This window comes from Leopardus geoffroyi, chromosome D2 (assembly GCF_018350155.1).
Source record: "Leopardus geoffroyi isolate Oge1 chromosome D2, O.geoffroyi_Oge1_pat1.0, whole genome shotgun sequence".
In the NCBI taxonomy this organism is placed as follows: Eukaryota; Metazoa; Chordata; class Mammalia; order Carnivora; family Felidae; genus Leopardus; species Leopardus geoffroyi.
Window position 1 is genome coordinate 18,702,469 of NC_059334.1, and position 141,722 is coordinate 18,844,190.

A 141,722-nucleotide genomic window follows, 5' to 3' on the forward strand; every position below is an offset into this window, starting at 1 on the left:
TCTGTAGGTAACTGGATAAACTTCAGTACAGACGAGGGATTATTATTCAGGGCTGGAAAGAAATAAGCTATCAAGCCATGGAATGACATGGAAGAAACTCAAAGGCCATTACTAACTGAAAGGAGCCAATCTGAAAGGCTACATACTGTACATAGGACATTCTGGAAAAAGGCAAAACTATGAAGACAGTAAAAAAAATCAGTGGTTCCTGGGGCGAGGGGGAAGGAGGGATGGATAGGCAAAGCAGAGGATTTTTAGGCAGTGAAACAATTCTGTATGATGTTGTAATGGTGGATACGTGTCCTTATACATTCATCCAAAGGTACAACACCAAGAGTGAACCCTAATGTTAACTATGGACATCCATCAGTGGACTCTGGTGAGGGTGGTGTTGGGGGTGGGGGGAGGCTGTGCTTGTGTCAAGGCACGGGGCAGGTGGGAAATTCTGTATCTTCCTTTCAATTTTGTTGTGAACCTAAAACTGCTCTGAAAAATAGTCTATTGTTAAAAATCCTGGAAGTGACATTGTGCGATCAAAGGATATATGTATTTACATTGTTAATAGATATAGCAAGTGCTTTCGTGGAGCAATTGACATTTCTCACCAACATGTGGACACCTCACCCTCATCAAGGCAATGCAGTAAAACTTTTTGATCTTTATTCAAATGATTGAGGAGAATCATGGTATCTGCTTGTCATTTTAGTTTTCATGTCTTCTATTATAAATCAGATAGGGACACCTGGGTGGCTGAGTTGGTTAAGCATCCAACTCTTGGGTTTCAGCTCAGGTCACGATCTCAGGGTTGATGAGTTCGAGCCCCGTGTCGGCTCTGGGCTGACAGCTCAGAGTCTGGAGCCTGCTTCGGATTCTGTGTCTCCCTCTCTCTCCGCCCCTCCCCTGCTCGTGCGCTCTCTCTCTCTCTCTCAAAAATAAATATTTCTTAAAAATTGATACCCTACTCCTACTCCAATATGGCTTCATCTTACTTTAATTTACTATATCTGCGACCACTCTGTTTCCAAATAAGGTCACATTCTGAGATACCAGGAGTTAGGATTTCAACATATCTTTTTTGGAGGAACACAATTCAACCCATAACAACCTTCCTCTAGAGTCTTTGGGGAGGGGGTGAGAGAGAACGTAAAAGCGAAAGATGCCGAAACCTTCTGCTTACACTGCATTCAGCCTGCCTGAGTCATATTGCTGAGATAGTTACAGCCTCAGCCTTCACTCTAAGCACACAATGCAGATGAGTTACCAAAAACTTCAATCTGGACTTCAGAGGAATTTAGAAAACACTTCTGCCCCATGTAGATTGCACCCCTTCCTCGTTCATGCTTGAGGGAACTGTAGGCTCATCTTTCAGCCATTGCCTCGCCACTCCGGTCCTTGACTGGATAACCTGCAAGCTTGAATTAAGAGAAAAAGAAATGTACAAAGAAAGGTCAAATGACAGCCCCACTTCCATCCTTATCAGATCAGAGACCTCACACCAGGAAGATTTTTGTTTGCTTCTTGTGCTGTGCGTGGGGCAGGGCAGGGGTCCTACGGTCCGCATGAGCTCCCTATTCGCCCTTTGAGAGGTACAGGAACCCACAGGTGGAACTGTTCTCAAAGTAATTCCACGGCTCTCAAGTTTCCATCAAAAGACATCCTTTTTGAATTCAACACCTGTGGCCCACTAAACCTATTAAGAGTCTATTCATGGAAGGCCAGATTTTACTGCTTGGTTCAACCACACCTCTACCAAGAGCCCTTTCTGTCTGTCATTGGTCAGGATTTGGACTTTTGTTTGTTGTCTCAGGATTAATGCACAGGCTTTTCTTGCTTTTCTACGGTGTTTTATACTATACCCTGCATCCTAGAATTTAGACACCGATGAGAGGCTAACCTAAGTCGTGGTTAACTTGGGTGGGGATTCCATGCTCCCCTGGGTCTAAGAGGCCAGCTGCTAACTGCCTAATTTTGTAAATAAGGTTTTTAGGAATGGGATTAAGGTGGGAGGAGAGAGGCAGGATTGTGCAAATGCAGAAATGCATTTGAAATTTTGATACATTGCTCATGATGGATTTTTTTTGCATTAATTTTGATTTTAAAAAATATTGCATTAAAATATTTATCTTGATTATGGCGGTTTAGGGTTTTTTTTTTTTCTCGAATCCATACATTTTGCGATTGAAGCACGTGTCTCTCACTAGCCTTACCCTCATATCGGCTTTGTAAAATTACGAGTCAACAAAAACTCAATCCACCTTCTTCAGCCACGCCTCATACATGTTAGAGAATCAGGCTGGTCCCATCCCTAATCCCCCAGCGTACAGATGCCTGCACCTTGAAGTCTCCTTGCGTCCCGGTGGACTTTAAGATCCTCTCCTCTGGCTTTCCTTGCCCGTGCATTAAAACACTACATTGCATTTAGATTGGTCTTCTGCACTCTCAGCAGCCGGGGTGTCTCGACCATGTGTTTTTGCACTTCGGCTCAGGTTAGGAAATGATCTCTTCCTTTCCTCAAAGTTATCCAATTTCACGGCTCGCCAACCACCTCCTCCAACCACGACGCCTTCGATAACCGCGCTGACCCGCAGCGGTGTCCTCTCCAGCAACGTTCTGCGTCTCGGTCCGTGCTCGGCCCTGGGACGTAGGGTGACAGGACCGGCCCCAGCCAGGGTCGCCGGGGCCGCGGACCCGACAGACCAGCTCGCTGTCGGGCCGCCGCATCCCTTCACCGGTCATCGTGTGATCCGGTCTGCGCGCTCCGCCGAGTCGTCCGGCGTGAGAAAGGGCTCGCAGGTTTTTACGGGAAGGGACTGAGAAGCGCGAAAAAGCTCCCCGCACGATAGTGCGCAGGCGCAGCAGCGCCTGACGCTTTCTTCAGCCCCGTCTTTGGCGCCGCCGGCTCCGCGCCCCGCGCTTGGCAGCCCGGTGGGGGGCGCTGCGGGGAAGGACCCTCGAGGCGGGAGGGGGCTCCTTGGAGGGGGTGTGGTGCGGCGCCCGGGTCACCGCCCTCGGGGGCGGGGACCCGTGCGGGCGGAGGGCCGCGGCTCGGACGGGCATGGGGCGGGCGCGACCCGGGGCGTGCGCGGGGGCCGGGGGCCCGAGGAGAAGGGTGACGGCGGGTGACAACGGGCGGGGCTGCGGGCGGCGCCGCGTTCACGCCCTCTGCTCGGCGGGGCCGGGAGGGTCCTCGGCCTCTGTGCGCGCCGGGCCGGGCAGGCTGAGGCGCACGGGGCGGACGCGGCGCCATGCACGGCCCCCCTGCTTGGCCGCTGCGGCTGCTCGTGTGGCGAAGCCCGGCCGCCAGAACGTGGGCCCCGGGCGCCCGTGTCCCGGGGCCCCGGCCGCAGTTGACGGGCCTTTGGCCGGTGCGGCCTTGGGGCGCGGGGCCGCGGCTCCTCGGGGATGCCGGAGCGGCGCGAGGCCCGCGCCGCTGGACTAGCGGCTACCCGAGCGGGGGTCCCCGCGGCCCCGGGGGCGGAGCAGGCCTCGCGCGGCTCCTGGGGCTGTGGGCGCGGCCCCCCGGCGCCTGCAGGTGCTGGGGGCTCGCCGGGCCCGGCGCTGCGCGGCTCCCGCGCGCCGGGCTCCCGGGCGGCCCAGCAGTGGCCGCCCGGGTCGGGGACGAGGCCAGGCAGCGCGGGCCGGCTTTGCCTGCGGCCGCCGCGACTCCCAGAGACGACTCGCGAATGCGCTCCGCGGCGGCCAGGCGTTCGGATGCCCGGAAACTTCTGGGGCTGGCGTATCCGGAGCGCGGGAGGCTGGCAGGTAGGGCTTTTTCCCCGTCCGTTCTCTTCCCAACGCTGGTCAGCACCCCTTACAAAGCGCGTGGTCCCGCGACCGCCGAGAGGGGACACCGCGGGGGCCGCAGAGAGACCCTGGGCCACTTGTAACACTGGGTGTAGGGACGGGCTGGCTTCTTACCTGGGGATCTCCACCAAGAAGGGCTGGGTGGAGCGCTCACCTCCCGGTAGCACTGTCGAGCGTTCAGGTTGGCCGAGTTGTGTTTTATGTTTCTCAGCTTGACACATCATACGAGTGGAGCAGTATTTCGTTATTGGAACCTTTGGGTCTGTTCTGCTTTGGCATTGCCAGTATTCTCAGAACGGACCGCGTCCCTCTCCGCCCCCCCCTTCATTGTAAAATTTATTCTAGCCAAAAATATACCTATTTTGTATTATACACTGATACTACTTAAAAACATTTTTTGCCTTAGACACGTCTATTAAACAGCATTTTTTTTTTTTTTTTTGCTGTGTGAAGTAAAACAGTCTAAACCTTTCAGATTTGTCTCGTGCTTTTTGCCTCCCTCAATGGTAAGCAGGAAGTTACTAGCTCTTCAAAAAAAATCAAACACTGCCTACCATCAGTGATCTGTAAACTCCAGAAACTTTGAGCAAACTATAGACCAAACCCCAACTAAATCATAATTGAGTAATTTTTTAAAGAAATAAAAGTGAATGTTTTTAAATGTGTATTTTTTTGAGAGAGAGAGAGCGTGAGCCGGGGGAGGGACAGAGAGGGGGACAGAAGATCTGAAGCAGGCTTCTTGCTGTCTGCACAGAGCCTGACTTGGGGCTGAACCCACTAACCGAGGGATGACGACCTGAGCCAAAGTCAGACACTCAGCCGACTGAGCCACCCAGGCGCCGCAAAATGAATGTTTCAGAACGATTTTCTATAGCTCCTCGTTTTTAACCATAATTTGGGAAATGTTGGCCTTTTAAGATTTAAAAGTTTCTGAGATTTCCCTAAATCTTCATTTCTTTAATAAATATTTATTGAGCCCCCTCAGTGTCTGGTGGGCCATGGGGTTGCGTGGGTGAGCAGAAAGAAACACAGTTCCTGTTCCTCCTAGGGCTTTCAGCTTAGTGGGGAAGAAACATAAATGAAATAATCATACGACTGGAGAGAAAACTGCAACCGTGATGAGGGCTTGGGATCGAGGCCTGTGAGGTTGTCAGATGCAGCCCTTGAAACAGTGAGAATCCCACACGCTTTGCCGCAAATCCACTGCGTTAGAAAAGATTTTCCGAGAGAGTCATTTGCAATGTAGGGCAGGTTGGTGCTACGGAGGAGGGCAGATAGGGAGAGAATGTTTCTCTTCTTACTGTTGAAGCTTAGGGGAATTCTTGGTATCGCTGAGGTAGGAAGAATTGATGTCATGGGTCACTTGATTGTATGTAGATTTTGATGGAAATAAAGATCTTTTACTCTATTAAAAGAACGTTTTGAGACTGGAAGATCCCACTGGACTGTGAGCTGCTTGAGAATGGCGCTGGGTCTAATTCTGTCTAGTTCTTAGCATGTGTGCTGCCTAGAGCAGGGGCTCCGAGTGCCTGAGGTGGAAGAATAAATAATGGTACAACCAGGCCCAGATTGAGGCCCAAATGTAGAGACCCTGAACCCTACAGGGTGTGTCTGCCATTCCCATATGCAACTCAGAGTGAGTGCCAGGAAAACCAGGGGTTTTTAAAGTTTATTTATTTACTAAGAGAGAGAGAGAGAGCGTGCGAGTGAGTGGGGGAAGGGCAGAGAGCGAGAGAGAGAGAGAGAGAGAGAGAAGCCCCAGCAGGCTCCACGCTGTCAGCACAGAGCCCCACGTGGGGCTCGATCTCACAAACCGTGAGACGACCTGCGCCGGAAGCCCGGAAGCAAGAGTTGGACACGTAACCGGCTGAGCCACCCGGGTGCCCAGTTTTGTTTTATTTCTGAGATGTTAGGCGCTGAGAAGGTTTTTTAGGTGTCAGCCTTTGCTGGTGCCCACATGGGCTCGGCACCATGGGTAGCCTAGCCCCGCATCTCGCGTGCCCATCATCCCTGTACCTTCTTACTCTGTCCCCACATGTCCCACCACACTGGTATGTGGAGAAGTAAAGCAAGAGCTGTACCGCCTTTTATTATAAGAAGAGCTGTTTTGGGCGCCTGGGTGGCTCAGTCAGTTGAGCGTCCGACTTCAGCTCGGGTCATGATCTCACAGTTCGTGAGTTCAAGCCCCACGTCGGGCTCTGTGCTGACAGCTCAGAGCCTGGACCCTGCTTCAGATTCTGTGTCTCCCTCTCTCTCTGACCCTCTCCTGCTCATGCTCTGTCTCTCTCTGTCTCAAAAATAAATAAAACATTTAAAAAATTAAAAAAAAAAAAAAGAAGAGCTGTTTTGATCTGCCTCGCTGAATAATTGTGAACGTTTAATCCGAGAAAGGCTGAGGTGGGTTCACTAATTCTTCTAAACAGACAATCAGCACGTGTTGTACCTTATAAGGAAATCTGATGAAAAACCCTTACTAGGACATACGGTTTCCTTAAAAGTCATTGTGTATGATATATTGAAGCCAATCTGGATGTTGGCATTTGTGGGATTAAAAGGAAGTGGGGTGTCATGTCGTCATTAATTTGTAACTTATCATCATAAGGGCAGCCTCAGATGTTGGCACAGCTCTTCGAAATGCTACAGATAAAGAGCTGTGTGCGTGTGCGCACGCGCATGTGTGTGTTATAATCAAGAGACCAAAAAAAACCCGAGTGGCAGAGAAGGAATTCCAATGTTAACGTGCTGGTTTTTAGGAAAACAAACGCAAACGTCCTTTTTTAACAATTCAGCCATACATCTGATTAACGACATTTTCCTCTGTCTTCAGCAGTTTGCTGAGTATGCCACCTGAAGTGCGTGACCGGGAAAGTTGGATCTTAAGTAATTTGTGTCAGAAACTGTAAAATCAGGGTCTGCCATTTAAACTGTTTCCAGATGTGTGTGTGCAGAGAGCGGTCATAGCGTCACCCACACACCCCCCCCCCCGGGTCTTCTAGAGGCACTGCAGCCCCTCACCCGCCCCTGTGCTCCCTCCCCTGCTACCCACTTGCTGGAGGAATCCGCAGCCCATCTTCCTACAGCTGTGGCCCACAGCGGTGCTCTCCGGTCTCACTGATAACTCTTCCTCTTATCCCCTTGGCCAGAAGGAGTCTTCAAAGATACAGGAGCTCACTGAGGAGCCCCTCGTGGACTGCTGGGATAAGAACTCATTTGTCAGAGCCCCTTGCTGCGCCTGGCAGATAGAGAGGGGCGGTGGAGGGCTCTGACCATCCCATTGAGTTAGGGGCAGGGAGCACTGGATGAGCTGATCTCAGCAGTGAGGTGTGTGGGCCGTTGGGGTCCTGTGGGGTCGTGACCACAGTGCCAACCTGGAGGTGCACACAGAGACACCTTGCCAGGCAGGTTCCCAGTTACACTGTGCAAGATACACCACACCCCTCCACCCACACTGTTCAGTTGAGGCCTCTGTGGAGGACCTGGGAGGGTGCCTCTCACTTAAAATACTGATAAGGGCTGTGTGCTTTGAGATTAGGGCCATTCTGAGAACCCCATGCCCACCGGGAGCTTTTGCTGAATGTATAAGTTATATTTTATGAAGTGACCAAAAACAATGAAGTGATAAAGCCAGTGAATATGGTAAACAAGGAGCGGATGAGCCGTGCTGAGAGTGACTATTCCCTGAAGTCCCCAGTCAGGACAGAGGCTCTGACAAGGACAGTACTAACTGGCACATGAGGCTGTACCTTTGAAATGGGGACTGCTCCAGAAAGCGGGGGATGTTTGTTTGCTCTGGAGACACCATATATCAGAGAACGCCTTAACGTTCTATAGCTGTGCTATGAAACGTGTTAGCATTGATTTAAGTGGAAAGTGCATACCAGATTTTAAAAGAACTTGGTATGAAGAAAAAAAAAAGTGAAGTATCATTGTAGGGTTCGCTATTATTTTTATGTAGATTACATGTTGTTTAATAACTTGGATATATTGGATCAAGTGTGTTGTTAAAATTAATCTTACCCACTCCCTTTTACTCTTTTAATGTGGCGATTAGAAGATTTAAAATTACATACGTGGCTCAGTCGGTTAAGCGTCCGACTTCAGCTCAGGTCATGATCTCATGAGTTCGAGCCCCACGTCGGGCTTTGTGCTGACAGCTCAGAGCCTGGAGCACCTGCTTCGGATTCTGGGTCTCCCTCTCTCTCTGCCCCTCCCCCACTCGTGCTCTGTCTCTGTCTCTCTGTCTCTCTCTCTCAAAAATAAATAAACATTAAAAAAATAATAAAATTACATGGGTGGCCGTCATGTCCCCTGAGCAGAGAGTACTGGAGGCAAAGGCAGCCCCCCCCCCCAATTGCAAATATGACCCAGATGCCTCAGTCTTCAGCACGTGCTGACAGTCTGGAAGGTCTTTGTTCTGCATGAACCTAAGAAGTTTCCTAAATGCTCTGCTTCCTGCTAGTCTGCCAGCCCCTCGTGTCTTCACTTCCTTCCCTATCCAGTTTAGATGCCAGGCTTCTTCACCTCACCCTCGAACCTGGAGTATCTTCTACTCCTTTGTTCCCCGTGATACTCACCTTGCATCCACGGAAATGTCTCCCAGATGCCTGAAAACTCAACATGTCCAAAATCCAAAGTTGCCTTCCTCCCCCAAACTGCCTTTTCTGCTGCCACTTCTCTCAGAGAGTGGGCTGCTGTGTGAACCCCTTTGCCAAAGCCAGAGACATTCTTGACTCCTTGTGATGAGGACAACGGAAGTGATACCTACTATGTATTGTTTGCTAGATATCGGGCACCGTACCAGATGCTTTACATGTATGTACTGAATTTGCTCCTTGTGGTATCTCTATGAAAGAGGTAGTATTTTTATTGCCGTTTTACAGATGAAGAAACTGAGGCACAGAGAGGTTGAGTGACTCACTGAAGGTCCAACAGCTAGATGGCAGAGCTAGGTCTCAGTTTAGAACCTACCCTCCTAACACGCTTCCCAAATCCGGTCAATTCTCGGGTCCTCTGGAGCCTCGTTCCTAAAAACATCTCCAGTCCTTGTCACCTTCCTTGTCCCCTCTGTCCCCACCCTAGTTCCCCCAGGCCCCCTTGCCTGAAACCGTGGAACACCACACCGTAAGCGGTCTCTGTCTGCGGTCATGCTGGCCTCCAGTTCTCTCCTTTCACTCTGCAGCCAGAGCGGGACATTTAAAATGCAAAGCTGCCTGTAGCACTCGCCAGCCTCAAGCCCTCTGACAGCCTGCCACACTGCAAATTCCCTGTTCCACTTCACAATCTGGAGCCCCCCCACCTCTCCACTTTGTTTCTCAGGGCTGCTTTTGTGTCACGAGGTCCCTATTCCAGCTCTGTCCCGCAGCCATTCTGCTGCTTCCTGGCCTGCCCCAACCCCAGGCTCATGCCGATTTCGCTGTTTGGAATGTAGGAAGAAGAGGAAGGCTTTGTGTCAGAACAGGGTTCTGTACTATATGAACTGGGTGACCTTGGGCAAGCGCCCTCACCTCTTTGCTGGAGTTGCCTCTAAAATAATGAGGATAAGAGGGGTGCTGGGAAGATTCAAGGAGATAATGCCTCTCAGAGGCTTCAGATCGTGGTGGGGGCTCGTTTTTGTGCTTCATCTTTAGTCCTGGAACGACACTGGGGATAGCTGTACCGGCCTGATGGTCAGATGCGTCGCTAAAAGATTGGTTCTATGTCCAGCAGCTGGGGGTCATGCTGTACAGCTTCTTCCACCCACCCCAAAACCTCTGTGCTTTCATGAGTAAACTCTGCATTTTAGGATTTCTTCCCTCCTCCCTTTGAAGAATATTTCTTGCCCTTTTTGGATGCCGTGGTTCGGTAGAACGAGGATAACAGGAAGATACCTGAAGAAATCTGTCAAGAGATACATAACAGTTGCTGGGGTCCCATCAGGCAAGAGCTTAACCATGGCTTAACCAGGCTTAACCATGGAAAACAGGTGAAGATTTCAGAAGGGTTGCAGTGTCCTTGGCATGTTGGATTTAGGGAGGAATCTGGAACGATAGTTCTGGTTCAAATATAAATTATTCATTAATGTCAAAGACAGTGGTATGTAGGGAAGACGTCCATTAAAAAGAATCCATCTAACTGAAAGCTGAAAAAATCTTTTATTTTACTTTTGTCTACGTTCATTTACTTTTGTCTATTTTATTTTACTTTTGTGTCCTGCGTTGTAGGAGAAGGACACAAATGGCAATAAAACAGGCTGATAATCTTTTTTTTTTTTTAATTAAAAGGAAAAAGGGGATATCCTGGAATGAGTTTGGATTCAACTAAATTCTTTCCTCTCTGTAATCATTATTATGACTGTGTCAGAACTAGGGTTCAGAATCTAAATCATGGGGCATTTCATTCACGAACTCCAGATTCTGATTTGGAATCATCAATTTGAATTAAAAGACGGGAGGAGGGAGGGAGAAATGGACCCTTCTGGCACTTCACATGCATTGCACCTGTGGAGGCGTTTGCCAGAACGAAAGAGTAGACTGGAGAGACTAGCTAGCTACTGATGACAGATGAAACAGAAAGGCCTCTCGGGTTCGTCCCTCGTTCCTCAGGACGCCTCTCTCTGGAGCACACCAGCTCCCTGAGGTTGTGCTGGGCAGAATCCCGAGTAAACATTCTCTGTGCCTGGTGGGCTTTCAGTCCCTCTGGGCTCTTGTCGTCAGGAGTGTGGCATTTTGAAACAAGACCCCAGGTCTTGCATCAAAATGAAACGGCCCTTGACCAGGTTCACATTATTCAGTTAAACTGTGGTTGTGCGGTATGAAGCCAGACACAGGAACTTTCTGGCTCTGTGCAAAGAATCATTTCCATGTGGACTTTCCGAGGCACCAGATATTCCGTTCCTAGTTAGGCTCACTGAGGCACTTCGGTGTGATAGACTTTTGTGCCTTCTTTGCCCCAGTTCAGTTTATTTGTTTATTCATCCAGCAGATGTTTATTGAACTTCTCCTGTGTCTCTGTCCCCGTAGGCGGTGGGAGTATAGCAGTGAACGAAACAGACAAAAGTCTTTTAGGTCCTAGTGGAGAGTAGACAGTAAACAAGTGACACTTTTGGTTTAGAATGCCAGAAGGTGGCAAGTGCTAGGAGAAGAAGGAAGAGGGAGTGATGCAGGCAGGGTTTGGGTATTTGTATTTTAACAAAGGTGGTCAGAAGGTTGTCCACTAAGGTCTTCTCCAGAACAGGATGTCAGGAGGCCTCGAGGAAGGAAGAGAGCCATTGTGGGAAATGTTCCTTCCCTAAACGCCTCCCCTTTCTCCTAGCGCTCTGCCAGCCAAATAACCGTTGGCACTGAGTCTGCTCTTTGCTCTTTTTTAAATCTAAACAAATATTTTTGATTGAAGTCTAGTTGATGTGCAAAGTTGTATTCGTTCCAGGTGTAATATATTGAATCATCAATTCTGCCCTTTACTCCGTGCCCACCACGATAAATGTAGTCGCCATCTGTCACCAAACAGCATTTAGTACTGTATTATTGACTGTATTCCCCAGACTGTACTCTGCATTTCTGTGGCTTATTTATTTTATAACTGGAAGCTTGTTCCAGTTCATCTCCTATATCTACCACTCTTTTTTTTTTTTTTTAACGTTTATTCATTTTTGAGAGACAGACAGAGACAGAGTATGAGCGGGGAAGGGGCAGAGAGAGAGGACACAGAATCTGAAGCAGGCTCCAGGCTCTGAGCTGTCAGCACAGAGCCCGACACGGGGCTCGAACTCACGAACCGCAAGATCATGACCTGAGCCGAAGGCGGACGCTCAACCGACTGAGCCACCCGGGCACCCCTGTATCTATCTCTTAATACTCTCTCCCACCTTTCCTCTGGTAATCTCCAGTTCTCTGTATTTAAGAGTGTAAAATATTTTGTTTGTCCATTTGTTTTGTGTTTTATGCTCCAAATGTAAGTGAAGTCACGTGCTATTTGTCTTTCTTTGTCTGACTTACCTTACTCAGCCTAATACCCACTCGGTCCATCCATATTAGAGGAAATGGCAAGCCCTCATGCTTTTTTATGGCTGAGTAATATTCCACTGTGTGTGTGTGTGCACACGCATATACCACACTATCCATTCATCTGTGGATGGACACTTGGTATTGTAAATAATACAATCTATGTTCTTTTTATTGAGGTTACGTGAAAGTAATACCTTTAACTGCAGTGTTAGCATTAGACAAAACACCAAGAGAAGCAATTGCTACTTGCAGGGTGTGAGAGCTCCCATCTCCTGGGGTTCAGTCCATGCCATGTTTATCTAGGAGCCTCGCCATTGACTTTATAGTGGTGGTACTAGGTGGGTTCCTAATAGGACCAAACTCAAAAGTACGCAATAGCACATACCCTGCCCCCCAATCACCCTGGTCTTAAGAAGGAACTTTTGTTGCCTGCGTCTGATTACTCTCCTGGAGTTGTCCTGTGTGTATGTAAACTTCGAAACCAACAAGAAAACGTTAACATCCAGGTCCTGGGCTGTTTTCACTAACATTGTAGCTTGGTGACGTCAATACCTAGAGTTGCCCCATTCTTTTTAATAACTGTGTAACACTCAGAAAATAAATGCTCCTTTATTGATCTAACTTGTTCCCCATTTGTGGATGTTCCGCTGGTATAAGTGATGCTGTAATGAACATCCGTGAGGGTACATGTTTTGCATACACTTAGGGGAGTATACATAGAAGTTAGAATCTTAGAGGCAGAGTTGCTGGATCAAAGGGAATGTACATTCACATTTTAACCGATATGATCGCATCACTCTCTGTTGCATTTGTACCACTTTGCACGCCCACTAACAGTGCAAATGCCCCTTTTCCTACGGCTTCTTCCAGCACGGTGTGTTATCGATCTCTGATTTTTGCCAATCCAGTGGATGAAAACTGGAATACCTTTGTAGTGTAGATTTGCACTCCCTTATTAGGAATGCACTCACCTGTTTTATGTGTTGTTCCTGGTTGGGTTTTCTCAGTATCTTCCTTTCTGTTAAGACTCTATCCCACTGTTTTTTAGACGGATGAACAATTGTGTTATTATCTATTGTCCTATCATGCCAGTACTCTGGTGCTTTATTCCCCAAAGCAGTAAGATTAAGAGGGAACATACCACATGTGTCATGGATGACAGCAACTGCTTTCCAAAGGTTATTTAAAGTTTTGAAATACTATACATAATTCAGAGATCTACCTGCGTTGCTTGATCTTCAAGCGAAGATACAGTTCAGATGCCAGGGAATAACCACGTGTAGCATGAATGTAGGAAAAATCTCATCTGAGATAAACACCAAGATCAAGCGGCAGGGAGGGAGGCCAGAACGGATTTTCAGATTTTCCACAGTCAGCTCTTGGATATTCCTGGCAAGGAAGACACGATCAAACCTGGGTAAAAGCAAAAGTCATCTTCTCTGGCTACTTGGGTCTGCTCGGTCACCCTCCTCACTCTGTCCCTGGAAGCTCCTCGGTTCTTGCCTTTAGTCAAGGGTCCGGGAGCTGAAAGAAGGAAACCCGCAGCACCTGCTCTGCGCAAGCTCTGAGCAGTGCACGCTCTGAACAGCTGCTGCGGGCAAGACGCTTGGTGAATTCGGCGCCCCGCCCCTCGCCGAAGCACCCCCGGGCCTGAGAACTTCCTGTGTTTTCTAGCCGCAGTTGGGTTTCTGGCCATGTCCAGTGTCATCACCATGTCCGCTCCCTTCTTCCTGGGGAGGATCATCGATGTCATTTACACAAACCCCACCGTGGACTACGGCTATACCCTGACCCGCCTCTGCCTGGCGCTCAGCGGCGTGTTCCTGTGCGGTGCTGCTGCAAACACTGTTCGCGTCTACCTCATGCAGACTTCAGGTAAAAGGGCCCTCATCTTGCCGAGCGAGGCGTTCCAGAGGATTCGCACTGGGGCTCACGTGGGGTTTCGTGCGCTCCGGGCCCCCTGTTCCTCTTTTCCCACAGTCCCATCCAGCGGGGACGAAGCCCCATGTCTGGCCAGACGTGGGAGCTACGAATATTTTTCGATCCGGCGCTCACTTCTCAGCTCCCCTGGTACGTGGGTGGAAGGGAGGGAAGCCGCCTGTCTTACGGGAGGTTCGTGGGCGCGGCCCGTGGACAGGAGGCTGGAGTTCTGAGCCTTCTCCAGGGAGCTGTGGAAATCTTGCATGCTCCGTGTTTGTGTTTCCCCTCCAGTGGGCACTGGGGCGATGGTGTTTTACGGCCTTTCCGTGACGAGGCCTGGCTGTTAACAGGCCGGTGACGACCACAGAAATCACAGAGCCCGGGGTGCCCGACTCTTCGGTCGGCTGCTCGCCACTTAGCTCATAAAACGCTCTGCGGATGATTAACCGGCCCTTGCGGTTGCCGAGCTCGGTACAGAAAAGGATTGCCAAGGGGGAACAGAATCAGCTCTGGGGAAGTTAGCGTAGGAAGCCTCATTTGTAAATAGTACTGTTTGAAATGTCTCTCAGCGATCTTCTGTTTTATCCCCGGGTCCCCTCCTGCGCATCCACCGTCTCCGCACGCTTCCTGAGGCAGGAAGAGTGCTCGTTACCAGTGTGTGCGTGTCAGCGTGCCGGGGCTCAGGGGGGCCTGCTGCCGGCAGGTGGACGCAGGGCCCCAGATGTGCTGCGAGGAGGTTGACGACAACCGCCCGAGCCGCTGCCTGTTAGCTGGCTCGGCCCAAGCTGATGCCGTTCTTGTTTGCTTTTGCAGGTCAGCGCATTGTGAACAGGTTGAGGGCTTCGTTATTCTCCTCTCTTCTGAGGCAGGAGGTTGCTTTCTTCGACAAGACTCGCACTGGAGAATTGATTAACCGCCTCTCCTCGGACACCGCTCTCCTGGGGCGCTCAATTACCGAAAACCTGTCGGATGGGCTCAGGGCCGGGGCCCAGGCTTCCATTGGCATTGGCATGATGGTACGTCGGCCTGGCTGGCATCGGCGCCTTCTGGTCAGGGCTTTGGCCTGTGCCGGGCCTCTCAGTCAGGGGATGAGCTCTAGCTGAGCTGTTCTCACCGCCCCGTAAGCCACTTAGCCAGCAGTGCTGCCACAGAGGCACGGGGGATGTGGGGCTTGCTTCCTCCTGTGCGGCCTCCTGCACCCTTCATTTCTCCAGGATGACTTCTTATCTGGAGCGTGCACCATTAACATTTAGGAAAGATTGCATTATTGCCTGGGTTTTCTAAGAATGTGTGAAAGAATGTTGCTGAAAAAAGCAACAGGTGGAAGGAGCGCTTTGAGTGCCAAGCTGTGTGTTAGAGGAAAGGTAAGTAAGTTACATTCCACCCGCCTCCCCCCGGCCCACACCAAAAAATGCAGTAGAGCTGCTATTGCTGTCTTGATAAGACCAAGGGATGGTTTCCTTTCCTCTTCGTAAGGAAGACGATAAATTCTATCCTGTACACGAGTGGGTCTGTACTCCACTGAAGTGAGCTCTCTCTACTCCCGCAGCCCCTTTTCCTGCCTTACCCGGGTGGCTTGAGCACCATTGTCTGTTTGCCTCGTTTCTTCAAACCCTGTTTCTGTTCAGACCTGTGCTGCTGGCCGCTAGAATGTAAAGCAAACTACATAGGTCATTTTAAACTTTCTAGTAGCCACATTTTATCATTATTTTTAAATGTTATTTATTTATTTTGAGAGAGAGAGAGAGTGCGAGCAGGGGAGAGGCAGAGAGAGAGGGAAAGAGAATCCCAAGCAGGCTCTGTGCTGTCAGCGCAGACCCCAAAGCAGGGCTCGATCTCACGCACCGTGAGATCCTGACCCGAGCTGAAGTCAAGACTCTGACACTTAACTGATCGAGCCACCCAGGCGCCCCTCCAGTAAACACATTTTAAAAAGGAGAAAGAAATGATTTTTTAAATGTTTATTTGTTATTCTTAAGAGAGAGCGAGAGTGAGAGCAAGCAGGGGAGGGGCAGAGAGAGAGGGAGACAGAGAATCGGAAGCAGACTTTCCACTGTCCGCGCAGAACCCGACGTGGGGTTCGAGCTCACAAACTGTGCGCCGAAGTCAGATGCTTAACTGACTGGGCCACCCAGATGCCCCCAAGATGAGATTAATTTTAATAACGTATTTTACTTAATCCAGTATAACAAAGCATCAGTTCCACATGTAATTTTTGTAACAATTATTAATCTGATATTTAATATTATTTTTTCATGTTTAGATTTCAAAATCCGACGCGTATTTTACACTCATGGAGCATCTCAATCCGGATGCTAAATTTTCATTGGAAATATTTCAGCTGTATTTAGATTTGATAACATTTGCCATTGAAAAGGTAGATTGACATGCCAAAACTTGACCTAAACTTGACCAATAACTGAATAGAAATGAAATATTGGTTTTTAAGTTTAAATTTTAGTGAAAATTTAGGGATTCAGTTTCTCAGTCACACTGGCTGCATTTGCAGTGATCAGTGGCCATGTGGCCCTATCATTGTGAGCAGTGCAGTCCTAGATCCCCAGAGTGAAGATTCTAATTGATCCCATCTCCCAGGTGGAGCAGCTTGGGTTTTTGTCCTCTTTGCGTCCATGCAGCGCTCAGTCCAGAGCAGAAGGACGTACTGCCAACCTGAACCGGTAAGATCTGGTTTATGAAATGAAAAGCCGCTGTGAAATCCCGTGTTTTCTCAAGAAGACCCATCCTGCACTAACGCATCATTCCTAAATATCGATAGTTCTGGGGCTCAGGAAAAGTTGGGAACCTCTTCCTGTAACAGTTTCAGACAGTTCAGAATAAGTCCGATGGCTAATCAGAAGGGGCCTTAGTCTGCTCAGGCTGTCTTAACAAAGTACCACAGAGCGGGTGACATAACCGACAGAGATTTACTTCGTACAGTTCTAGAGGTTGGAGTCCAAGGTCAAGGTGCTGGCCAAGTTGGTTCGTTGTGAGTCTCTTCTATTGGCTTGGCTTGTAGGTGGCCGCCATCTTGACATGTGCTCACATGGCCTTTCCTCAGTGCTTGTGTGCAGGTTCTTAGGGGTCTCTTTTCTTAAGGACCCTGATCTCATCAGGGCCCCACCCTTTTGACCTCATTTCACTTTAATTACTTCCTTAGAAGCCCCATCTCCAAATATAGCCACACTAGGGTTAAGACTTCAGCATATAAATTTTGGGGGGCACCAACATTCAGCCTCATGAGTTGGCATCACCTGGGACCTGGTCTTTAGCCCTGGAGGAACAAGGGTAGCCTTAGTTTCTCACAAGCTCCCTGGACCTGACCTCTGATAAGTCTGCTGACAAGAACCTAGTAATGTCTATACCAGACTGCAAGTTTAGTAATTTACATTATGGGATCTTCCTTCCTACAGTAAGATGTGTGTTCCTGGGGCGCCTGGGTGGCTCAGTCGGTTGAGTGTCCGACTTCGGCTCAGGTCAGGGCCTTGCAGTTTGTGAGTTCGAGCCCCGTGTCGGGCTCTGTGCCGACAGCTGAGAGCCTGGAGCCTGCTTCAGAGTCTGTGTCTCCCTCTCTCTGCCCCTTCCCCACTCGTGCTCTGTCTCTCTCTGTCTCTCAAAAATGAATAAACGTTAAAAAAAAAAATGTGTGTTCCTGCTCTTCCAAATGCTCCTTTTTGGTGACAGGACCCTGCATTAGGCTTCAAAGACTTATTACCAAGCACAGAACCAGAGCAGAGAGAGGTGGGTGGTGCCGAGACATTCTGATGGCTATTCCGGCCCCACCGCAGAGGACGCCCCATGCAGTTGGTTTGCTTGAGCTCTGTCGGATTCAGGCCCCGGAACTGTGAGGCCTGCCTTGATTGCATCCCTGCCCCTGCACATGGCCTGCAGGTGACCTGCTGGACTGCACGGCCTGTGTGCTCAGGGTGGATCGGTCCATAAGTGGTCAAAGGTGCCCACCACCTTCCTGCCTCAGGGCCTTTGGGCACTTGCCCTTGTAAGACCCTATTACACCTGCAGTTATCCTCTGTGTGTCTCTCTCTTTTACCCATCTGCTATCTAGCTGTCACTCTGATAAAACTCCACATGGATCAGCTGTCTCCCAGGTGCCTGGAATAGTGTGAGCTGTCTGTAGGCGTTCAGTAACGGGCTGTTGAATGAACGATTGGCTGATCCATTTATCACTGTACATTTCGGTCTGCGACTTTTCCTCAGCGTTTTAAGAAAGCCTCATGCCGACTCTACTATTTCCCGTGCAGATGAGATTTGGCAGATTTTAACCATTTGTTGAAGAGACGCTGGTACCATTGAAAATCCAATCACCAAACTGCAGGGTTGGCAGGAGCCCCATTATGTTATGTCTGTAGAAGCTGATTATTTCCGCCTTGAGCAGCTCCAGTTGCTAGAAACTTCTTATGTTGAGTCCACATCCCTCCTGCCGAGACTTCGGTCCTCTGAGCCCTGGAAACAGCTCCAACTCTTCTTCCACTTGTTAGTCCTACCTTCACCTGATCGTCGATTGATACGGGGTTTTGTGGTGTCTTTGCCGCTTGGCCATTTCAGCGCGACGTTGCTCTGGTCATTCAGTGCCTTACAGGGGACCCAGACTTGAATACAGAATTCCTGGTGTGGTCTGGCCAGCGTGGAGCAGCCCGGGCCTCCTTCCTTCACTCCTGTCCTGCCTTCCCCCCCTCTCTCGTTGGGCAGCATGGTCTAATGTGCACACAGCACTGTACCGGCTGTGGTCCAGCACTGGACGGTAAAATATTTCCATCCTTTCTTCAGCAGCTTTGTCCGTATTACCCCTGTGTGGTGTGCTCAGTACTCAGGGGGTTTTATGAAAATTGAAGGTGTCTGAATAACACACACACACACACACACACACACACACACACACACACACACACCCCTGTAGTAGGTAATGAAAGTGTCTTGCTGCTCTATGTAACAAACACCTAACACCTTTTGGCTTTTGTTTTTGACAGTTTTATGTCTCACCTCAACTGGCCACTTTTGTTTTGAGTGTGGTGCCTCCAATATCCATCCTTGCTGTGATTTATGGACGTTATCTACAGAAGCTAACCAAAGTTATGCAGGATTCCCTGGCACAGACCACTCAGGTAAAAGCCCCTCCCTTACGTGGTCTCCGCTTGGAGGAGATGTGCTTCTGCTTTTCAAAAAAGTACTTAACTTTTCCTTAAGGGAGCCCTCAAGAAGGCTAAAAACCTAGACTAGGTTTCTATGGGCTAGAATCCTATAGATTCTATCCTTCTAGAATAGGCTAGAATCCTAGAAACCTAAAATACTCTGCCTTCTAGACTAGATTACTACCCACACCTTGAAGTAGATCCCACTTGACTAAACATTGTGTGAACTCTCTAGTTCTTTACCATCACTGTTTCTTATAGGATCGAAAAGCTCATTATATTTTGAAAATAGTGTCTGGGTGACGCTTTGTCCTTCGTTAATTGAGAAGTGAAGCTTTGCAACGCTATCCAGTATTGCATTTTTTAAAAACTAAACATAGCTGGTATATTTTCATGTTACAAAAAACATGGGTGTTTATAATTGAGAACTTGAAAATATCAAGAGAAAAAATAACACATATAACTCTACCTCTCAGAATGAATGGTATTAACATTTTTGGAGCCTATCCTTTTTACCTATCTTTTTCTCTGTATAAAAAATATATTTCACAGGGCACCTGGGTGGCTCAGTCGGTTAAGCATCCAACCTTCGATTTCGACTCACAATCTCACAGTTTCATGAGTTCGAGCCCCGCGCTGGTCTCTGCACTGACCACACAGAGCCTACTTGGGATTCTTTCTGTATCTCCTCTCTCTCTCTCTCGCTCTCTCTCTTTCTCTCTCTCTCTGCCCCTACCCTGCTCGTACTCTCTCTGTCTCTCTCAAAATAAGTCAACTTTAAAAATATATATATATTTCAGTATCCATTAGCCCCCGTTTGCCTTTCTATCTACATATATATGGCGTGTAAATGTGTAAATATAACAAAAATATATTTGTTTCCAAAAATAGAATTGTTCATATACTCTGCTTTGTAATCTATTTTTAATGTCTTAAAAATGAGAGCCCCATTTTAACTTTGCTCTAGAAATCTTGAAATGTGACTTTCCTCCCCTGAAATGTATTTATTATTCTCCCAGCTAGCTGAGGAAAGTATTGGAAATATAAGAACTGTTCGAGCTTTTGGGAAAGAAATAACAGAAATAGACAAATACGCCAGCAAAGTGGACCACGTGATGCAGTTAGCAAGGAAAGAGGCGTTTGCTCGGGCTGGCTTCTTTGGAGCGGTAAGTAGATCATTTTGAAAAGAGCGCAAAGGACAGATGTTACGACTGAAACAGATTTGTATTCCCTTGACTTTGCCGTAAATAGAACATAATTCTACTCCACTTCAAGATTAGGCCTGAGAGTTCATTTTTGTGAAAGAAGAGGAAACCACTACGTGTGACTAAGCGGCGGTGGGTGATGAGACCAACACGCGTGGGGGCAGGCAGATCCCCAGCGTGGCCCAGACCCGCCACGTCCGCCTCACCGGGGAACTGTCTAGAAGTGTAGACCCCCAGCTGCACCCCAGGCCTACAAATCCAATGCTCTGGGGCTGCGCCCAGCAACCATCTGTTTTAACAGGCCTCCAGGTCGCTTCTGATGCAGGCAGTTTGAGACCCGCTGGGGATTAACCAAAATAACTTCAGTGTGTTTCAAGAAAAAAGTATGACAAAAACGATCGCATTGATCACAATGAACTCAAATACAACACTGAACTAGAAAATCACCACGAGCGGGAAATCTATACCATGTTCAAATGGGAAAGAACTTCAGAGGTGATTCAATAATGGTCATGATTTAGGGACACAGAGGAAACAGGCCCAGATGAGGCAGCATTACCAAAGACCGTGTACCTAACAAAGCTCAAGGCAGATCAGAGACAGGACTCCAACTTCTTGTCTAGCCTTTGCTCAGGGCATCACATTAAGATACATAAATGCATATGCTTGCTGTGCATTCATCTTGTTGTTAGGGAGGAAGTCCTTAATATTGTGTTTTCCTTTGCAAACCGAGTCCATTGAGTAAAATAGGAATCTGATGGGTGACTTAGCTTCTAGGTTTTCACGTTGATGAGATCATTTCCTTCAGTACTGTGATCTTTCCAAAGTAGTTTTTTATTTGAAATTCAGATTAAAACTTAGTATTCTGGGAAAACCTTGTTGTGATAGTTAAATGCAAAAAAGAAACTATAGGCGATATTTACGCTTTTTGCATTTAGGTTTCTGGCTCCTACCTGAGGTGTCTTCATTTTCTTCATTTGACAGACGGGGCTCTCCGGGAACCTGATTGTGCTTTCTGTCCTGTACAAAGGAGGGCTGCTGATGGGCAGTGCCCACATGACCGTGGGTGAACTCTCTTCCTTCCTAATGTATGCTTTCTGGGTTGGACTAAGCATTGGAGGTATATAATTTAAATAGGCTTGGGAGTTACAAATTAAAACTCAGCTTATTGTCTCTGCAGTAACAATTTAACTTTGCCATTACACCACCTCTTGTCAGTTAACTTCAACTGAAAAAAACATTTCCTGGAGTGTTAGTCCAAATTGCCTCTGAAAGAAGATGTAAAGATACGGATGCGATCTTGCCATGTAGGTGAGCAGTTCCTTGGCTGGGAAGGTGAGGATTTTCATAGGCCTCTTGTGGCTCATTGAGCTCAGGGTCATACTGGAGCCGTATTTTCCAACTTGCATGTTAACACAGCTTGCTGGCTCTGGTCCTAGGAGGTGGGACCAGCAGGTGGGGGCTCTGGGACCTAGGAGGTGGAAGGAAGGACAGTGCTGAACAGGTGTGCACACAAAACCCACGGTTCCTGTGGCTCTGGTAGTTACCCGACTGACAAATCACCGTGAAATAAAATTCCTTTTGTACCAAGTCAACCACATTCAAAACTGATGAACAGTCGTAAGTCTAAATCAGAAAGTGCGTGAAGCGTGGTCGCTTGCCTTGGTCAAGAATCTCTCGAAGTTCAGCTTCTGTTGTTGAATCCTGGCCAAAGGGAAGCAAGTTCTTGGAGACAGAGCTGTGCGAAGTCTATGAAAGTTTTCTTTCCTGTACCTCGCCTGCATGCCCAGCCAACAGGGGACAAATGATTTCCTGCCTTTTGTTTTCCTTCTTCCCTGAAAACTGAGATAGAAAGGTTAGATAAATAGCTTGAGGTCTGGCCAGCGGAACTCTGGTATCCCACCGTGGCATCTCCACCCAAGACTTTTCTTTTCAGGGTTAAAGCTAGAGGCTTTTCCTTAGACGTTGGCAGGCAAGTGAGGATACTTTCTGGACTGAGATTTTGAGAGATCCCTGAAAAGAGCATGTTAGTTCTGCGGACTGCTCTGGAAGAAAAACTTGATTCAGACCGGTCAGGGTGCTAAGTGACTTGGGAAGTGAGAGGGTCAGTTCGCGAGGACCCGGTGAGGTGGGGTTGCTCTCCTCTCCACCCCTGGGATGAGCCTGCTGGGCCACAGGGTCTCACACCTGGGTGGTCATGTTCCTTCAGTCTTCTTTCCTGCCCGACAGTGGATTTACCTTCTACCACTTACCCTCTCTGCGGCCTTTCTTTCACATCCCACGCTTGACCCCAGTCTGCTGTCCTCCCCAGCCTCCCCCAATCTTCTGTTTTCTGCCACAAGCTGCTTTGATCTTTCTTAGTCCCTCCGCTCCTCGCACCTGCTTTTCTCCAAAATTCTTGACCCGACAGAAGCTACCTCTGTTTTGGGGTGTTCACTGCCTTCCTTTTTGTCCTGACAAGTTCGCAGCTGTGTCTTGTACAGGAGCAGGTGGGAAACACGGTGTACTGGGTGACTGACCGGGAGTCAGTTCCCTCCCCCAGTTACGGAAGCTGCTGCTGAGGCTTTGTCTGTGCTCGAGGTTTGAGGGTAACTTTGCTTTCTGAACCACAGGCTGTCCCATGACTCTGGTCACTGCCTGGTACAATACGTGCCATGTGGGGCTGGAGGGAGGAGAAAAGGTGCGGGTAGATGGGTGGGGATCTGTGACCACACGGTGTCCCCACATTTACAACCTAGATAGGTACTTAAGGCTATAGGAACTTGATTCAAGAAGCTGAAACAGATTTTAAAGGTTTTTGTGAAGCTCACTGTTGAAAATAATCGCATGATGAATCTGTAAGCAAGAAATTCTATTTTGTTTATTAGAATGTATTTAATGATTAAATGTTAAAGGATGTTTAGATGTTTTCTCCTTAGAATAGCATACTGAAAAACAAATACAACAAATTCTACGTATATTCGAGAGAGGATCAGAAGGGCTGTTTGAAGAAAAGCATGCTTGTTTGTTTTGTGCCGGAGAATGCCCTTACATCTACCTAGCGAACCCCAATATCTCGTTTCTTATTTATTTCTATTGAGGTGAAATTCACCTAACGTAACGTGAACCGTTTTAAAGTCTACAGTCCGGTGGTATTTTGTACATTCACAGTGTTGTGCAACCACCGCCTCCCCTTGGTTCCAAAATATCTTCGTCACCCCCCACCCCCAGCCCAAAAAGAAAATCCCATACTCGTTAAGCAGTCGGTTTCCATATCCCTCCCTCCCCCAGCCCCTGGCAACCACAGTTTGCTTTGTGTCTTCCCGTCTTTACTAGAGTTCGCATAAAAGGAATCACACAATATGCGGCCTTGTATGTTTGGCTTGTTTCACTCAGCACGTTTTCAGAATTCGCTCACATTGTAGCGTGCTTTGGTCCTTCCTTCCTTTTCACGGCTGAATAATACTCCGTTGTATGAGTGGACGGCGTGTTGTGTATCCGGGGCCATTTTGCTTTGTTTTTATATTCACTATGTTGAACTACCTCCAACTCCTTCCCTCCTTTTTTCTTTTTTTTTTTCTTTTTTATTAATAGAAAATTTGTTAGAGGAATTTTAGGTTCACAACAAGATTAAGCAGAGAGCATAGGGAGTTCCCACATGTTCCCTGCCTCTACGCGAGCACAGCCTCCCCATCAGCATCCCCCACCAGAGTGGCACATTTGTTATCATTGACAAAGCAACACTGACAGGTGATTATCACCCAAAGTCCAAAGTCCATCATTTACATTACGTTCACTGGTGTTGTATATCCCATGGGTTGGAACATGCATCTATCATTACAGTATCATACAGAATACTTTCACCGCCCTAAAAGTCCTCTGTGCTCTGCCTATTCCTCCCTTCCCTTAACCCCTGGTGACCACTGATCTTTTTGTTGTCTCCATACTTTCACCTTTTCCAGAGCGTCATCTAGTTCAGATAGGCATCTTTCATTTCGTAGGTGGCATTTAGTGTTCCCCTGTGTCCTTTCAGGACTTGATCGCTTGTTTGGTTTTAGCACGGACTAATATTGCATCGTCCGACGTACCACGGTTTCTTTACCCACCCACATTCTGAACGACATCTCGATTGCTTCCAGGTTTCGGCAATTACGAATAAAGATGCTCTAAAGATCCACAGGCAGGTTTTTGTGCCGACGTGAGTTTTCCCCCTCTCTGGGTAAACCCCAAGGAGTGAGATTGCTGGGTCGTAGGCAAGAGTATGTTCGGTGTAAGAAACTGCCTTCCAAAGTGGCTGTACCATCTTGCACTCCCACCAGCAGTGAATGAGAGTTCCCAATGCTCTTCGTCCTCACCAGCTTTAGGTGTTGTCAGAATCTTGGATTTTCATCCTTCCGTTAGGTGTGCAGAAGTATCTCGTTTTATTTCCGTTTCCCCGATGACATGTGATGTCACCTGTAGATCTTTAGTGAGGTCTTTGGGTTCAGGTCTTCTGCCCATTTTGTGATCGGGTTGTTTTCTTACTGTTGAGTATTAAGAGTTCTTTGTATATCGTGGATACCTTTGTCAGCTAGGTCTTTTACAAATATTTTCTCCCAGTCTGTGGCTTGTCTTCTCATTCTCTCTGGAGAGCACAAGTTTTTAATTTTAATGAAGTCTAATTTGTCAGTTCTTTCTTTCATGGATCATGTGTTTGGTGTTGTATCTACAAAGTCATCACCAAGCCCAGAGTCATCTAGGATTTGTCCTATGTTAACTTCTAAGAGTTTTACAGTTTTGTTTTTTACGTTGGAGTCTGTGATCCATTTTGAGTAATTTTTGTGAAGGGCATGAGGTCTGTGTCTAGATTCTTTTTTTTTTTTTTTTTTGCATGTGGATGTCCAGTTTTTCCAGCACCACTTGTTGAGAAGACCATCCTTTCTTTATTGAATTGCCTTTGCTCATTTGTCAAAGATCAGTGGACTGTATTTATCTGGATCTATTTCTGCCCAGTGCATTTTTAATTCCACACGAAGAATTTAATCCACTGTATCTTGCACAGATTTCCACAAAAAATGCACAAAAATACCTTGGAAAGAATAGTTGAATTGCATTTTTGTGGCATCCTTACTGCATGTTACAAGTATATGTTCTTGCGGTTGGCATGGCCTAGCGTACTTGGAGTTTGTTTGCTTTAAGTCATTAATTCATTCACAGTTCAAAGGTGACTTTGGGGTACCTAGGTGTCTCAGTCGGTAAAGCATCCGGTTCTTGATGTCAGCTCAGGTATTGATCTCGGGGTCTGAGTTCAGGCCCCATGTTGGGTTCCGCGCTCCGTGGGGAGCTTATTTAAAAAACAAACATGGGGCGCCTGGGTGGCTCAGTCGGTTAAGCGTCCGGCCTTGGCTCAGGTCATGATCTCACGGTCTGTGAGTTCGAGCCCCGCATCGGGCTCTGTGCTGACAGCTCGGAGCCTGGAGCCTGCTTCAGATTCTGTGTCTCCCTCTCTCTCTAACCCTCCCCCATTCATGCTCTGTCTCTCTCTCTCTCAAAAATAAATAAACATTAAAACAAACAAAAACAAAGGTGACTTTAAAAAGAGATTGTTGGAAAATTTAACATTTCCAAATTCCTTTTCAGTTTTTAGCCTAGTAAAAGTTGTATTTGTCGAGTGCTTGAAATGGGGTTTGATTTTGCAGATATGAATTTAAAATGAATATTGGGATGTTTTATATTCCTTTTAAGTAAGCATTATATTCTATTTGTATTGCTCTGTTTTTTCACTAGGTAGCTTTTCTGTGTAACGTTGTGATTTTAATTCAGTGGTTGATTACTGTGGCTATATGCATTTGTAAATTCCCAATCAAACATGAAATCTATATTGGAAATCAGTGAAATTGGAGGAGGAGAAGCTGAAGGCAAACAAGGGTATGAGATAGAGGGAATTTTGAGTACAGATTCCCAGGCAGTTGCCTCAAATCCTGTTTGAAAGTGAACAGATGTTATATTAAAAGCAAGTTACCGTTACTGTTTGCAGAGGGCTGTAGCAGATGGTTGTTTCCTGGCGTTGGTGATGAGTATGTTTGCTTCTTGTCCTTAGGGCTGAGCTCTTTCTACTCGGAGCTGATGAAAGGGCTGGGTGCCGGGGGACGCCTTTGGGAGCTCCTCGAGAGAAAGCCTGAGCTGCCTTTTGACGGTGGGTATCCCACGGGTTTGTTCTTTGCTGGGATTAGGCACATGTTGCTTTGGGGGTGCCTGGGTGGCTCAGTTGGCTGAGCATCCAACTTCTGATTTCAGCTCAGGTCATGATCTCGCAGTTCATGAGTTTGAACCCCCTCCCTTCCCCTCTGTGCTGGCGGCTCAGAGCCTGCTTGGGATTCTCTGCTTCTCCCTTGCTCGCTTGCGCTCTCTCTCTTTCTCTCTCTCAAAATAAATAACTAAACAGTTAAAAAAAAAAAATGTGGCTTGGGACAGTTAGACCAGCTCTACCTGTGAAGGCTGAGCATGACAAGGGTGTTGTCCTTGCCACGTTACAGAAAGGGTGATCAGAGGGGCAGGTGGTGGGAGGGGAAGGACAAAGGAAGCGTGGGGGCTGACCATGCAGTGTGTCAGTCCTGCCGGTGATTTGTTACCACCAGCAGCAGGAAGGAAGCGAGTACCACCCGGGGGTACAGATGGGAAGGGCCCTGGCCAGTCCGCCAGATTTGTCTTCTGTAGTGCTTTTGATGTTTGTGTTGGGGCGAGGGCGGGGCGGGGGGAAAGGAAGGCAGGTCACACATTAAAAGCCTCCAAATTTCTTGGCTTGGGGAGGGGGGTGGGCTAGCGGATGCTGGTGTTAATTGGCTAGAGCCATCTCCTTCGTCAACTCCTTCCCTAGAAGCTAGTGCTCTGGGGAGCTACGTGACCTAGAAGCAGTGGCCACTCCGTCACTCGCTGACTCCCAGGACACTGATTGCTGCTCAGCCCCAGTATTCTCCAGTGTGACAGGCTGGAGGAAGTAAACCCGGCTGAGGGAGATGGAGTGGCTTCTCCCGAGTCATCGGCAGGGTGAGGAATACGAGGACAGAGCAGCCCTCGGATCCCTCTGGCTCTGCGGCTGGTGTACAATGCTCAGCCCTCTGTCATCCTTCTCTCAAGACATTTAGAGAAGAGAAGATAAACCCTGCACCCGAGGAACTCGAGGTGGTGGCACAGAGGGGGGAGGCAATCGGCTTTGAAACCAGACTGCCCTACGGGTGGACGGTCGCTCCACTGCCCGTTGGCTTGGGCAGGCGGTTGTCTCTGAGACTCCGTGTCCCGTCAGTAAAACTGGGACAGTCACCTCTGCCCATCAAGGCCATGAGGCTCAGACGAACGCAGAGGTATCGTGCCTCGCACAGAGTGCGTGCAGAGCAGGCTCCGGGTGAGCGTTAGACGGAGGCCTCTTCCTGGCTTGCCCGGGAAGGGCTCACAGTCCGGGGGAGTGTGGTGGCCGTGGCCCGGCACCGCCTGGAGTCAGACGAGTGGGAGAATGGAGTTCCGCTGTCCGTTCGATCTTTGCGTTAAGTAACTCGTATTCTGTCTTGTTTCAGAAGGGGTCGTTTTAAACCAGGAAAGTTTCCAGGGCACTCTGGAGTTTCGGAACGTGCATTTCGCCTACCCCACTCGCCCGGAGGTGCCTATATTCCAGGATTTCAGCCTTTCTATCCCGTCAGCGTCGGTCACGGCGCTGGTTGGCCCAAGTGGTTCTGGCAAATCAACGGTGCTGTCCCTCCTGCTGAGGTTGTATGACCCCATTTCTGGTGAGTGGGTCATTGCCTGGTAGGGTGGGAGGCCTCTCCAAAGCCCCCCCTACCCCTGTATTCTGGGAGAGGACCAAATTATGCAACGACTTGTAGTGTGAGACTTCTGGATGCCAGAGGGTTTGTTCCGAGGAAAGGAAGCCACTATACAAAGGGGTCCCTCTTAAGAGTACACAGAAGCCCCGTCAGGCAGTTTGTAGAGTTCCTGTCTGGCCTCTTCAAGTCCCGAGCGACTTCCTGAATTCTGCCTTCTCTCCCATGCCGGTGTCTCCTTCTGACGCCCCCATCCTGGGAGAGGACAGGCAGGGCTGCCCCGCAGCTATGGGAAGGTGCCCCACCTGTGGCAGAGCATCACTGCCCAGCAGCCTCGGAGTATGTGCCTCTCTGTGCCAGCCGCTCAGCTTGTAAAGCTTCTCTGGAAGCCTTCGGGCTGCATCCGCCCGTGAACTGCCCCGTGGCCAGCGTGCAGACCAGTGATTTGGCAGTCCGTGGTTCACTTCTAGTTTGTGACTGCTTTCTTGAAGTCATTTTGAGGTAGTAGGAATTTTTTTAATGGATTTTTCTCGCTCTGGTTTTTATTTTGTTTTTAACTGGATCATAGCATCTTTTAGAGCAGAGAACATGTTATTTTACTTCCTTATGTCCTTTGTCAATTAAGATGTAATTGACATATAATATTATATTAGTTCCGGGTGTACAACCTGATTTGCTGTATGTATATCTTATGGAAGGTCTAGTTAACATCCATCACCACACATAATTATAAAGTCTATATCCTTCTTTATATCAGAGCCTGAAGTAGATAGTCCTTATGTATGGCTTTCATTCTGGATTGAGACAACAGGGATGTTTCTCAACAAGAAAACAACTGCTTGTTAGTAAAGAACCACATCATTAATTTAAAAGGAATACGTCTCGTGGCTTTTGTAGCTGTGCTTTTTGGTTAAAACAACGAGAGAGCTGGCTGTGTGCCAGATAAGTATTTGACTTGCGGATCCTGACCCACAGAATAGCCAACTGCATTAAAATGGGTGTTAGCTCCACTGTTTGCCTCTGGAATCCCCATTTTGATTCACTCTACTTGCTATAAAATTCTGAATTGAGAAAAATCCTAGTGAAGTGAATGCAAAGCAAGTCAGAATATTAAGCCTGTGGTTTCTTTATCATAAACTGCCTTATCATAAATTCCAGCCTTGGGTAGACTATATATAAATATATATACACTTGTACTTTTTAAGCCAAAGACCTCAGATGTTTGCCAGTTGGCGAACGTTTACAGCTGGCTTGTAGAATCCCACACCACTGAGAAGGAATGGCATTTCTGAGTCACCATCATCGTCATCACCAAGCATTACTGAGCGTCGTAGAATTAATTCTGTTAGCAAGGGTCGCAGGGTTACATCTGATTATTTAGATGTTCTGCTCTGGTATCAGATTCTCAGTGGCGGATAATGATTCTCTTCCAACTGCATTTATGCAGGAAGAGATTTTTTAAGGAAGAATAAAAGAGCTAAAAAAAAAAAAAAAAAATCACTGGCGGGGTTAAACTCCCAGGACACGTCTCGTAACTTCACTGCAGAACCAGGCCTTCGAGGTGGTTGCTGATGCTGACGTGGCCCGCAAGCTCCAGGATGAGGCAGCCACTGCCACAGGTGCCAGCTTCAGAGCTGTGCCACCACCGCCAGCGTCTGTGACAGCCAGCAGGCACCTCGCTGCTTGCCCCCTTCCATGTAACTCTCTCCTGAGTCAGTTTCGCACAGGTGCATCTTCTTGTGGGGCCCTGAGTCACTCCAGAAAGGAAGCCATTGCAGCAAAGTGAGCTGCATGGATGAGGGAGGAGACGGGCTGGTCAGCTACCCGCCGCAGGGAGACGGGAGACACAGAAGTTCCATGAAACATGTTGATTTTAGATTCCGTTTGGAGATTTTGAATGTACTTGTAATCTTTAAAAGAACCGAGTGTGGAATTTTTCCACCAGATCCTTTCTCTGTTTTCATGAGTCATTGGCCCCGTGACACTCCGTGACTTTCCTCTCTTCTCTACAAGGAACTATCAGTCTCGATGGCCATGATATCCGTCAGCTAAATCCAGTCTGGCTGAGATCCAAGATTGGGACAGTGAGTCAGGTAGGAAGAGAGGTTTCTATTTTTATTGTACTTGTCCTTTCACTTTGCTTTTATTATTTATTTTTGCCTTAGACTGACCCTCCCAAAAGAGAAGGAAGTTTTCCAGATGTACCGAACTGATCTCACCCACAGGTTTTGTAGATTTGGAAACAGAGCTGTATCCTGCAGACCTTAAACACTTGATCCAATCGAAACCGATTTTTATCAAAAGCTGGGGACTCATGTTACTTTGTAGAGCAGATAGTCTAGAGGGTGAGGAGAAAACAATAGAACTTTTCTACGTTTTACTGACTCCTCCACAGTTCCCATCTTGGTCACCAGCACAGTCTACAGTTTCCCACAATGGGCTTCAGGGATAGTAAGCAAGCCAAGGTTCGGGCAAGAGCCAGCGTCTCCTTGCAAAGAGGTCGCGGATTTCGAGGCAAAATGTTAGCGTAATACGGCGGCTTTGATGGGGCTGTTTTCACGAGACCCTTTGGTGCAGGGAATTTTTGACGCAGTTGTTTATATTTTTATTACCAGGCTATGTGCACAGCAGACAAATCTGAGCCTCCCCTCAGACCTTACCCCTGCCCCCACTCCCCTAGGCGAGGAGCAGGGGCAGGGGGTTGCTTGGTTGTATAAGTATACCAGTAGTGCATATTTTTTTAGGGATGAAGGAAAGAAGCTGGAGGTTTATTTGCTTCTCAGGACTGTTCCACAGGGTTCTGTGAAAATGTCATGTCCCCACCCTGGTTTGTGTATATTTCTAAAAGTAATGAATAGAGATGGAATCCCCCCTTGATTCTCAGTGGGAAGCCCACAGCTGGAAAATTCAGGTGGACTCGGCATCTTCCATACCTGACAATTCCTAAGGGGAGGAGCTTGCATTTATGAAGTGTCTACCGTGTGCCAGGCACCTGCTGTGGAATCTCATTTCCTGCAGTATAATGACAAAATCCATCCTGTTCATGGAACAACATGAATTTTTTAGAAGTCGGCTGGGCGAATTTATGGAGAATGAGGGAGTAGAATTGAGAAAACAGTATACAGCTGACCCTTGAACAACATGGGTTTGAACTGCATGGGGCCACTCATATGTGGATTTTTATAGTGCAGTACTGTGAATGTGCTTTCTCTTCCTTATGATTTCCTAATAACATTTTCTTTAGCTTGCTTTATTGGAAGAATACGGTATGGAATACATAGAACATACAAGATACATAGTAATCACCTGCTTTATGTTATCAGTAAGGCTTCCAGTCAGCAGTAGACTATTAGTAGCTAGGTTTTTGGGGAGTCGAAAGTTACACTCAGATTTTTGACTGCACGGGGATCAGCACCCGTCTAACCCTCATGTTACTCAGCGGCCGACTGTGTTCTTGGGGAGCAATTTAATAGTTTCTTAGATATAAGTACTGTATTAAGCTTCACTATATTTACTAGATATGTTTGAAGTCTGTGTTGAAATTTGCAATAAATATGTTGTATTTCCAATTTGCAGGAACCAGTTTTGTTTTCTTGCTCAATTGCTGAGAACATTGCTTATGGTGCGGACAACCCCTCCTCGGTGACTGCCGAGCAGATAGAAAAAGTGGCTGATGTAGCCAATGCAGGTGCTTTCATCCGGAATTTCCCCCAAGGATTCAACACTGTGGTCGGAGAAAAGGGCGTTCTCCTCTCAGGTACCTTTTTGTTACTGCTTTGTAGCAAAAACTTGCTGTTCCAGAGAACTCTCCAGCATTTCGTATGGCAGTATTAATTTCTAATTAGGCTCTTGTCCTTAGAGTTTATGCAATTTGCCTTTCCATTTTCTAAAATTTCTTCTGTATGTGGACTGCTCCCCAGTTTCCTTCACTTTCTACCCCAAAGGTGTTCCCAGATTCCCACGCAGTGTCCCACTGAGTAATAGCCACAGCAGCTTTTTTCTCACCTGAGAAAAAATGTGTTTTGCAACTTGAAATCCTTGAATTTTGCAGAAAAGAAGACAAACACAGGGTAGCAAGATGATCTGTCCAGGGAGGCAGAGGCTGTGAATCAGGAACAGAACTGAAATTGAAGAATTCTTTATTCCCCACTCTGTACTTTGCCCGTTAGACCAGGAGTTTCATTAAAGGGCCAGAGAGTAAATTTTTAAAAAAGATTTTTTAATGTTTATTTAATTTGGACGGGGGGAGAGAGAGAGAGAGAGAGAGAGAGAGAGAGAGACAAAGTGCAAGTGGGGGAGGAGCAGAGAGAGAGAGAGGGAGACACAGAATCCGAAACAGGCTCCAGGCTCTGAGCCATCAGCACAGAACCTGATGCGGGGCTCGAACTCACAAACTGTGAAATCATGACCTGAGCTGAAGCCGGACACTTAACCGACTGAGCCACCCAGGCACCCCGGTGGTTTATTCTCTTGGTTTTCTCCTGTTCTGTGCATGCACACAGACTGCTCCCTGTGCCTGTTGTCCCCCAGGAAAGGAAAGACAAGAGGACAGCATGAGGACGGAAAGTGTCGGGAGTAGCGCCCTGAGGTAGAGCAGCAGAATGACAGGCCCCAGCACCACGGATGCCCTCTGCTCCCGTATCGGCTCCCATCCCCTTCACATACTGTTCAGAGACCCCTTGATGTCTTGAGTTTCTGGTTTCCTTGCCACATGGGATGTTCCGCAAGGGAAGCGGTGCGTGTAGCGGTTAAGAGCATAGGCCTTCGCTGTTGGTTCAGACCTCCGCTCTGCCACCTACCAACTTATAGACCTCAGACTGATTATTTTCTGCCTTGGTTTTTCATCCGTGAAAAGGGAATGATTACAGAATCTACTTCATAGGATTTTTTCAAGATTGAACGAGATAACATCGTAACACATTCAGACAATGCCCGGCACAGCGGAACTCCTCAGTAAATGTTAGCTACGATAATAATGTGTTACTAATTTTGAGGTTGGTGAGGCGACAGTATATTTTAAACAGACGTCTCTGTCCCCCGACCCACCTCAGCTGTGACTAACTGGAAGAAGCTGTCTTCAAACTGCCGCGTAGCTGATCAGAAAATCCCATTACCAAGAATTTTTGTTAAGGCTTTCAAGTTTTTTAAAAAAAAAAAAACATTGTCATTGTCAGGTGGACAGAAACAGCGGATTGCAATTGCCCGTGCTCTGCTTAAGGTAAGCTTCAAGCCACTTGGCCAGGATTTTTTGTTGTTCTTGTTATCATTTTTAATTAGGGAGCTTATCATTTGTAATTTACTACTCTTCTTCCTTTTGTTTTTTTGGAGGGGGAGGCGAGGTACGTGGTTGAGAGTTCTGGTGAAAGATGGGTGGGGAGTGTTCCACCCGGCACGTCTCGTCCCAATTTAACACGTATTTCTTGGGTGTGAGGAGCCCAGGACTCTGCTAGAGTTGTTGGAGGGAGAGAAGTTTGGCACATGAACCTTCCATCCTGAAGTATACAGTCTAATGAGTGAAACAGTAATTAATTCAAAATATCAAACGATACAAGTATGATTCCTTGTATCGTCTGCAGTCACCTGCTCAACTTAGTAGTAGTACAGACTGGAAAAACTTATACAGGACTCCTAAGAAGAGAGAGAAAGCCATTTTAGCTTAAGGCCCCAGACATTGTATTTCTTAGCAAATGATAGCCTTCCCCTTTGTTGTATAACTGTTCTCCTCAGGGTCATAGGTGAGGTTTTACTTTAAAACTTTTCTTATGAAAAAAAAATTTTGTTTAAGTTTACTTATCATTTATTTTTTGAGAGAGAGTGAGAGTGCATGAATGAGGGAGGGGGCAAAGACTGAGGGAAAGAGAGAGATTTGTAAGAGGGCTCTGTGCTGACAGCAGTGAGCTCGATGCAGGGCTTGAACTCACAAACCATGGGATGACCTGAGCCAAAATCAAGAGTCCGACATCTAACCAACTGAGCCACCCAGGTGCCCCTAAAACTTTTTTTTTAATGGTTACTTACTTTGAGAGAGAGAGAGAGAGTGTGTGTGAGTGAGGGAGGGGTGGAGACAGAGAGAGAGAGAGTGAGGGAGGGGCAGAGAGAGAGGGAGAGAGAGAATCACAAGCGGGCTCCAGCTGTGAGCTCAGAACCTGATGTGGGGCTCGATCCCACGAGTCGTGAGGTCATGACCTGAGCCAAAATCGAGTCAGACACTTAACCGACTGAGCCACCCCGGCGCCCTCTTAGGTAAGGTTTTAAAAAACAGCTATATAGGGGCGCCTGGGTGGCGCAGTCGGTTAAGCATCCGACTTCAGCCAGGTCACGATCTCGCAGTCCGTGAGTTCGAGCCCCCCGTCGGGCTCTGGGCTGATGGCTCAGAGCCTGGAGCCTGTTTCCGATTCTGTGTCTCCCTCTCTCTCTGCCCCTCCCCCGTTCATGCGCTGTCTCTCTCTGTCCCAAAAATAAATAAACGTTGAAAAAAAAAATTAAAAAAAAAAAAAAAACCACAGCTATATTGAAGCATACCATAAAATTCACCAGTTTTAAATGTACTTTTCAGCGACCTTTAGGAAATTTACAATTGTTCAACTGTCACATGGTCCAATTTTAGAACATTTCTATCACCCCACATTCCCTTATACACACTTGCAGCTTTTCTTCTCCCCACCTCTAGTCCCAGGCCATCAACACTGTAATTTCTATCTGTCTGGATTTGCCTTTCTGGATATTTGAGATCAATGGAGTCCTACAGTTTGTAGAATTTTGGATTTGGCTTCTTTCACTTGGCAGAATGTTTTCAAGGTTCATCCCCATTGTGTCACGTATCAGTACTTTTTTTTTTTTTTTATTCCTGAGAGTTTATGTTTTCCTAATAAAATTGTGTTCCTTTTCTTTTTAACGTTTTTCTTTCTTCAGAATCCCAAAATCCTTCTCCTAGACGAAGCAACCAGGTGAGGATATCTTAATCGTATGTATGATTGTATAAGCCACATTCTTCCTTTACCAAATATTACTCCTTACTTCGAAGTGATACAGCTGAAAAATGCCGTTTTCCCCCCTTCCACTTTAAAGTGACCGAGTATGACTTAACGAGGCCAGTGGACAGGCTGAGTCGTAAGTTGAGCGTTCTAGTCTCAACCTAGACACGTTTGTGATGAGCCCCGAGTCACTCTACTCAGCAGCGGTCCCGCAAGTTGTGTGGAAATCAAGGGTTCCGAGCTTCCTGTGTAGTATCTTTCCACTATAAGAAGTAGATAGTAGACCCAAGAGGTTGTCATTTTGATCGCAGTGAAAATTCACTGCCGGTTCAGGACAGCTGTGTGTGCAACAGGACACACGTAAATACGCAGTATGGGTGGCACTGACGCCTTTGCTTTCTCATGTGGGTTTCCTGTTTAAGTGCCCTGGATGCCGAAAATGAGTACCTTGTGCAAGAAGCTCTGGACCGACTCATGGAAGGTAGGACGGTGTTGATTATTGCCCACCGTCTGTCCACCATTAAGAATGCTAATACGGTGGCTGTTCTTGACCAAGGAAAGATCACAGAACGCGGGAGACATGAAGAACTTCTTTCAAAACCCAACGGGATATACAGAAGATTAATGAACAAGCAAAGTTGAGTCCGCATAAAGAAGTAGTCACCGACGAAGTGAACGCGAGAGACTTTAGAGCGAAACATGGTCACAGGAATAAACGAACTTAGAGACGATGTGAAATCTGGGAGTCACACTGCAAGTTATCTTAAGTATGCCTGTTTTTTCCCAGGGTGGGTAAAATATCGTTTCGAGATGCACCTGTTCTCAAGACCTTTTTATTCAGAGTTTTGATCACGGTAACTTTCTAAATGTCTCTAGCACTGAGATTATTTTCAGGTGTTTTCCTTTCTTTTATCTTGGAATACTTTAGTTAATATAACGTGGCACCTCATTTGTTTTTTCTTACCTGCCATTACAGATTGAAACTATTGTCACATGACAATTTTTAAAAGGGGATTTTAAATAAAAGGCTTAATTATTTTAGGTGAGTTTTCCAATCACTGTGTAATCCTCTCGGTAGTATTCTACCTCCTTTGTGTCTAATTTTACTAGAAGATGAAAAGCTTCCCTTTTTTTTAATTCTGATAATCTCATGAAGTGAACTTCACATACAGACCTACAGAAATCGTAAACATCACATGACAAGATGGGAACGTTTACATTCCATACTTCCTGTATTGTCAGAGGTATGAGAGTTTAGGAATATGTGTTCCTCTGGGATGAGACTGTTTGAATGTGTGTGGCTTTCAAAATCCTTAGCACGTGAAAGCCTGACGAGTTTTAAAAAGGGTTAAGAAGCCCATCCTTTGAATAAGAAAACTTCTATTTTCATTATTCACGCATTTGTTACTGTGGGAAGTGAGGCATGAACTGCCAGGTATTATTAAGAGGTAAAAATGAATTCTACATTGAAGTCACCCAAAGGCATGTATTTTGACAATTATCTTTAAAAAACGTATAGTTCCTCACCAAATGTTACTTTTCATCAGTTATTTAAATACATTTGAAATTTCACTCAATGAGGCAAAAACCTAAATAATTTTCAGCCTTAAAACATTTGAAGAAAGCTTAGTTTTTTCTATTCTGTACAACGTCATGAAACGTTAAGAACTTGTCACTCTTCTAAAAAGAGGACAATAGTCATTTTTATTTATGGTTATAGTTTTATGCACCCAAATGCCTCGGAACTCATAAAGCAATGCTGAGAGCCGTTAGATTTGCCGTATTTCAAACCAGTGCTGTTAATTTGTTGTTGCCTCAAGAAAAAGTGGGTTTTTTTTACATTGACGATGCCAGAATCTAAGAAATAACTATGTTGATGTAATGAAAATAGAGGTTTTCCCTTGTTCTACATATTTATTAGTTCACTGATTATACTGGAAGGAGAGATCACTAGTTCATGATAAGCACAGAGTATTAGATTTCATTCTACATAAAGGAGTTTATTATTGAATAAAGTGAACTCAGTGAATGAACGAACTCCATGTTCTTTGAATTAGGAAGCAGTACATCTGTGACAATCATTTTCACAACCTTTACTTGCATTCTTTATACAATTTGCTGTTATGGTGTGGTTCGCAGAAAGCAGACAAAACACAACGACAAGGGTGAATCTCTTTGTGCCATAGAAGTATTGACAAAATTGAATTTGACCATTACATTTTATTCTCTAATACAAAAATGTTCAATTGTGTCTTTAGGGAACATTTTATATCCTGGATTAAAATTTATAGTGAACTTTATCTGTGTCTGTCACTTCTTATAGAACTTTATTACATTCAGTTTCTCACTAGAATTTGGCTTTGGAGATTCAGAACTAAGGAAAAAACTGACATTACAAATTAAGTAGTAATTACAAGTTCCCTTCATTTCCTCCTTACCTAAGATTGTTAGTGTCTTTTTTATTTTCTATTTATAAACTGTTAGAAGGTGAGGGAGGGATAGTAAAGTATCCCCCAAACTGAGACAGCATTGAGAGACTGGAAAACGAAGCAGGTGACTGCATTCAGTTTACACACAGTTTTATTCAAGGTAACTTACTGATGGGAGTTCGGGTGGACGACCCTCCAGGCAGCTGCACAAATATTCTCCGCAAAGTTGAGACCTTAGCCTAGAGATTTGATAGGGCACGATAGGGAGATCAAAGGGCTTGCATGCACCTGACAGCGAACCTGTAATTAGATCTTGTGGCACCATCCAGGCATCGCGCAGGGGAAAGACTATGTTATCTGTACACGATTTATGGGAAGCCAAAGCAAGCCTCCGTCCCTCCCAGCCTTGGCGGTCATTTCTGAGGTATGTATGTTAATCTTCAAGGGGCCTGGAACACAAGGGAGGTCATGGAGCAAACGTGAACAAGACGGAGGGCTAAAGGTGGAATCAGTATTGTCAGTAGTCCCACAGAAACATTGTAATTAGTTGCTTCCGTGCAAGAAATAAGCATCCCCTGCCCCTACCACGGACAAGGAACTGTGCTATGGAGTGGACAGATTAGCACCTGCCCTCAAGGGGCTTCTGTTCAGAAGGAGAGATGAGGCAGATAAAAATTAATTACAAGAAGATAGCTAAATATCACAGAGGTGCCGCTGTCCGTACCGTGGTTCCTACCACTTTGTTTCCTGAGTGTTTGCACGAGTTACCACGTGTGATACTTCGACGGTCCTGTAATTTAAATAAATACCTATCATCCCCTTTTCACAGAAGAGGAAATAAGAATAGGCAAGTTGTAATTCATTCAGCGTTGATGCCGTATACAAGAAAAAATTAGAGAAATAGCCGGATCATGGCGGGGGGGGGGGGGGGGAGCCTTCAATATCATGCTGAAAATCTTAGTTTTCATCCTACATGTATGGAGAGCCATTGAAGGATGTGTATATTCATAGGGGCAATTTAGAAAATAAGCAAAAAAGGACATTTTAATCACCTGAAATTTTACACGTGAAGATAAAATTTCACGTTAATGAGCTTAACATTCTGTTGTCCCCCCTCCCAGGCTCATCTCTATGTGCAAGGCCTTCTCTGACCGCGGACCTGACTGCTTCTCAGGGAATAATCACAAGCTAAATAAACCATTATAGGCTAAACCCTTGCAAATACAGTTTTATAAATTAGGGCTCTATTTTGGGAAATCCATTTTATTCCATAAAAATGCCAAAGTGGCTAGAAAATAAAACAAACGTAAATGTTATAAAACATTAAGTATATTAATGAAAGGAGTATAGGACAACTACCTTGTAAATGTTCCTTTGGGGGTGTTCTCCGTGATTTATACATCTGAGGCATCATGGTAATCTATTCATTCAACTCATTCGAGAAACATTGATCATCCTCTATTTTGTTGGGTCCTATGCTAATAAAGGACCAGTGCCTCCTTCCTGAAACTAACCTGTGGGTCACCAAAGTGCAGCCTGCTGCCTGATTTGTACGGCCTGCAAGCTAAGGATGGTTTTTACAGTTTTAAATGGTTTTTAAAAAATCAAAAGAAAAATATAACACATCAAAGTTCTCTGAAGTTCAAACTTCGGTGTCCATAAACAGAGTTTTATTGGACCACAGCCAACTTGTGAGCAGTTGCAACAGACCGGCCGGCCCACAAGCAGGTGCTCTCTGGCCTTTGACAGCTTGCTGACTGCAGAACTAATGGAAACAATATGCGTGCTTCCCCGCTCGAAGGACTTTGAAAGCTGCAACGAAATTTAGCATTGTCTCAAAAAGTTCCACTGGCATTAGAGGGCAATTAAATGAATACCTTGGACACTGGCTGGGGCACGGATGATTTCCATGATGAGTTCTCCATTGTTTCCCTGCCTTCCCATTTTAATATTATCACCATTACGTTGGTGATAATGGAAGTCTAACAATTCCGCCACAGTCACAGGATGTAGTTCTGGCTACTATCCTCTTGTTCATTGCAACTATCCTATTGTTCATTGTGATTACTACCACATAAATCAAAGTTTGGTCTTAACTGAAAGAGCAGTACTTTAGGAAGGGTGTACAGAAGGGAGGCACGTGTTGAGGTTGAGCATCTCACACTTGTACTTACATGTCTATACTTAGGAGGTACTTTATTTCAGTTAAAAAAAAATGGGCTCGGGGCGCCTGGGTGGCGCAGTCGGTTAAGCGTCCGACTTCAACCAGGTCACGATCTCGCGGTCTGTGAGTTCGAGCCCCGCGTCAGGCTCTGGGCTGATGGCTCAGAGCCTGGAGCCTGTTTCCGATTCTGTGTCTCCCTCTCTCTCTGCCCCTCCCCCGTTCGTGCTCTGTCTCTCTCTGTCCTCAAAATAAATAAACGTTGAAAAAAAAAGATTAAAAAAAAAAAGGGCTCATATTGGACATACTATTTTTTGACCAATCTGCTTTTTAAAATTTGATATTTTCCTATATCCTTTAAGTATTCATTACACATATCTACATGTAGTCTTTTTAACCATATAGAATTCTATAATGCGAATATACTATAAATCTATCATCGGGTATCCTTCTATATTCCTTGCTATTATAAACAATACTATCTTTGTTATGATGTGATTTGTTCAGATAAACTTCTAAAACTTCAGATAAATTTCTAATTGCCAAGTTTAAGGAGCACATACAAGTTATAAGGCTTTTTGATAGATTGTCTGCTTAAAAGACTGTACTAACTTATAAAAATCTCACCAGAAATGTATACATCAGTGCCTCTTCCCCCCGCAGCCTTTCAACATGAGCTCTTTTCATTTTTTAAAACCTTCCAGCTAATTCAACTGACAAATAATACTGATGGGTGGTTTGATTTGCATTTCTTAATAATTACTAGTGAAGTTGAAGACCTTTTCATTGTTTTTGGTCACTTGTAGTCTTTGACTTAATGCTAGCTCACGCCCTTCGTACATTTCCATCTTTTCCTATTGGGGTAGCTTGCTTTCTCTTACTGATTTTCTTTAAAGAGTATTATTTATTGGAAATGCTGGTTTTCAGCTTGTTTGCCCTCACTATGTTTGTGTTTTTTGACATCCACAAATATAGTCATATCTATATTATCTAATTCTCACAAGTGAGTACTATTCGTAATCTAACAAAGGCTCAAAAAGGTGACACAGATAGCAAATAGCAGAGGTGAGATTTGAAGCAAGTCCCATTTGATTCGAGTCTATGCACTCAATTACTACACCAGTCGTTATCAAAATATCCCCAGACAGCAGCATCACCAACACCTGGAAACTTGTTAGAAATGTAAACACGCAAGTCTTAGCCCAGACCTAGGACTCAGACGCTGTGGGTGGGCAGCAATGCGGCTTAACAAGCCCTTCAGATGATGAAGCACCCTTCAGTGTGAGAGCCACCGCACTACGCTATCCCCTTCTTCTTGATTTCCCCGTGTGAGAGACTATGCTATTTAAAATGAGGCCCAAAGTAAGGAAATGAATTTTTTTTTTTTTTTTAATTAGGAAATGGCAGCCACTAGGAAAATGTCGCATCCTCGGTAGTGATAAAGAAGCACTCCGCTGCCCCAAGGCATAGTTCGGAGTATCTACTGTTTCATTCGCGGTCCCCACCGTACACTGCGGGAGGCTGACATCCATGGACTGTACTCAGGAGCCACAGTGTACCAGCCTGTTGCAGTGGCGGGAAGTGTGAAGAATGACTCTAGGGTAGCGCTCTTATTTTTGACTTGGGTGATCGGCCAATTTTACCAAGGAGGGCAGAGGTGGTAGGAGAGGGGTCCAAAAGGAAAACAAGAATTTAGCAGGTGTATTGTGAGGAGTCTGCAGGACATGCAGGGCAAAGTGTTAGGAGCCCGCAGTTTTTGACCAAGATCCGGGATATTGGTGGACTTGGGGTGTTACTAGCGTGGATGAGACAGTGCGGGGCTGAATGGGGAATGACAAACCTAGAGACCAACAAATACAACGCTAAGAGTGAAACCAGTGACAGCTTTTCGGTTTTTCTCCCTTCTCAGCGACGGACGCTTTCCAGTTCCCCAAGAGGCTCAGAAAAGACCAGCGTGCAGAGAGGCTTTGCCTTCAGGCTGCTAGCGGGCCAGCCCCACCCACCGGAGTCGAGAAGGGCACCTGGCTTTCCAGTTTCACTTCTCCGGAGGCTAGAGACACCCGCCAGCTGCCTAGAACCCTCCACACTAGTCACCGCTGCGATCACGCCTCGCGGCGGGACGCTACCCTCTGACGTCATTACGGCGTGCTCCCTTCCAAACCGCCCCCACCACGCCCCGCGCCTCGGCGCGGCCCTTTGACGTCTGACCGCGCGCTTTCCCCCGCGCTTTCCCCCGCCACCTCGACCACGCCCCGCGGCTCGGCGCCGTGCTTTTACGTCATCAGCGCGCGCCCTCCCGCTCCCGGGTGTTGAAGCTCCGCGCGCGAGCGGAGTTTCAGCCCCACAGGCGGAGTATCTGTCGCCTCTCCTTTCCGTCATGTTCCCGGCCGTCTCCTCTCCGCGGACACCGGGGCCCGGGACTCGAAGGGGCCCGCTGGCCGGAGTCGGGCCGGGCTCCACGCCCCGGGCGACAAGCAGGAAAGGTCTATCCCTGGGGTCTGCAGTCAGCTCCCCGGCGCTCTTTTCGCCGGTCGGCCGGCGTAGCTCGCTGAGCTCGCGGTAGGTGATCGTCCCCGGTTGGGTCTGGTGAACAATAGGCTTACGGGCTTCAGTGGACCTGATGGGGTAGTGTCTCCAGACGCCTTCGGAACGCGGAGGAGGGGGCGGGGAGGTAATGCCAAGGCTGGGGGAACTAGACCTTCGCCATCTTTGCGAGTAGTTACTTCAGCCTCAGTTTAATTCATCTCTTAAGCCTTCACTTTGCACTTTTCATGGAATTACCTCTGTGTAGAAGTGAACAAATTGGATTTCAGTCGGTGGTGACCTGCCTCCTTACTACCCCCGTCTTCCATTGTAAGTCAGTCATGATTCATTTGGTGAAATGGCAATAATAGGCGACCTGAGCCTGCTTCTCTTAAGGCCAAATGAATCAATACGAAAACCCTCGACGACGGTGGGAATGAGGATCTCCAGTTCTGGAAAGTCATGTTATGCCTAACATAGTTACTGCCATTAATATCTGCTGACTGATAATTACATGACTTTTAGCAAGAGAAGTTATCTTTGCAGCTAAATTAATAGGGGAAAGTCTTTCCTAGCAGTGAGATAAGAATAGTAGTTTTGTTCCCAAATAAAAGTGTGGCACATCAGTCCACATCATTCCTTAAACCATACTCTGCATCCCGCTTTCATAATTAATCTACAACTTTAGAAGGTAACATGTTTCTGAGTAGTTTCCTCCGAATTCATCTACGAAAAAAGAATTTTCCTTTGCAAGAAAAGTGTAATATTGGGTCTTGAGCTTATAGTTAAAATTTATCTATAGATGCTTGCAATATTTTAAAGGAGAAATGATTTTTAATTTTTTTAAAAAAACTTTTTTAACGTTTTATTTATTTTTGAGACAGGGAGAGACAGAGCATGAACAGGGGAGGGTCAGAGAGAGGGAGACACAGAATCCGAAACAGGCTCCAGGCTCTGAGCTGTCAGCACAGAGCCGACGCGGGGCTCGAACTCACGGACCGCGAGATCGTGACCTGAGCCGAAGTCGGCCGCTTAACCGACTGAGCCACCCAGAAGCCCCGATTTTTAATTTTTTTTAAGTTTATTTTACTTACTTTGAGAGAGAGTGTGCACAGGAGGGGCAGAGAGAGAGAGAGAATCCCAAGGCTCCACACTGTCATCTCGGAGCCCGATGTGGGGCTCAAACTCACCAACCGTGAGATCATGACCTGAGCAGAAAAGAGGATTTGGTTGTTTAACCCACTGAGCCACCCGGGTGCTCCAAGGAGACATGATTTTTAAAGAATTCACTGCATCTTTGACTTTTACATCTCGAAAGTGCTCTTCAAAGTGGTGATCTTGTCAGTGTTTTTTTTTACTACCTTTGAGAAAAGTAAAGCTGTACTTTATTTAATGCGTTTTGTTTCAAATCTCTTTTTACTTTCCAGTGATCATTTAAAGAAAAATCTTTGTTGTAATACTCTCAAGAAACAAAGCTCACTTAATCCTCATGATAAGAGATGGAATAAATTTTATACTGGTAACTTTACATTATTTTTTGAATGTTGACAAGGTGAAAAGATCTAATTTCTACACTGTATCTGCTCTTAAAGAACAGGTAACAGCAGATACTCATGACCCTATTTAATTTCTTAGTTATAGAAATCTGGTAGATTTCATGTAATCCTAGAGCTGATGAGGGCAAAATGGGTGAAGGGGAGTGAGAGGTACAGGCTTCCAGTTAGGAAATGGGTAAATAATGGTGATGAAAAGTACAGCCTAGGGAATATAGTCAACAGTACTGTAATAGGGTTGCGTGGTGACAGATGGTAACTGCCCTTGTGAGCATAGCATAGAGTTTCGAATCACCATGTTGTACATCTGAAACTAAAGTAACGTTGTGTGTCAGTTATACTTCAATTAAAAAAAATTCTAGGGGCACCTGGGTGGCTCAGGTGGTTAAGCATCCGACTTTGGCTCAGGTCACGATCTCATCGTCTGTGAGTTCAAGCCCTGCGTCAGGCTCTGTGCTGACAGCTCGGAGCTTGGAGCCTGCTTTGGATTCTGTGTCTCCCTCTCTCTCCGCCGTCCCCCTCTTGTGCTCTGTCTCTCTCTCTCTCTCTCAAAAATAAATAAACATTAAAAAAAAAATTCCAGAGCTGATGAGAGCTAAAAGATAATCTAATCCAATGTTTGTAAAACTTTTTGGCCACAGTGTAGGATAAATTCTAGTTTATATTCGATTTTATTTTTCAGAAATGTTAATTGAGACCCTCACAATGACCCACAATTTGGAAAATGCTGATCTAGTCCAACCTTTGTATTACATAGCAAAGGATACAGTTATATAAAGAGTTTAAGTGAACGGAGCACGCATCTGATTACTAGAGCCCAAGAGTCAGAAGCCAAATTTTCCTATATCCTGTCAGTCTTTTTTTAATGTAAAATATATTTACACAGTACACATGAGCCAGAGTTTTCTTTTACTGCTACAGCTCATTTTTTTCTTGTTTATCAAAGATCTTTTCTTTATATGAAAATAGTACATAAAAGTAAGCATAACGGAAAATTTTAAATATGATGCAAGTTGTATGGTCTCTTTTCTTTAGAGGAACACCTACACGAATGCTGCCACACCACTGTGTAACTGAGTCTATGAACTATGATGTGAAAACATTTGGATCTTCTCTCCCTGTTAAAGTAATGGAAGCCCTAACATTGGCTGAAGGTGAGTGTCATTTCCATTCACCTATATTAGCAATTCAAAATGAAGCCTGTCCCTGGGTCCGAGATTGAAATTTGTGCTTTCTCTGGTATACCTTCACTTAAATGGGGTAGAAACAGGTAACATTTGGTTTTCCATGAATTGCAAAATATAATAAATTTGAGAAGCAGAATGAGTTCATTTTTAGCACAGATTACTTCTTCAATGGTCGTAAACACTGCGTATGCAAAACTCAGTCCAATTTCAAAATTTGATTGCGAGTGTGAAGCTTAGCTTAAAAGACCACTCCGTCATGTTATGAGTATGGGTATAATAACGTTATTATAAGATCAAGTCTTACCTCCATTTCTGGATCCTTTGTAGTATCCCAGAGGCTATATGTACACATTTATGTTATCAGTGTAAAGTACCTTCAGAAGATTCTGTTGGCAGAGAATTAGAGTGGGAGTTTGGAAGATGCAGTCACGCAAGCGTCAGAAAGGCAACAGTAAGGATAAGGGGTTGGGTGACTGGCAGAACAAAATTCACAGCATCCTCCATGATCTGCCCAAGTCATTTTTATTTATGATTCAATTCTAGATTTCTGTGATGTTTTTGGAACATTGTTTTTCAAACTGTAGGTAGTGACTGAAATCAGTTTAGTGGCTCATGGCCAGCACTTAAAAAAATTGAAAGCAAAACATCAGAGTGCATTTTATGTCATAATGTTACATAAGTTTTGTGTGTTTTACTTAAATTACATGTGAATGCATCATGATATAAAATATATCTCATATTGTGAATGATGGTCAAATAAGTTTAAAGTACTCCATTCTAGAAGGAATATTTCTCATCAACTTGAACTACGTATCTTGCCTGTGAGTCCTTGGGAATCCAGGTACAGAGGTTTTCAGACAACTAAACTTCCACTGTAACCTCCATCATGTACTTTTCTTGTTTTAATTATATATAGCATGTATTATATTTTTCTTTAGTCCTCTAAAAATTTCAGCTCAAATAGTATTTAAGCCTTTTAACATACTCCTGGTTCATGCCACCAGACTGTTAATAACAAATAGTACACAGCCTCAGAGGAGAGAGTCCCTCAAAATCAGAATGTGTAAACTTAAGGGTGTGTAAACTTGAAGAACTTTTCCAAATAGGGAAACCTACCAAGTGCTGTGTGTTAAGTCAGGGACCTCACAGGTTTACCAGTAGAGTATTTGGAGCTGCTGTATTGCTTTCGAGAAATGAAAATATTGAACAGATACTCTAATTCAGCAAAAGCCCACACTTAGCCTAGGCATGATTTAGTATTTTAGCTTGTAGATTATTGATGCCTTTTATTTTGCGCTTCTACCCTGCTTTAGGCAAAGAGCAGAGCTCAAATTAATTAAGTTTCCAGGGCTAACACACTTAACTGAGGTTTACCACCAGTGCTTATGACAGCAATATACTAATTTAGTTTTGTCACTTACTCTGGAATGCAACCCTTGATGTCTACGTATAATGAAGTCATTTATCAAACTTGTAAAGAAGGTATTTGAAAGTCATGTTCTTTTGAAGAAATAATTTTTTCTTGAAATTCTTTATATATTTAACGAGAGAGATTATTATTTGCATTGCTGTATCAAAATAAAATTATGAATGTTACTAAATATTGTAGAAAGTAAGATACTTGTTTATGGCCAATATTAAAAGATAGTAAACCTAAGGCCAAAATATACCTTTGCCTTCAGATACATTTCTAAAAGTGGTTATCAAAGTTAAATGGCTCTCTTGTTTTGGATATTAATAACTCTAACTCTTGAATTACTCAAGGGCATTTTTTTGATATGAATGAATCTTTTTTATCTGTGGTAATTACTTTTTTTTTCTAATAAAGAATGTATCTATAAAGATCTTGGTATAAGGAATTTTAACAGTTTTTCTTCTCTGTTTCTTTTTTTTTGTTATAGTTTTTCTTGTTCTTTGAGGTTAAATATGTAAGTTATGTACTTTTTTTTTTTAGTTGATGATCAGCTGACTGTTCACATAGATGAAGGTGGATGGGCTTGTCTGGTCTGCAAAGAGAAACTCATTATTTGGAAGATTGCTCTGTCACCTATTACTAAGGTAATGGCTCTTGAGAGAGCTAGAAGGAGAAGAGGAAAGGATTACCAGTTGGCTCTTAATTTTTACTCTAAATTTTTAGAGTTGTTGGAGGGCACAATCTGAATTTACTCATTAGATTTGCATTTTCGTAGTGGTATGAATTACAGAGCATACATTCACATTTTTATGTTGGGAAAAAAAGTTTCTCCCCTTTCATAATTTTAAATAGGATCCGTGTTATTAAAATTTTTAGTGAGTGTTATGAATGCCATACCAGTCTGCCTAATGAAGTTTAAGAATAAATGCTGCCCACATTAGCTAATGAACTGAGCTTATTTCTTTTTTTAATTTTTTTCTTTTGAGAGAGAGAGTGAGGGAGAATCTTAAGCAGGCTCCATGCTGAGTGCGGAGCTCAATCCCACGTGATTGATGCTGGGCTCAATCCCATGACCCTGGTGTCATGATCTGCGCTGATATCAAGAGTCGGATGCCTAACTGACTGAGCCCTCCAGGCGCCCCTGAGGTTATATATTTCTAAGATAGGACGATGATTCACTGAATCTACTGAATGGTGTTTAATGGGAAAAAAATGATACCAATTTTAGCAATTGCTAGTTTAACTTTCAGTTGTCGGTTTCTCACATGGGGTTATCATTTGCGTTTCTAGGAACTTATCCTCAGCAACCTATTTTCCTGTCTGTTCCAGATGAGGCATACTCTCTTGCAACCACTCACTGGTCACTTACTGGGCCATTGTTCTGTTGGACCTGGGGATTCTTGCTTACTTAAACTCTTCATGTCTGCTGGCCTCTGTACTTCTGCCTAGAAGATAGTATTTGTAGTTAAGAGCATAGGTGAGGGAAAGTTCTGGGGGCCATGAAGAGTTAGCAGAAGGAGCCTGATAATTTGGCTGAGGCTAAGAAATATTTTCTAGACACCTTGGTATAATTAATTGCTCTGTAGTCATGCTGATTTTAGATGTCAAATAAATCAAGACTAGACTGGGAAAATTCCATAGGAAGCCTACATACTTTAAGGGAAGTATGACTTCTCTTAAGTCTTGCAGACTTTTTTTAGTCTAGAAAGATACTGGGCTAGTTGATGTTCAGAGTCTGGTCTAGCTCTTAAGTTTTTCTGATTCTATATCTCTTAAGATATTTTGCTTTAAAATGACTGAAGGGCCTGATGAAAACCTGATCAAAAAGATGTGAGAAAAAAGTACGTTTGTAGAATGGTATTTCCAGCAATGACTCAGATTCTGAAATGTACAGGGAAGGGAAATCGTGAAGTCGGGGTGCATATGCAAAGAATCGGATTTGATGTGAAAGATTTTTTTTGTTTGTTTGGGTTTGTTCTTTAGTTATCTGTTTGCAAAGAGCTTCAGCTGCCACCAAGTGACTTCCACTGGAGTGCTGACTTGGTGGCTCTCTCTTATTCTGCTACCTCAGGTGAAGCACATTCTACTCAGGTAGGTGACTTAAATGCTTGACGTGTGTGTGTGTGTGTGTGTGTGTGTGTGTGTGTGTGTGTGTGTGTGTTTTAATTTAAATAAGGGAAGTTGTAACATTGGAGGAATTATCCAATCAACATTATCCAAGTTGATTCAGTGACATAACTGTAAAGCTACAGGAATCAAGATACTAGTATTGGCAAAGAGGTAGACACCTAAGGGCAACTGAACAGAATAGAGAGTGCAGATACAGATCAACAAAGAGGTGCCCCTTTGGTCTTTAACAGAGCTGCAGTAGCAATTCAGTGAAGTCAGGGTAGTCTTTGCAGTAAATGGTGCTGGGACCATTGGGCTTCCTTATGCAAAAAACAAAACAAAAAAACACCTCATACCGTATACAAAGGTTAACTCAAAATGGATCATAGGTCTAGATGTAAAATGTTTAGAAGAAAACAGGAGAAAATCATCATGACGTGGCGTTAGACAAAGAGTTTTGGGAAATCACCGAAAGCATGATTCATAAAAGAAGAAAATAGATAAGTCGGACTTCATCAAAATTAGAAACTTGGTGTCAGAGACACTGACAAGAAAATGAAGAGACAAGCTACAGACTGGGAGAGAATCTTTCCAAGTTATATATCCAACAGAGGACTTACATCTAGAATGTAAAACAAACTCTGAAAGCTTAATAAGAAAACAACCCAATTTAAAAACAGGGCACAGGACTTGAACAGACACTTTATCAAAGAGGATGTAAGGATGTCACAGAGATGTTCACGTCATTAGTCATTAGAGAAATGCAAATCCAAACTAGAGTGAGGTATCACAGTACTACCTATTACAGTGGCTGAAATACAAAGTACTTGAACTGGCAAGTGCTGACAAGGATGTAGAGCAACCGGAAATTGTACACTGCTGGTGGGAATGCAAAATGGTACAGCTACTTGACTTTCACTTTCTAGTAGTTAAAATACACTTGCTGTTTTGACCCAACAATTCCATTCTTGGCTGTTTACCTCAGAGAAATTAAAACTTACGTTTACACGAAAAACAGTACATGAATGTTACAGTATTCATATCACATTATTTATGATAGCCAAAGGTGGAAACAACCCAAATGTCCTTTAGCGAGTGAATGAATAAACGAATGGTTTCATCCATAGAATGGAATAGTACTCAGCAGTAAAAAGGAGTGAACTCTTGATACAAGTGACAACCTGGATGTATCTCAGAGACATGCTGAGTGAGATCAACTAGTGCTTACAGGCTACATTCTGTATGGTTTCATTTGCTTGACATTCTCAGAAAGATGAAACTATGATGATGGAAATAGTGGTTGCCAGGGTTAGGATAGGGGAAAGGTCTGATCATAAAGGGACAGATAGCACTAGGGAGTTTAGGGTGTTAATGGAACTGTGCTGTATTCTTATTGTGGTGGTAGTTACATGGATCTTTGCGTGTGTTCAAATTTATAGAACTGCACAACAAAAGGAAAAGAAAGTCGATTTTATAGTGTGATAATTTTTAAAATACAAAAAAAGAGGTGTTTTTTTTTCCCCCCTAATTTCTATTAAATAATAAATTGCCCTGTTTTCTTTTTATCAGTGTCACCAAATTGCTAGCTTTAGGGTCCTTCTTTTTACGGTGATTGCTGAGTGTTATGATCTTGTTTCAAGGCTGTTGCTGTCATGGTTGCCACCAGAGAAGGATCCATCCGCTATTGGCCAAGCCTTGCCAGTGAAGACATCTACACAGAGACCTTCGTGGATTTAGGAGGTGATAAGACTTACAGTTTCCTAACAGCAGTGCAGGTATACAATAGATATTCTTTTATATTTATTGGAAAGCTGTAATTTGACTTGGAAGTGAGACGTGAACAACTAACAATACAGGGTTTTGAATAGACCATACAGGCCAGAGAGGAATTCAGGAGCCAAGAGAAGAATGTAAGGGTCTAGGATTTGAACAGTTGGACAAAGGAAAGCCCTTCTCCTAGGACTCTGAAATACCAGTATCGGATAGTAGCCAGCGGTATTCATTTCTTTCAGAAATATTTTCTGATGGTGACTTTGAAGCCCTTAGACGTTATGAAGTCTGGTTTGCTAAAATACACTCTGTAGGTCGACCAAAGAATAAAATGTGGTACTTGATTTGTTGAACCTGTAATGTGATGAACCTGTAATTTAAAAATCAGAATTCAGACACTCAATGAAAAAAACAGAATTGCAACTGAAGGTTTCCTATGTAGAATTAGTAGTATTATGTGAATGGATTCATAAGTAAATCATTGTAATAAAGTTTTCTTTTTTTATTCTTTTAAATCTGTTTTAAGGGAGATGCTAGATCATTTATCTCTGTATCAAAGCATTTTTTGTTAATGTTCTTCATCTTAGTTATAGAAGCTTACTTAACGAATTTCACAATATTTGTTCATAGGGAGAAAGTTTTATTTTGTCCTCATCGGGAAGCCAGCTGATTCGACTGATACCTGAAAGTTTAGGAAAGATTCATCAACATATCCTGCCTCAAGGACAAGGCATGCTTTCAGGAATTGGTCGGAAGGTTTCTTCTCTTTTGGGAATTTTATCTCCAAGTACTGATCTCATCGTAAGTTGATGAAATGACGTTGTTTTATGAGCCTGTTTCTTCATGAAATCATTAAGTTGGAAGTTTCCTATGAAGTTGATATTGCCTCCGTATGAACACTAGTGCATATGAAATAAAACCTTTGATCTTTTCAATGATGCATATTTATTGTGATCAAATGAGATGCCGTACTAACCCTCTCACACTGTAACTGTAATATTCTTAAATAAATCATATGGATTCTTTTGAATCTTCGAATTAAAACTGTTTTGTAAAATTATAAATGTGCTTAAGGACCAGTTTTGCTTTTTAGACTTAACCAAAAGTGTGTTCACTCCCGTTACTGCAGCTGTTTGTGTGGATGACTCAAACCTGGGTCTGTTGGCTGGGCTTGTGCCTCAGGCTCTGGACTAGTGAAGGGAGGCGGATGGGAGCTCACATTTACGGAGCATGTACCCTCTGCTGGGTGCTCTGTATTTGTTATCTCAAGTAACAGTTACAATCACCTATGATGTAGAGAGCTTTCTCCCCAGTTTGCCAATGAGAATACGGCCTCAGGGATGTCATGTAAACTGCCTGAGGTTATGGAACGACTCCGTGCCCAGGCACGTTAGAATGGAAAGCACGTTTTCTTTCTACTGTGCTCTTTCCTTCTAATTTCAGGTTGCTCTCATCATCTGCTTTCTTGATGCTCTTTGAACCTAAAACCTGACCTGTCTGAAAACAAATGGCCCGTATTCCTTTTTGTCTCCCATTTTCAAAACTTACTTCTCTTTTGACCTGTTTATTTCTGTCCATGACCCTGTTTTTTCAGTGACCCAGGTATAAACCTTGATTGTGTGTGTGTGTGTGTGTCTCTGTCTCCTTCTTACTTACCAGATACTATAGATTTGATTTCTGTCATGTCTCATTTTCATCCCTGTCTTTTGCTTCCATTGTTATGCCCTAATCTATACTCTTGCTAAATTTCCCCTAAGCTCTTGGTGCCAGTTCCGTTCACTCACCATCGGCCTCCTTACCCATTAGTGGCCAGAATCATGGTGACAAGAGAAACGGAGAAAATTAGGGCTTCAGCTCAAAACAGTCGTGTGCCCACCTTAAAAAAAAAAAAACACGTCTGTACTTCATAACCAAGTGTATACTTGAAAAGGCAAAATAATCTGCCTACATGTAACTAACTATACACATCCCTGCCACATTCACTTTCCTGTAACACAGCTCTTGAGTTCAAAAGCCATTGAGAATATCTCCCTTGCTTACTAGGTTTACAAACTCATATTCCCGCCTCTCTGCCATGTGTCCCTCCTGTTTCATTGGAGCATTATTTCTACTTGTAACATGGAGCATTATTTCCAATGTAACAGGACTACTGGTTGCTCTTTGAAAGACCTTATAACTTTCCTAACTCCCAACTGTGCTCTTTGTGGGCTGTCTGCTTTTATATTTCTGCCTATGAAAATCTGACCTGGCTTTCAAGGTCCATTTTAGGATCACTCCTTTCTTTGAATCCTAAATGAAGAATTCTGCTAAGATTACTAATAGAATACTCACAAAATATATAAAATTTAGATTTCAGAAAAATAGTTCATTAACATTAGAACTAAAAAAAATCTATAAACTTAACCTTTTTCTTCTCTCCATACAGCTTTCAAGTGTCCTTTGGGATGGAGACAGAGGAAGTTTTTATAGCCTGACAAGTTCAAACATCAGTAAATGGGAATTAGATGATTCTTCAGAAAAACAAGCACATAGTTGGGATATAAACAGAGCTCTGAAGGAAAACATTACTGATGCTATTTGGGTAAGGAACAGTAATATTTCTGTAATTCACATTTATGGTTATATGAGGATGCTAGTTTCTCTCATTATTTAGATGACATTGCAATGCACTGTTGTTAGCCATCAGATAAACAGGGCGCATTCAATCTCTAGAAATAGTGGAACTCACTGATTTACCTAATAATTTTTAAAATGCATCCATTATTTTTATTTATTTAATAACTGTTTGAACCGTTTAGTAGGTGCTGGGAATACAAAGTTGAAAAGAAATCCTTACACTCCAGGAGCTTACATTATTGATGTTTTCACGTAGGGATCTGAGAGTAACTATGAAGCTATTAAAGAAGGGGTCAACATTCGGTATTTGGATTTGAAGCAGAACTGGTAAGCAGTTAGTCTGTCTCGTAAAGAATATAGATCGTTGTTTGGGAAAATAATGTTTATTATAAAATGATGAGCAGTCTTGCTATCTGTTCTTCTAATGCTAATCCTTTCATACTTTATACCTCACTCAATGATTTTATGTTCTTTATCTAGAGATGCTGGTTCATTTGACAAATGTAGGCAGTTCTCAGCCTTCAGCTGTGTATTCTTATATTACTTGCCTGCCCTAGTTCAAGACTCATCTTTCCTGCTCTCATGGCTGGAGCTTCTCTTTCTTCGTGCTAAGAAATGCCCTCCCTGCTGCTGTGGGTGCTCCGTGCTGTCCTCCTTCTCTTCTCAGTGGAGATACCAGGCATACTTGTCCACATCTTTTGCTTTAGTAAGCCTGTGTTTGTGGCTGTATTGGAGAAAGGAAGGTGGGGTGAGGTTTTGTCTTGGCAATACACGTTAGAACTCAGAGTTTATAGTCCCAGTGAATTTCCTCTTAGAAACAAGGCTCTAAGTGGTGCTTAAGATCCCAGGTTAGTCTGATAAAGTTAATTTATCCTGTCTTACTTAGTTTTAATACCAAAGGTCATATGGAACTTAAAAATCATTCGTAACATGGCTTCCATGAGAAAGTTCGTAATCAGTGCCAATCTATGACTTGGAATCCTTCAAAACACAACTTACCAGAAGTTAAGGGCAGTTTTTATGTGTTTTAGGGTAATTTAATTTAGTAGAACAAATTCTTATTTCTTGGAAGGATATTATAGTTTTGCTGTATAATTTTTCTCTCTCAGGCTCTTGAGAATATCAGTAAGATCCTTCTTTATAGTTTCTGAAAACCTTATATAAACTATCAAAGAGGTATAAACAATAGTATATACTGAATTCTCATGTATGGTTTAATTAAGTATAGTTTATCTGTTTTCCTTTATCTTTACCGGACTTTCAGAGATTTAGAACTGCTGGTAGGACGCAACCCACGTGGGCACACAATGCAGACATTTTTCCACATACACTTTTCAGAATGGAGATGTGGGCTGAAAACAGAAGAGAGAAACATACTTAGGAATTGCTGTACTGGGCCAAACCCCAAGCTCCTTTCCCCCATTTTTGTCATGTTAACAAGATGCTTGTGGAGTTTGCAAGACACGGCTCTTGTTCTCCTTCTGGACCCTCTAGTGATCCATATGGAGTATCCGTGTCTGCATATGTTTCTTCATTTAAGAATAGTGTTTGTTGAGGCACCTGGGTGGCTCAGTCGGTTAAGTGTCTGACTTCGGCTCAGGTCATGATCTCACGGTTTGTGAGTTCGAGCCCCCTGTCGGGCTCTGTGCTGACTGCTCAGAGCCCGGAGCCTGCTTCGGATTCTGTGTCTCCCTCTCTCTGCCCCTCCCCCACTCACACTCTCTCTCTTTTTCTCTCTCAAAAATAAATAAAAACATCAAAAAAACTTACAAAAAAAAAAAAAGAATAGTGTTTGCCTTCCCAATGCTTATGGATGCTCCTTGATCTGTTGCTCATTTTGGCCAAGTTTGCAACCAAGGCTTATATTTTCAGTGAGCAGGCTTATAAGTTCTTTTACTAGATTATTACTGACACAACTCAGATTCATTTTATTTTATTTTATTTTATTTTATTTTATTTTATTTATTTTATATATATATTTTTTTAATTTTTTTTTTTTTTTCAACGTTTATTTATTTTTGGGACAGAGAGAGAGCATGAACGGGGGAGGGGCAGAGAGAGAGGGAGACACAGAATCGGAAACAGGCTCCAGGCTCTGAGCCACCGCCCAGAGCCCGACGTGGGGCTCGAACTCACGGACCGCGAGATCGTGACCTGGCTGAAGTCGGACGCTCAACCGACTGCGCCACCCAGGCGCCCCAATTTATTTTATATTTTTTAAGCTAATTTATTTTTGAGAGAGAGGCACAAGTTGGGGAGGGGCAGAGAGAGAGGGAGACACAGAATCTGAAACAGGCTCCAGGCTCTGAGCTGTCAGCACAGAGCCCAGTGCGGGGCTTGAACTCACAAACCATGAGATCATGACCTGAGCCGAAGTCGGACCCTTAACTGATTGAGCCACCTAGGCTCCCCTCAGATAGCTTCATTTCATTTCATTCCATTCCATTCCATTCATTTTAATTTTTTTTTTAATGTTTATCTTTGAGAGAGAGAGAGAGACAGAGTGCAAGTGGGAGAGTAGCAGAGAGAGGGAGACACAGAATCAAAGCAGGCTCCAGGCCCTGAGCTGTCAGCCCAGAGCCCAACGTGGGGCTCAAACTCATGAACCGAACCACAAGATCATGATTTCAGCCAAAGTCGGACGCTTAACTGACTGAGCCACCCAGGCGCCCCTCAGATAGCTTCATTCTAGATATGAAGTTGGATTTTTTAAATCATAAATGTATTATGTATATACTCACATAAAAATTTGTTAAATTTTTACTGGTTTGCAAAATTTTCATTATCTGTTGTTCTGTCATCTCTACTGCCTAAAACAGCTTCATGTTTTTTAGAATGTGACAATGTTTTTCTAAAGATGTCAAACCTGGCCTAGCACCACTCTCTAAGGAATTCTGTTAGATGTGTCTCCCTGACTCGGTGGGTGCTCCTTATCACCCAATGATGTAGTCTTTATTTTATTTTTATTTATTTATTTTTTAATGTTAATTTTTAGAGAGAAGGAGAGGTGGAGAGAGAGGGAGAGACAGAATCCCAAGCAGGTTCCACACTGTCAGTGCAGAGCCTAGCACGGGGCTCAAACTCACGAACTGTGAGATCATGACATGAGCAGAAACCAAGAGTTGGACACTTAACTGACTGAGCCACTTAGGCGGCCTGATGCAGTCTTTAAAGTAACTTCAAAGTAGAGCCTTATCAACGGTGTAACCAACTGTACCTCTGTCCTTGGTATTTTTAAGACTGCATTCTCCAGGAGCTCGCTCGGTTCCTTTTTTGTGTTGTGTTTTGGCAATACTTTTCATCTCTGTGACTTGTTTATTGTATAACTGAAAGTTTGTACTTCTTAGCCCGCTTTATTTCACCCATTCCCTCACCCACCTCCCTTCTGGGGAGTCTTCTTTTGTTTTTGTTCATTTGTTTTGTTTTTAAGATTCCACATGTAAGTGAAATTGTATGATATTTGTCTTTCTGTGTCTGACTTATTTCACTTAGCATAATACCCTCTAGTTCCATTCATGTTGTCACAGATGGCAGGATCTCATTCTTTTTTATGGCTGGGTAATATTCCGTCTTCTTTATCCATTCATTTGTTAATGGGCACTGGGGTTGATTCCATATCTCAGCTGTTGTAAACAATGCTGAATTAAACATAGGGGTGGGACGCCTAGGTGGCTCAGTCGGTTAAGAATCTGACTTTGGCTGAGGTCATGATCTCACGGTTCGTGGGTTCGAGCCCCACATCGGGCTCGCTGCTGTCAGCACAGAGCCCGCTTCAGATCCTTTGTCCTCCTTTCTCTCTGCCCCTCCCCTGCTTGCTCTCTCTCTCTCTCTCTCTCTCTCTTTCTGTCTCAAAATAAACATAGGGGTGCATAATCTTTTTGAATTAGGGTTTCGTTTTGTTTGGATAAATACCCAATAGTGGAATTATTGGATCATATAGTATTTCAATTTTTAATTTTTCAGGAAACTTCTGTACTATTTTCCATAGTGGCTGCACCAGCCACTGTTGCATTCCCACCAACAGAGTTTGAGGGCTCCTTTTTCTCCACATCCTCACCAACTCTTGTTAATGCTTGTCTTTTTGATTTTAGCCATTCTAATAGGTGTAGGTGTTATCTTATTGTGGTTTTGATATGCATTTCCCTGATGATTACTAATGTTGAGCATCTTTTTATATGGCTGTTGGCCATCTGTATGTCTTCTTTAGAAAAATGTCTATTCAGGGGCACTTGGGTGGCTCAGTTGGTTAAGCATCCAACTTTGGCTCACGTCATGATCTCATGGTTCATGGGTTCGAGCCCTGTGTTGGGCTCTTTGCTGGAAGCTTGGAGCCTAGAGCCTGCTTCGGATTCTGTGTCTCCCTCTCTCTCTGCCTCTCTCCCTCCCACACTGTGTCTTCCTCAAAAATAAATAATAAACATTAAAAAAAAATGTCTATTCAGGCCCTCTGCCCATTTTTAAATTGGGTTTTTGGGTTTTTGGTGTTGAGTTGTATGTCTTCACATATTTTAGGTATTGACCCTTTATCCGATATATTAATTGCAAAATTCCATTCAGTGAGTTGCCTTTTTGTTTTGTTGATTGTTTCTTTTATCATGCAAAAGCTTTTTATTTTGTTGTAGCCCCAATAACTTCATTTTGCTTTTGTTGCCCTTCCCTGAAGAGGCATACTCATAAATATGTTGCTAAAGCTGCTGCCCGAGAGATTACTGCCTGTGTTTTCTTTTAGGAGTTTTATGATTTCAGGTCTCACATTTGGGTCGTTAATCCATTAGTTCCTTTTTATGCGTAACATTCTTCTATGTCCTGTATTAGCTCTCCAGGTCATTGCCCGTATGTTACAAATTTGGACCGATATTTTTAGATTTCTTTCAAGAGTCCAAGTAGAAGTGATAAAGGTTCAGGAATTGGGTGAAGAAAACAGTGGAAAAGGAGTAAGAGCCACGTTAGGACTGCTTGGTTTGGAGTAGTGTGTCACTGAGTCCCTGGCTCCCACTTTTTTGGTTTTTTCGTTTGATTCCCCACCCCGTTTCCTGTTTTTAGTTGTCAGTAGAGGGCGCTTACCACCCTGTTAATATTTCTGAGACTTGAATGGAAGTGGCTAATAATTAACACTACTGAAAGTTCCGGAGGGGTTAAGGGTAGAGACCATTTAATTCTTTTTGAGGACAACAATTTTGATAGGCTTGAGAGGAACATAGAAGCTTTAAGAGAGAAAAAGGTTTGTCTTCACATGGAGATTTCTGTAACTGACTATTAAAATTAAAAACAAAATGTTCGGGGCGCCTGGGTGGCGCAGTCGGTTAAGCGTCCGACTTCAGCCAGGTCACGATCTCGCGGTCTGTGAGTTCGAGCCCCGCGTCGGGCTCTGGGCTGATGGCTCAGAGCCTGGAGCCTGTTTCCGATTCTGTGTCTCCCTCTCTCTCCGCCCCTCCCCCGTTCATGCTCTGTCTCTCTCTGTCCCAAAAATAAAAATAAAACGTTGAAAAAAAATAAAATAAAATAAATAAATAAATAAATAAATACAAACAAAATGTTCTTCTGGACCAAAGTAAACTTCAAAGAACAGATTAGGCTAGGGTTTGGCAACCTTTTCTGTGAAGGGCCCCAGACTGGCTATTTTAGGCTTTGGGGGCCATTGTGGCCTTCACTGCAATTATTGTACTCAATCAGTGATAGCACAAAAGCATCCATGGACAGTATAGAAATAGGTGGACGTGGCTGTATTCCAGTAAAACTTCATTTATAAAAACTCACTTGGGCACAGTGCGGCTTGAGGGTTATGCTTTGCCAACCCCTGAATTTGATGATTTGATTTTTTTTTTAAATTTTTTTGTAATGTTTATTTTTGAGAGAGAGGGGGCGAGCGTAAGCAGGGGAGGGGCAGAAAGAGAGGGAGACACAGAATCCGAAGCAGGCTCCAGGCTCTGAGCTGTCAGCACAGAGCCTGACACAGGGCTCGAACTCAAAGACTGCGAGATCATGACCTGAGCTGAAGTCGGACGCTTAACCGACTGACCCACCCAGATGCCCCAATTTGATGTTTTTTTAAGTCAGATTTATTGAGCTTATTTTATATACAGTAAAATTCATCCATTTTAGTGTATAATTCAATGAGTTTTGACAAATGCACACTCATTTGGGATACAGTCAAGAAGAGGAATAGTTCCGTCACCCCAAAAATTCCTTCGTGCCCCTTTGTAATCAACCCCTCCTCTTCTTTCAGCCCCTGGCAACTATTGATGTGTTTTCAGTCCCTGGAGTCTTACCTTTTTCAGAATGCCATATAAGTGGGATTATATAGTATTCGAGCCTTTTGAGACTGGCATAATGCATTTGACATTCATTCAGTAGTTTCTTCCTTTTTACTGCTGAGTAGTGGCACACTGTGTAGAATTACCAGGGCTCATCAGTTCAGCAGCTGAAGGATCTTGAGCTTCCAGTTTTAGGCAGTTATGAATAAAGCTACTCTACCTATTGGCACACAGGTTTTTGTGTGAACTTAAGTTTCTGTTTGTTTTGGGTAAATATCTAGGAGTGGGATTCCTAGGTCATGTGGTCAGTGTATATTTAACTATATGAGAAGACAAGCTGTTTTCCAAAGAGCTATAGATCTTTCTTTCTCATTGATTAGTGATGGGCTCCTGATTTTGGCAGCTGCATGGCACCCAGCGGACAATCCATGTCTCATCTATTACTCTCTGATAACAGTAGAAGATAATGGCCACCAAATGTCTGATGTAGTAACCGTAGAAGTCACTCAGTATAATCCACCTTTTCAGGTAAGATTTCTATCGTAAATTACAGATGACAGTAACATACTCATGAGTAACTCAACTCATACGAGTTGTTGGTCTTAACCATTGCAGGGTCAAATCTTTTTAGGAGATTGGTCTGTGGGGCTTGGAAATATTTTTAAATAGCCAGTGTTTAGGCATTGCATTTTGTTTGCCATCTTAGATTCGTTCCTTTGTGCAACCTTAGCTAAATGAGAGTGGAAGCAGCTGACAGGAAGCAGTTGTTTAGTATTGTAAGTATTGTTTAATAATGATGCCTTAAATCAGGAGGCTATAGATGCTGGAGAGGATATGGAGAAACGGGAACCCTCTTGCACTGTTGGTGGGAATGCAAATTGGTGCAGCCACTCTGGAAAACAGTGTGGAGGTTCCTCAGAAAATTAAAAATAGACCTACCCTATGACCCAGCAATAGCACTGCTAGGATTTTACCCAAGGGATACAGGAGTACTGATGCACAGGGGCACTTGTACCCCAATGTTTATAGCAGCACTCTCAACAATAGCCAAATTATGGAAAGAGCCCCAATGTCCATCAACTGATGAATGGATAAAGAAATTGTGGTTTATATACACAATGGAGTACTATGTGGCAATGAGAAAGAATGAAATATGGCCCTTTGTAGCAACGTGGATAGAACTGGAGAGTGTGATGCTAAGTGAAATAAGCCATACAGAGAAAGACAGATACCATATGGTTTCACTCTTATGTGGATCCTGAGAAACTTAACAGAAACCCATGGGGGAGGGGAAGGAAAAAAAAAAAAAAAGAGGTTAGAGTGGGAGAGAGCCAAAGCATAAGAGACTGTTAAAAACTGAGAACAAACTGAGGGTTGGTGGGGGGTGGGAGGGAGGGGAGGGTGGTTGATGGGTATTGAGGAGGGCACCTTTTGGGATGAGCACTGGGTGTTGTATGGAAACCAATTTGACAATAAATTTCATATATTGAAAAAATAAATAAATGAGAAAATGAAAAAAAAAAATAATGATGCCTTAACAGGGGTGGCTCTGGTGGTTGAGCATCCGACTTTGGCTCAGGTTCACGGGTTTGAGCCCCACGTCAGGCTCTGTGCTGACAGCTCAGGGCCTGGAGCTTGCTTCGGATTCTGTGTCTCCCTCTCTCTCTGCCCCTGCCCCGCTCATGCTGTCTCTCTCTCAAAAATAAATAAAGATTAAAAAATTTTTTTTAAAAATGATGTCTTAACTGTAAATTCATTTCATTTGACCTTATGTGGTATAGTATCAAATTTTGTTAAATTCTTATTCTTAATATGACTAACTACTGTAAGGAAATCATTTAATTTGTTCTTTTATTCCAAACGAACCTCATAGTTCTGATTATGCAGGAAAAACATACTCACTGTTAAGAGTTTTTAGGCAGTGCAAAAGAGGTATAAAGCAAACAATTTCAGAATGAAATCACAGGTACCCCTTTTAATGTTTTATTTATAAAATTACTTCTTTAATAACAGTATATATTTGCTGATTTCATTTAATTAGGTCATATTTCTATTTCTGCTTCTGACTTTATATATGAACAAATGAACTCCATTTTCTTGTGCTTGATATCTTCACAGTGAAGTAAGAACCTAAATGTTTACCGGGGATCATTTATAAAGTATTTGCCAATTCTAAATCAATAATATAATTAATTTTTTTATGTCTTTTTTTTTAATGTTTATTTTTGTTTTGGGTTTTTTTGTTGTTTTTTTTTTTTTTCATTTTTTAATTAATAAATTATTTATTTTAAATCCAAGTTAACATATAGTGTAATAATGGCTTCAGTAGATTTTAGTGACCCATCATTTCCATACTACAGCCAGTGCTCATCCCAACGAGTACCCTCTTTAATGGCCAACACCTATTTAGCCCATCCCCCCCCCAGCAACCCTCAGTTTATTTTCTGTATTTAAGAGTCTCTTACAGTTTAGCTCCCTCTCTGTTATCTTATTTTTGCTTCTCTTCCCCTATGTTCATCTGTTTTGTTTCTTAAATATTTTATTTCTTTTCTCACGTTTGTTATAGGCTTTTAGTTAAAATCTTATCACCGTGGAATTATTTTGAAAATTAGCTAATTATTTAAAGCTCTACAAATGATTTCTCCAATTGATGTTTGTAAACTTATTTTAGAAATCATCCCAAGGGTAGTGTTTAGGTTTTCATAAGGACAATCTGAATTATTTTGTCATTTTTGTGAGATAGTAAACAAAAATGTAAAGAACAAAATTAAACAAGTATTTCTGTTCTAATTCTCATTAAATATGATCTTTAATTTTCAGTCTGAAGACTTGATTATGTGTCGGCTGATGGTCCCAAACTTTTCAAACCAGACTGCTTATCTGTATACTGAGAGTGCCGTCTATGTGTGCTCCACTGGAACTGGGAAGTTTTCTCTTCCTCGGGAGAAAATTGTCTTTAATACACAAGGTATAGTATCAGCTTTAGAAAGGATGATTAACGACTCATTAGTCATTCCTAGCAGTTTTTATTGTCTTTCCATAAGTGTTATTTTAAGCATGATACCTCCAAGTGTTATTGAGACATTCATTCTGTACGATACCAGTGGTGGCTGAAGTCCTAACCCTACTGAAAAACCAAAAGGGTAGTAAATTCCCAAACTGTTTTGGGCAAAAAATAGTAACATTTTCTCCAGAAGAAGCCAGGAAGGAAAGAACCAATGGTAAGAGAAGTAATTGCTTATTCCTAGTTATAGTAACTTATCCTGAGTTGCTGTTCTTTAAGGAAGTTTGTCCAGATCTCTGGAGAAGAAGAATCCCAGGTGCTGGACTCATGCAGGGGGACTGGAATGGGGGCGAGGGGAGCTAGCCAAGAGTGGGAAAAAAAAAACAGCCAAGTAGGTAGTCTAATGAGGAATTTTAATCTAAAGAGATTGGGCATAGTGCAGAATCCAAGTTGGGCAGTAAGATGGAACATAGATTTTCTAGTTTAAACACAAGAGCCTTGACTTTGGGTAGGGAGATTGTTATTAAGGCATTGAGCAAGCGTAGACTTTTTTTCCTTCCCCTTTGGCTTACTTAGTAAGTAAAAATACAGGGCACCTAGGTGGCTCAGTCAGTTGAGCATCTGACTCTTGATATTGGCTCAGGTCATGATCTCTCAGTCGTGGGATCGAGCCCTACATCAGGCTCCACACTGGGGGTGGAGCCCGCCTGGGATTCTCTCTGTCCCTCTGCCCTTTCCGCCTGCTCATTTGCTCACTCTCTCAATGAAGTTTTTAAAAAGCTGAGTTCTGAGTAGGAATATTGTAAAGGAAAAAAATGTTTTTATTATAGCAAAATTTTTTTTTGCTTAAGGTGGTGGATTACATTTATATTTTATTTTTTTAGAGAGAGAGTGTGTGTGCAGGGGAGGGGCAGAGGGAGAGTGAATCTCAAGCAGGCTCTGCGCTGTCAGGGCTCAATCCCACACCCCTGGGATCATGACCTGAGCTGAAAACAAGAGTCAGATACTCAACTGAGCCATCCAGGTGCCCCTAGAGTGGTAGATTTTAGAAAACATTTTTTGTTTTGTTTTGTTACATATTTTTGTATATTTTTCTTTCTTTTAGGAGATAGTATTTTAGGAGCTGGTTCCTGTGGTGGTCTTCCCATTCTTTTTTCTAGAAACAGTGGATTGGTGTCTATTACATCAAGGGAAAATGCATCCATATTAGCAGAAGACCTTGAAGAATCCCTAGCATCTTCAGTTGCTGGACCCAGCAATGAGGTAATGCAGTTCCATAAGACTTTTTAGTTTTTATTAGAGTATTCCTTTTAAAAAAAAATTTTAATGTTTATTTTTGAGAGAGAGAGCATGAGTGGGGAAGGGGCAGAGAGAGAGGGAGAGAGAATCCGAAGCAGGCTCCAGGCTCTGAGCTGTCAGCACAGAGCCAGATGCAGGGCTCAAACTCATGAACCACGAGATCATGACCTGAGCCGAAATCAGACGCTTAACCGACTGAGTCACCCAGGTGCCCCTAGATATTTCCCACAAATGTTTTAGTTGAACAGCTTAAAAGAGTTGTGATGAAACATAATTCTTTTATCTCCCTCATCTCCTCTGTCCTCCTTTCCAGAAGCAACTCCTTTTAGGTCTTTGAGCCGTGTCTTCTGGTGTTTTTTTCCATATTTCTAAGTAACATCGTATGTTGCTATCTCTTAATTTATCGGTTTTAGACACCTCTTGATTTCCTATTATAGAAGGTAAGGATTTAGGGTAACTTACACTCCTTCCTCTGCCTATATTGTCCCAGTATAAATTTTTTTCCTTTAATGACAATGTGAATATTTATGGTTCACTGAGTCAAGTAATGTACTGATTACATTTCCTTCATTATTCAAGTTTATGTGATTCTTGGAGTTTTTAAGACTAATTTTGTATTTGCTTTCATTCTTTAGTATCTGGCCCATCTTCTAACAGCCTCCAGCGGCAGTTTAAGTGCCTTTCAGTATGGTTTTCCCCCTAGTCAAATCTCTAGAAATTCTATGTCTATGATCATCTTGGAATTTTTCTTTTCATTGTCCACAAATCCCCACCAGGATCTGTCCCTGCACCACCCACACCGATTTGCTTTGTGTCCTCTCTGCTCTTTCATCTGCCTTTCCTTCTGGTTTTTCCATCGCCATGCCTTGTAGTCGGATTCACACATGTTTGGGTGGTTGTGCTTCCTGCTATTGTGGGATTATTTTGAAAGGGAGAGTGGGATACAAACCATCAGTTTTTTTTTCTGTCTTGAAACACAGAATACCCTGATCTGTAGATTTGTATCATTCTTTTACAGAAGACTAAATTAATATCATGTGGGGCAATTTCCATTTGAATAGAATGTGAAATATATAGACTATTTCTGTAATTCGAAACTGGAATGACTTGGTAGTTTCAACGGAAAGTAACAATGTTTTTACTTTTATTCTTTTGTAGCCTTGTGGTTTTGTAATACTGCCTTATGTTCTGAAGCTATCTTAGAGCATTCTACTTCTTTAAAATTTTTCTAAATCCCTGTTTAAGCCTGAAATCAACTGTTATTGTTAGTAATATACATTGTGGTGAACTGTGTAAGAGCAAACCTATGAGAGGTTGTGTGGCTTATGATGAAACCCCCAGATAGTTTTACTCACAATATAATCCCTGAGTTATATATATCCTTTTTTAAAAAAAAATTGTATGAGTCGATTCATATTCTTTATTTTTATTTTTATTCCAGGATAGTTAACATAAAGTGTTACATTAGTTCCAGGTATACAATGTAGTGATTCAGTAATTCTATACATTACTCAGTGCTCCTTATGATAAATGTGCTCTTAATCCCCTTCACCTGTTTTACCCGTCCCCCCACTCACCTCTCCTCTGGTTACCACCAGTTTGTTCTCTGTAGTTGTCGAGTCTATTTTTCACTTTGTCTCTTTTTTTTCTTTGTTCGTTTGTTTTGTTTCCCTCCACGTGAGTGAAATCATATGGTATTTGTTTTTCTCTGACTGACTTCATTTAGCATTATACTTCCTAGATCCATCCATGTTGTTGTAAATTGCAAATATTCATTCATTTTTATGGCTGAATAATATCCCATTGTGTGTGTGTGTGTGTGTGTGTGTACATCTTCTTTATCCATTCATCTGTTGATGGACACTTGGGCTGCTCCCATAATTTGGCTCTTTTAAGTAATGCTGAACTAAACATAGGAGTTCATATACGTTTTTGAATTAGTGTTTTGTATTCTTTTGGTAAACATCCAGTAGTGTGATTGCTGGATTGAAGGGTAGATCTCCAAGTGTGCGTGTGAGTGGGAGAGGGGCAGAAGGAGAGGCAGGTCTTCAGCAGGCTCCACACCCAGTGCAGAGCCAGACTCAGGGCTCCATCCCACGAACCGTGAGATCATGACCTGAGCCGAAATTGAGAGTCAGACACTTAACTGAGCCACCCAGGCACTCCAGGGTAGTTGTACTTTTAACTTTTTGAGGAATCTCCATACTATTTTCCACAGTGGCTGCACCAGTTTGCATCCCTACCAACAGGGCACGGGGGTCCCTTTTTTGTCCACATCCTTGCCAACACTTGTCGTTTCTTGTTTTTGATTTTAGCCATTCTGACAGGTGTGAGGTTACATCTCAGTGTGGTTTTGATTAGTATTTCTCTGATGATGAGTGATGTTGAGCATCTTTTCATGCGTCTGTTGGCCATCTGTGTGTCTTTGAAGAAATGTCTGTTCATGTCTTCTGCTCATTTTTTAATTGAGTTGTTTGGTTTTTGGGTGTTATATCAGTTCTTTATGTATTGTGACTAGTAACCCTTTGTCAGATACGTCATTTGCAAATGTCTTCCATTTAGTAGGTTGTCTTTTAGTTTTGTTGTTTCATTTGTTGTGCAGAAGCTTTTTGAGTTAGTACCAATAGTTTATTTTTGCTTTTGTTACCTTGGCCTCAGCGTACATATCTAGAGAAATGTGGATGTCAGAGAAATTACTGCCTGTGCTCTCTTCTAGGATTTTTATTGTTTCAGGTCTCACATTTAGGTCCTTAATCAAATTTTGAGTTTATTTTTGTGTTTAGTGTAAGAAAGTAGTCCAGTTTCATTCTTTTGCATGTAGCTGTCCAGTTTTCCCATCACCATTTGTTAAAGAGACTTTTTCCCATGCATATTCTTGCCTCCTTTGTCAAAGATAAATTGATCATATAATTGTGCATTTACTTCTGGGCTGTCTATTCTGTTCCATTGATCTGTGTGCCTGTTTTTGTGCCAGTACCATACTGTTTTGATTACTACAGCTTTGTAATTTTTTTTTAAATGTTTATTTTTGAGAGAGAGACAGAGTGTGAGCAGAGGAGGGGCAGAGGGGCGGGGGGGGGGGACACAAAATCTGAAGCAGGCTCCAGGCTCCAGGCTTCTAGCTCTCAGCACTGAGCCCGATGCAGGGCTCGAAGCCACGAACTGTGAGATCATGGCCTGAGCTAAAGTCGGACACTCAACCGACTGAGCCACCCAGGCGCCCCTGATTACTACAGCTTTGTAGCATAACTTGATAACTAGAATTGTGATACTTCCAATTTTTTCTTTTCCAAGACTGCTTTGGTTATATATACCATTTTGATAAGATTTTTGTTGACCATTTGGTCCACTTCATCTTGTTTCAATGTCTTAAGTATATAAACCACTGGTATAAAGTGTATGGTAAACAGTTTGTGCATCTGTGTTGTTGCTGTCATAGGTGGGTCCAGTTTCTATTCTAAATTCCAGTAATTTAGAATATTCTGATACCTTCACCTCTAAATTACAGTTTTTTTATTTGACAGAGTATGGTTTTTGAGGCTTCTACAAAGAATGAAACCATAGCCCAGGAAGATAAAACTAAAGTGTTAAAAGCTGCTTTTCTGCAATACTGCAGGTATGAAAAGTTTTTTAAATTATGGCTTAGTTGATGTCTGAGCACACATTTTACTGACGTGCGTTCCTTATTTGTTGACTGGTGAGCAAGTTGGAAGAATGCTGCCACCAAGGAGCTGATGTTTTTCTGAGCTTCGGTGCTTTACCAAACTTACTCCGCACTTTGGTAGGCACAAGAGGCTTCCAGCTGGTCTAGGAAAATCATGGTGTGACAAAGCCTCTCCGCTTAATGGATAACAACGTGCTGTTAAAAATGGTGATCGTGGGGGGCGCCTGGGTGGCTCAGTCGGCTGAGTGACTTCAGCTCAGGTCATGATCTCACGGTTTGTGAGTTGGAGCCCCACGTCGGGCTCTGTTCTGACAGCTCAGAGCCTGGAGCGTGCTTCGGGTTCTGTGTCTCCCTCTCTCTCTGCCCCTCCCCCGTTCATGCTCTGTCTCTCTCTGTCCCAAAAATAAATAAACGTTGAAAAAAAAAACTTTAAAAAAAAAAAAAAATGGTGATCATGGAAGACCTCTTGCAAACATGTTTTATGTACACCGTGAAGGCAAATAAGTTGCATACAGAGGTTTAGCGATGTTATAAAGAAGTGAGACTTGGGCCTATTCATTGGGTTTTGTTCTGTACAAAATCACCCAAGAACTTAGCAGCTTATTTAACACAGCTCATGATTCTGCAGTCTGGCTGTTCAGGGGTTGGGCTCATGTGGACTCGCTGTCTGTGATCAGCTGCCAGCCACCCAGGCTAGACTTGCCCACATTTAGGGTCTCTGGCTGGTCATGTCTCTGCTCGTGTGCCCTCTCATCATCTAGCAGGCTCTCCCCCCTGGGTGTTCCCCTCCTCCCCGTGGCCTCAGTTCTTTCCTAAGATGCAGACATCCCTGCTCATGGGGGTGAGGTGTGCTCTCTCTGCCACCATGTGCCCTTCCTCATTGTCCCTCGGCCTCGCTGCTCTTCTTCCGTGGCTACAGGCCTCTGCTTATCCGTGTCTTCCTCCGGGAGGTTTTCCCTGCCCCTTGGACGGTTTTGGTTTCCCTTCGGTGTGTTCTGTAGCGCTCCCCTTTCCTTGTCACGGGGTACGTGTGACTGCTTGCTTAACTCTCCGGCTCCTTGTGACACCGTATCCTTTGTGAAGCCTTGGAGTGTGTTCTCAGTGTCTTGTCCTTCTGCCTCCAGTCCCTGGTGTGTTGTAAGTACTCGACATATATTTGTTGAACTAATAAATGCATAATAGGTGTCTCTTATTTATGTTCTTAATGTTTGTTTAGAGAGAGAAAGAGATAGCAAGCGGAGAGGAGGAGAGAGAGAGGGAGACAGAGAATCTCAAGCAGGCTCTGCACTGCCAGGGCAGAGCCAGACGTGGGGCTCAAACTCACGACCCATGAGGCCATGACCTGATCCAAAATCAAGAGTCAGACATATAACCGACAGAGCCAGCCAGGCGCCCCTCGTGTCCCTTTTAAAGAAATGTTGCTAACTTTTAATAGTGTTGTTTTAACGTTTTAATAACGTTATTAACTTTGGGCTAAAATACGGGAGTTTCCCAATTAATGTTTATGTGGTGGATTTTGAAAATGTTTGCCTCCTTTAATACTTCTATGTTCCCATTTTATTTCAGAAAAGATCTAAGTCATGCTCAAATGATGGTTGATGAGCTCTTTTCCTCCCACTCTGACTTGGATTCCGACTGTGAACTAGACAGAGCTGTTACCCAAATCAGTGTGGACCTGGTGGATGACTACCCGGCCTCAGACCCACGATGGGCTGAGTCTGTCCCTGAGGGTGACAACTTCTACTTTTCATATTATGAGTGATCTGTTTTGAGAATATTCTGGTTCCTTTTTTCAGCATCTCTTGAAGCATGTCTTTTTTAGTTTTTAAATCAGTTATTTATTATGTTTTAAAAGGTTGTAATTTACCTTATAGTAGATTTTGGAAAGGGCTCAGAACAGATTTGCCTAATAAAAACTGAAGGAATATTGGAGCAAATCTTGCTTGTTCTACCTGAAGCAGATTAGCCCTACTTAGCTTCCTCTCACATTTTATTTCTAAAAAATTGGTAGCATAGGTAAGCACTTGACATCTATGTGTGTGTGTATGTGTATATATATGTATATATGTGTACATATACGTACATGTATCTGTATATTTTGTATACATATATATTTTTTTTATATACGTATATATTTTTTAAAGTTTATTCATTTATTTTGAAAGAGCGTGCGCAAGCAGGACAGGGGCAGAGAGAGAGAGAATTCCAAGCAGGCTTCACTCTGTCAGTGCAGAGCCTGATGCGGGGCTCAGACTCACGAACTGCCAGATCGTGACCTGACCTGAAGTTGGACACTTAACCGACTGAGCCACGCAGGTGCCCCTTTGACACCTGCTTGTTAGCCCCCAAATTAAATGATAATTCTGGCATAATCACTGTATTTGCCTAATAGAAGGTATACATTTTCCTAAGAGCTGCATTGAGCAAATCTCAGTGTATAGAAGTGGGCGTGTCTTGACATTCGGCCCAGGGTTTTCCTCCCTGCCCTGGGGGACTGTCCCTCTTAGACTTCTACTGCAGCGTCCCAGCAAACTGTCCAAACCTCCATTTCTCTCCCTTATTTCTTACTTAGCAAGTTTGCTAAGCCTTATTAGAGGTTTAGGAAGGAAACGTCAGTGCTTACCTTTTTTCTTTGACTTTATTTTGATCTGTCAAGCTTAGAATGATATAAATGATTAAGCTATTGTTAGCTTAATGTTTTTGTGTTTTGAATAAATACACTATGAAATGTATCAAACTCCCAAAATTTCCCTCTAAATTTTTTAAATTCTTGGGTAATGTTACAAATGATTGCATTGAAAGGTTGGTGGTTTCCTTTTGTATAGATTTTTTTTTTTGGTTTTATTTTGTATAGATTTTTTTGTATAGATTTTGTATAAGTTTATTTTGTATAGATTTTATTTTAATAGCAGTAGTTATTGTAAACCCAGTATATTATGTGTTTAAATTTTGTTATTGTGTTTCAACAGAAGCACCTGGGTTTAGCAATACATCGCTGATTATTCTCCACCAGCTAGAAGACAAAATGAAAGCCCATTCTTTCCTTATGGACTTTATTCACCAAGTAAGCATCTAGTCGCTGTGCACAGGGATGGCCAGGACCCTGTGTCTTTTGTCAGCTCTAAGGCAGTGGGAGATCCTTGCTTATTGTGAGATGTTTCATGGGGTGGGGACATGACCAGTGTTCTCATTTTCTTTGCTGACTTAAAAGTAAGTAATTCCAGGGCTGGTGGGGGTGACGGGGGCGAGGTATTCAAGTATAAATAGTGCATTGAAAACAGGGTGAAAAGAAGAAAAATAGTGTATTTCAGCAGAAATGTTTCAGTTTTTCTTATCACTTTCTGTGATGTCCTGCTTTTCATTCAGATCTGTTGTGTGCTTTTATGTAAACTTAGGTTTTCACGAATTGACTTTGTATTGTTAAAAAGAGTGAACCATAGTAAGGTGATGACAGATTTTGATACATGGGCTTTTAATTTTGAAGTGCCATTAGAATCAATTCCCTGTTTAAAGTGTTTTCTTTCGGGAGTATTCCCAGTTATATTGGGTCTAAAATTAGAATATTAAAATTTGCTGCTAGACAGAATTGTTATGCAGAATCATCCACCTCTGCTTTGTTGATCAGTAGTGGCTTCCACGCATATTACATATCCACATGAAGAAATTCAATCCCACTTTTGCTTACTTTTTCCAAAATCAGTAATGCCTTGACATTAAAGAGATTCTGATGCTGTCTCAGTAGAACTTTCTGTGGTGACGGGGATGTTCTGTATCTGTGGTCTTCGGTAGTCACTAGTCACAGGCAGCTGCCGAGCACTTGAAATATGACTGATACAACTGAGGAACTACATTTGTTTTTAATTTAATTTTAATTAAATTTAAATCACCATTTGGTGGAGAGTGGCTCTCTTATGATTCCAGAAATAGCTTGATTGTTCTTAATTCCACATTCTGCTTCATTATAATGCATGGCTCCTGACTACTTTTATTGTCTTGGCAAGAGAACTCCATTTAAGTCGCTCTCTCTGTCTCTCTCTCTCTCTTTTTTTTTTTAGGGGTTTAGGTGGACTGCAGATTAATGGGGAAAATACAACATTTTCTCCTGATATAATTGTTTAGTCAAGTGTACTAATTAACTATTAGTTAACTATTAGTACCTAACAAACCACCCCCAAATCCTCAAAAGGTGGTGGATTAAAGCAGTTCTTTAGGGTACCTGGGCAACATTTCTGTTGATTTTGGCCGGTACCGCTCCTTGAACTGCATTTAGGGTAGGCTGGGCTGGAAGGTCCCCAGGCTTCTCTCGCCTGATGGACAATTGGCCGTCAGTTGGGCCACTTGGTTCTTCTCCACTTAGTCTCCAGTCCTCCTTTCGTCTGGACTGGCTTCCTGTGGTCTCGGGGCAGCACTCACCGGGGATGAACTTAGAAGCTGTGGTCTTGCTCAGGTCTTACCTTAGATGTCACATCGTGTTACTTCCACCAAAGTGACATTGGTCAAAGCAAGTCACCAGGCCAGCCCAGATGAAAAGGATTGAGAAGTGGATTGTACCTCTTGATGGGAGGAGTGGCGGTCACGTGGCAGGAAGGTGTCATACTGGGATGGAAGGAGTTCATGCCTTAACATGCCACACCGAGGACACACTGACTGATCAGAGGGGGAGGGAGCCAGGGGGCAGGAGCAGTTACCGCCTCTTTTGGCACAGCCTCCCTGGGCTTCAGACTCCTGCTGGAGTCACTGCGCTCTTGGAAGCAGTGTGCATTGCAAGGTAGTGTCTAGCTGGATCTAAAAATCCCATTCCGGCTATGTGTTAATACTTGCATTACCTTATTAACGCTTATTATTAATTTATATTAATAATCAGGAAAAACGTGTAACCAGATACTTGTATCTAAGGAAATAATTCTGAACATAAGGCTTTCCTCCTCGGGCCAGATTCAATACCAACAAGGCCATATCTCATTCCAAAGGGGAGGAGAACTAGTATCCGGGCCTCAGGACAGTATCTTTGCCTCTGGGTTTCCGGTGTTGAGGGAAGCATATATCCTCACATATAGTGCAGAGAACCTTAGAAGCGGGGAGTTAATGTGCTCCTCTTTGCTGTGTGGCTTGAGTGACGTTACTGTGTCGTTACCACTTCACTGGCCGTGCTGTCGCACTGAGGCAAATAGAAGCAGACGAGCAGAACGCCCTCATGTAAAAACTACATTTGCAGTATTTGTGAGGGAGCCAAGAAGGGAATTCAAATCAGAAAGGACAATGGAACTCTTATTTTAAAATAGCCAGGTGAACAGGTTGAATAAATTAAGACAGATTGATTCAGTGACCTGTTCCATGGTCACTAAAAATAATGGGTAAAAAGAAAAAAAATGAATATCTAAGTGTGTTGTGAAAAATAAGATGCTATCAAAACAAGGTACAGGGGCCCCTGGGTGGCTCGGTTGGTTAAGCGTCCGACTTCAGCTCACGTCACGATCTCCCCGTTCGTGGGTTCGAGCCCCACATCGGGCTCTGTACCGACAGCTCAGAGCCGGGAGCCCGCTTCAGATTCTGTGTCTCCCTCTCTGTCTGCCCCTCCCCCACTTGTACTCTTGTGTGTGTCTCTCAAAAATAAATAAACATTTTAAAAAAACTAAAAAGCAAAACAAGGTGCTGAACAACATATATAATGTGACTCCTTTGTGTTACAGAAACCAAAATGTCTTCCAGTGTAGAAATGCCACAAAAGCATATAAAGATATGAAGGAAACAACTGCAGGTCCAGTAGGGAATGGGCGGGGGACTTGTACCTCTCCACACTATTAAGTTTCCTAACCATGTGCAAGTCAGGCTCTCTGCTTTCACCATGGACAGTGTGGTGGAGAGATTTCCGGAGTGGTGACCCACACCTGCGCTGTTAGTTGAGCCTCAAGGGGAGGAGCGCGTTGGGAAGAGAACCCTTTGTTAAATATTTTGTATTGTTCTCTTCCATGGGTTAGAGCTTCACGCCCTCTTTCCTGACTTTGCTATTCATTTGGGATGGTAGAGAATGTTCCTGAGAGCCTTGAGGTCCAACCTACAGTATTATCCTTCCTTATGGCCCTGGTTTATCACACCCACTCTCTTTTGGTCGTATTCTCTGAAGGAAGGGTTCTTGTGCGCTGTCCTCTTAGTCGATGTGTCTTTATGTATGATTGCTGTACGTTCTCAGAAGTCAGGGTGTGGCTTTTCTTTAAGCAGTTTAATGAGTGAATTTGGCAGCGAAGTGGCCAGAAATGGTTCTCCAGCCAAGACAGGTCATGTTCGTCCTCTCGTTGCCCAGGTTCTCTGCTCGCAGAGGCAGGCAGTGAGAGGTGCCGGCAGCACCCTGGACACACAGCATTTCCATGGTCATTCCCAGTGTAGAAACCATCTTCTCTCATTTAGAAAAAGGGAAAGAGCATTTTTACACAGAGAAAACGGAAAAAGACGCGTGAATGTCATCTTTTATCTTTTGTTTTCAGTTGGCTGATGTTGGAGTGTTTGTTCTTGACGTGTGCTTGTTTTTTGTGTTTTTAAAAAAATTTTTTTAATGTTTATTTTTGAGAGAGAGAGAGAAACAGAGACAGAGTGCAAGCAGGGGAGGGGCAGACAGAGAGAGGCATAGAATCTGAAACAGGCTCCAGGCTCTGAGCTGTCAGCACAGAGCCTGATGCGGGGCTCAAACTCCGGATCGGCGAGATCATGACCTGAACTGAAGTCCGATGCTTAACTGACTGAGCCACCCAGGCACCCCTTGACATGCGCTTGTAAAAACCAAGTTTGTTTACAAAACCAAGTCTTGCCAAGACACAAGTTGTTTTGGCTTTTCACTGTAATTACCTCTTGTTCTTCTTGTCTTGACTGCTGATGTTCCTAAATGATTCTATTTTGTGGGAAGCAGCCTTCCACCCTGGGTTTCCTTTTACACACTGCAGGGCTGTCTTTATACTTTAAAAAAAAAAAAAAGAAGACGACTAACCTCATGGGGTATTTGCAGAAAACCATTTAGCAAAAGGTAGATTCCTCGTTTTTTTGAGCTCGTTGTAATAAATCTAATTCAGAAAAATTTTTTTTCTTTTTCTTAGTTTTTTTTCTTTTCTTAAAACAAAAATTTTTTTTAATGTTTATTTTTGAGAGGCAGAGTGTGAGTGGGGGAGGGGCAGAGAGAGAGAGAAAGACACAGAATCTGAAGAGGCTCCAGGCTCTGAGCTGTCAGCACAGAGCCCGACACGGGGCTCGAACTCACAAGCCGTGAGATCATGACCTGAACCAAAGTTGGACGCTTAACCGACTGAGCCACCCAGGCACCCCCCAAAATTTTTTTTTCTTAACCACGTGCATGCATCGCTTCTGTCCATAGGAATTCCCTGGGGATTTGGGTTACTGTTTATTTTTGTTTTCTCTGTACTTTATTTAAAATAAACCTCAGCATATAAAAACCAAGTCACTTTGTTAATGAAATAGATCACACTTAAAATGTGGAAGAGTATTCAGTATTTAGATGTCTCTTGGCTTCCTAGTTGGGATGTAACGCTTCATCGAATGAGAAAGCTTAGAAGTCCTGGAACCTAGCAACGCCTGAACCAGGCATCAGGCAGACCAGAGGTAGATAGTGCAAAGGATTAAAGACTCCCACCCTCCCCATGGCTTTGGGAGGTTCTGGGAATCAGGTGCTGAAGATGGAAACTGCTGAGTGTCTAGTTCCTGCGGATCTTGAATGTAGGGAAGTTATGTAGAAAAGAGCAATTTTACAATTTTCGTAACCACAAGTAAGAAATAAGATGGAGTGATGGAATGGCCCTAATCTCAGAAGAGAAACCATCTGCCCTTTCTTATAGGTGCTCACAGCTCTGGCTGAAGGGTGTGTGTGTGTGTGTGTGTGTGTGTGTGTGTGTGTGTGTGTGTGTGTTCGTTCGTGTTCAAAACAGCAAAAAGGAGAGGTAGCTGAGGTACTTTTTTGGGGGCAGATGAGGCCAGTGGCTCTGTACCCAGTGTGCTTCTGGGGCAGATAAGACTGCATTACTTTGTGCGTTACTGTAAATGCTTTCTAAGAACATGTGTTTGTGTTTTCACCAGGTTGGCTTATTTGGACGTCTTGGCACTTTTGCAGTTCGAGGGATGCCCATGGCAACTCGCCTATTGCTCTGTGAGCATGCCGAAAAGTTATCAGCCGCCATCGTTCTCAAGAACTACCACTCGAGGCTCTCTGAGCTTGTGAACACAGCAATAATGATTGCTTTAAATAAGAGGGACTGCGAAATCCCATCCAACCTGACCCCCGCAGACGTCTTTTTTAGAGAAGTAAGAGTTGTTATTTTGCCCTTAATGTGGCTTTGTAGAGCTGGGCCGTTGGCCGATCGTGCCCCCAACAGAGAAAAAGCTTGAGGCCCAAAAAAATCTCATTGAAATTTTAAATAGGACTCCATATTTATTCGTCACTTTCCCTACAAATCAGAGCTTGCAAACTTGACTAAGAAGTCTTCCCTACTGTCTGCTAGGTGTTTTCCTTTTGTCTCTCCAAATCCACTCTTGACTCTGCCTCAGAGGGCACCTTCGCCAGTGGGTTCCTTTGCCCTGTGGCTTCTTGTTGCCTTTAACAGAGGTGAGGCACTGTTATTCTCTGTTCTGTCATGCCCCCCTCCCCCCAGCCTCATTCCCTCCCTGCTTCCACTGCAGTTTGCTGTGCCTTCTGTCAGAGACTGCGGCTTCCCTCTGGCTGCTCTCCGCGTTCCCAGTAACTGCTGCTTCCCGGTGCCCCTTCACACCTGGGCTTAGTGGTGGCTTCCCTGTCGCTAGCCCTGGGTGCCGCCCCTTCCTCTGCAGATCCCCTTACTCTGCCAACCGTCCCTTCACTAAACTCTTCTCAGGCGCCTGCTAGGATCCTACTATCTACCTTGCTGTTAAAATCAATTTGTTTTCAAAGGAAAAGAAAAACCTGCTGTAAACTTTGGAGGGAGAAAAGAGGAAGATGCTGGTCAGCTGGCCATTGTGAAAAAGAGTACTTTTTGGGAGGGAGAGGTTAGATCTGATGCCAGAGCTTGTCCAAAGAGTTGGGGTCTATCCCTAAAACCCTGCTGGAGAGCTGTCCAAGTTAACTGTTGGGAGTGTTGGGTGTTGGGGTCAGTCTAGGTGGAGGTGAAGAGGTCTTGGAATTCTGAGGAGATGGGAATAGTGAAGAATGTGTTCTTAAGATCCAAGTCCGTGAAGTGCATGGTGGAGGGTGGTGTGGTGGAGAGGAGGGTATATGGACTGGGGCCAGCGGCCTCAGGTAATTCTGAGATCCTGGACTAATCTGTAAGAACCATCCGGCTTTTGGAATGGAGGGACTGGAGTATTGTGAGGAGAGTTAGTAGGTTTCAATACATTTGAGGAAGGAAATTCGGAAATGGGTCGTAAGCCTCGCAAGGCCTCAGCTTTGAGAGGATGTTGGGGTTTTGAAGGGAAAAGGATAGGACCCTTAAGGCATATAGGTTGCTTTCACAATCAAAGTGTTTGTTGTAACTTTTGTGTCTTTTTTTTTTTTTTGTCTCTGTTCATACTTAATTTTATACAGCAAAACAAAGTTTATTTTAAAAAATTCACAAATTATTTGAAAGAATTAAGAGTCGTGTTCTTTTTTCTGCATTCGGATCAAAGTGGAAAGCATACTAGTTAATTCAGTATATATTTTCCAGATAACTGGAAAAAAAAGGAATGATTTGGAAATCAGAAAGGCTTATCAGTTGGATACATAATTCAGGAATAGTACGTTAGGAATAGCATAGGACAAAACCAAAAATGTGATAGGTTTTTCAAAAGAACACTCCATATGGGAAATGGTAATGTTTAAGACTATGACGTTTACTGGCCTTAAGCTTCCTTTGGGTGTAGTTCTGAATCCCAGGGTTCCATTAAAGCAGAGGTAACTGTTGAAGGGTCAGACTTTCAGGTTAGCATATGAACAGAATTTGAGACCGCTGAGTATGTAACTCCTATCATAAAGGTGTTGAGCAAATGTTTTGACGATAATTTTCTGCTATCATATCATATCATATATCATATCATATATCATATCATATATGCTTTCCCTATCGTTTTCACGTTAACAGTATTAAAAAAAATTCTTAAGTTTGGGGCACCTGGGTGGCTTAGTCAGTTAAGCATCTGACTCTTGATTTCAGCTCAGGTCATGATCTCATAGTTCGTGAGTTCAGGCTCCTCATCGGGCTCTGCCCTGGCAGTGCAGAGCTTACTTGGGATTCTCTCTCTGTCCTGCTTACTCTGTCTCTCTCTCTCAAAATAAATAAGCAAACAAACATGAATTAAATAAGTAAATATTGCACCCTAAAAAAAAATTCTTACACTTAATCTTTTGAATGAAATGAGCCAAAAGTCTCTTGCTAGGGCTGTTAATGTGCCTTTGACTAACATCTGAGGAGGCAGAACAGGGTTTAAAAGACAATGATTCTGTTTGGGCCACGGTTTGTGTATAGGTCTTGCTCCTTCAACTAGTTTGTATACTTAAGGGCAGCAAACCTCATTTCTGTTTTTCCTTATCTCTGAGTGCCCAATGCTATGCAAACTCTAGGTGTATTAAGTAGTAAGGTAGGGAAAGTTTAACTGTGGGCTGAAACTGGAAACAAGGGTTTCAGTGCTTTAAGAACAGTTTTGCACCGTTACCTCCGTGTGTTAGTAATGACAAAAATTAGAAAAGAACAGTTAGAAATTATATAATTGACCCTTGAACAATGTGAGGGTTAAGGGTGCCCGACCCCCCCATGCAGTCAAAATGTTTTTAAAAAAATCCTGAAGAAGAGAAAATAAATTTACAGTACTGTAAGGTATCGAAAAACGTCTACATGTAAGCAGACCCACGCATTTCAAACCTGTGTTGCTCAAGGATCCCTTGCACAGTATTTTCTCTCCCTACTTCTTTTTGAATGTATTTTTTGCCGTCAACTGTTTTATTCTGAGTAATGAGCTAAGAATATGACTTTATGAGAAAAGCCCGTTGAGTAGATTCTGGGCAGTTGTGATTATGACCCATCGCCATGGTTTTTGTTAAAAGTAGTCGCCTTCTCTGTACTCCCTCAGGTGTCGCAGGTAGACACCATTTACGAGTGTTTACTGGAGCACGAGGAGCAGGTCTTAAAGGAAACATCTTTGGAATCTGTTGAATGGGCTGAAGTGGTGATCAATGTGAACAGTATTCTCAAGGTACAAAACCACGGTGAAGATTTCAGCAAATCAAAGACCGGAGTGTGGCTGGAAGAGAAAGTGGTTTCCATATTCCAACTCTGTATTGCCAGTAATTTAAAAGTGTTTAGCATTTAATTCAAAAAATTTAGAAAAGTACAGTCGTTTTATTTATCAAGCATTTTGAATGTCTTGTGCATATTAAAAGTTTCTATAATCCTGGGTTCTGGATTATAATAAAATAATAACCTTTTATCTGGAGAAAGATACATGTATCATGGCAAATGTATTAATGTTATAGTAACTAAGTGTCTTAATTAGTCAAGAACTTAATAGTTACATTATTGATTAAAATGTTCCATTTAATCTTAGATAATGTTCTTTATAGCAATGGTTTTCCTACTTCGGTTAGTAAGTTTTCCAAAATTAAAGTTAAGTTATGGAGTAAAACAAATTTCAAATGCAGAAAGAACCAAAAGAATAGTTCTTACAGACTTGAGCCGAGTATTTTTTTAGTATTAATAGACTTTGATGTTTCAAATTATCTTTAAAAATACTGGGACTCATCACTTTCTGCATATGCTGATGCATTTTTTTCTAGGACATGCTACAAGCTGCCTGTCATTATCGACAGAATAGAAACTCCTTATATAGAAAAGAGCCAGTAGAACAAGAACCTGAGTATGTTCCTTGGACAGGTGAGATTGCAAGCTCTGAGCGCAAATGTACTGGTTTACTATCAGCAGTCGTTCAAAATATATTTCTAATGGCCTGTCGTTTCTGGAAGCTGTATTATTCCATTAGTGTGGGTTTGTGAGTGAAATGAAAAATAAGTGCCACCTCCAGAATGAGTAATTCTTGTGAAAATTGCCTTATTCTCTTAGAATAATTTGTAGATTTGTCTGTAATTTATGTAACTGATACTTATTATGCGTCCACTAGATTTAAAAAAAAATTTTAAGTAATCTCTACCCCCGACGTGGTGCTTGAATTCACGATCCTTAGATCAAGAGTCACATGCTCTACTAAGCCAGCCAGGCGCCCTTTGTCTACTAGATTTTAGTGCATATGGTTATTCAAAGAAGGAGGTCCTGGCCCTAGAGGTATTGACAATAGTTAATGTTGATTTAATACAAGAAAGTAAGTGGAGTTAACACTGAAGGAATTTAGAAGGGAGAGGATCATGTTCACCTGGCTGTGTTGAAGTCTCCATAGAGAAGATGGGATTTAAGCAGGACATAGAGAGGGGTCAGCTGAACCCCTATTTGGTTTATTTTTCCAGCAGCGGTGACATGATAGTTTTTAGGCAGTTGGTCTTTCCCCTAGCCATTGTAGAACCCTTACTTACCATATTACTTTATGTGATTTCATAGCAACGAGTGGTCCTGGGGGCATCCGAACAGTAATCGTGCGCCAGCATGGGATTGTCCTGAAAGTGGTATATCCTCAGGCAGACAGCAACCTCCGAAACATTCTGACAGAGCAGCTGGTAGCACTGATTGATTGCTTCCTGGATGGTTACGTTTCCCAGCTTAAGTCTCTGGACAAATCTGGTGATCAAGAAAGATACAGCAGTCTGGAAATGGAATACCTACAGAAAAGATCAGATCTCCTATCTCCACTTCGTAAGTGCATGATATTTAGCAATGGCTATGGGTCTTTGACATTGCGGAACGGGTGACGGAGTCCAATCATTAATGTAGCATATTCAGTGTAATATCGTTAATCCAACTGTAACCAAGAACGTAAAGCAAAGCAGGTATGTACAGCTTTCTGCATTCATTCATTTGTTCGACCTTGTCTTCACACCTTTCCAGGTACGAGTACCATAGATGGTGCTGAAGATGATTTGAAAATGAATAAATTAAAAACAACTGGAGACTGTGCTCAAAGAGCTTATCTCAGACTTTTACATGAATAAGTCGACTGCATAGTAGAGCACGATGAGGGCGGTTAGAGGGTACAGATGGAACAGTGTGGCTGTTCGGCAAAGGACACATTATTTTCATAGCTAGAGTTAGGAGAAGTAGCTCGTTTTGCTAGTATACCAAGGAAGGGACTAGCATCATGGGTAGGCAGTGATGAAGCAGGGGATTAAATTTGCCTCTCTAATGAGTTTATAAGGATTATGAAACTAAATGCCAGTAAGTGGAAAGGTTTCTATTCCGTTATTTTTTAGAATCTAATATGAATTAAAGGTAAAGTTTCAAGTAATACTTTTTATCACATAATAAGTTTTCACTAACAGAAATTTTTCCATCTGTTCTCATTTCTACAGTCACACTAGGCCAATACCCGTGGGCTGCTTCATTAGCAGAAAAGTACTGTGACTTTGATATCTTAGTGCAAATGTGTGAGCAGACTGACAACCAGACCAGACTCCAGCGCTACATGACCCAGTTTGCTGATCAGGTAACGAGTGTTGGGGACGTAGGAAATTGATGCTGTTGTAAGGTTTTACTATTTCAAATCTTTTTTTTTTTTTTTTTTTTTTTTTTTGAGAGAGAGAGAGCACGTGTGGGGAGAGGGGTAGAGAGAGGAGAGAGTGAAGTCCAAGCAGGCTCGGAACTGTCAGTGCAGAGCCTGATGCAGGCAGGGCTTGAATTCATGAACCGCGAGATCATGACATGAGCAGAAATCAAGAGTCAGACACTTAACTGACTGAGCCACCCAGGCGCCCTCATTTCAAATCTTACTTGGGTGTTTTGTTGGAAGATGATATATAGTCGTTTTGTAGTTACCTTATATACTAATTTGTGCATTAGGTTTCTTTGTAAATTGGCAGATGATTCCAAATATTGTTGAAAGGTTCTGTGACCTTTGACGAATAAGTTAAAATTTTCATTTCTATTCATATATTTCCAGTCATAATTAAAAGTACTTAGGTATATGAAAATTGAGAGAATTTTTAAAATTTGAAAAGAAGATCTTAGGAGCACAGGATGCTGCAGCTTTTAGAGAGCTCAGCTTTCCATACACCAAAGATTTGTGCTCTCCTTCTTTGACATCATGCTTCTTATTTTTTTTCTAATTTTTTTTTTAAATGTTTATTTATTTTTGAGGGAGAGAGAGAGAAAGAGCATGAGCAGAGAAGGGGCAGAGAGAGAGAAGGAGACACAGAATCTGAAGCAGGCTTCAGGCTCTGAGCTGTCAGCACACAGCCTGATGCGGGGCTTGAACTCATGAACCATGAGATCATGACCTGAGCCGAAGTCGGATGCTTAACCGACTGAGCCACCCAGGTGGACCACATGCTTTTTATTTTTCAAAAAACTTTTCACTATGACACTCTCTAGGTGAATTTAAGCTAGTTGATTGTCAAGTAAGCACTGACTTTTTTCTTACTATAAAAGTGAACATAGTATAAAATTCAGAAAGCCCCTATAAACCAGAAAGATTTTAAGAATCATTCAAAATTTCACTACCCAGAGAGGAAGAACCCTTTGTAACATTTGGTTTATGTTGTTCTAATCTTTTCACGCCATATTATTGTGGACAAATATGTTTTGCCAGCTGCTAATCACAAACATTTGTCCTGATATCATTAAATATTTCACAATGTTTTGATGGTATTGTGGTATTTCATGGCCTGGATGTAACCTGCCTTATTTGATCAGGGCCTGATTGTTTGACATGGCTTATTTAGTATTTCACGATAGCACTAAAGTAAATATTTCTGCGTCCATCATGATTTCTATTCTTTTGTGGATTCTAGTTCTTTGTTGACATTTTTCATCCATTTTTGCTTTCTTTTATTTTCTTTAATATGTTCGGTAGTTCTTTAAAAAATCCTTCTGTACTATCTCTAAAATCTGATCATCCTCAGATTTGTTTCTCTTGCCTACTTCTTGGTCATATTTTTCTGCTTATTATGTCTTACGAATTTCTTATTGTATTTTGGATATTGTGTGTAAAGGAACCTTAAAGATGAAAATAATGTTTGTTTTTTTTTTCTCCTGAGAGGCAGATAAAGTGAGAGGTAGGTCACTCAGTTCATCAAGAACAGAGGTGGGCCAAGATTTGGTTGAGGCTTTTGTTACATTCATTTCATTTCTGGTTTCAAAGCCTTGTGGGACTGGTGTGTTCATGGCAGAATTTCCTTTAGTGGAAATACCTCTTGAATACTGTGTTACTGTAGGACATTTTAATCTTCCCTTCCAGCCTAGCCTTCCATGCTACCCCAGCATCCGGCAAACATCAGGTGGGGAAAACTGGCTAGGCATTTAGACCCTCTCTAGAATCCTGTTTATCATTCCAGTGCACATGGCCTTCTGGCACAGAATTGAACCCCTGGAGGTGTGGAGGCAGCACCTGGGTGGCTCAGTCAGTTAAATGTCCAACTTGGGCTCAGGTCATGATCTCACAAGTTCATGGGTTTGAGCCCTGCGTTGGGTTCTATGCTGACAGCTCAGAGCCTGGAGCCTGCTTCGGATTCTGTGTCTCCCTCTCTTTCTGCCCCTCCACTGCTCATGCTCTGTGTCTTTTTCTCTCTCTCAAAAAAAATGAATAAACATTAAAAAAAGAATTTGACCCCTGGGAATCTTTCATTCTGCACTGTTGCATAGAACTTTCCGGTGTATTTTCTAAGATAGGACATAGGGCACGTTGAGCACCTGATGTGATTAGTGTAACTGAGGAACTGAATTTTAACATTTTAACTAGGTTTAAACAGCTGTACATAGCTAATGGCTGTCAAACCATACCACGCACATCTAGAGTTTACATGATCTTAAGCAAGATCCCCTTTCTGAGTCTGCATTCCTCTTTTGTTAAACTAAGTTAAGGGTTTTTTTTTTTGAGGATCCTAGTATATAGAAAATAAATGTTTAAACAGGATCTCTGTTCTGGAATCTAAGACCTTTGAAAAAAATATTAACGTTTTATTATCAGAAATATACTTTTTAAAACTGTATTAATAAATATTATTGGATTCTTTGCTCTTTTATTTGTAGAATTTTTCAGACTTTCTCTTCCGTTGGTATCTGGAGAAAGGAAAGCGAGGCAAATTATTATCTCAACCCATTTCTCAGCATGGAGAGTTGGCAAATTTTTTGCAAGCTCATGAACATCTCAGCTGGTTACATGAAATTAACAGCCAAGAATTAGAAAAGGTAAGAATTGAGTTACATGGAGCAGGTTTAGGCAGTTTTTTACTTAGTTGTTTTTTTTTTTTAACTAGTTTTTATTTTATAGAGAAAGAGCACAAGCAGGGGAGAGGGGCAGAAGTTCAGAGAGAGAGAGAGAGAGAGAGAGAGAGAGAGAGAGAGAGAGAATCCCAAACAGGCTCCATGCTTAGCACAGAGCCCAATGTGGGGCTCCATCCCATGACCCTGGGATCGTGACCTGAGTTGAAGTCAGGAGTCAGATGCTCAAATGACTGAGCCACTCAGGTGCCCCTTTAGTTCTAATTAGTTTAGTTTATAGTGATTAAAATGCTATTTAGAAATTATTTTAAGCATATGTCTCCTTTCTCTGACATAATTTGAATAAAGTATTCTTGTTTATTTATGATGGCATTTCTCGTATTTTTAATGTCTCAAAAAAATGTAGCCCGTTGTGTGTTGACTACTATTAGAGTAAAATAAAGCACAAAAATTGTATTAACATGTAAATAACCATTGACCTTTATTTGCAATGAGTATTAAAATGTTCAAATTATGAGTAAAAACAATACACGAATTAATTTTAAAATTTGTCCTTGACAGGTCGTTGAAGTGACTCTGTAATTGTTACAGAGCAAATGTCTTATACATGTTTCTTTTCCCAATAATTAGTGTCGCTGGTTGGTATTTTATTGTGTAATTACTCTTGGTGTATAGAACCAATTAGTTTTTAGGTTTGCTAGTACTGACTTGATCTTTCATTGATATAAATTAGGGAGGAAAACAAGTTTAGGTCGTGCATTAGCCTGTATTTCAACTTGAATTAGTACGCAGGGTCTTATCACTTTTCATGTTTTGTTGTAGGCTCATGCAACACTTCTGGGTCTGGCAAACATGGAAACACATTACTTTGCAAAGAAAAAAACCCTTCTTGGCTTGAGTAAATTGGCTGCATTGGCTTCAGACTTTTCAGAGGATGTACTGCAAGAAAAAATTGAAGGTAAAAGAAAGAATTTGAGCATCAAGCATGCTATCAGTGAACTTTTATAATGCATTCCTAGTATTGTTCAATGGTATTCATTAGACATAGGACCCATCTCTTCTTTAAGAGGAATGCTTTCTATTCAGTGGCTTTAGACAATTACATAAGTACATATTTGGGATTCTATTTTTTAGAGAAAGTTTGTATGTTAAATAAGAATTCCTAAAGAATGAAAGTAAATGATTTGACCTGTGCTTTGATTACACCCTTAGTGACTCACATTCTAAGAACAGGAAGAACTGCCAAGAAATCTTTATTCAGTGGGTTTGTTGTAGGTAGTAGTTTGTTAAAGCTACTGGTTTCAGAATTCAAAGCTTTTTGGTGCCATAATTGTGAGACTTTTGTTATGTTGTCAGTTAAGAAAATGTTTGGATATATTCTTATTTTTGAGAACCAAGGGGAAGAGGGAGATGGAAATCTAGGAGGAGGATGAGGAAGGGCCCTGGACTGTACTTGAATTGGAGATTTCAGATGGAATCACGATTGTTCAAAATTAAAGTATTTCTTGGGCTCTGTCCACTGAAAAGGCCTAAAAGCAGTGACACCCCAGTGGCAGGAGCGTACCTAGTCCTGTATCATGGCTTCTAACTACTATTTCTCAGTAAAAGGAGATGAGGGTTATTGAGGAAATGATCCTGGGGAGTCTTGTTGGGCCAGAAAGCAAGCTTAATGTAGAGATGTCAAACAATACGACAGCCACCACTGGCCAAGTTTGGGGATAATCTAAACACCAAAAAGAATGATAGTGAAACATTTTATTTCACAGTTTAAAAACAAAAAAATCCATAAATCTACAGTGAGACCCATAAGGGGAGGGGTCAGTGAGAGTTTCCTTTAGAAAAAAAAAGAATACCAACTAATAAGTGTAGAATGGGACTTGGCAGATCACCACCTGCAACCATGGTGACTAATGTGTCATCCAAGGACGCTAAAGCCGTTGAGTTTAGGGGTTAGGGGAAAAGGATGGCCTCATGTTTTCAGAGTATCATGACATAGACCTGACAGGTACCATCATCAGCACTGAGACAGGCTCACCGTAAATACTTCCCAGGGTGATGTCATGTAGCAATGTGGAATACCACCTTGTGCTGTTGTCGTGTCAGAAATGTTCAACCTGAATCTAACCACAGGGAAGTGATTAGATAGATCCTGTTTTGGGGCATTTTGCAATATAATTGGCTCTGACTCCCCAATTCAGCAGCATGAAAGACAAAAAATTTAAAAAAACAACAAAACAGGAGGCTGTTTTAGATTAAAGTAACCTGAGAGCCATGACAACCAAATGTAGGGAGAGAGGCTGGCTCAGCTCCTCGATCATCCCCCAAATAACCAACCATGACGCACGTTTTGGGGACAACTGAGGGGATGTGAACATAATTAACATTAGATGATATTTCTGTATTTATGTTAAATTTTTCAGACCTGATAATGATATTGTGATTGAATGCCCTTAGGAGGTACATCCTAAAGTATTTAGAAATGTCCTGATGTTTGCAGCTTTCATTTGATTTAGGAGGAAAAGCAAATCGGTAGATTGGTAAATAGGTAGATAAAGCCAAGATGGCAGAATGATAACAGGTAACCGTAGGTATACAGGGGTGCACTGTATTGTTCTTTAATATTTTCTCTAGGGGCGCCTGGGTGGCTCAGTCGGTTGAGCGTCTGACTTCGGCTCAGGTCATGATCTCACGGTTCGTGAGTTCGAGCCCTGCGTCAGGCTCTGTGCTGACAGCTCAGAGCCTGGAGCCTGCTTTGGATTCTGTCTCCCTGTCTCTCTGTCCCTCCCCTGCTCGCACTCTGTCTCTCTTTCTCTCAAAAATAAAAAAATGTTAAGAAAAATTGTTTTAATTTTCTGTGGTGTTAGAATTTATTTTTATTTTTCTAATGTTTATTTATTAAAAAAAATTTTTTTAATGCTTTATTTTTGAGAGAGAGAGACAGAGTACAAGCAGGGGAGGGGGAGACACAGAATTTGAAGCAGGCTCCAGGCTCCGAGCTGTCAGCACAGAGCCTGACGCCAGGCTCGAACTCATGAACTGAGAGATCATGACCTGAACTGAAGTCGCATGCTTAACCGACTGAGCCACCCAGGTGCCCTGTTTGTTTATTTTTGACAGAGAGAGTGCAAGCAGGGGAGGGGCAGAGAGAGAGGGAGACACAGAATCCAAAGCAGAGCCTGACTCAGGGCTCAGACTCACAAACCACAAGATCATGACCTGAGCTGAAGTAGGCTACTTAACCAACTGAGCCACCCAGGCCCCCCTAGAATTCTTTTCTAAATAGGCTGCATGCCCAGCATGGAGCCCATTGTGGACTTGAACTCACGACCCATAGATCAAGAGTCGTACACTTAACCAACTGAGCACCCAGGTGCCCCAAGTTTGGAATTTCTCAAAGTAAAAATTGGAAGGGGATCTTAGCTCTGTGATCAGGGGTGAAGGGTATACAAACATAGATACTTGTATTTGGTTGCAGGGCTTATCCACAGAGGCCAGCCTTTGAGGTATGGGTTCTGTTTATACTACCGTCTTTTTTTCTTCAAGGAATGGGAACAATGGAAAGAATCTTGACAGAAATTGGACAGATCTGGTTTCATATGTTTTCTCTGGCTTACTAGCTTTGTGACCTTGGATACCCTCTGAGCCTCAGTTTCCTCAGCTATAAAATGGGTAGTTGTAAGGAGTGGAGACACTGTGTTCCTTGAAAAAAATGTCTTATACGTATTAAGTCCCCAATAAAGTGTAGGGTTAGCATTTAACTTTTATTATTAAAACTATTTTTCACTGTTTATAAAGGAGATTTTCAATCTTATTTTTAAGCACTAGTAGTGTTTATTGTTCTAGAGAAGTGTGTATATATTCTGCAAGATTGGCTGATAGTCTGACATGGGAAGCCATATTTTAGCCTAGTCACCAGAGATAGACCATGTTATTCAAATCCAGATGGTTGTTTTATCTATTTATTTATATTTGAGAGAGAGAGAGAGAGCGAGAGAGAGAGAGAGCTTGTACGAGCTGGGGAGAGGGGCAGAGGGAAAGAGCAAAAGAATCTTAAGCAGGCTTTGTGCTCAGCTCAGAGCCTGACACGGGGCTCAATCCCACAAACTGTGAGATGACCTGAGCTGCAATCAAGAGTCGGACACTTAACTGACTGAGCCACCCAAATGTCCCTCAAATCAAGGTTTTATTTCTTGCTCCCCCCACAACCCGCTCACCAGAAATCATTGGAACTGTGGTCACCATTTTACATTTGATCACTTCTTAACTTTTGCTTTCTTAACACAATGGGAATGTTTTTGGGTGTCAGTAATTACCTGCAGACTATCATCACAGTGTATCTAATCCTAGGGAGTAGATTTTTTTTTTAATTTTCTGGTTATATAAATAATTCCTTACTGAAATTTGTAAATTACCAGGAAAAAACATAACAAACAAATAGTCTATATAATCTCACTGCCCCAGAGAGAACTATAGTCACTGTTTCCTGTACCCTCCCAGTCTGCTTCTCTATGTATGGAAATCGCACAAAAATTATTTAATTTTTACAAAATTAGGATCACGAGGAGGGATGTCAGTATTTGAATGAGCATATTTATGCTTTGGTCATTGTACCTGGCGGTGACAACTGTGTTTATGAGAATACATAGCAGTTCTCAGTCCTTGTCTCCTGCAGTCCACATCTTCCTGGGCAAAACCGGGGAATTGGGCTGCAGCCTGGATGGCTGATGTCACCTCATCCAGTAGAGCTCACCATTGCTAATTAATCGGTTTGGTGCATAATCTTCCAGCCTTTTTTTCTTGTAATAACTCATGGCGGCTTTTAAATAGATCATTTCCCTTAGTGCAAGATTCTACTGGAAACTGGTGGGAAGAAGCACTTTCTTGAGTTAACATAAAATGGGACCGGGTGGCCCCAGATTTGGGGGACTTGTGTCTTGTGAAATAGCCATCTGTTCTCCAGGCAGTAGGTGTATTTTCATAGCTCTTCTCTTCTCTCCTAACTCTGGTTACTGTGACTGTTTATATGACTTGGATCAAATCATGAATATGTTTTAAAATAATCAGGAATCAAAGGCAAGCAGAATTAATAACATGTTAAGATCATCAAATAACGATGAGATTACCATTAGAGGTGTTCCTTTTTTTTTTTTTTTTTAATTCAGATTTGTTTTATGACAGAGCAGAAGTTTACTCCCCTCCCTGCCTCTCATTTTGAATTCTAGAAATGGCTGAGCAGGAGCGCTTTCTGCTGCACCAGGAGACCCTGCCGGAGCAACTGCTGGCAGAGAAGGAGCTGAGTCTCAGTGCGATGCCGGTGCTGACTGCACCACAGCTCATCAGCGTACGTCTTTGCGAATCCGTGCGCCATTCCTCAGTGTTTCTGGAGTCAGATGGACAGTTCCTAAGAGTAGTCCCCTTTCCGTTTCTATTTTTCTGGTAACTTTCCCCTTCCTCTAAAATAAGTTGTTAGAAGCTGCTTGAGAACAGGAGGCCAGTTGGCAGAAAGCGGATCAGCCTCTGCCTCCCATAGATCTCCAGCTGTTCCTAGAGATGCTTATCCAGGTGACCAGAAGGAAGTACTTGGATTTTCCTTTCTAGCATAGGACATATACATACCATGAGGTACGGTTCAGGCTCTTCCATAAGAAAAATAGTATAAGGAACTAGATTTACATAGCCTGTGAGTACTGTCCTCCCGCTTTTGTCTGGAACACAACACATTCCTGAGGGCAGGAACACAACAATTCCCTAGATGATGGGCTGCAGCCTCCCTGAGACAGTCTCATTGTTATGTACTATACTCGTAGCCTTAACTCTGCTTCGCTCTTTGCCCTTCAGCAGAGCATCCCAATACAAGAGTGATGTAGGATCACTTTGAAATCGCTCTAATTATAGTAACAGAAGACAATTCCAAAACTTCAGTATTTTAGTCATTATTGGTAACAGATTTCCTGTAATTGAGCCCACAACAGCCTCTCTCTATATAGCATATTGCAAAGAATATGCCCAAAAGAATACTGAAGTATGTTACATTATATTGAACGTAAGAATATGAATTTACTGACATTTTTAAAGTATATATACCAAATTACACAAATTAAGTACTGTTGAGTGTAGGCATGTTTTAAAAGAAAGTTGATCGTGAGGATAGATGGAATGTGATTTCCAAATGTGACTGTCTTCTTAGTATAAAATACAAATACCTGTGACTTACTTGGAAGACATAATGACTTATTTTCTCCCTAAATTTCTCTAGTCTTAGTTATATGATTACTTAAAATAATCCTCAGCCTTATTTGAATTTCCCATAGCTATATATCTGTGAAGAAAACAGAAGAGCTAATGAATATGATTTCAAGAAAGCTTTGGACTTGCTGGAATATATCGATGAGGTGAGTAAAATCCCTGGAGATGATCAAAGGCAAGTATCACAATTATGTATTTGGTTTGCTATAGAGTTGAAAACGTATTAAAAAAGAAAAGATAACTTCTTTTAGCCAATCATGACAATGTGTTAATTAAAAAAGACTCCCGGTGGGGCGCTTGGGTGGCTCAGTCGGTTAAGCGGCCGACTTCGGCTCAGGTCACAATCTCGCGGTCTGTGAGTTCGAGCCCCGCGTCAGGCTCTGTGCTGTCAGTTCAGAGCCTGGAGCTTGCTTCGGATTCTGTGTCTCCCTCTCTCTTTGCCTCTCCCCCCTCACACTCTGTCTCTCTCTATCAAAAAATGAATAAACGTTAAAAAAATTTTTTTTTTTTTTTTTAAATTAAAAAATATAAAAAAGACTCTCGGGTGCCTGGGTGGCTCAGTCGGTTAAAGCGTCCGACTCTGGCTCAGGTCGTGATCTCACAGTTCATGAGTTCAAGCCCCACATCAGGCTCTGTGCTCACAGCTCAGAGCCTGGAGCCGGCTTCAGATTCTGTTTCCCTCTCTCTCTGCCCCTCCCCAACTTGTTCTCTCTCTCTCAGTCTCTCTCTCTCTCAAAAATAAATAAATGTTGTTTTTTTTTTTAATTTTAAAAAAGACTCTCTGGTTCAGCGATTCCTAACTCTTGGAATGTGTAGCTCTTTAGAAAAGTTGTCAGGAGAGTCGCTTTCCTGATAATTCTCACATGTTCCCTGGTGTCTTTTTCTGTGCACGAATAAAAAACACGGCTTTTCAGAGTCCTGAAGTAATTTTTTTCTTTCATTTATTAAGTCATTATTAGTTCTTCATTCTGATACGTTGCTTTATCAATTTATTTTTCATAGTATTCACCCTAAGAGGAGCTGTTTCTCAGCCTTCTTTGGGGGGAAAAAAAGATTATGATGATAATTCTGTAGGATAAGAATTGGCCTTGCAATTGAAAGTAGTTTGGTAGATTTAAAAAATGTAATGGATTGGCTTTTATGTTACCTTGTTTAAAATCTTAACCTTTTCAGGGTTCCTGATAACATCAGATTATCACAGAATAATCAGAAACTGATTCACACAGAGTTATTAATTGGCTTACTCTTCTGCGTATTAATGTCTTAAAAGGAAATTTTTTTTAATTATGAATCAGGGGCGCCTGGGTGGCGCAGTCGGTTGAGCGTCCGACTTCAGCCAGGTCACGATCTCGCGGTCCGTGAGTTCGAGCCCCGCGTCAGGCTCTGGGCTGATGGCTCAGAGCCTGGAGCCTGCTTCCGATTCTGTGTTTCCCTCTCTCTCTGCCCCTCCCCCGTTCATGCTCTGTCTCTCTCTGTCCCAAAAAAAAATAAATAAACGTTGAAAAAAAAAATTGAAAAAAAATAAAATTATGAATCAAAAGTAAAGCAATATTTATGTAGAATTAGAAACTGATACAACTCAAATGTAAGCATGTATTTCTTAAAATCAGGACTTAATGAGAATTTTTTTGTTTCACCATAAAGGAGGAAGATGTAAATATAAATGATCTAAAACTGGAAATCCTTTGCAAAGCTCTTCAGAGAGATAAGTAAGTTCTCATAGCATGAATCTAAGGTACGGTTTTGGGAAAGGATTCTTTAGGAAGATTATGATACCATACATCAAATGGTCTTGTAGCCTAATTGTTTTATAACATATACTATGAAAATTGTAATGGTTGCATTAGTAATCTAAATTTTTCATTCAATAATTAAGGGAGAGTTTAAGGACTTAGGACCACTGGTATAATACGTCTCTACTTTTGATTTTAAAATTTAGACTGTCAGTTTGCACAGAAATGCCTGTGTTCCTGATTTTCACACAAGTTGGGCCAATTCTGCCAAACAAGCTGCTGTTGTTTTAAATAAAAAGTTTATTAGAGTATCAGTACTGTCTTGTAAGTTATTGAGACCTCTCACATTATCTCCTTCTTAAGGGGGGAGATTTCTGCTGGAAATGGTGGCAAAGAAAGGTGGTGGCTGTGAAAGACTGAGAATCAAATTGCTTCGGGGAAAAAGAATTTTCAAGAGAACGTGACTTGAGTGTTAACGTCCTTCCCTACCCACAACTTTCCTTTTTATATCGTGCTGAGAAATTACAGTAGAACTATTTTTACTAAAGCATTTCTTCCTCTGATCACTCCCAAATGGTTCACATTGTTCTGCTTGGTCTTGGAGGTCATGCTCTGAAGCATCTAGCTCTGCCACTTGATTCTCCTTCCTAATCTAAAAAAAAGTATGCCATCATTTGGCTGGAATTCTTCTCATGGCTTTATGTTTAAAAACTTTTTAAGGTATCGTGAGATATATCCATTGATGATACAGAGTAGTGGTTCTGTGTGTGTATGTATTTCAGCAGTAGATAATCTCATCTAGATAAAACTTACATTGTATTAGACACCAGTTACCCTTTTACTTTTATGAAAAGCAGAATCTGTTACAATATACTGTAACTATTGTGCTCCGAAGATCATACTTTGGAGTCCTTACTAGATTTGTTATATATTTATAGCGTTTTTTGGGAACAGATACCTCACTACTTGGTTTTGACATCACATAGGTATGGTTATGTTGGGCAGATAGCTACTTGAGTGTAACATCTTGTATCTACTATAAAGACTCTAAGTGTGTTCAACATTTAAGCTCCCTTATTTTAATAATTTGAAACAGTATCACAAAAACTTAAGATTCTCCACCTGACCCCCAACCCCTCCCCAGCACAACCATTAGAACAAGACTATGGTAGCAAACAGAAGTCCTTTATTTCAGATATGTTCATGATTTCATTTTCTTCCCATTGCAATTTTGTTTTCTAGCTGGTCCAGTTCAGATGGTAAGGATGATCCAATTGAAGTATCTAAAGGCAGTATATTTGTGAAAATCTTACAGAAACTTTTAAAAGATGGTAAGTAGTTTGTTAACACTAGAAATTCTGGTATCGCTCCTCAGTTTTAGAAATCTGAGAATGGGACTTGCCAAGGTGTCAATGCGAGGGCAGTTTAAGAGTAAACACTACCATACTCAGAATTCGATTTGTTTAAAATGAAGGAAGGGTTCGGGTGCCTGAGTGGCTCAGTCGGTTAAGCGTCCGACCTCTCCTCAGGTCATGATCTCACGGCTCATGAGTTCAAGCCCCGCATGAGACTCTGTGCTGACGGCTCGGAGCCTGGAGCCTGCTTTGGATTCTGTGTCTCCCTCTCTCCCTGCCCCTCCCCTGCTCACGCGCTCTCTCTCAAAAATACACAAATATTAAAATGAAGGGTTTTTTTCTTTCCTCTCCAATTGGGGGAGCATGTGTCAAGGTGAAGTCTCCATCCACATGGATCCTGGGGGACTCCGGTGGGCAAAGTCTCCGTGCTGATTGGACAAGGAATAGATTCAAGTGTTGGCTGTGACACCAAAAATGTAGATGATAAATGAGATGTAACTTTTTGTTATATAACTGACCATACTATGCTTAAGAATAAATTACAAATGCTTTTTCAAATCCATTTTGGATGTTAATACTCTAAAATTCATTTTAGGAACAAAATAAAAAGAAACAAGAAGGGAATGTGTTCTGCACATACTCCCATACTAAAGCAGTGAGCAAAATTCCATTTGCTGATTGAGACACAAATTAAGTAAAGAAGCTTTTATGGACAAAATGCTGTTCTTAGGGAGGTATATGAATTAGAGGATGCAGTTGACCCTTGAACAGTGTGTCGATGATGGGCACTGATCCCCAGCACAGTTGAAAATCTACGTATAACATTTGACTCCCTAAAAACCTAACTGCTGATGGTCTGCTATTGACCAGAAGCCTTACCAGTAACACAGTTAACACATATATTATATGTGTGTTGTATACTGTATTCTTATCATAAAGTAAGCATAGAGAAATGAAAATGTTAAGAAAATCATAAAGAGAAAATACTTGCATAGTACTGTACTGTATTTAAAAAAAAAAAAAAAAATCGCATGTAAGTGGACCCTTGCAGTTCAAACCCATGTTGTTCAGGGATCAGCTGTATTTTTACTTTTACCATTTTTTATATTACTGGGAGCTTAATATATGGAGAATGTTAGGTAGAGATGAGCAATTTTGCACATACCTATGTGACTCGTATTATAGAATTATATCAAAACGTATGCTACTAAATTCAGGCAATGTGCAAAATAGGCTAACTTAGTGTTCACCAATCTTTTCAAATATAAGGACACTCTCTTTTATATCAAATGGAAAAAATACACAGTGATAAAAAGTTGTAAATTCAGCAGTCCTTCTAAATGGATGGGACTTCTATCCATCATACTGACATTTACACACAATTGAAAGGTTTCTATATATACATATGCAAGGTACATTATTTAATCTACGAAAACATGCCAAATCCAGTCTCTGATACATTGTAGTCACTCAATAGACGTTTGTCCTTTGAATGCCTAGAAGTATTTTGCAGATTCATAGGACTCATAGCCCCAACTCCTCTGCAATAGATTGTATTCTGCAGTCCTGTGTTTTAATTCTTTTTTAATGTTTATTTATTTTTGAGAGAGACAGAGCGTGAGCAGGGGAGGGACAGAGAGAGAGGGAGACACTGAATCCGAAGCAGGCTCCTGGCTCTGAGCTGACAGCACAGAGCTTGACGCAGGGCTTGAAACCACAAACCACGAGATCATGACTTGAGCCAAAGTCAGATGCTTAACCGACTGAGACACCCAGACGCCCTTACAGTCCTCTATTTTAAAAAATCACTGGCTTAACCAAGTGAAATGAAGAGGACCCTTAGAAAAGTTCTGTGGAATTAACCACACCAACCAGTATTCTGAGGTTAAAGAGAAGCAAACTCTCAGTGTTTTGTTTCAGAAGGTGTTTTTTTGTTGTTTTTTTTTGTTTGTTTTTATAGCCCATCTGTATGGGTCTCCTAGCATTAGTTTTCAGATTTTTAATCTCCTTTTATAAGTGATCCAAAGAAAATGTAATTCTGTGACTAGATTACTTGGAACTTGCTCAGAAATGATTTGAACTTTTCTTCATGAAAAACGAATACTTGATTGCTCCATATTGATAGATTTAATAGTACATTCATTTTCAAAAATGAGCAAGTAATACAAAGGTTAATTAAGACTTTACATTGTCACAAAATAAATAAAAACTAAAAATGAAATAAGGAATCTAGCAAAAGAACCTATTTTTTTGCTTGAAAGTATTTGAAATACTCGAAATTCCAAAAGAGCTAAAATGCACCAAAAGGCTTTCTCTTTTCTGTATTTGGAAATGAAGAAATGATATGGTTGACTTCTATGTATGGTTGAAGACTTGAAGAGTTGGAAACCATTTGGACCCAAATCCAATGCTGTCCATGAAATTTGTTCTTCTAAAAGTGCCACAGAGGGGCACCTGGGTGGCCGTCGGTTGAGCATCTGACTCTTGGTTTTGGCGCAGGTCATGATCTCGCAGTTTGTGGGTTCAGGCCCCACTCCGGGCTCTGCAACTGGTAGCATGGAGCCTGCTTGGGTTCTCTCTCTCTCTCTCTCTCTCTCTCTCTCTCTCTCTCTCCCTCCCTCCCTCCCTCTCTCTGTCCCTCCCCCACTCAAGCTGTCTCTCTCTCTCTCTCAAAAAAAAAAAAAAAGTAAAAAAAAAAAAGTGCCACAGAATTGAATTGTGGCTAAATAAGTGGTGCTCTTTATTTATTTATTTTTTTTTAATGTTTTTATTTATTTTTGAGACGGAGACAGAGCATGAGCAGGGGAGGGGCAGAGAGAGAGGGAGACACAGAATCTGAAGCAGGCTCCAGGCTCTGAGCCATCAGCACAGAGCCCAACGTGGGGCTTGAACTCACAGACCGTGAGATCATGACCTGAGCTGAAGTCGGACGCTTAACCGACTGAGCCACCCAGGTACCCCAAGTGGTGCTCTTTAAAGGTGACTTTGCTGTTTTTGTTATTCTTAGATCTTACTCATAAGGACAACAGGAACTTAAAGTTGTGAAGAATTATTACACTGTGACCAAAGGACAAAAACAAGTAGAAATATTATATTACAGAAATATATATAAGTATATATAAATATATATAATACATATATATATATATAGTACATTCAGACACATTTACATACATACATACATGTACAAATTAAAGGTATATGTATTATATATAACAAGAAGCCAAAGACATTTATTTTTGGAACCTTGTTAATAATATAGTTACTATATACAATGGTAAATATTTTTAAAGACAGATCCTAAAGATAGAGAGTTATAGATAGCCTCATATTTCGTAAGCTCTGACGGCCAACAATTACTTCAGCTTGTGGAAATGTATTCATCCTCCAGATATATTTAACTTACCCATACAGAGCTTTTCAGTTTGTTTTTATATTTTTTTTTTTTTTTAATTTTTTTTTTTTTTCAACGTTTATTTATTTTTGGGACAGAGAGAGACAGAGCATGAACGGGGGAGGGGCAGAGAGAGAGGGAGACACAGAATCGGAAACAGGCTCCAGGCTCTGAGCCATCAGCCCAGAGCCTGATGCGGGGCTCGAACTCACGGACCGCGAGATCATGACCTGGCTGAAGTCGGACGCTTAACCGACTGCGCCACCCAGGCGCCCCTGTTTTTATATATTATTGAAGTACGTTATCCACACAAAATAAAATGCACGTATCATTATATATGGAGTTTACATTTTTTTCTAATTAGTCACCAGTATTTAATAGTTGAGAAGAGTTCTTACAAAAGTCTTCTTTTCTTTTTTAAATTTTTTTTAATGTTTGTTTTTTTTGACAGAGAGACAGAGCATGAGCGGGGGAGGGGCAGAGAGAGAGAGGGAGACACAGAATCCGAAGCCGCCTCCAGGCTCTGAGCTGTCAGCACAGAGCCTGATGTGGGGCTCGAACTCACGAGCTGTGAGATCATGACCTGAGCCGAAGTCGGACACTCAACCGACTGAGCCACCCAGGCGCCCCACAAAATTGTTATTTTCTTAATTCTCTTAAGAATCAAACTATTTGCCTAAACTGAACTGATATATTTATCTGGCAACAGTAAACTGGATCTGATGAGCACTGCCCCCTTTGGATGAGGCATTGGCTCTGAGTTTACCAACGTCCCCGAGGCCACCTTCCTCATACCACCTGCCGGAGTTTTTGGCCCCAGCTGTAATGAAAAGAAATCCACCAAATGTTAGTTCTAAACAGAGGGCGTGCCTCATAAAAATAGAAGCCAAGTAAGATGTTACATTTTTTTAGAGAATTGATCTTTTAGAAACTAATGTATTTTCACAAGTTTAATACTGTTTTACAGATAAAAAGTCTTTATTGGAAGTATTTTAATTATAATAAGTGATGTATAAATATTTTGAATTTAGCCTCATAACATTCATTAACCAGATTTTTATTATATTACAATTAAGTACAAAAAACGGTGCTAGGCACTTTGAGGGCCTTTGATTTTTGAGACCCTTATGCTAATGTAACAGATTATAAAATACTGTCTTACATGAAAATTGTTTTTTCCCAGTTTTCTTTATCAAGCGAGAAAACTGTACATGCCTTTTTGTAACTACACATATCTTGATTTCAGCAGTTCTGTCTCATCAGTGCTCATTGGCTTTCTGGCTTTTAGAGGACTAATGAAATGGTTCTTCACCTATCTCACTTTTAACTATAATATATATTTTGAGAGACCGTAGCTAGCTTTCATGACATTGCATTTACTGAATTACTTCCCTATACATATAATTGGAGACGTATTTAATATATATAACTGTCGAAATATTTGAATATGCAACTATAAGATATTTGAAATACCTGAATACATAATTGTTGGAATATATAATTGTTTGAAATATTTGTTCTCAGGTGATTGTTAGTTAAAAACTCCCACGTTGAAGAAATAAATGACTTAAACTGTAGAGAAAAATGAAAATATTTCAGGTCTTATTAAAGACTTTAGATTGGCTGTTTTGACCACTAGGGGGAAAAAAACACTCAAGCAACCTCTTCTAAGTAAAGCATGTCGTGTTGTTAGACCTGCAAGTATGTTTGACCGTGGAAGGAATTTAGAACAGAGTATTTCCCAATAGTGGAGCGACATTATATTTTAAATAGAAGCACAGATGCTGTTATCATCAATCATCTTAATTCATTTGAGAGTTTTACCAAAGTAAAAAAGGACTTTCTGTGTTTGTTTATAGGCATTCAGCTCAGTGAATACCTGCCAGAGGTGAAAGACCTCCTACAGGCAGACCAGCTTGGGAGCCTCAAGTCTAATCCCTACTTTGAGTTTGTTTTGAAGGCAAACTATGAATATTATGTCCGCGGACAAGTGTAACTTCTTCTGAAAATGGTCACTGCTGCTAAAAATTTGTACAGGCTCGTCCTTAGAAAAATCTTAGACCTTAAATATCTAAAAGTTTGTACAGTTTTATAACATGAATTACTGAATTTTTTGTACTTTATTTGGAAGCAGCCGTGTGACTGTAGTTTTTTGTTTTTCAGTTACAAGATCTTTTCTCCTTTTGCCATCGATTCATCACTTGTTATTTCCCTGCTGGCTACCCTTCTCATTCCATCAAGGGCTCTGGAGTTCTTGTTCTAGTTGTGGCTATTTGTTTGCACAAAGCACTTCTAGGCTTCAGTCCCTATAACTCTGAACATGACAGGATTGCACTGATTGTCTCTGAGATTGCTGTCGCTCTGGAGATTGTGCATTGAGGAGGATTGGGAGTCTGGTATCCGTTTGGGTTAGGGCTGCTGCGAAATGTCCAGTAAGACAGATGTCAGATTTGGTGACTTGCTGTAGGACCGAAAGACAAAACAAGTGGGCATAATTCCTGTGAGTTTGAGAACTGCTTAATTCACTGGGAAAATACTATACATTTCCATGTAAATAGAGTATTAGAGTAGTGAGTAAAAACACTTAAGTGGTAACCTGCCTGCAAGTACCATATGGTAAATTTGTAGTATTAAAGTTAGTCATGGCCTTTCAGTATGGGGATTCAAGCCGTATTTTCAAGGTGATTTACACTGAATTCCTGCTTTGCCACAGTCTGGCTAACATAGAGCACGTGTTACGCTAGAAGCCGTTATAGGTTTTCTTAACACGGCATCTGATTTACTGAAAAGTAGTGGCTCTCAGAGCTTCATTGTTCTGACTAGTGTCATTACTCAGTTTTTCTCAGCTTTAAATAAAGACTAGAGGTTGGACAGGGTGTTGCTGGCATATTCAGATTCTGGCCCAGTTGAATGCTCATTAAACAACTTGCTCCAACAGCTGAAAAGGTCAGAAGTTAAATATGGTAAAGAGTCCGGTGCCTGGTTTCACAAAGTGCGGCCATCGTGCCTCTCTTCCCGTGCCCTCTTCCCCTCTAGGCTTCAAATCCAGCCTGTGAACATGTTGGCAGGAACAGGTTAATGGAGCTCGTTACGTTAATAACCAGAGGAAAGACACTAGCAGTCTTGTCTTTTTCTGTTTGCAGCTTATGTGCTGGGACAGCATGAGGGTCCTGGTTAGGAGTATATGGAAGGGTGCGGTGCTAAGGGAAGGTAGGAAGAACTTGTCAGATGGCAGGGAAGAAATGGTTGAACTCTTGTGTTCTAAGCCGAGGCTTTGCTTTTACATAGACATTAACCGTTCTTGCCTGTATGATCCTTTTTAGATACTCGTGCTCTGGGAACACAAGATGGTGCCCCCTTCACATGCTACCACAAATCTAAGTATCCCTAATGTGACAGGAAAGCCAGTCTGACGGTGACCCTGGCCCCATTGATTGCCTGATGTCAAATTGCTGCTCTCACGGTGTAATGCATAGTTGTCTTATGTTGAGGGAGGAGAAGCCTCACTCTTCTAGCTCTATCTCTTAGCCTGGCACCAAAATGGTTGGGTTTTTTAAAATTAATAAAATTAAGGTCTAAGGTTTTAAGTAACTTTTCTAAATTTTAAAAAGTTGTTTCACAGTGTAGTCTTTATCAAAGAATTACTGATTTTTGTATAAATTGAGTAATAAAGGCACATTATAAAGGTGAGCGTGTTTTCTAAGGAAAGAGAACATTACTGCCTTGGGAAGGGGTTTTTTTCACCCCTGTCTTTGCTGTTCTGAAAGTCACAGTTTGCAGCCTCAATTAAATGAAGCAACGCAGTTTTTGATAGCAGCCAGCTTCGTGCTCTGGTATGTTTTGTTTTAAGACTTTGTGAATGTATCAAGGATGAAGGCAGAGCTTGAGATACACGTAAGGGACTTGCTGAAACCCTTAGCAAAGTAAAAGGCTACGGACACCCTCTGTCACAGGGATTTTGTTTTTGAAGAAGCCCTCGAAATTGGATTCTTTCTTTGACTTCGGGGTCTGAATCAAAATGCTGAAGTCTGTCACCCACCAAGCACACGAGGCCCGCGCGAAGGGCACACGGCACATTTCCCCTTCGAGGTGGATCGCTCTCTCTCGTAGCGGGAACAGACGGAAAGCCACGTCATAATGTCGTCAGGCTCCTTCTTGATCTCTTGTGATCCATCACACTCATACATCTTGAGGCTGGTAACTACAAAAAAAGGTAGTCCCACCTTTTTATTCCTGGACCTTTTATTGGAGAATGCCTGAAGAGAAAGTAGTTTTACGTACTCCTATGTAAAATCCACTCATTAAATACAAAAATGCAACTTTAAAAAATAATTTTGTGTAATTCTGAAATTATGAAAAGCTGTAGAAAATGTAAAACCTATTTTTTTTTAAAGTATGTGGAAGAACATAAACCCCTGTAATACCACCAGCCAGAAATCATTTCAGTTACCAGCTTAGAATGCATTTTAGAGGCGCCTGGCTGGCTCTGTTGGAAGAGCGTGCCTCTCTGGATCTCGGGGTCATGAGTTCGCACTCCATGTTGGGTGTAGAGATGACTTAAATAAACGTAAAAAAAAAAAAAAAAAAAAAAAAGAAATGTATCTTAGACTATTTGGGACTGTCCATATTTTATAACCCAATGTATATTATGAGCATCTCCATATATCCTTAATCCAATGTTTCCCAACCTCTTTCCCATTGGCATCCCTAAGGGATCTTTTTAGACACTTTTGCCCTAATCACTCCACCCCCATCCCTCCATGAAAATTTAATACTGCAGATAGATAGATAGACACACACACACACACACACACACACACACACATATATAATGTACTATGCCTTTGGAGGCCACAAATCATTGTAATATCTAAGTTTTTTTCACACCCCCCAAGAAACAGTTTCCCCCCTTTGAGAATGCATGATTTTTCAAGGTAAAATTTTCTAATGAGTGCCTGACACTTTACCACATGGCTATGCCATGGTTTATTTAATAGTTCTCCCTTCTTAATGATCTTAACATTTGAGTTCATGGTTTGGGTTTGGGTTGGGTTTTTTTTGTTTGTTCGTTTTTGCCATTTTAAATAATAGAATAAATCTTTCTACAAAAATCTTTGTGTGCTCCAAGTTCCTTTAAAATTACATGACTTTTCCTGTTCAGTTTGTGATGATGCTTATACACGCTTAGTGAACAGTTGTAATCATTTTGAATGTCCTTTGCTCACCTACCCACCTCACCACCACTCCCCCCCCCCACCTCCTCCAGACACTCAGAAGAAAGATATTGTACTATTTATTGAGCCCTTCTGTCCCAGGCACTTCTGTCCAAGTCAGTCTTAAGGAGTAGGTAGTACCCTCAGTTGAGAATACAGTCTTTCTTGAAATGACCTGCCCAAGGCCACACAGCCATTCAGAAGGGGTGAGGGGCATACCCAGAAATGTCAAGTGCAGATTTTTCACCAGGTTCTTATGCCAGATATTAGGAGGTAGTGGGGGCAGAACGAGAGGTGACGGCCCTTAGAGGTGGCCAGGGCGGAAGCCGTGACTTCATTTCTGGATGTCCTTGGCTCCTGTTGGAAAAGATCCCTTGAGGGTCTTTTATGTTTCCAGAACGAAACCAAGTGTTGGGGAGGATTGAAGGAAGGGAGAAAGGGGTCCCACCCCCAACTGCTCCTGGTGGGAGGGGGAGTCGCCCAAGCCCCAGCTGTGGGACCCCGGGGGCCCTGTGGTCTGACTCACCGAGCCTTACTTTTCTGAGTTTTAACATTGAATGGCATGACTAGTACGGGTCTTATTTCCCTCAGAATAGTTACAAGCATCCAAGGGAGCCATGTGAAAGCACATAAAACGTTCTATGAATTCGTATTTGAATCCGTAGGAAATAACAGTGGGAGGCTGAGACCCAGCAAGGTGGCTCACAGATGAGTGAGGGACCGAGGGGACAGGGCTGTGGAGAAGACAGCTGAGCGGCAGCCCAAAGCCCTGTCAGAGTGTCAAGAGCCAGGGAAAACTTAGAAGCCGACGCTTTCTGTCAAGCATTCCCTCCGTGGCTGAGCTTTACTTGGCGATAGTTCTCAAGAGGCTCTGCGGGCAGCCACCCGCTTACTAGGCGAGAGCAGAGCACTGCTGTGTTCCCCAAAACCGTACATGTATGGAGGTGGCCTTTCCACTCACCCGTTAGGTCTATTCCCTAGGCCAATGAGAACTCAACAAGACCAGGATGGGATTGGGTGGCCCCGTGGTGACCCGTCAAGAGACCATTTAAACAGCCCCAACCGTGGGCGGAGAGCAGATGTCCGGCCCTGTGTTCTAGGGCCCCAGCTCCCGAGGTTTCCTTCCCTTGGGTTTCCGTCATAGCTTTTCACGTGTCTTTGAAACCGATAGACTCCGGGCTCAGAAAAGCTTGCTACAGGAGAGAGAGGAACCACACTGAGCAAGAGGTTTGGAAGATAATGGCAGCCCAGTTCCCCTTTTTAAAAAAGCAACAAATTCTTAGGTATCCTTGCTACTTTCAGGCCAGAATTTAAGCTTTACCCCTCAAGATTGTGCATACGGTGCATGTGCAGGGTTTTTTTGGATTTTTGGGTTTTTTTTTTTTGGGGGGGGGCGTCTTTTTGTTTGTTTCCTTCCTAGCGTCTTCACTACCCACGGACAGCAGGACAGAAGGTATTAAAAAGGACACGTAGCCCTGTCTGTTACTCACTCGTTCTCTGCAACAACTGAAAAAGCTACATGTGAGAGAAACCACAGCAGCTTTTAGCTGACTCTTTATACTCACGACATAGGCCCCCTGCTAAACAAACTTCATTTTTTTAATGGACCTTGATGGTTTAGGAAGAGCTGCCATGATGTGGGCTACCGGGGAGGGTTACATGTGCCTTTATATCCGTCCTCCGGAGAATCCACACCTGTCCCCCTTGCCCAGCTCCACGACCAAGTGTGAAGTGCAACTATTTTGGGAACACTTAAGCACATCAGAAAAATGAACGATTCCATTCGCGCTGGCACCACAGCACCGATGTACCCGCTCCAAGCATGGCACTGAGTTCATCACAGAAAACGGTCTCTCCTTATGCCTTCGATGGCAGGGTTAGGACTGCTCTTGTTCCCCCACCCCCACCCCTGCCGAAAATGCGAGTCCGGCACCGACTGGATAACCTCTTCTGACCCTCGCTCCACCTTACCATAAGTAGATCCAAATCCTTCTAGAAAATCTGAAAGGCATATCCCCATGTATCAGTGGTATAAATAGAACCGCTTCAGCAGGCTCTGGTAGAGGGTGAGTTGCTCCAAGGTGGACTGGGAAGCAGCCTGGCCTTGGCAAGGCTGCACCCTCTAAATAGAAAGATGAGTTTGTTCAGCCTTTGCAGAAGGAAAAATTGCTACCCATCCTAGAGTGCAATGTCCTTGTCCTCTTTACTGGGAGGAAGGTCGAGCAAGGTCTCATTTAGTAAGGGCGCTTCGCCCATTCCACCACCGGGTCGGGAGTTGTGACCCCTGCCTTTCAGCCCCAGGACAGGGACACTCTTAGTCCCACCAGGGAGGTGGGGGGTTGGGGGCTCAGCCCAGCCCACCCAACCTGGGGCGGGTTCAGTCCGGGAGGAAGAGAACACCCACCACCAGCACCACCAAATTCACTCCCTTCACGAACACCCGAGTGCGCTGCGTGTCACTGAGAGGAACAGCTCCGGCTGCCCTGGCGTCGTGCCTGGCGCGGCCAGGGCCGCCGCCCCGGCCTGTCCCCGGGAGCCCTCCTCCTCCTCCTCCTCCCCGCCTCTCCGCCCTCTCCTCCCGCCGCCAGCTGTCTGGCCCGCGACAGCTGCGCGCCCTCCCGCCGCCGGTGGCCCTCTCCGCGGTGGGGGCGGGCCCGCCCGCCCTCCGAATCGGGGAGCTCAGGGGTGGGAAGGGAGAGGCGAAGTTCACCGGGGAGCGGGGGTCGCCTTCCTTCCCTTCCTGGGACCGCTTCTCCCATCCTCTCTTGTCCCACCACTGGGACACGGCTCCCTCCTCCCTGTAGCCGCACGTGGGGCTCTGAGGGTCTGAGTAAACCCAAAGAAGGGATGAAGTGTGGGAGGCACCCTCCGGAGCGCCCTGTGCGAGCAGAGCGGACAGGGTGGGGAGGCCTTGCGGACAGGTGCAGCTCCGGGAGCGCAGGCGCACACGCGCACCCACTGGCGCTCGCGGTGACCCTCGCCCCACCCCATCCCCTCGGGCGGGCAACTGGGCCGGGTCGGGAGGGGCCGACCGGCCGGGGAGACACTCCATATACGGCCCGGCCCGCGTTACCTGGGCTCGGGCCAGGCCGCTCCTTCTTTGGTCAGCGCAGGGGACCCGGGCGGGGACCCAGGCCGCGAGCCGGCTGGGGGACGGGGCTCCAGTGCCCAACACCCAAATATGGCTCGAGAAGGGGAGCGACATTCCTGCGGGGCGGCGCGGGGGGGAGCGCCCGCGGGCTATATAAAACCTGAGCGCGAGGACCAGCGGCCACCGCAGCGGACAGCGCCGAGAGAAGCCTCGCTTCCCTCCCGCGGCGACCAGGGCCCGAGCCGGAGAGCAGCAGGTGTAGCCACCCGCCCAGGTAGGGCGGGAGTGGGGGAGGGGGCCGGGGACAGGAGAACAATAGGACAGGGGGACAAGGTGACAGGGCACCACCGAGGGGAGCCTGGAGAACTCCGGGGTAGAACCCAACCGACTCACCTGATCAGCCCCAAGGCCTGCTTTCTGCCCGCCCACCCCGTGGCCTGGTCCTCAGAGCCACACGCGCTTTATAGAGGAGGCCCGAGGCCATCAGCTTTGGGAAACATCTCCAAATTTATCCCCAGCCCCTTTGGGCTCCTTTACCTGGCGTTTCGTATGTGCCGGGTGGATTAGAGGTTTTGCTTTAGTCGTCCCAAGGGCAATGCCTTCCCGAGGAAGGCCGGAGCCCAAGAGCAGCAAGGGCCGCAATTCTCTGGGGTCGCCGTCAGGCGAAACGGTGCCTCTGTTCTGAGGTTGGAATGTCGTGGGGGTCCGGAATGGGCCACTCCTCTCGGCACGGAGCACCAAAGCCCTTCCCACGGGCATCTCCTTCGGCCCCCGCGCTCGCCCGGCGAGCAGGTATCGCCCGCCTCAACCGCCCAGACGAGGCCGCCGAGGCGCCGAGGCCTGGGGCGCCAGCGCCCGGCTCCTGCGTCAGGTAGCCTGCAGCGAAGGCAGAGGTGTCCCGGCGGACACTGTGCCGGGGTTCCCGGGGTGGAGAAATTCTCCGAGATTCTCCGCAGCGCGGCCCTGAGCCCGGGGAGCGAAGCCCGCCAGGGTGCCCTCGGCCGCTCCCCTGGCCGGCGGCGCGCGGCTCGGGGCTGGGGACGTCCGTCGGTCCCCGGGAAGGGAGGGCGCTCGGGCCGTCGGGGACTCCTGCGCTGTCGCGTCGTGCGTCTCCACGGCCTTCCTGTCCTTTACAGAAACCAGACACCATGTGTGACGAAGACGAGACCACCGCCCTCGTGTGCGACAATGGCTCCGGCCTGGTGAAAGCCGGCTTCGCCGGCGACGACGCCCCTAGGGCCGTGTTCCCTTCCATCGTGGGCCGCCCTCGCCACCAGGTCAGGCTGCCCGTCCGCCGAGGGAGCCGGGCGGGGGTCCCCCCCCCCCGCCCCCCCCTGCGTAGGCCAGCCGCCGTCGCGGGAGCCGCGGTAACGTGGGCGTGGTGTCTCCGCTCCGCAGGGCGTCATGGTGGGTATGGGTCAGAAAGATTCCTACGTGGGCGACGAGGCGCAGAGCAAGAGAGGCATCCTGACCCTGAAGTACCCCATTGAGCACGGCATCATCACCAACTGGGACGACATGGAGAAGATCTGGCACCACACCTTCTACAACGAGCTCCGCGTGGCCCCCGAGGAGCACCCCACCCTGCTCACCGAGGCCCCCCTCAACCCCAAGGCCAACCGCGAGAAGATGACCCAGATCATGTTTGAGACCTTCAATGTGCCCGCCATGTACGTGGCCATCCAGGCCGTGCTGTCCCTCTACGCCTCCGGCCGTACCACCGGTGAGTGCGCGCGGGGCCGCCCCGCTCCCCCGCTCCCGCCCGCCGCGCGCGCCCGCGCCCGGCCTCGGGGGCGCGCGCTCACCCCCGCCGTGTGCCCCGCCCCGCCCCCCGCGCAGGCATCGTGCTCGACTCCGGCGACGGCGTCACCCACAACGTGCCCATCTATGAGGGCTACGCCCTGCCCCACGCCATCATGCGCCTGGACTTGGCCGGCCGCGACCTCACCGACTACCTGATGAAGATCCTCACTGAGCGCGGCTACTCCTTCGTGACCACAGGTGCGCGGCGCTCCGGGCTCCCCCGGGCGGGCGGGGTGGCGCGCGGGCCGCGGGGCCCTGCGCTGAGGGCGCCTCTCCTGCCCCTGCCCCCCCACAGCTGAGCGCGAGATCGTGCGCGACATCAAGGAGAAGCTGTGCTACGTGGCCCTGGACTTCGAGAACGAGATGGCGACGGCCGCCTCCTCCTCCTCCCTGGAGAAGAGCTACGAGCTGCCCGACGGACAGGTCATCACCATCGGTAACGAGCGCTTCCGTTGCCCGGAGACGCTCTTCCAGCCCTCCTTCATCGGTGAGTCCCGCTCGCCGGCCGCCCCCGGAGCCCCGGGGCCCCGCCCGGTCCCCGGCTCGCACCCGCCGGCTCACGCTCCTCCCTGCGGCCCCCAGGCATGGAGTCGGCGGGCATCCACGAGACCACCTACAACAGCATCATGAAGTGCGACATCGACATCAGGAAGGACCTGTACGCCAACAACGTCATGTCGGGGGGCACCACCATGTACCCGGGTATCGCTGACCGCATGCAGAAGGAGATCACGGCGCTGGCCCCCAGCACCATGAAGATCAAGGTTGGCGGCGGCCCGCGCCCCCTGCCCGCGGGTGGGCCCCGGGGTGCGGCCCTCGCCGGCCTGACGCGCTCCCTGTCTTACAGATCATCGCCCCGCCTGAGCGCAAGTACTCGGTGTGGATCGGCGGCTCCATCCTGGCCTCGCTGTCCACCTTCCAGCAGATGTGGATCACCAAGCAGGAGTACGACGAGGCTGGCCCCTCCATCGTCCACCGCAAATGCTTCTAGACCCCATTCCACCAACAGCGTGCGAATTCTCCTCAGGACGACAAATCTGCTCAGGTTGCAGGTGGCTGACCTCGAGTCACCGCGCAGCAACTTCGTCTCTAACAACTTGAGTTGCCGCAGCCGCAATCCGACACAATGTTTATAACGTGTACATACATTAACTTATTTACCTCATTTTGTTATTTTTAAAACAAAGCCCTGTGGAAGGAAATGGAAAACTTGAAGCATTAAACTCAGCCATTCTGTCTGTTGCGTAAAGTTGTTCGTTGTGTTTATTTGCCGGGGCGGGGGGGGGGGCGGGAGTCGCAGGGGGCAAGGGAGGAAGAGGGACCCCACCTTCCTGCGTGACTTTTCACAATACTCGGAATGAGCGCGCTCCTTGCGACGCCTTAGTTAAGTCTTCCCTTGCTCGCGGTCTCCCCCTCTGGATCAGATCCATTCCCAAACACTGGCAGGCCCGCCCCTCTGGTAGGTGGTGAGGCCATCTCTCCCACCGCAGGCTCTGGGGTGGCCGCCGGCGGGCGGGTGGCTCTGGCCAGCGGCCGGCGGCGGGCGCTGTCCACGGTGCTGGCGCCGGGAGCCGCCCCTCAGAGCGCATTTCCGTCCCACCTTAAGGGATCGGCCTTCCCTACTGCATCTGGAGACCTAACTGAGAAAGTGGTGCGCTGCATTTAATGAACCAGCTTTCATCTGCAAGGGAAGGCGGTCACTTCTCTTCCCGACTGGGAAGTCCTTTGCTTCGTGCCAAGGCGACGGAAGTGCCTCTTCCAGGGTGGGGGCTGGGGACGAGCGCCGCCCAGAGGTGGGAGGAGGGTAAGGGACACATGCGCTTTCCAGAAAGGGCGGCGCGTGCAGGGCTGGGCCGGGCACGGAGGGCAGCCCAGCGAGGAGGGGTCTGCGGGGAGTGGAGCTGAGACTGGCACTGGCACTGGTGCCAGTGGAGCAGGAGTAGTGAAGAGGAGTAAACAAGGAAGAAGGAAGACGACCGTCCTCCTTCCCAGCACTCGCAATGTTCCAAAAGGCACGAAATATACTAACAGAGTAGGAATTTCTATGGGACAGCACAGCCGTCTTCTTTAAAACAAAAACAGAACTACCTTAATGCCTTCTAGTCAAGATTACCAAGGACAGTGGTACCTAAATAAAATCGATTTCGACTCAAGGCAGGTAATAAACTCTTTTGGAGATAGGCTTATACGTAGAATTAACAATATGCAATGTTATACGCCACATAGCCATGTGTTTATTCATTCTCTCCTTTCCTTTTTGAAAAGGTTCTGAAATCCTTGAGGCCTCTAAGGTGGGAATGACTGCCAAATGCAGAGATCAAGAAAATCAATAATTCGGTAGAATTTAAAATGTTAATAAAACAAGCATATGATACTATGTGTTATTGCCCACCAAAGGTGGATAAATGTTTCAAATGTGCTACATCCTAGTCTCTCAGAGGAATCTAGGTTTTACTGATAACAGTAAATATACATAGGCATACATGATCAAACAAAACACACACACAGCCCGAATAATCATGTAGCCAGCAGCCTGGAAAAAATGTCAGAATTACACGAGTTAGCTAATTGTCATGTTGTTGTTTTTTTAATTTAAAAATGATTTGTTTCTGAGAGAGAGAGAGAGGGCGAGCACGAGTGGGAGACAGGCAGAGAGAGAGGGAGACAGAGGGTCCAAAGTGGGCTCTGTGCTGACAGCAGAGAGCCCGATGCTCATGTTCAGTGTTTTTAACCAAAACCCAACATCACTTAATTAAGACTTCAGTAAGGTGTGTAAGGGGGTAACAACACATTTTCCCGGTGATCATAGTCATTACATAGCTCGTGATCATTTAGGATTCACAGACATTTTCGATATAATCTGGTAACGTTTCCTCATGCATTGCCTCTGACACTTCTATGGACAAAACGTGCAAAAACTATCAATTGTGTGGTTTCACTGGGAATGTGCCAAATCTAAAAATTACCTTTCCTTTACTGACACTTCTAACAAACAAACAAACAAAAAACAGGCATTTTATCGGCGTTCTGTACTTTTCTATCAGGTCGTATTACCTATGTTTGTCCTGAAAGAGAGTGGTGGGTGTGGGGTAACAAAGAATGAGTCTGTTGAGAATATATATCTAGAGCGTATACAAATGTCTGTGCCGGGTGAGGGGAGGAAGAACTATTTCCAGCAGCTCTATGAGTGTCTGTAGGAGTAACAGTCGAAAAGTCCCTGTGTGGTGGCAGTACCCTTAGCGTTAGAGTGAATAATGTTACATCTGATTCCCCACCGAAAAGCCATCGCGGGGAATCCATTGCTGGAGCAGTGAGAGAATTGAAAGCAGCAAAGAATCCACCCCCTGCCCCACCCCCCGTTGCTTTTGGTGTGTTTCCCTAGACTTGGCAGTAGGCTTATCGGGGATCTTATTTCCTTCTCACAAACCTTGGTAAGTTGCCACCAATTTGTTTTCGCTGAATCTATGTTACCAGTGTTCTGTCGAAGAAGGAAGGAGTAGAGAAGAAAATGGGCAGAGAGAGTGTGTCGGGATTGAAATGAAGGATGAGGGCGCCTGGGAGGCTCGGTCAGTTAAGCGTCTGACTCTGGATTTCGGCTCAGGTCACGATGGCACGGTTTTGTGGGTTTGAGCCCCCCGTCAGTGTCCACAGTGTGGAGCCTGCTTGGGATTCTCTGTATCCCTCTCTTCCTGCCCCTCCCCCGTTCACGCTGTCTCTGTCTCTCTCTCTCAAAAGAAATACATAAACTTAAAAAAAAAAAAGATTAAGGCTGAGGGGGAGAAATGAAAGTAGTCAGTACCACGGCACATGCTAGGCTCTATCACTTAAACCTTTGGAAGCTCGAATTAGACCGGGGAATATCAGGGTCCCTCCCAGCTGCATCTGTCCTGTGACCCATCACCCCCTAGATGTGGTAGAACCCACCAAAGGTTAATAAAATATTTTATTGCCCACGTACCATGTGCAAGGGGTACAGAGAGGGCTAAGATATGGTCTCATCCTTACGCATTTGGGGCCCTGATCCCCAGGATCGCCAGGCACCTTATGCCTTGACTCTGATCACCACGAAGGCTGTTGGAGGTGCTCTGCGGGCTGTGAGGGAGGCCGGCACACGCCACACTGGGAGCCATCAGATGCTGTGGACGCAGTCGCTGTTTTGTTGCCTGTTCAGTCAATTGCCACCATGAGGCCGGCTTCCCTCCCATTGTTTTCCGACAAGGCTCGATGGGTTCCGAATATGGTTCTTAAGGGGATACACGTCCCTCATGGTGCTCAAGAAGGTTGTCCTGCCTGTGGTGTTGGGGACACAGAGTAGCACGGCCCCTTACCTGGGGGTGCCTCAGCCCCAAGGGCGGGAGGTGGGGAGGGGCTCACGTCACCAGACCGGCACGGCCATGTGGGCATTTGTGTGGTCAGCCTGCCTACCTGACTGCCTCCTTCTCCTCTTTGTCTCGCTTCTGTCACTTTCATTTCCTTCCTGCCCTGCACCGTCCTTTGGAAGGCATCCATTTTAGCACCATGGAGATGTCATAGTTCTTTTGTGTAATTACCGTAAGCCATGATAAGCCCTGAGACCTCTAAGTGACCCTTCCCCCATTATCAGTTTCTTAATGGCTTATCCTGACGTGCAACAGTTCCTGGGGGTGATTAGTGAGCGAGTAAAAGATCGAGGAAGGTGCAAAGAGGACATTGGTGGATCTCATATCTGTCAATAGCATCAGGATTGCCTTTTATATGATAACGATTGGAGTTTCTTAAGCCTCATCATTGTGCAGAGTTGCTGGTCACCACAGCTGGCCTCAGGAACGGCAGATTATAGCATGGGTCAAGGGACAGCTGTGACACCCTTGGATCCTCATCCCACCGTGTCCTCACTTAGTTCCTTCACGGTACCTATGTTGGGCTCTTGTGGCTGCTGTAACAAATTACCACGAAGTAGGTGACTTGGAACAACAGGAATTGCCTTCTTCACAGTTCTGGAAGCTACAAGTTCGAGGTCAAGGTGGCGGTGGGGATTGGTTTCTCTCTCCTTGGCTTGTAGATGGCCATCTTCTCCCTGTGTCTTCATTTCATCTTCCCTCTTTCCACGTCTGGGTCCAAATTTCCTCCTTAGAGAACACCAGTTATGTTGGATTTAGTGTCCACCCTAATGACTTCATTTTAATTTAATTATCTCTTTAAAGACCCCCATCTTCAGGGGCCCCTGGGTGGCTCAGTCCGTTAAGTGTCTGACTTCAGCTCAGGTCATGATCTCACGGTTCATGGGTTCGAGCCCCGCGTCGGGCTCTGTGCTGACCGCTCGGAGCCTGGAGGCTGCTTCGGATTCTGTGTTTCCCTCGCTCTCTGCCCCTCTTCCGCTCACATTCTATCTCTCTCTCTCAAAAATAAACATTAAAAAAAATAAATAAATAAAGACACCATCTCCAAATATAGTCACATTCAGAGGTACTGGGTGTGTTAGGACTTCAACATATGAATGAGTGAGGGTACACAATTCAGCCCAAAATAGGGAGCAACAATTTGACCCACTATGGTACCTAAGAGGCCCTATAACAATTAATTTATATTAACACCAATAATTATTTTTTTTAAATTTTCTAATGTTTATTTTTGAGGGAGAGACAGAGTGAGAGCCATTGGAAGGGGAGGGAGAGAAGGAGACACAGAATCCGAAGCAGGCTCCAGGCTCCTAGCTGTCGGCACAGAGCCCAACGCGGGGCTCGAACTCATGAACTGGAGATTCTTACATGAGTCGAAGTCGGACACTTAACGGAGGGAGCCACCCAGGTGCCCCTACATTAGTAATTCATTATAATAGGTCCTGCAGCTCTTATGCTAATATTGTGCCTTATGCTATATGAAGCACCTTCAAATGCATGAACTCATTTGAGTTTATAAGGTAGCTAGAGTAGAGGGTACGGTTCCACTTTCATAAATGATAAAGGTGAGGTTTCAAGATTGAATGACTTGCCTAAGTTTATAAATTAGGAAAAGTGAGGGGCGCCTGGGTGGCTTAGCTGATTGAGTGTCCGACTCTTGATTTCAGCTCAGGTCCTGATCCCAGGGTCATGGGATCCAGCCCCAAGTTGGGCTCTGCAGTGAGTATGTATGGAGCCTTCTTGGGATTCTCTCTCTCTCTCTCTTTCCCTCTGCCCCTCTCCCCTGCTCTCTCGTTCTCTCAATAAATAAATAAATAGATTAATAAATAAATAAATTAATTAATTAGGAAATGTGGTAGAGCAAAGAGTTGAACGTGGAACTCTCGACTCTATTCTTTTATTTTCAATATATAAAACCTGGTGTTTTATAGGTATTTCTTATAAACAGCATATGGTTACGTAGTTTTTCCAGCTTGACAATTTTGTCCTTTAATTGAAACACTTGACCCATGTGGTATCTGATGTAATTGCTGACATATTTGGGTTAAGTCTACCATTTTATTTTGTTCCATTAGATTCGGCTGTTCAAAGTCTAAAATTAATCACTTCTCCCTCCTGGTACAACATGAGACCCTCTGAGGACTGTCATTCCAACAATTTACCTTCCTCCTGACTTGTCATGTATTTGCATTCTATCTTTGTAAACCCCCAGGCGCGCCTGGGTGGCTCAGTCCATTAAGCGTCAGACTTTCGCTCAGGTCATGATCTCCCGGTGTTTTGTGAGTTCGAGTCCCACACCCAGCCCTGTGCTGACAGCTCGGAGCCTGGAGCCTGCTTCAGAATCTGTGTCTCCCTCTCTCTCTGTTCCTCCCCTGCTTGCACTTCTGTCTCTCTCAAAAATAAATAAAGATTTTTTTTTTCAACGTTTTATTTTTATTTTTGGGACAGAGAGAGACAGAGCATGAACGGGGGAGGGGCAGAGAGAAAGGGAGACACAGAATCGGAAACAGGCTCCAGGCTCTGAGCCATCAGCCCAGAGCCTGACGCGGGGCTCGAACTCACTGACCTCGAGATCGTGACCTGGCTGAAGTCGGACGCTTAACCGACTGCGCCACCCAGGCGCCCCAAAAATAAATAAAGCTTAAAAAAAATTATAACCCCCCAGACATTATCATTTGTTATACATCAGTCATGGCTTTAACTTCCTCAAAGTATTATAATTGTCAGTTTAGATTTACTTGTATATTAATAATTTTCTTTGCCCATTTCTTCCTCTTTATGGATCCTTTCCAAGTGGGATCGTTTTTTTTTCTACCTGAAGCACAAAGTCTTTACAATATCTTTCATGAGACTCTGTTGGTTGCAATATATCTCACTTTTTGTTTGTTTCTCCCTCATTCTTGAAAGATTTTTTTTTCTGAATACAGAATTCCTGGTTGACAGTTATTTCTTTCAGCATATTGAAAATGATATTTCTCTACCTTCTGAGTCCCATTTTTGCTATTGAGAAGTCAACAGTCATCCTGGGGTTTCTTTGAGGCAATTTGCATTTCCCTCTCCCTGCCTCTCAGTCTTTTTATTTTGTTTTGCTTCGTTTTTTTTTTAAGATTTCTCCTTGTCTTTGATATTCTGCAGTTTCTCTATGATGTACCTAATTGTGGATTTATTTTTTTACTTCCTTAGAATTTATGAGCTTTTTGAATGTGTGGATTGGTGTCTTTTCAACAGGTTTGGGAAGTCACCAACCATTATTTTTTTCAAATAGTGGCTCCGGTCCCATTTTTTCTCTCCTTTCGTTCTGAAGAATTGATCAATTGGGCTTCCCCAAAATTTAAATGCCTGTTCATCAAAGGACACCATTTAAAAAATGAATAGCCAAACCTAATACTGGGAGGAAACGTCTGCAAAACATATTTGACAAAGGTGTGATATCCAGGCTACAGAAAGAACCCCTACACTTCAATAACAAACAGATAAAAATGCAATAAAATGGGCAAAATAGTTTGAATAGACACTTCACAAAAGAAGATCTGTCAATGGCTAATAAGATAAGCGCATGATCATACTTGTTAGGATGGCTATAGTAAAAACACACAGAAAACCAACTACAACAGAATAACGAGTGTTGGTACGAAGGTGGAGAAACTGGAACCCTTGATCATTGCTGATAGTATTGCAGAATGGTGTAGCCTCTGTGGAAAACGTTATGGCAATTCCTAAAAAAAAAAATTAAAGATAGAATCCAGCGATTTCTATTTCTGGGCACATCCCCAAAGCAATACAAGCAGGGACTCAAAGACGTGTTTGCACAACCGCGTTCATAGCGCCATGGTTCACAAGAGTCGCAAGATAGAAGCAGCCCAAGTGTCCATTGATGGATGATTGGACACACAAAATATGGTGTATGCGTACAACGGAATATTATTCACCCTTAAAGGGGAAGGCAATTCTCACACATACTACAACATGGAGGAACTTTGAGAGCATTACACTAAGTGAAATAAAACAGTTCCGTGAAGACAAATACCGTATGGTTCCACTTACATGGTGTACCTAGTGTAGTCAAATGCACAGAGGAAGAAAGTGAAAGGGTGGTTTCCAGAGACTGGGGGACAAGGGAAGGGAGGGTCAGTGTTTAATGGGCACCAAGTTTCAGTTGGGGAAGATGAAAAAGTTCTGGAGATGGATGGTGGTGGGGGTTGCACAATAAGGTGAATGAACTTCACGCCACAGAACTGTACACTGACAGATGGTTCAGATAAAACATTTTATGTTATATATATTTTGCTCTAATTATTGAGGGTGAGCACTGTCCTCAGAGTGAGCTCTTCCTCAAGTCCCTGCCCCCTGGGCACTGTGTTTGCCATACCCTCATCCCAGCCCTGTGCTGAGTGTCTGTATTTTTTCCAAAGGGCATTTTGGGTAATTCCTCCAACTGATCTTCCAACCCACTAATTCTTCCTCTTACTTAATCTATCATGAAGTTCCTTTGTTCATTTTCAAGTCTCTGTTATTAACTTTCTCACTGATAGAAATTTTTAGAAATTGCTTTGTTCTTTTCCAAATCAACGAGGTCATGTTTTTATACTTTCTGTCCCCAGGGGATATTTGTTAGCTTTTCTCTTGCTTCTTTGATGGAGCACGCATAATTTTGTTTCGTTTTGTTTTTGGTTTTGTGTTTTCACAACGTGTACCTAATAATCCCGGTAGCTGGAGTCTTGGAGTTTGTTTCTGTTATCCGTTGTTTCGATTCTTGTCCATACGACCTTGTTTCCATGTGTCTTCTTGTTAACAATGCCATGTTCGCCGTCCTGAAAGAATTACTTGTAGAATACTTGGAAACAGGATAAAAGTGACTCTCTCCAGAAACGATTTGTATTTGCTTCCGCCAGAGAGCTCCTAGGCTACTAGTAATCTGCAATGATGGTAAAATTCACAGCCTGAGGTCTTTTGGTCCTCCCAGGCGATACGGATCGGGACTACAGACACACGTGAGGGCTCAGCTGTGTTCACAATTTCTCCGAAATCCGCGCCCCACACCACTACCACCACACGCTCAGTGTCAAGGCCACTTACCTTCCGGGGACTTGAGTGTCAGCGCGGGGTAGGGTTTACTTCTGGGTAACTCCTTCACTCCCACCCTGTGGTGTAGCCCTTAGGGGCCCCAAGCTTTACAAAGCTGTTAAACCCCAAGTGCAAGGTAATCAAGATAAACCCTCTCCAGGAAAGAGCTGTTCCTAGAATTGCTGCGTTCCTGGCTTCCCTTGGATTTGGGCCCTAGTAATTCTTTACTATCTTGTCAACTCTTCAGGGCCTGTAAGATTTTTTAAATACTTTATCTGGCTTTTTTTTTTTTTTTTTTTTTTAAGCTGTTTTCAACAGGAGTGTTGATTCTGAGAATTTAGCCTGCCATGTTCTCTAAAAATAGAACTCAACGTCTCTTACTTCTCAGGCTTGGCTTTAGCCACCTCTGAAAAACAGCACAAACCTCATATACAAGCTTCAGGAATTTTGCCTCGAGTTCTGCTGCCTTATTTTAAGGCTGTTATTTTTTTCCTTGGACCTAAAAGTGCTCTGGCTCTGAAATATTCCCCAGGATGACAGGGTACCAGCTGGGAGGCAGAGGTGCCTGGAGCCCTTGCAGCCCCTATGAGAACGTGCCATGTGTCACCAGGGATCAGCTGAACCACGAGAAACAAAACAAAACAAAAATGAATGAAGGGCGACAGGGACAAAGGAACTAGGTCAAAGTGAGAAGTCATCAAAGCAGGTTCTGCAAGGTTGATGTTGGTGGGCGATTTTTTCCCCTGCCTTTTTTATGCCTCAATATTTCTTCCAACTTCATTTTTCTTCAGGAAATGCATATTATGTCAATATTAAATATAGTCAGGAAGAAAATGAAAAACAAAACAAAACAAACAAACAGAAGAGAAAAGGCCCCCATAGCCCAGTAGCCCTGGATAGTATTTTCGGCAGCAGGGACAAGTTTGGGCAGATCCATTCACAACCTGGCTGGTGACCAGAGGCTGGGCTCCTGAGACAGATGGAGGAAACTTGGGGTTTGGGCTGGGCAGTGGATCACAGGGCCACCGTGTCATGCAAGAGCCCAAGGCGGCACCTGCTGAAAGGAGCTAATAAACTTGCTGAGCTCCAGAGCAGTCCTGGGTGAACTTGGCAGACAGCAGCGAGGAAAGAGTCCCTGGGGTCCCAGAGACTGAATTCTAGTCCTGGTTCCAAATGCTTAAATGGGATGCCTTACATGCTTCACATCTATCTCTGGAAGCTTCTCTGGAACCTGGATTTGCCTCTAATTTTTTAGACTCTAGAGTGTAGTGCCGAGCACACGGGTGGAGAGCGGGATGGCGGGGTGGGGGTGCGGGGGCGTGGGTGTAGAGTCAGGTGCGCTCAGACCACCAGGGACACTGAGGCTTGAATCTGCCCGCCTGGGTCTGCCACCTCAGGGGAGCCCCGTGTTTCTTCCCACACCGCACGGGCACTGGAGGCCAGGAATCTGAAAGCCAGGGTCTCAGGGCCTCTCGAATTCAAGGGACTTCACAGAGGAAGACACTCTGGTCTGGGCCAGGATGAGGGGGAGCACTGTCCTCAGAGCGGGCTCTTCCTCAAGTCCCTGAGCCCCGGGGCATTGTGTTTGCCACACCCTCAACCCAGCCCTGAGCCGAATGTCTCTATTTTTTCCAAAGGGCAATGTGGCCACTGTGAGGCAAACAGATTTGTCCCAGGCCACGGGAGAACACAGGGTCATTGTCCACTGCCAGGGAAGTATCCTTTTCCTCCACCCAACTTCCTGGTTGTCCAAGGACACAGGCGTGGGGCTGTCCTCATAAGTCTGAGAAATCAAGACATCCCCAACCTAGTCCTGATTCTTTTTTGTTTGTTTGTTTGTTTGTTTATAATTGCATCTTGCCTTTTTACAAAAGGTTGTATTTATTTTTGAGACAGAGAGTGTGAGCAGGGGAGGGGCAGAGGGAAGGGGGGGGGCGGTGGCGCGGGACAGAGGATCTAAAGCAGGCTCCGAGCTGAAACCACGGAGCCCCATGCGGGGCCCAAACTCACAAATTGTGAGATGGTGACCTGAGCTGAAGTCGGACGCTTAACTGACTGAGCCACCGAGGCGCCCCCTGCTCGTTCCTTAGCTCCTTTTCCAAAAGGATCCAGAGCGCTGTCACTCGACTATTGCCTGCTTAGGGGCATACCCACCAGTCAGCAATTAATGTGCTGATTCATTCAACAAACACTTATTGAGCACTTCCTGTGTGCCAGGCACGGTGCTAGGGGATAAAAGGGTGAGCCAAAGGACTCAGGGGCTCAGTCCTCAGGGGCCTTACAGTATCAGGGTGAAGGGAGACATGTCAGTTACATAACACAAATCAACGTAAGTCCGTAAATCTGGCACATGCGACAAAAGAGAGGTGTGGCGTGTGACAATACAGAGCGAGCCAAGGGCCACACAGAAGGGTTCAATAAGCAAGTGCAGGTGGAGGTACGTCTGAAGGGTCGAGAGAAGTTAGCAGGCGAAGGGCAAAGGAGCAGCTCATTCAAGACCAGGGTGGGGTGGAGGGTGGTGCGGACCCTCCCTTGCAGAGGATGTAGTTTTTCCTTAATCTAAGAGTGGAAAGCCACTGACGTGTTTTAGGCAGAGACAGAGAGAAAACCGGGCATCACCGGAGGCGGCGGGACAGACGCCATGACGGCTCTCGGGCCCCTGACCCACATTCACCCACAGTCATGGGAACACGGCAGCCAGGCAGTTGGCGGTCCCGGAGCAGGAGCGGCAGGTGGGGAGGGCAGGGCGGGCCTGGGGCCTGAGGTGGGGGCGGGGACTGGGGCCTGAGATGCGGGTACATCCTGGGTCCTGAGTTGGGGATGGGGCCTGGGTCCTGAGATGGGGGTACATCCTGGGTGCTGAGGTGGGGGCGGGGTCTAGGTCCTGCGGTGGGGGCGGGGCCTGGGTCCTGAGGTGGGGGCGGGGCCCGGCTCCTGAGGTGGGGGCGGGGCCTGGGTCCTAAGGTGGGGGCGGGGCCCGGCTCCTGAGGTGGGGGCGGGGCCTGGGTCCTGAGGTGGGGGTGGGGCCCGGCTCCTGAGGTGGGGGCGGGGCCTGGGTCCTGCGGTGGGGGTGGGGCCCGGCTCCAGAGGTGGGGGCGGGGCCTGGGTCCTGCGGTGGGGGTGGGGCCCGGCTCCAGAGGTGGGGGCGGGGCCTGGGTCCGGAGGTGGGGGTGGGTCCTGGGTCCTGAGGTGGGGGCGGGGCCTGGCTCCTGCGGTGGGGGCGGGGCCTGGGTCCTGAGGTGGGGGCGGGGCCTGGGTCCTGAGGTGGGGGTGGGGCCTGGGTCCTGCGGTGGGGGCGGGGCCTGGGTCCTGAAGTGGGGTGCCCCTGGGCTGCAGCCGTTTCACTTCCTCCCAGTCTATCCCCACCTTGGAGCTGGCACAGAGGGTCATTAGAACTGGAATGTTCTCCGTAGAAAATCCGGAAAAAGCACAGGAGAACGAGAGTTCGTGCTATTTTGGCGTTTCCTCCTCAGGCACTAATGCAGAGGAATCTTAAATGGTAAATGAGCCTTGGGGGGAACCTGCCTCAAATAGCACCGCTCTATCCAGTGTCTGCTCTGAGGACGGTGCTTTGTGCACTGGGGAGGGGAGAGGGGGGAGGGGAGAGGGGGAGGGAGGGGGCGGAGCAAGATAGGGAAAGGCGAGGTGGGGGGGAAGGAGGAAAGGGAGGAAGGGGAGCAGGGAAAGGGGGAAAAGGGATGGGGCCGAGGAGGAGGAGGAGAGGAGGGGAGGGGAGGAGGGCCGCAGCTGTCTGCCCAGCGCCACCGCCTGCCACCCGGTGAGTCACGGTGCCAGCTCCCACCGCCTGCCTCTATTTTTATATCAGCGCCTGCTCATATCTGACTCGTTAAATAAGCCTCCCAACTGGAGGAGGGGAATCTGATGGCAGAGAATGAGGACCGAGGGAATAATGTAGAAGTCTAAATAGGAATTATAAAGCGATCCCTCTCTCTTATTAGGAGATCTTCGCCTTTTTAACAACCAGGCGCTTTAAGCTGCTGCCGCACAGGGGAGGGGAGACCTGGGAGGCCTTGGGCAGCGGCCACACGAATGATCCCAGGATCCCAGCAGCCGGGGCTCTGGCCCCAGAGGGTGGTGGCAGCTGCGGGAGGGGCTGGGGAAGGTGCGCCCATCGCACCTGCCGGTGACACCCAGCACAATAGGCCCCGTCCTCAGCCAGCGGGAAGGCTGTGCCCTCCCACCCAGCAAGCCAGCGGGAGCGCACCGCAGATGGTCACAGACAAATGCGAGAGACTGGGGCTGGCGGTCACATGGGGGAGGGGGCCACCGGCCCGCAAGCCAGGTCACCTTGTGCAAGTAATTCAACGGCCCAGAGCCTCAGTTCCCTCAGCTGTGAAATGGGGGGGGGGGGGGGGGTGAGTGCGCTCAGCCTCGTGGGGTTGGAGGATTGCAGGGACACCCCGTGTCCGAGTCGGGTGCGCCCAGGGGGCTGCTGGGCCCGGGGCTTCCTCTGGCGGTGTCCGCAGAAGAGCTCTGCTCCCCCGCGCCTGCTAGAGAATGAGTGCTGCTTTCTCTGGGATCTGTGATGGGTAGGTACACCAGCCTTTCTGAGCAGGGGTCAAGGGCAAGAGGCGCTCTGCCAATATGTCTTTGAGCCTCTCTGGATTTTCTTCCATTTGGAGACTCTCCGGGATGACATTCCTCCTCTGACGTTCAGTTATGTGACGCATCCTGATCAGAGACGTCTGTTTGAGCCCTGCCTTCTGAAGTTCACCTGCTTGCGTCAGATCGTGGGGTGAATATGGATGACGTCAATCCTGGTGCTTTAGAGGTGCTGGGCAGAGGAGAGTTAGAGCTCGCTCTTGCCAGGAAGAGCTGGGGGAGCTGGGACCCGTGCGTCCTTTTTGCCATGCTTTGCACCGAATGCACAGCTAGAACTCACGTGTGTCCGTGTGTCCTTGTGTCCCCAGGATCGACGCCGGTCCCACGGTTCTTTCCCGGCTCCTGGGCCTGGTGGAGAAGAGGCGTGAGCATTTCTGGTCTCTCCATGGCAAGGATCCCCACGTTCAGAGCAAGATCCTGGTGACCCAGGGGCCCAGGACCTGCCTGTGCCCTGAGGCTGCGGGCCAGGTAGGCTGAGACCCGGACCCAGTGCAACATCAGGTGCCCCGAGAGTCATGCCTGTAGGAGCAGGTGCCTGGCCGCTGGCACAGTCTTCTCCTTTCAGGGGACCCCCCAGAACAGGCAGCTGCCCTCTCCTTCATACACTGCCTGACCCTAGAAGGAAGCCCAGGGACACTGACAAGGAGCCTGTTTTCTCCCCCTTTCTTCTTGTCCGACTAGGCACAGATTTAAACTCAAACTTTATTTTATTTAATTTTTTTTTTTACATTTATTTAATTTTGAGAAACAGAGTGAGACAAAGCGTGAGCGGGGAAGGGGCAGAGAGAGAAGGAGACACAGAATCTGAAGCAGGCTCCAGGCTCTGAGCTAACGGTCAGCACAGAGCCTGATGCGGGGCTCGAACCCACAAACTGTGAGATCATGACCTGAGCCGAAGTCGACTGAGCCATGCAGGCAGCCCTGAACTCAAACCTTAAGGCCAAGAGTAGCCCTGGTAGGCCCCGGGGAACAGTCCAGAGCCTCCAGATGCTGCCAGTCAGGCTCCATGCACACGCTGTCCTCTCCTGCCCTGCCCTCCCCTCCCCCTTCCCCTACCTATCTGAGCACTGTGGCAGGAGCCCAGGGCCCCATTCTCCCAGACACAGCCTCAGGTGCCTGGCTCCCACATGCTCACCCCACCGCAAGAACCGCCCCCCCCCCCCCTTCCCATCCTGTGTCTGGTCGTCTTCCCTTTCCTGTGTAGTTCGAGGCCCCAGAGAGATGGCAGTGTGCAGGCCCCAGGGGGCATGGCAGCCTGGCTGGAATGGCTGAGACACTCTCCCCCTCAGAAAGGGGCCCCAGGGCCCACGTGGTTCCTCCCTCCATGGCTGGCTCAGTGAGGGGCTGCCCGGCGAGCAGCAGGCCTTACAGAGTCTCGCCCATCGTGGACTAGAGGGAGGGGACCCTCTCTTGTGGCCAAGGAGCACCCTGCCCAGGAGGAAAGCTAGCCGTAGTCCCGTTCTGCCGGTTTGAAAGACAAGGCCGAGAGTCGATCACACAGTCCCAGGCTGTTCTTCCTCCATCACTGGCCCGTCACTTCCCCTGAGCCACGGGACTGCCCCCCCCCCCCCCCGAGAAGCTGTGGCAGAGATTGTGGAGGAGTCTAGGGTAACCCTGGAAACGGGGAGCTGTCAGGCCGCTTCCTGGTGAAAGAGACAAGAGGACACATTCTCTTTTAGATCGCTTCAATCAGAGTCAGTGTTCAGCCCACCTTCCTTAGGCAGGGTTTTAATTTTTCAGTCTTCCTAGTGGCCTCCGCTCCCTCCGCAGCCTGATTTTCCATGTCGCAGGGTTTGTTATCCTCTGGGAGCTTGGGAGCTGGCTCGGGAGCCTGGGGGCAGGAAGGAGGGTGTGGGGAGCGGGCACCCTTCCTGGGCTGGGCTCGCTGTGACAGCTCACCCCACATGCCTGCCACGGGCCACATGCCTGCCATTCCCCCTGGCGCGCTCATCCTCTCAATATAGGGCGCTTCTGGCACACCCAGGCAGGGGGCCTCTGGCTCTGGGGCCGGACACCCTGCTGCTTTAGGGCAAGGCCAGTGGGGACAGGCTGGGCCAGGTATCAGCTTTCTTCCTCTCCTTGCATGGCCAGGGCCTGCAGCCTGCCTTCTGATTTGCGTGTATTATTAGGTCCCAGGGACTCCGGCGGCCATGGGTGAGCCTCAGTGGGGGGGGCACGATCCGGTCCTGGAGGGAGTTTATCCCTGAACCTGAGCTTGGTTGGGGGTCCCCGGGGCCGCCTCCGGGCAAAATGAAGAAGGTGCCTTTCGTACATCTGTCAGTGCCTTTCCTCGTTCCCTTGCTGTGTGCCCCCACCTGCCCCCGAGCTCACACGTGGGCCTGCCTGGCCCCACTGCCCCCTTGTGCCCCCACCCACCCCGGGGCTTGTTTCTGTAATATAAATTGACCTAGTTTGTGGCTGATCTGGGCTTAATTGCTTTCTCTCTCTGGTAACATATGGGCATGTTTACTAGAGCGGTTAATGTCATGGCTCTACAAGGAGAGTTAATTTGGGAAATGGGGGCCGTACTGCCCCGGAGGGTGCGGGAGGAGGCCCCTCCCAGGGCACAGAGCCCACCCGGCCCCCCGCTCGGGGGTTCCTGAGCTGCCAAGCTTTGGGATGGAGGGATGCACACAGTTTTGCTTCCTGCCCCAGCCCCCGGACTATTTGACAATGGCTGGTGGCAGCAGACAGGCTGTGTACCTCTGCCACCAGAAGTGACCGGCGTCTTTAGGTGACGGGAGGAGAGGGTACGCGCCCCTTTCACTGGCTGCGTTTAGCGGCAGAGAAGCCTGCCTTCTGCCTCTCCAGGGGCTCACAGCCAAGGTCGGGCCTCATGGGCAGGGCACTTTGATTTTCTGTCTTCCTTTCTTCCTTCCTCCCTTCCTCCCTCACTTCCTTCCTTCCTTCCTTCTTTCCTCCCTTTGTTCCTTCCTTCCTCCCTCCCTCCTCCCTTCCCTCCTTCTTTCCTCCCTCCTTCCCTCCCTCCCTCCTTCCTCCCTCCCTCCTTTCTTCCTTCCTCCCTTCCTCCCTCACTTCCTCCCTTCCTTCCTTCCTTCCTCCCTCCCTTCCCTCCTTCCTCCCTTCCTCCTTCACTTCCTTCCTTCCTTCTCTCCTTCCTTCCTTCCTCCCCTCCTTCCCTCCTTCCTTCTTCCTTCCTTCCTTCCTTCCAGGCTGAGTTATCCTGGTTCCCCCGACCTCACTCTGGGACAATTCCTCTATGACTCAGTGCTCCCACCTTGGGCTTTATCTTCCACATCTGTAAAACAAGGGACAAAATAGTCACCTCCAGGGTCCCTTTCTGTCCTGAAGCTCTGAAGCCAGCCTACAGTTACTGCTCTGGGACGCATAGGGCTCCCGAATGCCATCTTGGCCCGTGGTAGTCCTGGGAGATCCTCGGCCCGCCTCCCCTCCAGAAGCTCGGTGCCCTCCCTGGCTGGCACTGCCCCACCTCTAAATGAGTTAACGCAGGGCTTTTCTTGTGTGCGGGGCTGTTCCCCTGCCAACTGAGAACTCCAGTCTCGGGCCAGTCTGCACACTGTGGGGAAAAAAGGCCAATTGTAAAAACTCCCCTCACATAGACGAGGGCGGGGGTGGTGGGCAGTAAATAAGAGAGGTTAAATTCCTCTGCCTGAGCTATGCCCAGGAACTAGGGTGGGAGGGAAGGGGAGAAGAGGAGAGGGGGCAGTGGCAGGAGCTCTGCACGGGGGAGATGAGCCCTCTGACGCTCAGCTTGGAGCCGGGAAAACTCTCCATGTCTCCAAATCTTTAGGAAAGGCCCACAAAGTGCGTTACTATTAACTGAACTCCAGAATTTTATTTGGGTTTTAGCAGTTTCCCCATGAATATCTTTTCTGCTCCAGGACCCCACCCAGGGAGCCCTGGTGCATCTAATTATCATGTTTTCTTTTCTTTTTTAGAAAAAAATTTTTAATGTTTATTTATTTTTGAGAGACAGCACGAGCAGGGGAAGGGCAGAGAGAGAAGGAGACACAGACTAGGAAGCAGGCTCCAGGCTCCGAGCCATCAGCACAGAGCCCGACGTGGTGCTCGAACTCACAAACCGCGAGATCACGACCTGAGCCAAAGTTGGACGCTTAACCCACTGAGCCACCCAGGGGCCACCATAGGGGAGCTCTCGATTTGGGTTTCTCTCATGTTTTTCTCATGATCAGACACGCGTTATGGGGAAAGAATATGAAAGAGGCCAAGTGTCCTTTCCATCACATCCTAGAGAGGGACGCGTGAGATCCACACGTCATCCTTGGTGGCATTTACCCTCCTCGCGTGGCCAAGGGGGTGTCTGCCAGCTTTCTCCACCCGAAATGGCTGTTTTGTACTTTCCCTACGGTGTTTTCCGGAACCCAGGCTTAGAGCTTAGAGGAGGGGATGAAGCTCCACCCACAGCCTGGAGTGGAGAGTCTCCCCATATATTGCTTGGAATCTTTCGTAAGGAGGGGCTGCCCCTCTTCCCTCCTTATTCACGAATTCAGTTGTAATCTACATCTGTGTGGAGACATCTCTATTTTATGCTTTGGGCTATAATCCAATGTCACGTTATTTATTTCGCTGTCAAATCATTCCAGCCTTGGCTGTCAGGTGCTCTTTCGGGTTGGCTCCCCTGTTCCTCTGGCATCACAAACAGCTGTTCATCAAGCACTTGCTTACTTGCTCCTACTGTGATCTGCTCCAGCCACGTGGTGTATTCCCCGCCCCCCCCCACCCCCCCCCACCCCACCGGCTCTAGAATCAACCACTTCGCCAAGGAGCCGTGGTGCCTTTTCCTGGATCTTTAGAAACCAAGATCTGGCGCTGGGGTGCTCGTTGTTCCTGGGGTGTTTGTTCTCGCTTCTAGGCCCTCTGGGTAGGCAGCGCTCGGGAATAATGATGTGTGTGTACGTTAGCCCACGTATACGTACATCTGTAACTGTTTCCACGTATGCGTTTGCATCTATGTGACATACGTGTTAGGTTAAACGTGGCTAAACTGGTATCTCTGACTCTAACGGAGTTTTAAATGATGCATGATTTGAATGAATCTGGTGCTAGCTCAGAGAAAAGTATGGACATGAAAACAAGAGTCTCTATTCCTGAGCTGTAGAGGGAGGATATTGGATTTTGCGCGGGATGGAATGAAGCTTCAAGTCTATCTTCCTTCTTTCTGTGTGTTTTTTTTTTTAATTTTTTTAATGATTTTATTTATTTTTGAGGCAGAGACAGACAGAGCATGAGCAGGGGAGGGGCAGAGAGAGAGGAAGACACAGAATCTGAAGCCGGCTCCAGGCTCCGAGCAGCCAGCACAGAGCCCGACGCGGGGCTCGAACCCAGAGACTGTGAGATCGTGACCTGAGCCGAAGCCAGACACTCAACCGACTGAGCCACCCAGGCGCCCCAAGCCTATCTTATTTCAATCTTAGGAGACCACACAAGCCCAGCTGACATCTAGCTGACAGAGAGAACATTTAATTGCTTTGTTCACTTTTCAGCCAGTTGTCTGCCATCGCATAGATACAGATGGCAGATGAGATAGACTGAAATGACACATCCTCACGTAAAGAAAGTGAAACGTTCCCTCCTTCCAGAGCCAGCTCTATTAAGGGTAGGAAGATAGTGCTGTCCAAGCAGCTGGGTGTGGGTCCTCTGGGCATGTCTTTCCCCCCTACTGTGCCTGGGGGGGACTTGACAATCTTAGATTCCGGCACCTTCAGCAGACAAGCTATCCTTGCTCTGAAACTTCTGGATACCCTGGGCAGGTCATTAGAGCCCACAGACCCCCTTGCCTGGGTGGGGAAGCACCACAAGGATCACAAGAAACCTGGTCTTCCCTCCTTTAGGCAAAAGCCAGTCCAGACCAGGCAAGGTTGGCTTTCTGGTTCCCCAGTCTGAAGGTGGCCCAGGCTTTACCGTTATGTTGAGCTCTGCCTTCAACTTTGGGACAGATGGTGGTGACTGGCTGCCAGCCACCGTGACCTGTTTACTTTTTTTTTTTTAATGTTTATTCATTTATTTTTGGGTGGGGGTGTAGAGGAAGGGGCAGAGAGAAAGAGGGAGGGAGGGAATCCTAAGCAGGCTCTGTGCTGTCAGTGCAGAGCCTGATGGGGGGCTCGAACCCACGGACCATGAGATCATGACCTGAGCCAACATCAGGACTGAGCCACCTAGGGCCCCCCCCCCCCACCATGACCTGTTTAAAGGGACTTTGTGGCAGGTGGTGGGGCACAGCTGGCTGCAGGAGCCCCGCTCCCCTTACCAGCTCCCCCTCCTCTGCAGGGGCACGAAGGGCTCCAGCTTCTTGTCTCCCTCTTTAAGTCAGGACAGAGGACCTATCTGAGGGACATGCAGGGCTCATAGGTTCTGGAAGCTTCTAAATTAAAGGGAAAGGAATCTTGGCTTGAATCACCAAGCATCTTTTTTTTTTTAATGTTTATTTTTAAGAGAGAGAGACAGACAGACAGAGCACGAGTGGGGAAGGGCAGAGAGACAGAGAGAGTGAGACAGGGAAATCCAAAGCAGGCTCCAGGCTCCGAGCTGTCAGCATACGCCCGACGCGGGGCTCGAACTCATGAACCGTGAGATCATGACCTGAGCCGAAGTCAGACGCTTAACCAACTGAGCCACCTGGGCACCCCCTGAAGCGCAGAGAGTCTTTAGAGATGTGACTTGGAAAACAGAGAAAGGTATGATAAGTCTGCCTTCTGCTTTAAACCTCCTAGAGAAGGCCTCACCAGGCCTGGGGGAGAGAGCAAGCGAAAGGGAGACATCTGTTTTGCCCCGACAAGCCCACTGTCCCCTGGAGAAGGTGAGATGCGCAAGAAACCCCACCAGAGGTAGGAGTCCTGGCCTATGAGACCTCTGTGGGCTCTCCGGAGGCTGTGGGAGCAGGCAGTGAGTGACATTTGGGAGCAGACCCTGAATCTGGAAGCCATGAATCTTAGAGGTCGCTTCCCAGATGTGTGATCTTGGGGCGGGGGGTTCACTTCACCATCCCCAGCCTCCGCTTCCTTGTCCATAAACAGGAAAATATTTGCAAGGATATTGTGAGGACTGACGTGGTGATGTCTGTGTAGCCTTGGCTGGTTGTGAAATACCATTCGGTTCCTGGTAGCAGTCATCCCCGCTATTTAAAAGAGAAGGCCAGATTCTCCCCGTTTGGCTACTGGCTCCCGTGTCAGTTTGATCTATCCCCTCACTGGGATTTTTTTTTTTTTAATTTTTTTTAACGTTTATTTATTTTTGAGACAGAGAGAGACAGAGCATGAATGGGGGAGGGTCGGAGAGAGAGGGAGACACAGAATCTGAAACAGGCTCCAGGCTCTGAGCCGTCAGCACAGAGCCCGACGCGGGGCTCGAACTCACGGACTGCGAGATCAGGACCTGAGCCGAAGTCGGCCACCCAACCGACTGAGCCACCCAGGCGCCCCTCACTGGGATTTTTTGATCACTCCTTTACCTGCTGGCACAACGAGATACTCCACGCTGCCCTTGTGTATTTTCTGTCCTAGTCCTAGACTCAGCCATTTCTCCAGGGAGTTCGGGTTCCTTTTATCGGAGAATGGTCTTAGGACGCAGAGTTCTGGGGCTGGCTGCGCTTATTGCTACGTGGGTATCATTGCTTAGAGGGCCTCTCAGCTGGCAGAGCAAGAAAGTAGGCACTCTACACCCTGTGTATACACGCAACTGTGAATATCGCTGTATTCGGCAACGCGTATATTAAACGCGTTGCCTAACGCGTTCGTGCGTGAAACGAGTTCGTTCGGGAAACGAGTTCGTGTCGCCAGCTGTAGTACATTACCTGACGAACAGCCAAGTGACCAAGATAATATGCTGGTGTGCGTAACGTTGGTGTGATGAAAATGGCCCCTTCCATCTGTGCTCCTCCTCCAAAAAATGCACGACCCCCGTACAATTACGAGAAAGACGTCAGACGAAATCCCAACCGAAGGGCAGTCTATGAAATACCTGACCGGCACTTCCCAAGACTGTCAAGGTTATCAAAAACGATGGAAGTCTGAGAAAATGTCACAACTAAGAGGAACCCGAGAAGACCCGAGAATTAAAGGAAATACGGGATCCTGGAACAGAACAGGGACACTGGATAAAAACTAAGGAAATCCAGGGGCGCCTGGGTGGCTCCATGGATTAAGCGTCCGACTTCGGCTCAGGTCATGATCTCAGGGTTTGTGGGTTCGAGCCCCGCGTCAGGCTCTGTGCTGATGGCTCGGAGCCTTGGGGCCTCCTTCGGATTCTGTGTCTCCCTCTCTCTCCGCCCCTCCCCCACTCATGCTCTGCCTCTCTCAAAAATGAATAAACATTAGAAAAAATTTTAAACAAAACAAAAAACCAGGGAAATCTAAATAAAGAATGAACTTTAGTTAATAAGAATGTATCAGTGTTAGTTCATTGTAACTAATGTACCACACTAATTTAAGATGCTAATAACAGGGGTATTGGGTATGAAGTATATGGGAACCTTCTATACTATCTTCACAACTTCTCTGTAAATCAAAAACTACTTTAAGGGCATTTGGGTGGCTTCGTTGGTTGAGCGTCCAATTGTTGATTTCAGCTCAGGTCGGGATCTCACGGTTCATGGGATCGAGCCTTACATCAGACTCTGCGTTGACAGCTCGGAGCCTGCTTGGGATTCTCTCTCTCTAATCTCTCCATCCCTCCCCAGCTCCTGTGCGTGCTCTCTCTCTTTAAAGTGTCTCTCAAATAAATAAACCTTAAAAAATACTCTAAAATTAAAAATTTCTTGGGGCGCCTGGGTGGCGCAGTCGGTTAAGCGTCCGACTTCAGCCAGGTCACAATCTCGCGGTCCGTGAGTTCGAGCCCCGCGTCGGGCTCTGGGCTGATGGCTCAGAGCCTGGAGCCTGTTTCCGATTCTGTGTCTCCCTCTCTCTCTGCCCCTCCCCCATTCATGCTCTGTCTCTCTCTGTCCCAAAAATGAATAAACGTTGAAAAAAAAAAATTAAAAAAAAATTTTCTTTAAAAAATAAAAGAGAAGGCCAAGGCCACCTGCTCTGGCTGCTTGGGTCATCTTCCAGGATGCCTGCTCCCTTGGGAACGCAACTACAACTTTGTGCCCATCTGTTCTTGCCTCAACTTGTAGCAAACTGGGCTCCTTACCTGTTCCCTTGGAAGCACAAGAGCCTATCATGGGGTGATGGACAGAATAACAGCCCCCAAAGATCTTGCAATCCCAGGACCTGTACCCCCCGTTAGCTTCTATGGCCAAACGAGCCTTCGCAGATGTGAGCAAGGTAAGGATCTTGAGATGGGGAGGTTATCCTGGATTATCCAAAATAGTCACAAGAGTCCTTACAAGAGGGAGGCAGGGGTTCTGAGTGAGAGAAGGAGACGTGATGGTTGGGGGCAGAGACGGGAGTACCACAGGGGCAGAAGGGGACCAAGAGCCAAGGAAAGACGCCTCTGAGGAAATGGAATCTTCCCTTACAGCCTCCAGAAGGAACGCAGACCCGCCAACCCCTTGATTTGAGATCCACTTTAGACTTCTGACCTCCAGAAATGCAAGGCGGTAAGTTCATATTGTTCAAGCCACTAAGTTTGGGGTGACTCCCTACAACGTTAGACAGCCACAATAGGAAACTACAAGCGTCAAGAAAAGTGATCCTTTCTGGGGCTGACTTCCCTCTTCCTGGCACAGGCCAACTTGCCACAAAAGCAAGAGTCCCTGTGGTAAAGGAGGCAAATTTGCCTTAGGATCGGCATCACAAACACCTGCATTGCGTACAGGTGACCCGGGAGTCTGGAACAGCCGAGGGTAATTGACATTGACGCTTACGCTGGGTTTCCACCACCTCCACATCCACAGCAAATTTATCACCCGCAACCGTACTTGATGGAAATGAACTTGCTTTCCTTTCTTTGAAGTTCTTGCCAACTTCTTTTTGGAAGGCAGTAATTATCTGCCTTTGCTATTTAAGGCATCTTTATTTCCTGAATATCAGGATGAGAACAGTAGTCGGCAGATAAATTCTCTGCAACCTGAAGACTTATTTTCACACGTTGCTTTTCCTTTCTAAATAATAAAGTGTCTCAAGGGAAAGGCTTCCCCGACCGGGGCATGAGGGTCTGTGTGTGCGCATGTCTGTGAGGGTGTGGGTTCCATGTATTCGAAACCTCTCCAGCAATAGACGAACCAAACTTTCCATGAGACTGAAGAAGCTTTCAAAACAACAAGCCTACGTTATTCTCTGTGCATCATTGCTGGTTTAAGATTGGAGCAGAAATACACCCCTTTAGATGAAGCTCCTCGGCCAGCAGAACGTCCACAAAAAGAAGTCTGGGGCGGGCACCCGGGTGGCTCGGTCGGTAACGCCTCTGATTTTGGCTCAGGTCATGATCTCACAGTTTGTGAGCTCGAGCCCCGTGTCAGGCTCTGTGCTGACAGCTCAGAGCCTGGATGGAGCCTGCTTCAGATCCTGTGTCTCCCTCTCTCTGCCCCTCCCCCACGTGTGTTCGCTTTCTCTCTCTCTCTCTCAAAAATAAACATTAAAAAAAAAAAAGTCCTGCGTTACGTCACAGATGTAACCAGTGGAAATGCCTAAAGCTACATGTCGCCTACACCGGGAAAATGGCACTTTAGAGTCTGTAAAACAGCACTCGCACACATCATCGAAAACCTGTAATGTAGATGCTATTATTTTCATTTTATAAATAATCGCTACTCTTTTGGTCTTTTGTGAGAGCTTGAGACACGGCAGGGCTGTGCTATGCTTCCTGCCTGGTATAGTGGTTGGGAGCCCTGGATGTGACTCCTAGCTTCCCCCTTTTACCCTCTCCCTTTACCAGCTGAATGGCGTTGCCCACATTGCTTAGCCTCTGTGGCTCAGTTTCCTCCACTGTAGGAGAGAATAACTGTATTTGCCCTCAGGGGATTCCCATGAGACTGACATGAGATGATGTTTGTAAGGGTCTTAGAACGGTGGCCCCCATGGTGGAAGGCCTCACAGCATCCCTTTGAAGCAGGTGTGTGTCCTAAACCCACATCAGGTGTATCATTTGCCTCGCTCTGGGGCCTAGAACTGTGGTTGGATTAGCGTGTGTCATCTGTAGTCTTTGGCTAATGGTCAGTTGCTTTTCAACAAAAGGGCCAAGGCAATTCAATGGGGGAAAGAACAGGCTTTTCAACAATGGTTCTGGGACAACTGGGTATCCATGTATGAAAGAATGAATTTGGACCCCTACCTCACACCATACACAAACATTTACTACCAGTTTCTTTGTGGATTTTTCTCATCCACCTGCTGTGTAAGGGTCACTCAGCTAGTCCCCACCCTGCCAGAGGGCATTTTTCCATTCATAGCTGTAGATGCAGTGTGTTCATGAGAGGAAGTGAGTTGCCATCTTGAACTGGAAGTCCAAAATTTAAAAATGTGTGCCTCAAACGACACCATCAACAAAGTGAAAGGACAACCCACAGAACGGAAGAAAGTATTTACAATTATATATCTGATAAGGGACAGTTTTGGCCTCAGCTTACCAATAACCAGTGTTGTGGGTGGACTGGCTTCTATGGTTCATAATATTGCAAGATGCGCTTCAGCAACAACCAGCAGGAAGCGATGAAAAAATAGAAGTTTATTACTTCCAACACCTGGAAATTACACAGCATACCTGGGGCCACATAGAAAGGTTGTTGGGGGAGAGAGTGCACAAATCAGGAGTTGTGCTTTTATTGGGATCAAGGGTGGGGGCCTAGGATTTCACAGGCTCACCGTTTGTTGGTAAGTTTAAACCATAAGAGTGGACATTAAGGTACAGGAAGGGAAGAGACAAGTGACTCAAATGGCCAGTTACCAAAATTAACCAAGATGTCTGAAACAATGGAGCCTCAGTGAAGGGAGGTGACCTGGCTTTTAATCTAATCATCTACTCAGGCTGGCAATATGTTTATTCAAGAGAGTCATCTTTGAAACGGATACTTAAGCCATGAAAGCGAAAGTCAAGCACTTGAATTACAAAAAGGGAAAAAGGAAACAAACAAGTAAGGCTTGCACTGCAAGGACTTGTATCCAGAATAGACAAATAACTTAAAATTCAACAATAAAAAATAAATCCCCTCATTAAAAACGGGGAAAGGATTTGAATGGATTTTTTCTCCCGAAAACAAAACAACACAAAATCCGACGGCCAGTAAGCACTTGACGCTCAACATCGTTTGTCATTATGGAAATGTAAACCAAAACCACAATGAGATACCACTGCATACCCACTAGGATGTGAATAAAGACAGACCATATCAAATATTGGCACAGACGTGGGGAAATGGGAACTCATGCGTGGCCGGTGGGAATGTAAAATGGGGTAGCCACTTTGGAAAACGGTTTTGCAGCTCACCAAAAAGTTAAACGTAGCATTGTCCGATGACCCAGAAATTCTGCTCCTTGATTTACATCCAGACGACTTGAGAACAGGCGCTTAAGCAAATACGTGCTCATGAATGGTCATAGCAGCACCATTCATAACAGCCAAAGAGTGAAAATAACCCAACTGGCTATTAACAGATGAATGGATAAAATGTAGTCCATCCATACACGCGGAATATTATTCGGCCACAAAAAAGACTGTAGCACGGACACATGCTCTAATGTACCTGAACTTTGAAAACCTTATTCTAAGCGAAAGAAGCCAGACCCAAAAGGTCACATATTGTATGATCCCATTTATATAAAAATATCCAGGATGAATAAATCCATAAAAACAGAAAGTAGGTGGAGTCCAGGAGCTGGGGGGTGGGGGGGGGGTGGGGAGAGGAGTAATGGGGAGTAATGGAGAGTAATGGGGAGTAGGTATGGGGTTTTGGAGTAACGATAATGTTTTGGAACTAGATAGAGGTGGTGACCGCACAGCATTGTGAGTATACTAAATGCCACTGAATTGTTCACTAAAACGGTTGATCTGGGGGCGCCTCGCTGGCTCAGTCAGTTACGCGTCCGACTTGGGCTCAGGTCATGATCTCGCGGTTCTTGAGTTCGAGCCCCACATCAGGCTCCGCGCTGACAGCTCAGAGCCTGGAGCCTGCTTCGGATTCTGTGCCTCCCTCTCTCTCTGCCCCTCCCTCACTCATGATCTGTCTGTCTCCCTCAAAAATAAACATTAAAAATTGTTTTAAAAAAGGTCGATTTTTATGGAGATTCCTCAAAAATTAAAACCAGCACCACCCTGTGACCCAGCAATTGCACTACTAGGTATCTATCCAAAGGGCGCAAAAATGCTGATTTGAAGGGGCACATACACCCCAATGTTCACAGCAGCACTATCAACAATAGCCAACATGTGGAAAGAGCCCAAATGTCCATTGACTCATGAATGGATAAAGAAGATGTGGTATATATACGCAATGGAATACTACTAGGGGATGAAAAAGAATGAAATCTTGCCATTTACAACAACGTGGATAGAGGGCTTTATGCTAAGAGAAATTAGAGAAAGAATTTGAGAATTCTTGAGAAAGAATGTGGAATTTGAGAAATACAACAGATGAACATAGGGGAAGGGAAGGAAAACTAAGATAAAAATAGAGAGGGGGGCAATCCATAAGAGACTCTTAAATAGAACAAACGGAGGGTTGCTGGAGGGGAGGGTGGGTTAAATGGGGGAATGGGCACTAAGGAGGGCCCATTTTGGGATGAGCACTGGGTGTCCTATGTAAGAGATGTATCACGGGGTTCTACTCCTGAAGCCAAGACTATACTGTAGGTCGTATGTTAACTAACTTGAATTTAAATTTAAAAAGTAATACAACAAGATGGTTGATTTATGTTATGTTCATTTCATCTCAATATGAAAAATGAGAAAAAAAAGAAAAATTAGGATAGTCGTTATTCTTGGGGGATCTAATGGCTGAAAGAGGACTCGGGAGGCATCTGAATTGCTGGAAATGTTGTGACCAGTAGCCCATTTGGTCTTAAGAAAGTTCCATTGCTCACACCAGAGACCTTAGAAGTCAAATCTAAATCCGAAAGTCGACTCAACTGCCGAATCTTAAAGCAGAATGCAACAGGTAATACTACTGAGGGACTATTTTACAAGAAAACAGATGGCCAGGAGAATGGACATGCGTGTTTAATATTGGAAAGAGTCCTTCTGCCCTTGGTTATTAACACCATGCTAACTGCTGTTAAATATCCTCTAAAGGAATTTTCGTGGAAGTTCTAAGAGAATCTAGTCTTGTGCCAGGTTGTTTGTGAGCGTGAGTTCGTGCACAGAGAGCCCTCCCGTCACCGTGGTGTGGGAGGAATTCATGGCGATCTCTATAGCCCCAGGAGGACATTCTGTTTGGATTTGTACTGTGCTCCTGTCATCAAAGACTCTAAGAAGGAGCTCGGGGTAGCACAGGCTTCCGTATCTCAGTACAGGAAGCACATGTGGGGGATGCACCTTGCTGGATGGAACCTCCCTACCCCCACCATGTTCCTGCCACTGGGTCACTTCCAGCCCCCCCCCATTTTCCTGCCATTGGGTCACTTCTGGGTCCCCCCCCCCACCATATTCCTGCCACTGGGTCACTTCTGGGTCCCCCCTCCCATTTTTCTCCCACTGGGTCACTTCCGGGTCCCCCCCCCCCACCACCACCATGTTCCTGCCACTGGGTCACTTCCGGGTCCCCCCCACCATGTTCCTGCCACTGGGTCACTTCTGGTCCTCACATAAGCCCATCTCTTTCCCACCTTGAGGCCTCGGCTCCTGCTGTCTCTATTTTCTATGGACCCAGTTTCCCCAAGGTCTGGGAATGTTGGCTCCTTCCCATCCTTGGGAGAGCGGCTGAAGCACCACCTTGCAGAGAGGCTGTCTCAAGGGGCCGAGGCTTTGCGTTAATCAGGTGTGGTAAGGCACGCAGACATGGGGATGACTGTGGAGAAAAAAAGGGTTTTATTCTGGCAGTTTCCCAGAAATAGACACCCCAAGCTCTGCAGGGCCACTCAGGAAGCACCAGGTTTTGACAGGACACAGAGGGAGCAAAGGGGAAAATGTGGGCACGAGCCATTATTACGGTTTCTGTGGGAAGGAAAGTGGCTGATTTGAATGGTGTCTGTGGGCTCTGGGGAGGGGGCGTCCCTGGCTGTCTTGCCAGGGAGTAGAGCAGGTGGCAGGGATCCTGAGTGTGATAGCCCCATAGAGGAGGAGGTCAGAGGTGTGGGTTCTGGGTCAGTAGGTTCACATCGGAAAAGCACCCCCTTGGGGCAAGTTGTTTACTGTGTGTAGGGGTTGTGTGACCCTGGAAGGGGCAGTCCCTCCAGGTCAGCAAGCCCCAGGTGTGACAGCATCAGAGCACAGAAAATAAAAGACAAGGTTACTACAGAAGCCTTCCCAGGATGATAATGCTTATTATATTTCCTACCTTTCTTCCAGTTTGGTCTGTTTCCTTTGCTAAAACGGAAGCTCTGGTGGGGGGGGAGGGGAGGAGCCATGTTTGTCTTCTTTCCCTGTGTATCCCCGGTGGCTAAAACTCAGTAGATGCCGGCCACCTGGGTGGCCCAGTTGGTCGAGCGTCCAACTCGTGATTTCCGCTCAGGTCACGATCCCAGAGCGCGGAGCCTGCGTAAGACTCTCTCTGTCTCCTTCTGCTTCTCTCCCCCACGCGCGCTCCTCTCTCTCTATGAAATCGAATCAAATCAAATCAAATCAAATGAATCAAACAACTAAAATAAAGTAAAACTTAGATGCTCAATAAATAGTGAATTGATGAATACATGAATCAAATTGTGTGGGTGTGGGCAATCTCTGAAATTTTAAGGTCTGTTATGCTAATACCCCAACAGTGCATCCATCTATCTATCTATTTATTTATTTTCATTATTTTCTCTTTAAGTATAATTTTTTTTGAGAGAGAGAGATAGCGTGCAAACAGGGGACGAGCAGAGAGAGAGGGAGGGAGAGAGAGAGAGAATCCCAAGCGGGCTCCATTCGGTCAGCACAGAGCCCAACGCGGGGCTTGAACTCATGAACCACGAGATCATGACCTGAGCCAAAATCAAGAGTTGGAGGCTTAACCGACTGAGCCACCCAGGCGCCCCTGTAATTTTTTCTGTTAATTGGACGGACTGCTCTCAGTTGCTGACTGTTCCAAAATGTTGTCCTGCCCCACATGCTGTCAGATCTCCCGAATGTTTTGACAAATGTTCCCAGTCATGACTTCAGCGATGGCGGGGGGGGGGACTGAATGGGATGAAGGTAGGCCAGAACACCTGCCACTCCTGTCCTATTTTCGTACCAGCTCCTTTTCCTTTTTTTTCCAATGGCATTTTTTTGCTGCAAAAATGGCAAGACTGTGGGAAGGTTGCATTTTCACTAAAGGGACGTGTTGTCTCCAGCTGAATATTTTCTAGACCAAGCCTTCTAATGGGAAATAATGCTTGTGCTAATTCCTGTAGAATTAACTCCCCGGCCACATAATTCTCCAAACTGGCCTAATGTGCAGCTGGCATGTCCCCAAATGTGGACGAATTCCCTTTGGCTGTGGCGTCAAAGCAGAGGTTTCAAATTAGGCTGTGGAGTCTCCTGGGACGGGAAGGAAATGAGGACTCAAGACAGGTAAGCGGCCAACCCCTAGCTGCAGAAGGGAAGAAAAGAATAAAAAAGTGAAGAGAAGGGGCAGGTGGAGATGTGTGGGCCCCTCTCACACCAGGGTTATGATCACTTTTTTCTTTAGAAATGAGATAGGCAGGGCGCCTGGGTGGCTCAGTCGGTTGAGCGGCTGACTTCAGCTCAGGTCATGATCTCGCGGTCCGTGAATTCGAGCCCCGCGTCGGGCCCTGTGCTGACAGCTCACAGCCTGGACCCTGTTTCAGATTCTGTGTCTGCATCTCTCTCTGCCACTCCCCCACTCGTGCTCTGTCTTTCTCTGTCTCAAAAAGAGAAAATAAACGTTAAAAAAAAATGTATCAAAACTCAGATGGATCGGGGGCACCTGGGTGGCTCACTCAGTTGAGTGTCCGACTCTTGGTTTCAGATCAGGTCATGATCCCAGGGTCATGGGATCAAATCCCTCATTGGGCTTCATGCTGAGTGTGGAGACTGCTTAAGATTTTTTCTCTCTTAGGCTCCCTCTGCACCTTCCCCCTGCTCATGCGCTTGTGTGCTGTCTCTCTCTCTCTCTCTCAAATAAAAAAAAAATTAATTAAAAAAAAAACTCAGATGGACTGAAGGGCGGGTAGCGGAATGGGTAGGTGATAAAGCAGGTAGAGTGAAATGTTAGTGATAGACCCCACCCCCACTCTCTCCGCCCAGCTAACCTCTGTAAATGCAGTGTTCCCCCTTCGTATCATCCCCTCACTTTTTTTTTTTTTTTAATTTTTTTTTTTCAACATTTATTTATTTTTGGGACAGAGAGAGACAGAGCATGAACGGGGGAGGGGCAGAGAGAGAGGGAGACACAGAATCGGAAACAGGCTCCAGGCTCTGAGCCATCAGCCCAGAGCCCGACGCGGGGCTCGAACTCACGGACCGCGAGATCGTGACCTGGCTGAAGTCGGATGCTTAACCGACTGCGCCACCCAGGCGCCCCTCATCCCCTCACTTTTTAGGTGAGGTCACAGAGGCCCAGAGAAATTCCACTACTTGCCCAAATCTCACTGCTTCCGTCCTCCCGTCTAGGTTCACGTCACTCTGCGCTCTGCGGCCCCTTCTCCCTTCTCGCCCAACCAGCAAGGGTGCCCTAAGAGCTGCGGAAACCCATCGAGTGCTCTCTCTCAGCCCCGGTCACGGAAAGACACTTGAGGGAAGCAAGTGTCTCATCCCTGGTGACAAGGGCTTCTCCTGCCAGCGTGAAACCCGAAACTCGACGCCGGCCAAGGGCGACGGCACGCACCTACGCTAACTGATAATGTGTAAATAATTGCAAATCCACTTCAACTTTGCGGTTCAGAAAGGAGCTGCCCTGCAATGAGGGGCCGTGAAACGTGATTGCAGCAGAGAAACCAGCCCAGAAATGGGCATGGAGACGGTTCTCGCAAGCTCGCAGGAAAAGTGGGTGTGCTGTTCAACAAACGGGCAAAGGGTTAGCCCCAAGAGGACAAATTTAGCAAGTAAGCATATTCTACACACACTCCACCAAAAGTAAAGTTCAATGTCACTAGTAAACAAAGAAATACAAACACTGCTTTTTTTCATCTATCACAATTCTTTTTTTTTTTTTTTAATTATTTTTGAGAGACAGAGAGAGACAGCATGAGCAGGGGAGGGGCAGAGAGAGAGGAAGACCCAGAATCTGAAGCAGGCTCTAGGTTCTGAGCTGTCAGCACAGAGCCTGACGCGGGGCTGGAACTTGATGCATTTTTTTTTTTTAAGGTTATTTATTTTGAGAGAGAGGGAGCCAGAGGTAGGGAAAGACAGAGAGAGGGAGAGAGGGAATCCTAAGCAGGCTCCTCACTGTCAGTGGAGATCCCAACACAGGGCTCGATCTCATGAACAGTGAAATCATGACCTCTATCTCACGACAGTGAAATCAAGAGTCAGATGCTTAACCAAGTCACCCGGGTGCCCCCAGAAAGAAAAGCAAAGCTGGATGCATCACGATTCCAGACTTCAAGTTATATTACAAAGCTGTAGGAATCAAAGCAGTATGGTAATGGCACAAAAATAGACCCATAGATCAATAGAAGAGAATAGAAAACCCAGAAATAAACGCACAACCATATGGCCAGTTAATCTTTGACAAAGCAGGAAAGAGTAGCCAATGGGAAAAGGACAGTCTGTTCCACAAACGGTGTTGGGAAAACTGGACAGCAACATGCAAAAGAAAGAAACTGGATCCCTTTCTTACATCAGGCACAAAAATAAATTCAAAATGGATCAAAGACCTAAATGTGAGACCTGAAACCATAAAAATCCTAGCAGAGAGAACAGACAGTAACTTCTTTGATATTGGCCAGAGCAATTTTTTTTTCTAGATATATGTCTCCTGAGGCAAGGGAAATGAAAGCAGAAATAAGCTATTGGGACCTCCTCCCAATAAAAAGCTTCTGCACAGTGAAGGAAACAATCAACAAAACTAAAAGGCAGCCCACGGAATGGGAGAAGATATTTGCTAATGACTTACCCGATAAAGGGTTAGTATCCAAAATTTATAAAGAACTTACAAAACTCAACACCCAAAAAACAAATAATCCAATTAAAAATGGGCAGAAGACACGAATAGACATTTTTCCAAAGAAGACATCCAGATGGCCAACAGACACATGAAAAGATGCTCATCAGAGAAATGCAAATCAAAACTCCAGTGAGATATCACCTCACACCTGTCAGAATGGCTAAAATCAACAACACAAGAAAAAACAGGTGTTGGGCAGGATGTGGTGAAAAAGGAAATCTCCTGGATTGTCGTTGGGAATGCAAATTGGTGCAGCCGCTATGGAAAACAGTATGGAGGTTCCTCAAAAAAATTAAAAATAGAACTACCCCACTATCCAGCTGGGTATACCCAGTATACAAAAACACTAATGCAAAGGGATACGTGCACCCTGATGTAGATTGTGGCATTATCTACAATAGCCAAACTATGAAAGTAGCCCAAGTGTCCATTGACTGATGAATGGATAAAGAAGAAATGGTACACACACACACACACACACACACACACACACACACACACTGGAATATTACTCAGCCATCAAAAGAACGAAACCTTGCCATTTGCAACGACATGGATGGAACTAGAGAGTATAATGCTAAGTGAAATAAGTCAGAGAAAGTCAAATACCATATGATTTCATTCATAGGTGGAACTTAAGAAATAAAACAAGTGAGCCAAGGGGAAAAAGAGAGAGACAAACCAAGAAACAGTTCTCTTAACTATGGAGAACAAACTGGTGGTTGCAGAGGGGAGGTGGGAGGGGGGTGAGGGGAATAAGGGATGGGGATTAAGGAGTGCACTTGTTGTGGGGCGCCTGGGTGGCTCAGTCGGTTAAGCATCCGACTTCGACTCAGGTCATGATCTCACGGTCCGTGAGTTCGAGCCCCGCGTCGGGCTCTGTGCTGACGGCTCAGAGCCTGGAACCTGTTTCAGATTCTGTATCTCCCTCTCTCTCTGCCCCTCCCCTGTTCATGCTCTGTCTCTCTCTGTCTCAAAAATAAATAAATGTTTAAAAAAATTAAAGAAAAAAAAAGGAGTGCACTTGTCGTGATGAGCACAGGGTGATGTATGGAATTTCTGAATCACTGTGTTGTACACCTGAACCTCATATAACACTGTATTGTTAACTAAATGGAATTAAAATAAAAACTTAAAAAAAAAAGATGTTACATGAACAAAGAGAGAGAGAGAGAGAGAGAGAGAGATTTGGTGTTGTTGGCAAAACAGGCTCACGTTCCCAACCCAGGAAGTTCTGTCCTCTTGGAGTGGTGGGAAAACAGACTCTTGCAAGTGTGTGTTCGCGTGTGTGAACGCCTGTGCACGTGTGCGTGTGTCTTGTGTGTGTGTGTGTGCGGGTGTAAGCTTTTACTCCGAGTCCTTCACGAGACTCCAGTGTCTTTCTTGTTCTTATTCAGCAAGTGAGGTATTTGCAAATAAAACCCTTGACTTTTGGTACTGTGTCTCCGGCATGGGTTCCAAGACCCCAGTTTAGAAGTCAAAGGCAAGAATAGTCTCTCTCAGTTCAGCCTCTCCTGAGGCAGCAAAACTCAGCCTCTTATTGATTAAAGAGTCATAGGGCGGGAAGGAAGTACCAAGAATAGTATTTCAAGATAGTCATTCTTCTCCTTCGTGAAGATCAACGTATGTAGGGGCGCGTGGGTGGCTCGGTCAGTTAAGCGTCCGACTTCAGCTCGGGTCATGATCTCACGGTCTGTGAGTTCCAGCCCCGCGTTGGGCTCTGTGCTGACGGCTCGGAGCCTGGAGCCCACTTCGGATTCTGTGTCTCCCTCTCTCTCTCTGCCCCTCCCCTGCTCATGCTCTGTCTCTCTCTCTCTCTCTCAAAAATGAATAAACATTAAAAAGAAAAACCCCAGTTCAACAGATGTAATGATTCCTGTATCTCAGAGGATGTGCAGAGAATAAGAAAAAAGCTGAAAGAAATAGAATTAAGCCAGCTTCAGCACTAACTATTTCATCTTTTTAGGGGAAGATTACGTGTGTCATTTTTGTGGAAGCCACTTTTCCTTATGGCCCTATGGCCCTCCTGATTGGAGTAGAGGAAAAGAGCGCTCCCCTAGGAGTGGCACTGATTTTGATCATGTCTTTGAGGGGTCTGGTTGAGAGATGGACAGGAATGTAAACAAATGATTCATCCCGTGGAATCCGGCACTTGGCTCAGGCTCCGTTATCAATGTGTGTGCGGATCGTTTTCCACGGCCAGGGAGGAAAAACACTCTGTACCCTCACGCAAAATAAAAATAATACAGATACTCTGTCGAGTTTTGGTCCCCAAAGAACCAAATCTTGGGCATTTCTTGTAAGTCTAGACTCTGGGCAGAAACAACCTCATCCCTGGCTTTCAGAGTTGATGTCTGAGGATGTAACACAATGTGTGGATGGTAACTGTGTGTGGAGTTTTCGTTGTTCCACCATGAAAACACAGACATAAACATGGTCATCTTGTGGCGTCTTTAATGTTAGATACTTGTTTGTTGTTTGTTTTTCTATTATTGGATGAGATAGTGTTGCTGAAGTCTGACTCCCTTGCCCCTTTGGCATAAATAAACTTCTTTTTGGGGGGCGCCTGGGTAGCTCAGTCGGTTGAACGTCCAAGCCTTC

At 45.1% G+C, this 141,722-nt stretch overlaps 3 protein-coding genes and 1 long non-coding RNA gene across 10 annotated transcripts; 3 read left to right on the top strand and 1 right to left on the bottom strand.

Moving 5' to 3' along the window:
• Positions 1-1,053: 1,053 nt before the first annotated feature.
• LOC123576507 lies at positions 1,054-2,841 on the bottom strand. Its single transcript, XR_006701446.1, has 2 exons — positions 2,335-2,841; positions 1,054-1,412 (listed from the first exon to the last, which is right to left on the bottom strand). It is a non-coding gene; the product is annotated as an uncharacterized LOC123576507 (long non-coding RNA).
• A 293-nt stretch (positions 2,842-3,134) lies between these two features.
• Positions 3,135-37,101, top strand: ABCB10 (ATP binding cassette subfamily B member 10). Of its 5 annotated transcripts, XM_045437424.1 has the most exons (14): positions 8,006-9,766; positions 13,001-13,203; positions 13,461-13,661; positions 14,520-14,722; positions 18,689-18,823; positions 19,870-20,016; positions 21,040-21,175; positions 26,114-26,209; positions 27,585-27,794; positions 29,841-29,920; positions 31,404-31,584; positions 33,002-33,045; positions 34,740-34,774; positions 35,224-37,101. In XM_045437424.1, the coding sequence occupies exons 1-14, from the start codon at positions 9,756-9,758 to the stop codon at positions 35,441-35,443; spliced, it is 1,902 nt and encodes a 633-aa protein (XP_045293380.1). In that variant the 5' UTR covers positions 8,006-9,755; the 3' UTR covers positions 35,444-37,101. The 5 variants fall into 5 exon arrangements, with proteins under 5 accessions (XP_045293378.1, XP_045293379.1, XP_045293380.1 ...); XM_045437422.1 differs by lacking the exons at positions 8,006-9,766; positions 13,001-13,203 and adding an exon at positions 3,135-3,762; XM_045437423.1 differs by lacking the exons at positions 8,006-9,766; positions 13,001-13,203 and adding an exon at positions 3,135-3,762 and having other exon boundaries at positions 27,588-27,794.
• Positions 37,102-41,653: 4,552 nt separating this feature from the next.
• NUP133 (nucleoporin 133) lies at positions 41,654-100,634 on the top strand. Of its 3 annotated transcripts, none has more exons than XM_045437429.1 (26): positions 41,654-41,950; positions 44,503-44,621; positions 46,609-46,712; positions 48,052-48,159; positions 49,818-49,952; positions 50,578-50,748; positions 52,373-52,528; positions 52,820-52,890; positions 59,198-59,345; positions 61,638-61,785; positions 62,927-63,084; positions 66,645-66,736; positions 68,351-68,514; positions 69,754-69,848; positions 74,861-75,085; positions 77,858-77,980; positions 78,561-78,657; positions 79,333-79,584; positions 80,238-80,371; positions 82,912-83,070; positions 83,926-84,061; positions 88,326-88,444; positions 89,415-89,495; positions 90,994-91,058; positions 92,325-92,413; positions 97,691-100,634. In XM_045437429.1, exons 1-26 carry the CDS (start codon positions 41,769-41,771, stop codon positions 97,825-97,827), a joined length of 3,468 nt encoding a protein of 1,155 aa, XP_045293385.1. In that variant the 5' UTR covers positions 41,654-41,768; the 3' UTR covers positions 97,828-100,634. The 3 variants fall into 3 exon arrangements, with proteins under 3 accessions (XP_045293385.1, XP_045293386.1, XP_045293384.1); XM_045437430.1 differs by lacking the exon at positions 97,691-100,634 and adding an exon at positions 95,445-95,584 and having other exon boundaries at positions 41,664-41,950; XM_045437428.1 differs by lacking the exon at positions 97,691-100,634 and adding an exon at positions 92,612-92,999 and having other exon boundaries at positions 41,664-41,950.
• A 3,643-nt stretch (positions 100,635-104,277) lies between these two features.
• ACTA1 (actin alpha 1, skeletal muscle) lies at positions 104,278-107,187 on the top strand. Its single transcript, XM_045437431.1, has 7 exons — positions 104,278-104,409; positions 105,272-105,412; positions 105,534-105,858; positions 105,975-106,136; positions 106,234-106,425; positions 106,521-106,702; positions 106,786-107,187. The coding sequence occupies exons 2-7, from the start codon at positions 105,284-105,286 to the stop codon at positions 106,927-106,929; spliced, it is 1,134 nt and encodes a 377-aa protein (XP_045293387.1). The 5' UTR covers positions 104,278-104,409; positions 105,272-105,283; the 3' UTR covers positions 106,930-107,187.
• The last annotated feature ends 34,535 nt before the right edge of the window (positions 107,188-141,722 follow it).

What these genes read in the sequence shown, in the direction of transcription:
- ABCB10 (XM_045437422.1), top strand. Translation starts at nt 3,246, where the DNA reads ATGCACGGCCCCCCTGCTTGGCCGCTGCGGCTGCTCGTGTGGCGAAGC. An exon ending in GGTTGGACTAAGCATTGGAG is followed by an intron (nt 21,176 to 26,113) that starts GTATATAATTTA and finishes TCTTGTCCTTAG; the next exon opens with GGCTGAGCTCTTTCTACTCG. An exon ending in GTTGTATGACCCCATTTCTG is followed by an intron (nt 27,795 to 29,840) that starts GTGAGTGGGTCA and finishes CTTCTCTACAAG; the next exon opens with GAACTATCAGTCTCGATGGC.
- NUP133 (XM_045437428.1), top strand. Translation starts at nt 41,769, where the DNA reads ATGTTCCCGGCCGTCTCCTCTCCGCGGACACCGGGGCCCGGGACTCGA. An exon ending in CAGACGTCTTTTTTAGAGAA is followed by an intron (nt 75,086 to 77,857) that starts GTAAGAGTTGTT and finishes GTACTCCCTCAG; the next exon opens with GTGTCGCAGGTAGACACCAT. An exon ending in CTGCACCACAGCTCATCAGC is followed by an intron (nt 88,445 to 89,414) that starts GTACGTCTTTGC and finishes AATTTCCCATAG; the next exon opens with CTATATATCTGTGAAGAAAA.
- ACTA1 (XM_045437431.1), top strand. Translation starts at nt 105,284, where the DNA reads ATGTGTGACGAAGACGAGACCACCGCCCTCGTGTGCGACAATGGCTCC. An exon ending in TGGGCCGCCCTCGCCACCAG is followed by an intron (nt 105,413 to 105,533) that starts GTCAGGCTGCCC and finishes TCCGCTCCGCAG; the next exon opens with GGCGTCATGGTGGGTATGGG. An exon ending in CTACTCCTTCGTGACCACAG is followed by an intron (nt 106,137 to 106,233) that starts GTGCGCGGCGCT and finishes GCCCCCCCACAG; the next exon opens with CTGAGCGCGAGATCGTGCGC.